Source organism: Melanostigma gelatinosum (genome assembly GCF_949748355.1).
Source record: "Melanostigma gelatinosum genome assembly, chromosome: 24".
Classification (NCBI taxonomy): Eukaryota; Metazoa; Chordata; class Actinopteri; order Perciformes; family Zoarcidae; genus Melanostigma; species Melanostigma gelatinosum.
Window position 1 is genome coordinate 6,069,533 of NC_136657.1, and position 144,179 is coordinate 6,213,711.

The following is a 144,179-nucleotide window of genomic DNA, read 5'->3' on the forward strand; positions in this document are numbered from 1 at the left end:
AACAATGCATTTGGCTCGGCTTGTTGGTTTTTTTTTCCGGGTCTCTCTTTCCTCGTGCCTCCCGCTGTCAGCCTGCTAAATGTCCCTCATCAATAATGCTGGTCGATAAATAGAGCTTGTCGGAGATAAGGAGGAGTGGGAAACGACGGGCGTTATCTGTCACCTCACTGCTTATTGGTAAGCTGCTGGCTGCCCCGCCCCCTCAGCCTTTTTGTGTGGCCTATATGTAGAATTGATCAAACCCTATCAGCTATTCGTCGAGTCCAGCGTGACATTTAATTACAGGAATTAGAAAATAGACATTTTTAACAACCGGTTTCAGTGACTTTCAACAGAGTAGAAATCGCTTATTTGAGGAAAAACTACTGCTCAGTGGATGTCGAGACTAAGTGTTATTACCAGCCAAAATGATGCTGGACATCACTGGGCAGAATTCCCAGTGATGAGAGAAACAAAGTGAGAGTCACAGTAATGGCGGAAGTGTTCTGGGCCGGAGTAGCAGTCATAAATAACCCCTGGAACAGAAGATGAGAGGCCTTATTAGGATGCGTTCTGCGTTGCATTTTGAAGCCTGAGTGTGGAATGATGGACACTTCCGATAAGGGTTACATCAGAAACTGGAAACCGGTGAAAAGCACCGCCGCCAAGGCGTGTCCAAGCATGCAGAAGTGCTGATAACACTGATATTACATTCATTTGTTGTCTACTCCACGCCATTCTAATTCAGGATGAAGGGAATTGAAGCGTATTTGAGCAAGATGTGGTCAGCAAATAGACCTGGATAATTACACCGAGGCTCTTGTTGACAGCCAATTAGAATCTCTAATTCACCTGAGGTGGAAGACCACCTTAACCAGGACAATCAGGATTGAGAAACAGACGTTGACAGGTCACTCTTCTAATCACTGAGCCCACAGTAACTGATCTTCTGGATCTATAGAGCAAAACAATTGCCCCCCCTGGCTGACTTAATACCACCGAATTGCGCTTTTCGTAACAAGATCAACTTGTCAACCTCAGCCACACTTTATTGCTGGAGGTAGGTGTCAGTGTCAGAAACTAAAGAAATGAACTAACGGGTATGCTGGGCATGGCTTCGGCATGTTGTCAACAATTTCCTCAGCATTTTCAAAAGCAGAGTGTTTAGTGAGCCACATTCTGTATGCGGGTGCGTGCAGCAGCACGTCGTTTCCGAGACATTTTCTTTCAGCTCAAAGCGAGAGTGCTGCTGCTGACGCCACATTTCATTGGGCAGATTTTGCTCCCCTGCAGTCTAGTTTTTCCGGGAAGCAGAAATATATAAAAGTCAAAACGTTTTGGGAAACTTTGCTATTGTGTGTGTTTTGTACATTCCCTTCCAGAGACGCTGGATCTTTTGAAAATCTCAATTGGAAGAGACGAGTAGGCAGTGCTTTTCATGATGCCTCGTACATCACTTCTGTTTGCAGAATTTGCGTCTGACAGGCGGGGAAGAAGACGAGGACTAGACTTCGAGCACACGGCAGCAAACTAATCGGTTTCACTTGTATCTCGATGCGTGTCACTCATTCTGCAGCTGCTGAGTCAACATTCAAATATTTGGAATATCAGTGATTTGAAAACCAGGAACAGCAGGTTTAGAGATTGAAAAAAAAGAATAAATCAGTCCACGCCTGCCCGTCTGACTGACTGACACAGCAGAGTCTGACTCTGAATCAAATTTCATTTGTCTGCTTTTCTGCGACATACATAATATATGGGCAAAATAATACAATTTGATGAGACCACACCTCACACACACACACACTCTCTCTTCCCAGCAGCCAGCTAGCTAAACCCCCTCAATCCATGATGTAATCTCGAAGTGTTCCGTAATTACAATTCCTCCGCTGCTTGGAGTAACCTCGGCCTTATGCAACCGACGGCTCACGTGCCGTCAATTCACCGAGCAAGATTACACTATGGCTGCTGTAAACGACGCTCATACGAGTCAGTCCGGTTCATCTAGTGTTTAACACGTCGGTAAACACTCGTCTTATTAAAACACTAAAGATCAGCACGTGGCTGCCAAGTTACATCCCGTTCACTTCAATCTGATTGAAGGGTGCAAAGAGGTGAAAGAGTACTGAAAGAGGTGGCAAAGGAAATGGATCTCAAAGAGATTCTACTTTGCAAAATGAGTCCAACATGGCCAACGACCACGGCGAGCGAACCACAAAGACGAGACAAGGCGACACCAGAACTTACTGGGAAGCGGTTAACAGCCCCAGTTCGTCATCGACGTCGCACGGCTCCATCCTGTCAGCCGGCCCCGGACAGATGAAGGAATGAACGGGTGGAGAGAGTGGGATGGACGCCCCCGGCCCCACCACCACCACCAAAAGGCTCAGAGCGTCGGAGAAACAGCTCCTGTCCCGGTCCCCGAGTCAAACTCCACTGAAAAAAGAAACAAATCCACTTCCTCTGAATCTCTCCAAAAAAAAATTCAAAAAACTCAATTCTCTGTGTGTGCGTGTGCTTGAGTGTGCTCCTGTTTTGCTTTTCATTCCTAGCTTGGTGCCAAATGTTCCAGCTTAGCACTGCTGTGCAGCACCGCTGGTGATGGATTTAGCCGGGGCATCTGGGCCAGCGGGGATAAACTCCATTCACTCACTGACACACACACACACACACACACACACACACACACACACACACACACACACACACACACACACACACACACACACACACACACACACACACACACACACACACACACACACACACACACACACACACACACACACACACACACACACACACACACACACACACACACACACACACACACGGTGTGAGATTGCATGGGACAATGTTGGGGAAAACCTTCCCCCCCCCCACACGACATCATCCGAGAGATGACAAGATGTGTGATATGCCGCGTGTCCGGCACACTCCCACAGCTTGCTCGCAGAGCGGGCGGATCTATGCAGGAACAGATGTGTGCCAACTTCAGCGCTGCCACGAAGCGCAGACATCAGCAGCTGTACTTACAACAGGCGTGTGTGTTCCCTCAGGCACAAAGATGTCTGAAGCCACTCTTAAACCCCCGACGCCACACAGCGAGAGACTGTGTGTGAGGGACATGCAGCAGACATTTCTCCTATACGCGTGTGTGTGTGTACATATGTGAACGGATGGGAATCAATGGCTGCGACATGATTCCCTCCTGTCAGAGCAGCCAGTGGTCAGCTGTGCCCCTGGGCACAACAACAACACAACAATAAACAGAATTTAACTCCCTACTTTCCCTAGTTTTACTCATGAATTCTACTTTTTGCTTACATATTTCCCCGATGATAAACACACGTGTTGGCTCGCCCCGCCTCGAAGGGTTAGGATGTAGAAAAAGGGAGGACACAGGGAGCGAGGGGGGATTTAAGGGATTCAAGGAGTCACATGACAGTGACAGCAATACAGTGTCTTGTTTAAGGACACTTTTGACATGCAGCCACCCGTCTGTAATCCAACATGTAGATACGAGTGTTTTCACCTCGTCCCTGCTGATGAATGCTCTAGTTATGACAATAATGGGCTTACTCTTCGCTTCCGAGAAAAGACGTCTCCCTCCACGCAGCCTTCCTGTTTCGCGCCTCGGAAGAGAAGTCGAGCAAACAGGGCTTCTTCGGGTGCCGGTCCTCGCCGGGAGCTGCCGGGGGGGTCGAGACTCGGTCAGAGCCGACTGACGTGAGGTCAGTGCTCAGGTCAAACGATGTCCAAGAAGAGTCGGAGGAGGCAAAGGAGCTGGTGTCCACCTTCTCCTCTTGCAATCCGTCTCCGAGGTCCATGGCGCAGGAATGGAAAGCGGAGGGGGCAAAAAAAAGCTGGAGAAGGAAGATGAATGGCACGAGAGGAAAAGTGACGGAGGACTTGGATGAGGACGGGTAAGGAGATCACTGCGTCAAACGATGTCTGGATTAAGCAGAAGCTCTGAATGGGAAGCAGAAAACACTTCTAAATTCGACAATGGAATGGAAGGAGATATGTCTGGCTTTTCACTCTCTTCTCTTCTGAAGAGAGTGACGAGAGGAACGGAGAGACAAAAAGACCAATCAGGGGGGGAAACACTCGACAAAACAGACGGCGATATGGACGAGGGCAGGACAAGGAAAGCACTCAGGGACTGAAGAGGAAGTCAGACACTGAACCACAGAGTGCGATGGGAAGATAGGACCCAACGGCGGCAGATGGAAGGGGAGGTGAGCACAGACAAGAGAAGAGGAATCAGGTGAAAGGTGCGGGCAGCAGCACTTACGAGGTGATGGCTCGCATCTCATTACACCCCCCCCCCCCCCCCCACACACACACACACACACAATTGAATCATGTGGTAAGCGGATCGCGGCGGGAAATCGATTGGAGATGCATGGGGCGGATTGTACTGGTGGCTTCTGTGGCTACATGATAGCAGCAGGAAGGAGAGTGCCGTCTCGGGTTGCAGCGATGAGCAGTTCATTACCAGCAGTCTGACCCAGTCCAAATACAATTATTGCTCACCACTCAAGCCTATTAGGACCCTGAAATGGGGAAGCCAGGTGAGCCGGCCTCCCGGAGGTACACTGGGAAGAGATGAAGAGCATTGTTCTGCAGGCTGTAAAGATACAGTATGTCTGCAACACCTTATTTAGGGTGTCCAAGTGTGCACCTGTCGGTCAACTGCACCAGAAGTGAGGCCAACAAATCAGACTTTCTTTAACACCATTTTTAAAAGCCTGGACTGCCCTCAAATTTTTTAGGAAACAAAACTGCTTCAGTTAGGTTTTGGAAAAGACACCCACATTTGTACATTACCCATGAAGCTCGAGGCAGGAGATGGATTAGCTTAGCCTAGCATAAAGACTGTTAGCGGGGTGACACGGCTCCCGCTCAGAAAACCTGCCTGGCAGCACCACTAACGCTAATTAATGTCTTCAGGGAGCACACAAAGACAACCAGTTACAATAGTGCCCCATTTCTCTGCCAAAGACTCATCCACCTATTCTTAGAACAAGCACTAGAAGACTCTCATCCATCTTCAGCAGACTTCATCACCAACGCTCAGCGGGGGAACAGATCTGTCCTGCCGCGTCGCCTCGTTCTCTCTTTCTGGAATCAGATTTCATTAAATGGTGTGCAAAGCTTGTTTGAAAGAGAACCACCACAAAATATGTTTGAAATCAGCTACAGCGCGAGGACATGGAAGGTCAAGGCAGCTGATAAAACTCTCAGTTTTATCAGTTGATTCACCTCACAGGGAAAAGTACAAAAGCGGGAGAAGACGCAGAAGTGAGCACACATCAATCGAGACAGTACAAGTGACATCCCTGAAATCAGCTGCGGTGGTACAGGCGCGCACAATCAATGACGGCGCTTCATGTATGTGTGAAGAGGATGAAGTCTTTATTGAAACAGACGTCACAGTAAAGAAACACGGGAAACAAAGAACCATTGTGCTACACATAGTAATGTGCCATGTCACAGATTGTGAAACCAATTCAACGAACAGGAACAGGGTGGTCCAGTGGTGTGCAAAGACGAATAAATAACATACTGATCAACAGCTATTTACATTTCCACAATGTCATGTGTTTTGTTGCATTCGTAATTCCTAGCATTTGTTGAAGTGACTATTACAAAAGAGAATGTTTAGCAAATGGCATCAGTTGTTACGCTGCACAGAAATGCATGCTCAATGTTCTGACCCGTCCCAGTGAGAGTCAGTGCTTTAGAAGTGCGCAGCGAAGCGCCTCAGGGACGGGAGGACCAAGTCCACTGGCGGAGCGCTGACAGGAAGTCAGTACTAAAGAAGAGCGAAGCGACCAAACAGGCAAACCAGCGGTGCCCTGAAGACTATCCAACCTCAGCCTGCTCCTAAAACGTGCAGGCCAGCTAACAAATGAGCAGACGACAATGAGGAAAGCAGAGCAGGGTGCCTTTACATGCAGGCCGGTCCCACAGACAAAGCATGGGCGAGGGTTAGTGGCACGGCAGACGCAACTAGTGCCGCAAGCCAGCGGCAGGAGAAACTAATGTTCGGCCAGAGGAGGAGGAAGGTTGGTCCAGGAAAACAACACGGGTGAACTCCGGAGACAGCTGCTATTTATTCCTCTGCACACGAGCCCAGACAGGTCGGTCGAGACGAGCTGTAGGGAAGGTCAGGGTAGAGACGAGCACAGCGGCCGACGTCGCCTTCAATAAATCGGCCTCGGTTGTTTCATGCTGTAGTGGGCCTCAGATGCCGACACATATGCGGACTCGGGAAAGAAATCCTCATGGAACTCTGCCAGAAACCTAAGAGGACGGGAAGAGGAAGTAGAAGAGAGGGAAATCAGGTGAGATGGTTTTGACTCCGACAACGTTCGGAAGCTCTCGGTGTTCACATCGTGTCACACACAAAGCCCCCTCATCCCTCCTACACCATCGCCACCAGGGAACCAATGGCTCTGACGGACAGACAGAGAGCATGAGAATGACCGACCAGCAGTCAGAGAGGGAAGAGTGAAAGACCCCCCCCCCCTCATCTAATCAGTAGCGGGGAAAACCAATCCTCTAAATCTTGCCATCTCATCTTAGCTCCACCGGCCTTCCTAATCTCAATGCAAACAAATTATCCTCATCGGAGGAGAACTCAAGAACGCTTTGACAACGAACAACAAACAAGACAACGGGACAATGACGGGGACAGGCCAGCGCCACACGGTGAGCATAGAAAAGCCAAATTCTTCAAATAAAAAAAAGGTGATTCAATGACATTCATTGAGAAGCAACGAACGGGTTTCAACGTATATTGATTGATCCGATTTTATTTTTTGGGGTTCTTTGGTGCCAGAGATCCAGGCTTGTGCTGATCTTTATTGCTGTTGGATCAGTAATAACACAAGGCAAGCAGCTTTCGGCACACACATTGTAAATCAACATACCGTGTGCGTACACACACAATCATTCTTGCGGAGAAAGGGGAGAGTGAGAGATCAACTGTGGCAAAAGCCCAGAATGCACTGCACTTCAGTCTCTGCGACATCAATCAGTTTTTCGCCCGCTCTGCACAATCTGCCACGGGGCTGATTTCAGAGTAAAAGGCATCAAGGCTTTTCCCAAAAGACATCGGTGTTTTAGTTTGTGTCCAGTGTCCTGCAGAGTCTCCAACACGGCGAGAATATGAAGCAGTTACTGAGAGAAACTGTGTTTTCTGTATTGAACACCATCGATGACACTGCAACATGTGCTTTGCCAAGAGAAACTGCTCATGCTGCCGAAAAGGACGAGGTATCGGTACTCTGTTTAGTGTGGAGTGTTACAGTCCCGTGTTGACAACGCCGCTTTGCAGCCCTTCTGTCCCGCCGCGGGAGAAAACTAAAAACCAGTGCATCACATATGTAGTCGAATGCTGTAATCACACTGCACACCACTCTCTTCCCACAAACCGACATGAACGCCGGCCGTGGCTATTTTCAGAGGACCCCCTCGTGATTTGTATGCCACTGAGTGCCGGGCTCCAGTTTATTTATTTACATACATTTTTGGGGTTGAGTAGTGGAACAGAGGTCATTTTGGCTCTCAGACTCGTCCCCACTCCGTGGTGAGTTCAGGTGTTCCTCCACAGCACCGCTCGGTGGCAGGAAGACGGTACTGCGTGTGTTTGGTTGGAGAATGAGAGGACCTAAATCCCCCAGGTTTGGGACCAGCTGAACTGAAGATCGCTGGGGAGGATTTAAAGATTAGACTCCCGCGCTTGTGTAACGCCCACTCATCTCCCTCCCTCTAACACATGCTCTCTCACTCCATCTCTCCCTCCCCTCCGTCCCATCATATTCTCCTTTTCTTTCTTGCTTTTGTTTTTAGGAGGCTGCCAAATACATTAGGTGTTGTGAGTGAGGAGGAAACCATTTGTCAAGGGTGTTCTAGCGATTGATAGCTTCCAGGTTCTTTGTGAAATGAGAACTTCTTGCAGCTCAACGCTGGCAGTAACTATTGAGCTTTAATGGTCAAACCTTGGTTAATGGTCAAACCGTGGTTAATGGGCCGTGCAGGTTATTACCAAGAAGCATTTCAAGTCAAAGTGCTTCCTATTTTATGTCGCGTTAATTGAATGCAGCCCCTCGTCTTTCTAATGATTCATCCTCCATGGAAATTATACATGATTTAACACCGTTTCTTTCCACCTGACGGCACGATCCACCTTTAGAGAAGGGGGTGAGATATCAACATTATGCCTGAATGTTTCCGTGAAGGAAGAGTTAGCCCTTAGGCCCGAGTGACCCAAAGATTGGTGCTCTCCCATCTGCACAGCGCAAAGGAACGTGAAACCTCTTTAACCCATTTTAATGAAATCGTTGCCGTCCCTCTCTGCTTACTGAAGCACTTACCTCTGAGACCTCTCGCACGTAACGCTGAAAAAACAGATACACTTGATTTGAACACAATAATCACATACCTGAGAAAGAGATCCAAATGCTTGACCAGGGCTCGGAGGTTCCTCTCTGGGATCTGCATTTTTCCCAGGATCTCAGGAAGCTTCACTGGAAAAAAAAAAGCAAGATGGCAACCATGGGAATATGAAGAAGTTGCACAAAAGGGACAAGAATGCTTCACCACAAACCACTGACATCACCAAAGACAAGTGAACCAGTGCGAGCAAAAGGATAAGAGACACCAACCAAACAGCCGCAGGAGGTGCTGTGATCCGTACAGGTAGGAGGGTGGAGGAGGCTGGTCATGCAGAGGGTAGTTATCAGGAGTCAGCTTCCAACTTAGGACCTGGTTGACGGTGCAAAAGGAAAAAGCATTGAACAGACACTTTGAGGTTTTCACATATTTCACACCACCACGTGAGCTGACCCCTGATAACGAATGACAAAAGGATCAAACTGTTTGATCCAGATAATAGCACACACACACTGCCATCACCTCATTAAGCTCATTGTTTCTCCGGCTCTCATGGCCATAGAAAGGCCCACTTCGCTCTTTGCTTGGCGTCAAGGGCAACGGGGAAGATGAGCCGCTGTGCACTGGGGTTTCTGGGTAACGGGAAACAGCAACATGTTTACGGATACATGAAAAAATACAGATACAGCAAAAATGAATTCAAGCAACACAAAGTTTTGAGGGCACAAACTTCTTCTTAGGAAAGTCTAGTTCTTAGGTACTTGAAAGGGGATAAATGTGAGGAAAGAAGTAGGACACTACCATCTACTGGGCAAAACGGGTTACTACAAACAAGAAGGTTGCCACTACAAGTTAAGAATAAGGTTGACCATGTTCAGTGAAGGTCAAAAAAGTGGAACTCGTGGTTAAAAAGTAATATCACAAAAAGCTTATATTTTAAGTCGTATTTCTTTAACAAACTGTCGTCTTACTTCTCTCGAGGTTGAGGAAGAACTTGGGCTGGGATGAGGTGTCGACCAAGCGGCGTTTGAGCTGCGGGGATGCTGTAGCACTGCCTCCACCTGAATCATTACATACATTCTATCAATACATGCCTAAATAGCTCACACGTGAAATTATGCTTTACAAAACATAAAAAAAACACTTATATTATGACTGAAGCACACAAGAATAGATTTTATATGAAAGACCCTGTTGGATAATTTTCCAAACAGCACCAAATCCAGTAAAAAGCGATGACCTCCACTGCTTCCTTCAGCTGGCCGGTCGCCTCCAGATGTGTTCCTGGTGGAGCGTCTGAGTGACTGGGACTGGAATGAGATACAGTCCATGTCAGGGTGCCGCCGGCGCTTCGGGGTGGGGGCTGTGGCGGTGGGCGTGGTGGCAGAGATGTCGCTCAGTGCCGGTTGGCTGTCTGTGGACTGGGGGGTGGGCGGGTTGTGGCTCAACGGGCTCGGGCTGCGCTCTCGTTGGGCGCTTCAGACACAACGGGAGAGAAAAAGGCGTACAGCTTGCTCAACAGTCAAACGCAGCCTACCGCAGCCAAGCAGCGGCTTCTGAAACAGCAGAGACTTGATTCATCAGAGCACACTTACTTGCTGGAGCAGGGGGAGCTTTCGTTGACGGCCAGGAAAAGCCTGGAGGAGCTGACCTTTTTGAACTGGGCTTGTTCACAGGGGTAGAGGAGGATCATGAGTAAGGTGAAGTCAAACGTGATCCGCAGGCCGTCGACCATCTCCTTGCACAACTCCTCACTTCACACAAAGGAAATGTAAGGATTAGTTAACGTCCATAATCACGTATGCTGTTTTGGTAGATGTGTGACTGGGAACCATAATATATGAATATGGGGAGAAACGATGACAAAACTTAACAGATGGTCTACGCTGGACAAAGCACATCCGTTTCCGTCGCACTCGGTTCAAAGCGTGCGCCGACTCACCTCTTCTCCGGAGGGACCGGCTGCGGGCTGCTGCTCTGTGTGGTGTTCTGCTGACGCCGGTACCGCTCGTTGGCCATGAACGCTTTGTTGATGGCAAAGTGCTTGACGTAGGACTCGAGGATGTGCACGACATTCGTCTGACAGGGAACCATGACCAGCTGGGGAGAGAAAAACATGGACAAGACTCGAGTCAGTTCAATATCTCCCCATGCCTAACAGAAGTACCAGCACTGGTATCTTAACAAAATGTGGAACACTGCTCAGCATCTGCTGCATGTACCTTCTTCCTCTTGTTGATGTAAAAGCAGTCGTCCTCCAGTTTCTTCTTCAGGACATCGGGGATGTTGAGGTCCACGTGGACGATCTTCTCCTCGCATTCCCTTTTAACATTAATGTCGGGCTCAACCCTCTGAAACACACAAGATACGAACCTTCAGGTCAACGGTATATAGATACCAAGAGGATGTGCTTCGCTACGGACAGAAGTCATGGTCTTAAAAGTTTGGATTATCAAGTGTTGGATAAATCAATTTACACAAAAATACAGTTTAACAAACTGAGAATAACAATAATCTAGAACATGTTTGACCTGCAAGATCACAGGAGTGCTACGACATTACGAGGGAAATGAAGGTCATTTTCCGGCGGCACTCACTGCATTGCAAGTTGTTCTAGATAACAGCATCAGCTAAAGGCCTGAAATGTAAATGTTGGTGTAAATATGCCATTGTCTTAGATGGAAACTGAGCTGATCCACTTCACCATTTTGTTGATGTCCTCAGAGAAGGTGCTTTCCCCGCTATTTGAGGACTCAGGGTCAGAGTCGTCCCCGTCGCTGCTCCCCGAAGACGAAATCAAACCTAGACATAAAAATTCTGAGGGATTAATTTGATTGCTGTGGGAGACTGGGAGCAAAATAACAAAAGGCAGAGGAGGATTTCTCACATGCGTCATCACTGTCGTCCTCCTTAGGGAGAGTCTTCAGTGACGATTTAGTACCGGACTGACGTCGCCGCCTCTTGGCCCATCCCTTTCTCTTCCTACCGCCAGGAAAGAAAACACACACACAGCATCTGTATCAGCCTCGTCTAAAGATAGACCTAACTAATAGAAAGGTCGAATCCAAAGCATGTGGACACAGACATTGACATGCACTGGACTTGTGGTTTGAGTTACAGGTGGAACAGTATGTTCACGGACAGCGCTGCGCATGTCGGAAATCAACAGTAAAACCTTTCAAGCCCATTCTATGACGCTACTCTCTCTACTTAGAGAGACCCACGTGATACACATGCAAGAACATATTCTCAATGGTGAAACATTTTGATGGCATTTACCTGCATGGCTGAATGAATGAACATAATATGAACTTACATGCGACCTAGAGCTTTGCGTGCCAGTTTATGTTGCAAATTACGGTTTTCCTCAGAGTCCCTTAGGACATGATCCTCTGCAGCCCAACGATCCCAGCTACCCAAACACACACATTTAGAAAATAAAAAAACATCACACAGAGCTGCATGGGTTGAAGGCAGTGTTTCATATAGACTTCATTACACAAGTTGATGAACGTGACATTTTGCAATGATAAACACTACAATGAGTATGATATATGTAAGTAGGGAGGTGACAGGGACTCATCTTACCTTCTGTTCCAACCGTTGAAGTGAATCAGGTACTTTGGGACTCTTCTTCCATGCTCATCTGTACCAATCAAGACATCAAGGACCTGTGATGGGATCAGAAAACAATCCCTTTTTCCAAATGATATGCTGAGTGGAAAAAAAGGTCCATTCTGTCATGATCATAACCTATAACCTCATGAACTATGATGCGATTATTCGGCATTTTACATTATAACGGTAGTATTGCTAAAGTTACTTCAATGAAACATGTTAAGCTTCTTACACCAATGCAACTCAGTTGATGCTAACTGTTAGCTTGCCTCGATTAGCAATAGCTAGGCTAGAATGCGTTGACGTAAACAAACCCTCTATTAGCGTTAGCTTGCTAACTAGCATGCTACTATAAAAACGACATTGCGCACATAACGCTGACGAAAATTAAACTCGAATTCGGCAACACTATTGCCTGCATTAAACACGTTTACAATGTTTGTGTTGCTACCGTGGAATGGAATGAAAACAGCGAGACAGTAATGGTCAGTGTTGGTGCGTTTGTTTATTCGGGGTTTCCGTTAAACTACGTACTTTGAATGATAGCCAGCCAGCTATAACTACTTTACTATTAATGCATAACAATGTCTCCAGCGTTCATTCAAATAGCGTTATTGCATGCCTTGGTGATAGTGTTGGCTGCAACGCTTTATCACGCAACAAAATATCAGTAGTCTCTCCTGCTAAAATCATAATCTTGCGCTTCAAGAAGAAACATGTGTAATCCAACGTACCCGGAAAACATGGAGAACCGGTTAACGTTATCGCAGCACATCGTGCATTAACAGCTAACGTTGTTTATCTTAGGCCTACGTGGTCGAGTCATATACCCCACACTTTACACAAATTGCCATGCTTCTCCAATATAAAGTATTCGTTTGGCAAAAGTCGAAATACCGAAGAGCTAAATGACGCATTACCTTAGCGTCGTACAACACTTTGGCCTTGGTGGGGTCGGGTTCAAAGCACAGGACTCTTTCTCCTTTGCGAAATGAGTACTTGATGCCCCGCGAATTCATTTGTTCATGGCGACGTGTGGGAAAGGGGGCATCAATCTGGACCCTATAAACTCCTTAACTCTTTCCTCTCCAAATTTTCTGCGAGGGGTCTCTCACAGAAACACACTTTGGAGGGGTGGCGCTATTGCGGGATAAATGCAACATCTACTTGCTGCCTTCACTGGCTCCTCGTAATTTCCACGATCGAGCCTTGTGGCAACAGCACTGGGTCGTTGAATATAGTTGTGATTGCCTTGATGGAATAGATTTGCAATACAAATTCACTAAAAAACCAAGCTTGAAGCTGAACATCACGAATGTATTTTTTTGTGTGTGAATTGTGACAATGTCAACACTTTTAATATTCATTTCAAACCAACACGATTTTAAGAATTCCTCATATTATTATGACATTTATGAGTGAGTGCATTCGGCTAAATTTGGCCGAAGAAATACACAAATGCATTCTATCTTCATCCACTGTGTAGCATTGTGTTGCTTTGTTCGATAATGTCTGCATGCAAAACACCTATCCGCGAGAGCACTGAAGGCAGCATGGAAAACGCAATTCAATAAGTTGAAATGGTCTCTCACGGATGCCGTACTAGTAGTGTAATTTCAGTAACTGGTCAGCAGATGTCAGTATACATTAAACTAATTTGCCTTCATTGTGAAGTTACCACCAAACTGCTTTTGTTCTATTTGGTAAATTAGATGTAATACATATATGTAGTACTTTCTAGCATGCATAACATTTCCACAATAAAGCAACACATGCCTTGACTAGAGGATCCTACAAGGATCCTACAAGGGTCAAGCCATTTGTGTGTGTTTAGGGGTCCATGACATGAAAAGTATTGAGAACCTGCGGGTAATTTATTGGACGATTGCAAATTACCTTAATTACAACTCTGCAGATACTCAAATTAAACATCTGTGTTAAACCACCCTATTAAGCACACCCGGGTATCATACACATGTTTTGGTGTTCAGTTAACAGTTTAGGGAAGGAGCCTTTTCCTTGAGGCACAATACAGTAAAGGAAAATCCAGCATGTCTAAATAATCGAATCTTCCTCTATTGGAACAATATGGTGGCTCGATAACACACAGAGGTGTTTAGATGTGCAGCCAGGAACACGTGAAAGCTTTGGTTGGATACATTGCTCTCGGGTACAAGCCCTCTCTTTCTGTGTGTGTACTGTGTTTGTCTTTAATTTGATATCATCCTGTTAATTGTCTTAAACAGATCAAAATAGAACTTGCGTCACTGATTTATTGTTTCATATCTCTACAAGTCATTTGATTTCCTTTGATTGCTGACCTTGTAACTTTCTCGGCACAAGAAACCATGTCTCTACAGCTGCATCGAGGCTCATTTTTGCTTCAAGTGGTTTCAGGCAGTGCTGCTTCACTATACACCAAATATGGACAGCGTGTACACTGAACGTGACTCGCTGAAGTGCAGCCCTGCTGATGTATTGTCCTTCCTTTTAACCCCGACTGATATATTTTGACAGTCTTGTCAAATGATCACTGTTTCACATGAAATCTTTTCCACGGTTACGCTGCGTATACAGCCTCCTGCAATGCCCAGCTCGTCTTTCAAGAAGAAGAAGAGCTTGAATGCATGCTTTCTAAATCTGTGGAACATCATCTTCTCAATTAAAAAAAAAAGTCTCGTAAGATGTATTTCTATGATTAATAAGCTAATTTCCATAATTAGGCGAGTAGACAGACACGATAATTAGACAGGCAGAAGGTCAGACAGACATGATTTAGCCATGGGATTAAAATAGGCGTATTAATCCTGGTCTCATTAATCCACCTCGCCGTCTGGGAATAATGGGTCTATCAGAGAAGCCCGCTGTGTGCTATTATTAGCCGAACAATAAGTCAGCCAAAGGATTAACAGCCAATGACTTTCTTTTTACACCTGTGCAAGAGGCTGTATTCCAGACATTTGTTTACACAGATGCTCGTGGAGGAGCTCAGTGATCCCAGCACGTTAGGATGGCTGAGTGAGTGTGTTTTTTAAAGGAGTGTGCGAGGGGAAGAGAGACTGGCGAGACAAAGAGAGACTCTGTCAGAGAGAGAGAGAGAGACGGATCATGTGTGGCCCAGTGTGTGAAAGTATGGGGGAAATGAAAAGGGACAGCAGGAGCCCTGAGAGGAGGGTGCAGCACGGCTGATAAAGGAGCTTATGAAGCTGCGCCGCATGACGCGCTCTCTCACACACACACACACACACACACACACACACAACGTGACATGACACCGATAACAGCTGAGATAGATTTGACCCTTCTAAAAACAGTCTGCAGGGGGGGGGGCGAGACACAGGCTGAGTGAAAACACAGAAGCGAGATATTATAGAAAGAAAACATGGTGCTTCGCATGAGGACAGTTCATGGATAGAAGCCAGGACCCGAGGGAGGCAGTATTGCCCTGAACTATGCCCGTACAACTCCTCCATTTGGGGGGAAAGCCAAGAACAACAGTCATATGGAACAATCGTGCTTAATTGCAAAGGCAGCAGGAAACTAAATTTAGTTTAAATTCAAGCTTTTCTGAATGGAATTTGGTGGATGAGTTTAGGGAACTTCCACTGATGGATCATCTGGAGGGCAGTTCCATTTTATTAACAAAGTAAGAGGCGCCATGGGGGTCTTGGAGTTGATTCTTTAAATGCAAACTCGCCTGGAGAGTTGACCAAATTCAATCAAAGTGGTTAATAATATACTATGTTGACATCAAATGGTTAATAAGCAAAAAATGCAAGAAATGATATCAAGTTGTCTGAACCCCCTCCTACACAAACACACGCGCGCACACACCCACACACAATTAAACTGCGTTCTCACTCCACTCTAGTTTGGGAATGACCAACGTCAGAAGACTCGCTATTTCTCCACTTTACGCAGCGTCCGAAGCCAGATGCAGGAGCCATTCCAGCTCTCCGCCAGCTCGTGCTCGGACCTTCCTTTTGGTGGGGAAACACTAAACTCGCGTCTTGTAGTTGTCGGGGAGCTTTTGAGGGACGCATTGCGCAGCGCTGATGTGAGATAAGGAGACATGTCTGCCGCTCAAGGACTCCTCAACAGCGTCTTCTCCTGCTCCTCTCCAGCCTCCAAAGCCATAACCAAACGGAGGCTACGCCAAACCCGGAGCCTGGACCCCGCTATCATAAGATACTGTGACACCGGGACCCACGGGGTAAGTGGCACACCGTTTTCTGGAGCGGCGGCGGACGCAGGTGCGTCTCCGGAGCGCTCGGCTGTGAAACCGACTTTACGCACCAAAATCCCGACACTTAAGGAGCCCATAACACCGTCCCTATCCTCTCCTTCCATTCCTCTGGATGTTTCGCTGTCCTCCAACTTCCACTTCGACTATGACATCGTGAAGCGTGCCAAAAGGAATACCGCCGGGGATTTACCGTTTCTGGTGAGGGGGCCCGGGGCAACGCCGTCCGGAAGCACCGGCACTCTATTCTCCCCGCGGAGGTGGCTTCAGAGGAAAGCGCAGCCGTCCAGCGCTCACGCTTACGTTGTGTGGAAATCAGAGGTAAACTTTTTTTTCTTGTTTGACTTGGATTCCAGCGCAGTGCATGAGTTTCTTCTTCTGTGGTTTTAATTCAGGGTGGCACAGTTTTTGCAGGTTCAGTGCTGTACTAAGACATCAGGCAACCAACAAGTTAAACGACCACCTTTTCCTATTTCTTCAGTAAGCTCCTCATTGTTATGCATCCATACTAAAATGCTGTGTCAGTAAAACAGAATTTAGGTCCAACTCCATCCCTCGATTTGAACTACATACCAACAAGTATGCAGCTCCTGGACCAGTTAGAAAAGCTCTCAGCAGACTTTGTTTATTTCTGCTCGGAGCAAGTCAAGCCCCACTGTACGCCAGCACACATCTGCTGAAAATCTCTTCTCAGCACAGCCAGACTCTGAAAAATGCACGTTTTATTTTTGGACCCACACATCTGGAATTCCACCGCGTATCAAACCATGACATCAGGACTCAAGGTGTTCCTGTGTGAAGACGGTGGAGTCGATAACTGGATGATGTATGGGTTTTCAAGAGGGAGTGTTGACCCCGCACTGACATCTGCACCTGGAAGATGTCCAGTATCAAACCACCACAACTGGAGCAGTTGTCTCAGTCTTGCCCAAGGGCACATGGGTAATTAACAGGGGGAAGGGAGCTGCACTTCTCTCACCTGAATTTGTTTCCCAGTGTTTTCAGTCCTTGTGAGAGTCACCCTACACCAAAGCATACTTCTGGGAAAGCTGAAGAAACTCTTATGGAGAGCCGAGGATTAAATAAATCCAACACAATCTTTTTTCCCCCTCCTACTGTTGTCAACAGTGGGCTGGTTGGGCTTTTGTATAGGGGGGGGGGGGGGGGGCAGCGTATGAAATTCTTACCAAAACATACTTGGGAGACGTACGTTTAGCGAGGGGGGGGGGGCTTTATAGGCTGCACAGTTGGCACGAGTCCACATGCACTGGTGAGAAGGTGTAACTTCCCCGGCTCTTGTGTGGACTCGGCCTCGTATTCCGCTTGTCCTTCCACACCGGGTGTTCGTGCAGCAGCGCCTGCGTGCGCTGATGTGAGGGACTTAAGGACACATGGCCCGGGAGTCGGTTCTCACGACTGCGAGCGGTCTCCAGGTCAAAACCCATGCGGCCCCTCAAACGGCTCTCCCGTCATTTCCCATTACAAAGAGCTGCTCCATGCTTCACTCTCTCTGTTTCACGTTCTTGCACACACACACGCACAGACACTCTCTCTTCCTCTCTAAGATGTGGAGAAGCTCTCACTCAGCAGTTTCCCACCACTGGAGCTCTGTTTTCCATGCCGCCCCCCCCCCCCCCCCCCCCCCTCGCCTGCTACGCTCCACCGGGGTAACATGAGGCCATCGGTTTGGAGTCATTAGTACGATCTGGACCTTGAAGTTATTGCTCCTCAGAGTGTTTGTAAAAATACAGCGCTGAGACGTGTTGCTGGTCCGCTGGGAGGTTTCACATGTTTGCTGTGAGGTGAATTCCTGACATGAAGCGTGAACAAAGAACATATTTTGGGAAAGTACTGAATGTAGCAGAATTTAATTTAGTTGCAATGCACCTCTTTCTAAACGTAAGCACGCATAAACAGGAGGGTGGTTAAGTTAAGAAATGTGCATGATCCACGGCTCTGTGGTAAAAGATTTGAAAGGTTATCAGAGGGTCTAAATCAGGGGGATAGCAGAGCTTTCCCAACATGGCCGACCCACTGGGAGTGTGTGTGTCCATGTTGAAATCGCAAGCGACACTCAACATCCCAGTCGGCAAACAATTCAATTGGCGACTTTACGAAACACCCAATAGCTTTCCGCTCAATTACCACGCGAGGATGGAATAACTGGAGGTGTTGAAATGATCAATTAAGTTTCTACAAGTTCATTTTCCACTTTAAATTATTTGCATGTGTGCCACTGAGAGTGTTGGTGTGTGTGTGTGTGTGTGTAGGGCAACCTGTGCAGATGCGTCTGGTGCTATGCCTTTTTAAGGAGGGAGACCCGGCCAGTGAGGCAGAGGGAGAAAAGAAGGGGGCGGCAGAGACAAAGTGGAGATGGTTTACACAACAAGCCAACGTCTGACAGATATATTGCCCGTGATTGCTTAATAGCTATTTTTCCACGGTGAAGTTGTTGATGTTGAAAGAAGAATGACGTAAAGGAGAAAATCTGGGGAAAGTCAAAGCACCTTCGGTGTTATTACAGCAGAAGGGCCAGTGACTGGAAGTGGCTCTTCTTGTGGAGTGATTGGACTCTTATCAACATGTTCTTGCAGAACGGCACGCGTATAAAAACAGTGGATGCTTTTTACAGGATGGCGAGCGGGAATGTGGAACTTTAGCGTCTGACGATACCGCGCTCACGCACACAGGCTCAGAGAGGAAGCAGCGGTAGGCTAATTTAATCCTGGTTGCTTCTAGGGCGCCAGAATGTTGACATTGTACAGTCTATTTTTAGAGCCACTTACCGTAATGCTTAAGAAGAGGGGGCCAAGTGAAGAAAATCATCTCAAAATGACATCTCCACCCTTCAAACAACTATCGCTTCTAAATGGCTGATGTGTAGCGGTGGTTCGTTGAGGTCAGAGCGCAACCAACGTGTTGGAGTAACAGAGCGGGGTTGGAGGGGAAGTCAAGCTTACTTTGGCCCATCAAGTAAGGTGCTATTAGTGTGTTCACACAGAGCAGATCCCACTCTTCTGTTGCCTTCTAAAGATGAAATTAATGTGAGACGGCAGCTCAAACTTTAGAATCGCTTTCGCTGAAGTGTGTGGAGAGAGAGCGCGAGAGAGCGAGAGCATAATTTGAGTGTTTATTGAAGCGTCAGTATGACCGATGTCCTCGTGTGGAACATTTACAATGACAGTCGCTGACATGTTGTTGCCATTCTTAAAATTCTCGAGATGCCCCCGTGTTGATTCGTGTTTATTCGTCGTCACTGAACTACGTCAGAGCACTCGGAAGAGAGGAACACGCGTTGAACACTGGTCGTCTGTTTGCTTGTAGGATCACTAAATGTCTGCCGGAGCCACAGATCTATATAGCAATGTCGATGTCATTCTAGTTCTGCCTCGGCGTTTTGTCCAACATTTCAGTGCGAACTGCTGCACATGTTTGCCATTGCTGCTGCTTTTAAGCATATAAGCCAGGGGGCGTTGACACAGGTCATTTCGACACTCATGGACGATGGCAATTGCATGCTTCATGGTGAAAAGAACGCTCCGTTGCCACCTCAAATCAAAACTACAACACGAAACAAAAGCAATGGTGCTTACAAAAAGAAGAGCGATCTTTGCAGCTTATACTATGTTTGAAAGTCCGATCATCCCGTTTCAATACATTCTCTCTGGCTCTCGGGAACAGAGAGGCCTGAACTTGTGAACCTCAGTCATCAATTTTGCTTCTCCTCCCTGATTTCCTCCCTAAGTTCTCTCAAAGTGAGGAGGCTGCGTTGGTTTCGACATCTTTGGAATGCGCGTACCGAAAATACAAACTGAAAACAAATCCACGCACTAATCTCGGAAGAATTCTTTTTTCGCGGTTTAACGAGACAGTATCACAGAGTGCAGAGCGAGTGGATCACAATGTAAATCAAGGAGGAGGACGTCATCGCGCTGTTGCAAGAGCTTTTGTCAAAACACTGAAACTGTGATGGAGTGCAGGTTGACTTTCTTGGCCGAGTGAGTTTCTCACTGTGCAAAGGCCTGATTTTAGGGCCGATTTCCTCTTTGCATGTGTTGCTCACTACATCACAATGAGTCACATGTTGAAATGGTGAAGCTGGACCAGTTTCTTGCTGCTTAACATGCCTAGTTTTGGGATAGATGACCTCTGCAGCATGTTCTAGTACAGTTCCCCTCCTGGGAGAGGCTCTGGATTTATGCATGTGGGTCTGCTTGGGGCTGTAGTTGGATTACGGTCCTTATTAAGTTTAACGGGCCTGGTTGTTAACATGTACAGCCTACTGACAGGCCTCCTATTTATGAAATCATCTGAATATTCAGCCATGGCATTGGAAATCTGTGAGATCGTACACTCTCTGTCACGTAAAACTCTGCCCGGGTGGTATATTCACCGTTGTCTTTTCTCCTTGAGCCATTATTTTGTCATACACTTCCGTCTGCGGCATTCTCGCTCAATTCTCCACCAGAACCTGGTGGAGTATTTGTGTGATTCTACCAATGCGATTCTGGTCTTTTTGGCAAATGTTCTCTTGGCTTTTCACGAATCACAGATTTCACAATGTCTGTAAACTGCTCAACACAGAACAGCACCCTTTTTTAGTTTTGTGCCATAAAGCAATCAGGAAAACGAGCACGAAAAGCAGCTCAGTGGCCAATAATATATGACATCAACATGTGCTTGTAACTAGCACTAGGTACTCCACCACACTGTATAATGCCTGTCTTTTCAGAAACGTGATACCTTGCGGGGTCATTTTTTGACAGGTTTGTGTGATATTCCCCTGAAAAAAAAAACCCATATGAAACAGCGGGGTTTGTTTGGCGGCGTTTCGGTTCCGCAATCTCACATCTCCTTTGGGATGTTTTCTCAACAACGGAGGAAAACGAGAGCAGTTGGAAATAGAGACGGCTGAAAAGTAAACATTCATTTCCGCAGCCAGAATCTCTCTGTCTGGTGCAGATTAAAGCGCTCCGCCAGTGAGAAAGCAGCGGCGTTGAGTTACAGTCGGTGTGTGTGTGTGTGGGAGAGAATCCGAAGGCACTGGGTGGATGATCTAATGGCCTTCCCCGTGTGTGTGTGTGGGTTACAGTGACCCCCGTGTCCACTAATGTCCTCTCTAATGTGGTTTGTCATGGGCTACGGGGGGGAACGCATGGACAAGATCCCTCTCACATCTGTCGTTGTGTTAAGTTTACAACTTCCCATTTATGCATTTGTCTCAATCAGTAAGCTCATACTGCTTGCTCGTACTCTGGATCTGTGTTTCAGCGAGTGCAACGATCTTCATCAGGAATATCAAGAGGACACTGCATGTTCATATCCGGTCCCGAAGCGGAAAAATGAGCCCTGAGAAATAAAAAATAGTCGAAATAAGCCGTGGTTTTGGAGTAATTATGCGTTTTGCTCAGTGCACCCCCTTGAAGTGTGTGTGTGGGTCTCCTTGAGTGTGTGTGTGGGGGGGGGGGTTAAGGAATTATTTATTTGGAATTCCAGGTCAGAGCTCCATGCCGAGGCCCCAGGGCTCCTATTGAAAAAGAGGTGGCTACTGACTGAGTGACCCCCCCAACTTCCTGTCCTCTTCACCCACCCATCCCTTTTTCTGCCTGCTTTTGTCTTCTTCACCACAGAAGCTTGCTCCTGTCCGTTCTTGACTTTTATTGCCTCACTTTTTAAAGACGTCCTGGCTATATTCCCCCCCCCCCATTCTTTCTATTACTGTTACGGCAACGAGGACCAAGCTGGGATCGCAGCCCGAGTTTGTTGGACAGGTCCAGTGTTGCCCTTCCAAAGACTGCACTGAAAGCATGCAGCAATTTGTTCTCTGGCACGGAGGCTCCGTTGAACTGACCTGCCCGAGGAGCTGAGGGCCAAATCAGTGTCATCTTTCAAGCGGCTGCGTAGAACTCCCTTTTTACAGACACGTGTGTATGCAGCCTCCACTTGTTTTCTTTCACTGAACTCAATTTCCATCTCATAAAAAATAGCCCAGAGGATGAATCTTCAAAGTTCCTCTTGTAGACAATACACAACATCAGACTCCAAAGGGCATTTTGCCTTAAAACTTACTGAGCATGTTCAAGATATCCAGGATTATTCGTTTCCATTCCTCACCCAACATGAGTTTGTTTCAATGTCAACGTTGCACATCCTCTTGGTTAGAGGATACATTAATCGTTTGGACTATGAAACACCAGAATTGGTGAAAAAAAACGCCATCACAGAGTGTGGAATGTGGAAAAGCAGACTTGAGAAGATGCACAATGTTTGCTTTGATGGCATCATTTATTAATTGTCAAAACAGTTGCTAACAAACCCAAACATTGATCTTTTCCGAAACTTAACTAAGTCATTGTGTTGCCTGAAAAGTAGTTTCGTTTGAATCCACAATGTCAACCACGCGTTGAAGTCTATGGGACTACCCTGTAAGCTGAAAATGGATGCTGAAGAGCCACCCTGTCCGCTATAAAGGGACCCCAAAGCGCTCCTGACCGTATGTGACGAGTTGGGAAGGGAGACCGTGTTGGACGAGGCGTGGTCACACATGTGCAGTTCGCGTAAAACCTTTTAGTCTCTGCAGACGCTGAAAGTATAACACGAAGTCATGAGTGAGCTTCCTGCATTGCAACACATTCAAGAGTGGTCTGCTGTAGGTTTCTTGAAAAGGTCAGGAGGTCAGTCGGGGGTAAGGATTGGAAGTCAGGTCATGTTGAAGAAAGTTCCTCAAGAGACATGGGCGCACATGCACTGTACTGTATATATCTCCAGGCCCCTGAAAAGCAAAGTGATTTAAAGCAGAGGACCTCTCTCGCCCTGCTCCAGAGGGAGCAGAACAGAATGAGACAGCAGGCATTTTAGACACAGCCGGAGCTCTGCGGCTATAAATAGAAAAACAGCTCAGCGGAGGAACACTCAAGTTCCAGAGGCGAGGCGGGGAGAGTCATATCGGTTGCATGTGTGTGTGTGTGTGTGTTGAGGACTGTGCAGCTTGTGCGTATCGCTGCAGTTGAAATATGATGTGTGTTGTATTTAAGTCAGCGGTACCTTCAAAGTGCAAAGTTTGTGATCATTTGCATCCACTTAGCAGAAAGGCATGACAATGAGAACGCTGAATGAGTGCGTGTCAAAAAGCTTTAATGCCATCTAGTGGACAAAAAAAGAGAACGCTCTCTCATTATTCTGTTCATAGATGCCACCTTCCATCACATATTTTACCCCAAAACAAGACATTAATTCGCCAAATAAATTATATATAAATATTCAAATTAAAAGGGTTGTAATAGTACTTCATTGTTTTGTTAAAACAGCCACGTGTCTGTTGCATAGTTTCAGTTTGCCTTTCCAAGTTCATGCCATTTATTTTGGAATCCCATACAAGTGCCACATCAATACACCGTCTTTTACTTGTCTTTACTTATTGTATGCACACATCAATGAATTAATTTAAGATCCAAGAAGCTGCTAACATGTTCTTTCACTGTAAAATATTGTCATGGTGATTAACAGTAAAACACGGGCAGCAAGGTTCTCCGTGGTTTACTGATCATTTTAAAGTAGTCTGACTGTATTCTACTTTACAATATGTTACTGTAATAATGCAATGTTTTGATTTTACTGTAGACTACTGGCAGAAGGTTTGCCAGTACATTACTATTGTTTTTCCAGTTTGCTTACTTTAGTCTTAATATTACTGTTGTATACAATGTACTAAAACACTGTATAGTGCTGTGTTTTATTGAATTTACTGGCAGCACGGTAGCCAAAATAATTCAGTAAATGTAATGAGTTGTTTTTGCCACTAGAGGGTGCCAGTCGGCTTCCAACACATCTCCCATGAGTTGAGGACATTCAGCACTATCTGGACAGACCCACACGCACAAACCGATGATGAATTACAATAAAAATGTGGGTGGGCTGCATTATGGCCCGTCACAGCTGCGCACATCTGTCTCCTCGGCCTCTCTATGTCACAAGTATCTTACAAAAACATGACAAAAGCTGATAGCAGCTGCAGGCAGAGCATATTTCACAGCGCTGTGGCCAAATAAAACTGTTTAAAATGCACTGGACAGGGAGGAGAAACCCAAACTATTTGATCCGAGGCCCTGGAATGTGTTCGCTTTAAAAGGATATTTCAACAGGCTGACAATGTGTCGCACACCGCCAACATTTATACATATGAACCTGACTGGAACTGTCGTCTGCAGGGCGCTCTACAATCACAATCAATGCATCGATTTCCCGATTTAACCAACAACACCTTCTGGTAAATGTGGGCTTGTGTTGTTCTTATTACACATTTGCAAAGTATTCTCATAAGACATCTCCAGTGGAGTGGAATTGTTTGTACTGTCACCAACACCCCACCCCCCCCACACACACACACACACATAACAATGTGTGTTTGTACTGCTTTAGTAGGGAACAGCGTCACTTCCAAGTAAAGAGCATATTCTCTCCTGCAGAGTACCTTCCCAGAACATTAGTGTGTGTGTGTGTGTGTGTGTGTGTGTGTGTGTGTGTGTGTTAGAAAGAGAGCGTGTGTACAGAAGATATTAGTTTAAGAACCAGTAGTCTCCCACACTAAAAAAACAGGATTGTTGGCCTACTGTTTTGCACGAAAGACGTTTTCTTTTTTTTGACGTTTAAAGGAAACCTGCGCCTGCTTCTAGTCAAATGTTAAAGCACGCACTTAAGAGGCTAAAAGATATTTGTTACTTTTTCTAATGAATAAATGCTCATTTTGCCACGTTCTCTATGGATGATTGCTCAAACACAAGAGCATATCAGCCTGATGCCAGCTCAGGAAGGGTTTTTTACCTTTCTGGACACCTGGCGTCAAGTCTTTCCCTGGAAAAATTCCACCAGTGCAGGAAGTGATGCGTTTTTTACATTTCCAGCAGCGGTTTGTTTGCAATAAACAGAAGAAGAACGGGGTGGTTGGCATTAGCGGCGATGGCCGCCATGACGAAAGAAAAAAACCCTCTAAAGAGAGTGTCTCACTTGTAATGTTCCCATAAAGGCATCATTCATGTTTATCATGTGTTTTAGAACCCTGATGTCACTGTGCATCTTATTTCTGCCTCATTCTTCAGGCTGAACCCAAAGCAAATGCTTTGTCTTCTTGGATCCAGCATCTCATTCTATCGGTCTTCCACTCTCAAGACACTTTCAATGAACACAAAGGGGTTAAAAAGAGAAGCTCGCGGGTGGATGGAGCAGCCCAGGTGTCGATTAGCATGTGGGACACGCACTTAAAGAATCAGTGAAAGCGCTTTACCGGGACGGACGGTGAAGAGAGACGACTCGACTCAGAGGAGAAAGCTACGGCTGTCTTTTCCAGACTTTAGGTGACTATAGAGATGCCCGTGCTGAAGGAGATCAACAATGAGGCGTGTCAGTCTGCTTTCCCGCTCAGAGCTGTACTTTGCCGTGATTTGACTTTATTGGAGGCGCTTGCAGGGCTGCCAGGTTTAGGGCAGAGCGTGGGAAATGGAGACCTTCGTTAAAACAGTGATATGAAAGGGGGGGGGCTCTGAAGAGAGTAAGAGACAGAGAGAAAGTGGAGGGGGAGAGAGAGATGGAGGGAGCAGTGGAGAGATGGGGTAAAAGCACACGCACACACACACACACACACCTGGGTTGGATTAGCTCGAGCTAGCAGGGAGGCTCCGTGTTAATGGAGATTTAATAGGCTCTGAAATGACTCCCGCAGTCATACAGTGTTGGGGTGTGTGTGTGTGCTCAAATGAGTATTTCTGAATGTTTACCTGCACTCACGCCTTTTGGTATTATGAAGTTATTTCATCTTTCCACTTGGCTTTCTGCTGACAGTCGGCCAGTGAAGAGCCAACTCGCTGGGCAATCATAACAGTACAAAATAGATGTTTGGATTTGCGTCATTGAGTGCGTTTACAGGATTTAGTCGGGAAGTTTTGTCGTGCCCAAGTGACTTCCGAGGCCGATACCATCATCTATGATTGAGAGTTTTAAAAATCTGAGAATGACGCATAAACACACAAAACAATGTGTGTTTAACCAACAGGTCCTGTGTAGCACAATGCAACTGCACTCTGTTATCATGCTACTTAAGGATTTCCCGAATCAAACTCTGCAGACTCGACTCTTTGAGCCCGCGAGGTTCAGTCCGTTGCCGTGGCGACAGCTCGGCGATGTAAACACGCCTCTGACCCTGGCCGTACGAGCGAGAACAATGAGAGCGTCCTCCTCGAACGTAAGCATTCGGAGATGGTTTATATGTCCAAAGGCTCTGACGCAGTCGGTGCAAGTTTCTCGGCAATGGAAAAGTCAGACATGGGGAACGTGGACTGCAATTATAAATAGAGTACAGCAAGAAAGATGTTGAGAGATGCAAACCGCCATCGACCTCAAACATCACTCACACCTTTCCTGACATTATGGCTGCATAATATGTACGGGGCTGATGTTTTTTGATGACTTAGCTGCACACGTTTAGCAAGTATTCCTGTGCAAAACGTGTGACATCTGAAGGTCTCAGCACATGGAGCTCAATACACACTGTGGAAAGTAAGTCACGTTTTGACTGACTGGCTGTGGAGAATGGTTGGGTAAATGCAACAAGTGCAGCAAATGTCTTAAATATCAAGGCTCAGTGTTGAACTCCTGAGAGAAAATGGAGAAATTAGGAATCTAACCCTAACCTCCAACTACTGTACATAATACTTGACTGACAAGTCCTAGTTTGTGAATTTACTTCATATAGGGATGGACAACTACTCCCTCTGTAATACACACACACACACACACCAAAATAAGTGTGCATGAGGCTACATATCAGCTGGACAGATTAGAACAGGCACCACTTATTTCATGGTTAAAATGACCCAACAGAGGGAATAACTGCTGCAAACCCAGTTTGTGTGTGTGTGTGTGGGGCATGATATGAGGTGGTGGGAGTGTGGGTGGAGCCAACAGGGGAGTCGAGCTTGGATTCCAGCCGCATTCCAGAGATTGAAGAAAAAGGGACGGGATGGATCTGTCAACCCCCACCTCCTGTCTTTCTTCCAGCTCTTTCTTCTTCTTCTCCTCATCCCATGCCTCCTTCATGGCCGTACGTGTTGCATATTCGGATGAATCCCCAGTTTTGTCCCTCGCCCGTATTATCAGTCGAAGGATAAAAGCATTGCTGTCATTTGTGCACAGAGCATTCCCAGAGGGTTGCTGTGTTTATACGGCACACTAAATATTTATCCCCTGAGCCGAGAAGAACTGGGGCCGCTCAGTGCGACTCTGATAAAGCTTTGATACGCTTGAGCCCAGGTGACTTCCATGTTGCACAGAACACACACAGCCAGTCACTGCATGTGTATACAGCTATGCAAACAGAGCGTCTGTGAAGGCACAAGCACATGTACCCAACGTATGCATGAACACAAGAGCGCTTATATGAATGTGTTGGAAAAATCTTGGGAATCCAAAACACACACAGACTGATAAACACAGAAGAAGGGTATGTCCAAGCAATGTCACTTGCGCTCATTTGTTATGGCCTGAAGAGTTTGAAATGAGTTTGCAGTCCATAGGAGGCCCGACCAAAGTACCAGCGACGGATCAACACCGACGTACGCTGCATCTGCTGCAAATAAAAGAGGTGATTGTCGGACGAGACGGGGTGAAAGGAGGTAAAGAAAGCGCCAGAGAAAGAAAAGGGAAGGCGTGGCAGAGAAGAGGAGCGGTACTACTCCAGGGAGGAAGAGGAGGAGAAGGGCAGACGTTGAGGGAAATATGGCGTCTCTGATTTGGGATTTTTTCTTTGCATCTTTTGAACGACAAAAAACCCTCATTAGCTTTGAGAAACACCTGATGTCAGGAAAAAGAAAACCAGACGAGTAGATTTGCATCTGAAACAAGTGAAAGCTCGGCCAGGTTGAGCTGATTGTCATAGAAAACAAGCAGACTAACGAAGACAGTTGTGTGTAATGCTCATCCATGCAGTTCCATATTGTCTACATGGCCTCGCCTCTGGTGCTTGAGTGATTTCATTTCAAATGGATTTGCATAAAACATGTGATGAGACAAAGCGCCGGCAACACCAAGCAAACTCAATGGCATGCAAGCAGGTGATTGGCTGTGGGGGGGGTTTAGGACAGTTGCCCGCTTTGCACAGTTGTGAATGTGATGTAATGCCTGGGCCAACATCTTGGACTCGGAATACTGAAAAGCAAAGCCAAGTTTGCGTGAGTTCATGTAAAACCAGTTCATACACTCATAACCTCACACTCTGAGCTGAACAATAATAAGCATAACTGTGGAGCTAATAGATCCACAAACACAGAGTGTTTGGATGAACGTGCAGGGACAGACGCTGTCCTTCAGCTGAAGCAGGCTGAGCCAACACGCGCGCGTCACATCACTCTGTGGACATTGTATTCTGTTATTCGAGCTATTCCAAAGCCTCTCTGGAGATTCGCTCAACGGCTGTTCCTTCAGTTTACTCGAGAGTCGGTCCAAGCCCTCTGCGTCAGGCAGAACTGTGTCGCCGACAAATGAAAGAAGACAAAGTGAAGAGGAGGTTTTTGCTGTTGTTTTTTTTCAAAGCGTGGATCTCTTGACGTATGACAACAGGTGTGGAGCTGCTGTTTTCTAGAACATGTCTGGTCTCATGGTCAATTTGGAGTTTGGCATTTCAAAGAAATACTTAAGCACCCGAGACAATTCTGTGTCAGCTCATGTGATCATCTCACCTTCCCTTTCCCATAATGATGCAGACACTTTCACTGTGCTGCTATGGCAACAAGTCAAGGCTATTTTCTGCTTTCCTGCAGCCAGCGAATGCATCACACGGCATACAAACACAGAAATCTCTGCAATTATTTTCCCACGGCCTTTTGCAGTGTTTTCTCAACAGTTTGCCTTGATTTGAAAGTAATTCTCAACGGCAGGACTTCAGGCTGCATTTATTCTATTACATGCTACCACAATAGATTTGTCAGACTTGACGTAACGCTGGCATCTGACCAAATGTGACAGATATATGTATTTGATGGTCTCTGAGGGGACAAGGCTGGGTTTTAAAGTAAACTGCGCGTCGTGTTGTATGCCGACACTTGGGTATACAAACACATGCGTACGCGCACTATCGCAGAAATACACACGTACTTGTTATTGTGCTGTCCCACACAGCTGGCGAGCCGAGACACCATGGCAACTGTTGTGGAAGAAAACATTAAGGAGGCGTGGGAGGTGGAGGACACTGTGTGTGCGCATTAAGGGGGACGGGCTGGAGCTGAAAGACGAGATATCTTAACTTAACTGTACAGACAACAAAGCCATTCACTTAAGTATATACGTTTTTCAAATATCTATTTCTCCCACATGGAGGTTTTAAGACGACACACCTAAAGAAACTGTCTCGCTCCATTTCAGTGGTTAAAGAAGAGAAGACCGTCATCTAGCCGTCAACGTGAAAGTCTCATTTAGTGCCAGGCAAAAACAAACGGCAAACCAACTGTCAGAAATGACCGAAAACAGAAACAAGCGCATTTGTATGAGAGAATGAATGTCGACAGCAAACGGTTCCTCATGTTAGGAGAGCTTAGTTTAACAGATCGAGCAAACAACAGTCAGACAATCAGAAACTATGCAAGACTTGGCCAGTTGGTTCTCTTTTTTCTTTTGCTGACCCACCAATTCATTCCAATCAATAATTCCTCCGCGGCTACAAAACGAAATGACGATGTGAGACAACGAAATGGATTTCTGACAAAGAGTTCAAAGTGAGCTGCGTGTCCTCGCTGTTGGAGGCGTTTTGTTGTTTCTTCATCTGGTTCCTTAAAACGGGGAGATTTCCAAAAGCAGATTTGAAGACATTCCTGCGGCACAGTCGACTTGAGATACGCAACACAATATTAGTGACTCCACCTTGGTGGTCTTTCAGTTGTTGATTTGACATAATGACTTCAAGATACTGCGACTCCAGATAGTATAAACAACATTGCGAACCATGTCAAGAAATAACGTCACACTATTGTTATTCTCAGAGAAGTCATCGGACCCATTTTCTTAAAATGAAAACTCTTCTAAATTGCAACCAGAAATTCTACACTCTGCTTTAATATTTCCACATTCTTAACGTTTCCTCTTGCAAAACATACTTCTTCATATGTTTCAAAATGTCGTGGCCTCGGGTCAGGGCCAAGCATTTCCACTGAAGAGCGGTCCTGACCCGCCTGCCGCCTTGTGCACGGTCTCATGGAGGTGGTATGGAGATGAAAGCCATATAGCAACGGCTAGTACCCAGAATTCCTGACTTACACCGCCCACCCCACCGTTCTCTCTGTCGATTGGCCCTCAGGACAGAGTACGGCAATTTAGAACAACTGGGTTGTTGGGATAGAAGCGCCCAGATTGAATCCAGACCCACGCTGTCGTCACGTTCTCTCTGTGTGTGTGTGAGTGTGTCCTGTGTTTGGTGGATGTTGAGTGATCAGTTCCGCTCAGAAAACATTTTCCCCGCTGCACGATGGCCGTCTCTGGAGGGAGGCTGTGGTCCAAGAACCTTGACAAGACATAATTCCTTAATATATTTGTTTGCGTGTGTGCGTCTTCTGTATTTACCTCCCAAGTGAAGGAGTGAAGCACCGTCTTTCTCTCTCTCACACACACACACATTCCCCAGTTCTGAGGTCATCCCCTAGAGCTGCTTTGTGCTGCTCCTGCTGTAAATTCATTTATGTGTGCCCAGTTTCTACCATTCCCCCCCCCTACACTCGCTCCCCTTTCTCTTATTTTCTCTTACACCCATTCTTTGGGCTGTATTGTGAAATTGAGGTCAAAGTTCATCGAATGACCGAAAGAAAGATAAAACACAGAGACCACAAGCTAATAAGAAGGAAAACACTTCAGTTACGCTCTTTTGCCCTATTTTAACTTTATCAGCTGTGCGATTGTTGTTGTTTTTTTATTTGATCAGCTGTGTCTGATTAGGATCATATATCCAAAAAAAAGAAATATTTAGTCATGAATATGAAACCATGGCAAAAAATGATCTTTGTGACGTATTTGATTGTAGAAGCTTGGAGACGTAGTGAGCTGCTGAATTACTGCGGCTGGCGAGCATCTGAAACTGTAACAATCACTTTATTTGTTCTTGTAACAATATATGGAAGTAGATGTCGATTCTACACTGAGAACAACCTTTCCAACTGTAGTGAGATGTGTTTTCCCCCAGCGTCCTCTGGGAGCTTGTGCACGTGATGCAACACACGCGTATACTTCGATGGGGGGGCCTCGCAACATCTATTTTGCGAGTGTTTGTTAAACAGATCGAAGGCCCCGCAGGATTCTTCTCCGTCATTCACTGGATCGTCTTTAAGCACTTTAACAGAAGACTTTCCACTCCATGGAGTGATTTCACAACTCAGGCATTCGGCCGTTGGAGGGGAGGGCGCTGCACCTCCCGGCTGAGCGATGTAAACATTAGTTTTGCAGCCCTCCACCATACAGCTCTGGAATTATGGCCTCATGAGGTCCCTGTAAAATATTGTTGGAAATCTCAAGGAGGTGATTTAAGCAGTGTGGGTCCGAAGAATTCTTTTTTTTTTTTTGAGAAAAAGGTTTGTTAGGGGTTATTTAGGATTTAAAAAAGAAATCATGATGCAGATTTAAATCGCTGTAAATACTCCTCACTGTCTCTTTTGTTGCCCGAACTCCAAGCTGCTTCTCTTCCAAATCAACACTCAATAGCAGGGATGTGATGCATCAACGCAAACGGGCCGGGCCAAATTCAACAGCGGAAAATCCCCGAGCGTGCGTTTGAAACCGATACACGATCACACGGGGGCCTCGTTTCAGCTTCATGCTTTTAACAAATTCAAGATGACATGAGAAGTGATGGCGAGCTGAAGGGACGTGTCAGACGTGGCTCTGCATGGCCTTCACGAACGGGCAGTCGGAGCAGATTCCTGCCGATTGCAACATGCGCGTAAAAACACACAGCCATGTTCCTCCTCTCTTCTCTACTTCTTATTGTCCTCCCTCTCCTCCAGCCGCCCTTCCCTCTCCCACAGGCTCAGTGTGTGTGTGTGTGTGTGTGTGTGTGAGAGAGAGCCATACTGGGACAATTGAAACTCCATTTTAGGAGACACTTGGCTCCTCCTACAGGTCCATAAAACAAAGCTTCTAGCCTTACGACTGAACTTCAGTGTTTTTAGGGGGGGGGGGGGATTAGTCTTTAGGTCTGTCTCCCCCCCCCCTTCTGTGATCCACATCATCCCCAAGAATGTAGCTTTCTTTTCACGTTCATTTTTAAGGCTTTTTTTTGACAAGACACTTTAAATGACTGAAATATTGATTTTCACTTCATTATTTTTGATATTTATTTGGATTGGCCATTTTGCTATTTCTAAAGGTCTTATTGCGTTCCGGTCCAAAGCATATTTGAGCATAAAAGTTTGTTCTTGAACTTGGAAATAGCAGTTTGACAGAACCTCAACTCACTGTCCACTGTAGCTTTATTCTATCACATCGCCTTCATCCATAGAAGTACAGTGATCAATGGATCAAAAGCTTGTGACAATCAGTCCGATACAACTGACTATGAAAAACAATGTCACACTGAACAGGAGGTTTGAGTCAGCAGAAATATGTGGGATTTTGACAGCCGCATTTCCCAAGTATGTCTTTACATTCTCACGTCACAAGTTCATCGTCATCCCAGACAACACACACAGCTGCTGAAATACTCAGGGACTCAACGTTTTGTCCCAATTTCATTTAATCCAAATGACTTTTTTGTTTTGTTTTGACCAACCCCATTCAAACGAGATCTGACAAGTAGCCGCCCTATCAAATAGCTGTTCAGAACAGGTTTTCTGTAACCATGCAGGGCTGCGATGACGCCTGTGGGAGACACACACTTGCAGTACGGCACCTGGTTTATGGCTGAGTCAATCCGCAGCGGCTTATCTCTTATCTCAGAGTCAAGTAAAGTGGTCCTCTTGACGTCTCAGCATTCTTTAAATGGCGAAGGCACTATCAGATCAGCGTGGAGGAACTCACCGCCTTTCTCTCACTCAACTCATTCACACGTACCGTTTATTAAATGTAGAGAAGACCGTGGTCAGTTTGTGTCCTACTCAATAAACCCACTCCTGCAGAGCAAAGCAAATGCTTTTCATTAACTCTCAATGGTGAACGGGTCCTTTCATGGACGCTACTAACAGCATATTTCAAAAGGGGAATGCTCATAAATAAAGGATTTTGTACAATTGAAGCAAGGAATCACAGTTTGAGTTCGGTGGTTCGTCCAGTAAACTCTCTCCGCTGTGATTTATTTGCTCCAGTAATTAACCTACAGAAGGCTATTTGTCACAGCCGGCAGAAACTGTGCATCTCCAAAATACCAACTTTCCACACCCTGCGATAAATGGGTTTGTTTTTAGCTCGATGCATTTCCAGTGAGGACATTTCCAGTGAGGATGGCAGTAAACAAAGACTTGAAAGCCCTATAATTCATATGGCAATATTAGATTGTTATTTAATCTTTGTCTTGACAAATTTACACAAGAAGCTGTCCAGAATTAAAGGTGATATAATTAATTAATTCTGTCATTCATTTATATATATATATATATATATATATATATATATATATATATATGTAACTCTTCACACTGTTTCTGACTCCAGTAAAAACAGTAACAGCTCTTTACTATAAACTATCCAAATAAATTATCCCTATATGGAGTTCCCAGAGTCAAAGCTTATCAACTGTGGAGCTTCATTTGTGCGTCACTGACATGAAAACATTTGAGCAGCACTTCTGCAGATAACCAAACGCTTCTTCCTCCTTCTTCTTTGGTGCCTCACTCCCTCTGCCTCTATGTTTTTCAGTGTCAAATACCTAATGCTGTTGTTTTTATCTGTGTAGCTGTAATGCAATAAATGCAAAATACATGCATAGAAGTAGGGCTGAGGTGAACAAACAGGTTCCTGGATGTAAAGGAGTATACAATATGTATTATTCAATATGTATTATTATAAATCAATATGTATTATTATTATTGTGCTTGTTATTGTTGTTGCTTTTCTCATTTGCAAGGAGCCTGTCACTCATGACAATATAATCGTTTTTCAAGACAACACAATTTCTTAAATAATAATTGAAATGCGCAGTTTCCATCCTACTTTCTGATAACTCCCGAAATAAGCTTATTATATTTTGAAAATCCCTACCGGAAGCCCGGACTCTTACTGTCGACAGCGCGCTCTCCGGTGAAGACAGATGCTGAGCCGAGCCAGAGTGCACGGAGCGCGCAGTATGAACCCGTTACGCATTACGCACTATGGTGTCCTTCCCGGCACGGATGGGTTTCTGACACGCGCGTCTGACTCGCGTAAAGACATTAACTCTTAAAAGCCGCGGCGACTTGCAGTGAAAAAGAAGACTGAGAAGACGCGAGTGTTTCGTTTTCTCCGCTCCGACGCGCACGCACACTTTTTTTTGGGGTGACTTATTTTCGAACGGGATATCATTTGCTGCATCTACATTTTGGGGGGTGTTTACTACATGTGGATACTTATTCGGGACCATGGGAGACTCCGTGTTCCTCGACAGGCACAATTCCTGTCTTGTAAGTACTCGGTTTATTGGCCATAAATGAATTAGAAAGACTCGGACGTGTGCTGATAAGGAGCCTTGAGGGTTTACATCTGCAGTTGTCAGAGAGCGTACGCGCGTGCAAGTGTAATGTGCATGCGTGTACGTGCTTGTGTAAGGAACAGAGAACAGCTGTTTGTTTTCTGCATGAAGATGACTTTTTGCATGTTGAATTTAAAGCATCCGTCTCCCTGTACAGCTGATATTGTGCAGAATCTTACATTATTTTCTGTATTATAGTCAACAAACTTGATGCAGCAACACAAATAAAAACAACTTTAACGTTTTATATTAAAAGTCTTTCCCTGTAAAATGACTGTGAAACAGAAACCTGAAACTGAGCCTCAACATGCAAAAGCTTCCTGTGATGGAACGTTTTCAGTGACATGTGATGTATAGAGCGGTGAACGCACACACGACCACACACGTTTCCTGGTTCCAAGAGGGAGACTTTTGCTCTGCAGAGCAGCTCTGAGAAGACACAGAAACCTTCGGCAGACTTGTGTTTGACACTCCACACCTCAAAGCTCGGCGGCCACATGAGGGCAAAACACGCAGATGTGGGTCAAGGCCGTGAGGACCGATGAGAACCGCACCTTCAAAACGAAACCCTCAGCATTTTTGATTTGGCGGATTGCAGAACAGGTTCATTCCGATGTGGGAATCGGATTGGTTTGTGTCGTGGACACATATTTAATCATCCACACATGCTCGTATTTGATCCCCCCCCCTACTCCTCTCCTGTGGTGAGGAATCCTCGGCCGACTGTTCCAGCGGTCTGTCTCCTCTTCATGAGCGATGTGTCTGTGGCTGGAAGCCCTCATAAAGCTACGAGCACTGATTGGAAAACAACAGTTGTCTTTGGCTCGGCTGGCAGCGCGGTCTGGATTTGTGCTTTGCAGCGTGACTGTGTATCCAACACAGGCTGATGAGGCTTCGGTGCACTGACAAATTGTTCTTGATGCACTTCTCCACTACGGTGCATGTCACCTTCATGTATCTGGGCTCTATTTTGTGTGTGTTCGTTATGGTGTCCTTTTGTGAACCCAATCAAATCATCACTTAGGCTTTCAGAGTGGGTGACGTGATTGGACTTGTACACTTGGTACACAGCAGGCTATCACTCAAATGAAGGATGTATTCGTGAATCCAATGCTACATTATGCAGGCTGTGCATTTACTGCTGAAGGGACGAAAAGTCTGCGTCTGTCTGAGTCCGTCTCTCATCACTGACCAAACAGAAATGTCTGCGTCTTCCTTTAGCCAATCCTGGGACCCTCTTCAGCCCGAGTGCCGCTACCTGTTTAGTCAAGCACCAAATCTCCCCCCCCCCTTTAGTCTCCAATTGTTCTCCTCTTTGCTGTTTCTCTCCACATTAGACTTCCATTGCTTTCACTAACTTCAAATTCTTCTTCTCTGTGCTCTCCTTACCCGCTGATGTGTGACCTTGTTCTACTGCAGTCGGTGTGTTTGTTTTACTCCCCTGCCACTCCCAGTACAAACAGCTCTGGCAGAAAGTGCCACAAAGCCTTTAGTCGCACGGCAAATCAAAAGGCGGTTTGACAACTACGCTCGATGCGCTAGCGTCTGTAATGAACAGCTGTGCTCATGCACGTGTGTGTGGATGGATGGCATCAACCATCCATGCGGCTTCTTAGTCATCGGCACGGCGAGTTTATTTACATTGACCACAAGATTTCCAAAGCACACCCTGACCCAGAGGGAGAACTTAACAGGAGTGGACACAGCCATGTTTACAGAGGGCCTGTCCAATATTGGGGGGAAATGTCTCCTTCAGATCAGTCGTCTTCTCCGTCCTTTCATAATGTGCATCGGGATTGCTGACCTCTTATCATGCCCGTCATGTTTTGTGATCTGTTATCGCATGCGTGGGGAACGTCGAAGATGGCGTTCCACAGCAGTCACTTCTGGCCAGTCATGACAACGCCGCCCTTCCCTAGTTTTTCTTTCGAGACCCTGTCGGGGGAAAGGCACTTGTTTTATTATCAACAGCGAAGGAGAAGTCCGCCCTCCCCGTGACTTGTCTTTTTATGGAGATGGTCGAAGGCCGAGGGGAAAGCAGAGCGGAGGAAGCGCAGCGGAGACAGTTCTGGCAAGATCTGATCCGCTGTGTGCCGAAGGGAGACGGGCTACCAGAGGCAGGAGTCTTTCTCTGGGCCTGAACAAAATATGTGATGTTTTAAGGAGTCTGATTTACAGCTGAGGCTCTTGCCCTGGTTTCCTCATTACTTCATGTATTCAGGTGTGTCTGTAACGGAGTTGGCCAGCAGGTTCAAGGAAAGGTTCGACATGCTTCCTGGCTGTTTGTGTGAAAGCCATGAGGGCATGATGTCAAGCACTGTGTTGCCGTGTGAAGTGCAGAAGTCTTTCATCATAGTTTGGGAATTTTGAAGCACCACAACAACGCGCTCGCCCTGATTTGCTGCAAAACTGAACTGGACTGAACTAATCAAGTCCACCATATTAAAACTTTCGTAATCCATTACTTCACTCACACATGCTGATGTTTGCACTCAACCCACGCAGCCACACATGGATGCATCATGAGTCATGCACACAAAAGCAGTGACTATGTGAAATAGTGAGAACATATTGTGCCGTCCGGTGGAGGAATCTCTTCATTGTCAACACCTCAGCCAGCTGTTACTCATCGGTTGACCTCAACAACACAGCGACGCCAAAACTCGCCAAAGCCGTTACAGCTCAGCAGGATGCACATCTTCGTATCAAGAGCAGTGCATTTGCATCTCGCAGCAGTCTGCGGAGGACAAGTGATGCTTGCAGACTTGAGGCTCATAATGGTTTCACGATTCCAGAAACACAAAAAAAAAAAAAATGCTTCGGAAAGAAGCGCAAACAAGCTCAGAAGCATGCACACACATTTTCCAGGCGATACTGCTCGACACTACTCTGCTTCTCCTTGATGGACAGGTTGTTGTGGACCACGACCTGCAGCGGCACAGAAGAGCACTTTGCTTGACGGAGTTAGAAGAAACGACAACAACAACACGAAAGAACGCCAAGAACCACTTCCTACTTCTGGCTGCACTGACTAGGGCCTCCACAGAGGAGTCTCAGAGCAGGACAAGGCAACGTGTCACATGCAGCGGAGTCGACCGAGACGCTAACCACGGCGCCAGAATAGAACGCTCTTTCAAGGGTTTCAAGGCCACCTCATCAAGTTATTACAACAAGCTGGTGTGAACAAGTAGCCTCGAGGTTAAAAGTAGCATGCAGCTTTCAATAAACGGCCTCATTGTCGGTCAGCGTCATGACGGCGATCGCTGGCCGTCACAGATTGGCCGATAGCTGCCGCGTAACGTGACCAGCCCGAAAGGTGCTTGCGCCATTGATCATGAGAGATTTCGTTTGCATGGCGCGCAGAACAAAAACTCGGAAAGACAAACCGATGCAGACAGATGCACCGATGGAATCAAGCCCAGACAGATAGACACGGATGAGCTGACAGACAAGGAGAGGTGGAAGTCAGATTTCCAGTTCGGTTACAGCTCAGAGAGCCTGGATGAAGGAAATATCCAAAGTCAGACAAGGAATAACACAGATGAAGCCAAGGATAACACTTTCTGTGACACACAGGCACACAGTTGGTTCATTGGAGGCACTGTTGCTCGCAGCGGCTACGTGCACTCATGTGCCCTATGCACATATTTGCACACAGGACAAACCGGTTTAATGTGTGTGCCCATGCATTTAACTTGTGAGTATGTGTGCAGACGAAGTGTGACCCGGGTTCAAGGGGCCTTTGACTAAGACTGGATTAGCTGCTCTCAAGGCAGCCACTGGAATGTGAGGATCAACAAGGCTGTTGTGGCAGTGCACGCGCAAACACACACATGCACACACGTGGCACACTCAATGTTTACCTTCCATTCTATTATTATTATTCCACCACTACTTCTCTCCCCGTGTTCTGACCATTTTCTCACTGGGAGTGGAGTTCAAATTGGCTTTCATGAAACCAGCACTGGTGGCTTCATTCATCATTTACACGGTGTGGGTATGAACGCAGACTTGTTGAAATTGAGGCCGTCTATTCCGTTCATGAAGTTGTAGAGAGCTTCATATGTAAAAATGTAAAAGAAGGGGAGAGGCATTGCTTACATTTTGCTTCTGACACCACAGAAATATGAATAAAACAGACAGGAAATAAGCAAAAAAAAATGATAAAGACAGAGCGTTATCTATGGGAAATCTGCAGGGAGCGTTATCGCCATGTGCGCCGGTAGACACTTGTTTGTAGTCAATTGATGAGAGTATGTAAACAGGAAAGATCAGGACCTGCAGATTGACGGACGACTGGATGAATAACTCCGCCCATCAAGTGGTTGCTGCGTTTGCAGTGTCCCACTTCTGCATCTTCACTCGCTCATTACAGACGCGGAATTCTCGCGTTGTTGTCTTAAATGGGATTTGCACATTTTAGCAGAAAAGCTTCAACTAGAATTTCCCAAATAGCGATACTTGTAGACATGTCTTTACTTCTTCCTTCAATACTAAAGGGAACTGAAAGCTATGAAAGACTTGTGTTCATCCCGTCTCCCCCTGAAAGGGAGGGGTATGGTGGTATTTGGCCGGATTTGGTTTGAAAGTCAAAGTTATGCTGAATGAGGGAAGTCAGCAGCATATATTCCAAGTACCAGCATCTCCTTTTATTTTTGTTGATAAAATGTGTTTCTAGTTTTATCTCAGTGGCTGCAGTGATCATGGGACAGTATTTGTTTATTCCTTAGAACAGGTGGAAAAGAGCGGGAACGTTTCCACAAAAGCATCTGTGTCCTTTGCTCACTGTGTTGACTGGAACTTGGCATCTGCAAGTCGAATTGTCCAAAGTAGGACTTTTTAGTTTTACAAATGGATTTATATTTAGAACATATTTTTACAAGCCTGGCACATCTGATGTATTAGGGTCTATTTTCATAACTAATCCACTGTGCTCCGCTTATGAAAACAGCGAAAAGTAGTTCCTGGAAAGTACCGAGATGTTTTGTGTGAATCTAAATCTACTCCCAATCATTTTGGTACAGTCCCGACACAGTTACAGACGTTCACCCTTTGAGGGATAGTTCCAGGGATTTACTTTCCGTCACGTTTCAGTGCCGGACCTTATTAAATCCTTGCGGTGCGGGCTTGGTGGATTTAGTTTCCCCAACACTCACAACTAATCAGACCTACACTTAACAGGCCCGGGGAGAAACGGACTTTGTTTGAGTTTTGATTGCTCCCACCGAGCAGTGCCAGTGGGAAGGCGATAAGTAGTTTGCCATGTTAATCAGCCTGTGTTTAAAGTGTTCTACACCTCGTCGTTAGTGTATCGTTAACACTTTATATTTAGTGTTCTTTTCTGGCACGCATTCCCACAAGAGTTGTGTGTGCTGGGCGGCACTAGAGCGCGGTGTTCATTCTCTTTCTGCCAGGAAATCAATAACAGACCAGCTGACCAGACGATGACCTACGTTACACGCGCACAGAGGCATGCACACACACACACACACGCGCAGCGTCACATCCACCGCCCGGAGAGAACAAAGCATTGTGGGGCAGTGACGGGTGTGGCGTGGGTCTCCAGGAAGTCGCACTTGGTTAAAACTTCCTGGGCTGAAACGAGGCTGATGGGTTTGTACGTCCGATTGGATCACTTCTGTCTTCTCTTATATGCGGCGCTTCGTTGTTTGTGAATGGTTTAGATTCCTCTGTGGTCCAGCGGAGAACTGTCCGTTTATGGACAGATTGGTTGACGCTCACCGTTTCTCAGCTTTTAGCAATTTTTATTGAAAAATCCCTGAACTTCTCTTTCATATGTTTTACATACCCGTGCACCACAACACACCAAAATGCAAGAACCTACGACCTATATGGACTTTTCAGTGTAGATTGAATGTAAACATGGAGAAACAGAGGTTCATACAGATGTAATATATGTGCCAAAAGCATTTGACAACAGATGCAAGCCCAGGATGTGCATTTACAAGTCAACAGTCTGTAGTTGTCCCATTGCCTTGCATTGACGTTGTGCGTAAACGCTGCCATGTGCCTCATAAACTGACCACGGCGCTGCCTCCACTCTGTCATCTTCAACATCATGTGGACTCTGAGGAGCGGACCAGCAGGTTCTAATCCCCGCTCTTTAACTACCGCACAGGATTAACTCGGGAAGGGGAGGGGGGGGGGGGGGGGGGGTCTTGCACCCATGTGGAAAATAAAGAGTCTTACGGAGAATTTGCTCTGATCCCGCCGTGTTAAATGGATACGGTGGACGAAGCACACAGAGAGAGAAACTAAGGGAATGTGCTGTACTTGTGTCGGCTCATGTTCTTGCCACTGGGGTGAAAAATAAACCTACTATTCCCTAATAGGATCAACGTCTTATCCTGCCCACGCTTACATCCATGAAAAACGTGTTAGGTCAACGCACTCACTCTGATCTGTTATAATAGGTGTTGATGACAATCAGCTAATGTGAAACAGTTAAACTCCCTTTTTTGCCGAGTTGGCTATTAATCTAAACTACTGCGAGACGAAACTGGCGCTCCAGTTCGAGAATGCTTCTGAAATGGCTCAGCGACAACTCTTATCTTAAATGCCAGTGTAACTCGCTTCCTCAAAAAGAAAAGAAAGACCAAATCATCCGACATGCAAAGTTTTTTTTTGCATGGACGTTTTTTAGTGAGGAAACCGTCTTAGGCACAGAGGAGGAGGAGGAGGAGGAGGAAGCCCAGTCTGTGGTTGCGAAACTGCCATTCAACTGGAACGTCTACAGCCACAGTGTGTGAAATCATGTGAAATTCGACACGCAGAGACAAATTCTCTGTTAAGAGAAGAAAATGTTCAGCTGTTTCAGAAATGGAATGAGAAATGAATTGCCAGAACATCTTGAATTCATCATTTGCTTTGGGGCATCTTCAAAGACATTCGGGACACATTCTAACTTTGGTTGTTTGGTTGTATTGAAGTCACACTTCATCAAAAACAACAACCGTGGCCTCTTTCTTCCAGCGTCGCAGTGATCATGTGTCTGTCTGGACTGCAGGACAAAGTCGTGTGTGGTTGTTGTGACCGGTAAAGAGTGCCTTGGTACATGGGCGTGTCTCTCCACGTACATGTTTGCTTTGTTGTATTTTGACTGAGCAGGGTTTCAGGGGGCGTGTGGTATTGGTATGACGGGGGAAACTTGGGGAAATATACGTTGGATTTTTCTCTTCGCGGTTGAGGGGAACAAGAAAAGCCGAGTCGCATCATAAGTCGCGTTCCTGCTTTATATCAGAGGCCCGATGCGTTTGGCCAGTTCTGATCCCTGAATCTATTTCACATTCCAGGATCTATGGAGTGGCACATTATTTGTGAAGCCTGTGCCTGTGTGTGTGTGTGTGTGTGTGTGTGTGTCCGTTCTCACGGTGCTGACTTAGTAGAGCGCTCAGACTGTAAACGGTTTGATGGGAAAGCAATGCTCATGGGGCTACTTGCGCAGTCTTTTGGACTGATTGACAGATAAAGTGCTCACACACGACGCACTGCACATGAATTGAATGTAATTTGTGTATTAATGGAGGGACATTACAGCTGTACATTTTTCCACCTATTTATGCTGAAACGCACACACCAACCTCCCGATCTGCACACACACACACACACACACACACACACACCAGTAAAAGTGCCCTACTCTCCATACAGGATAAGTGATGAGTAACCAGCTTCATTAGCTCAGCTGGCTAGTCTGGTAAGAGAGAGACAGGAGGAGGCTTTATAGAGTTGTATACAGTTGATTTGTGTGTGTGTGTGTGTGTGTCTAACAAAACTCTGGGGAGATAAAATGATGGAGGCCATATTGGCCCAGGAGTAAGAACAATGAGTTTACTTTATTTCTATGAAGTTGATGAATCTAACAAAGAACACATTGTGATAGAATTAGGTCTTGTGATTTTTTAGAGAAGAATTATATATTATGTATGAATTGCTAATTAATTGAACCCAAACGCAATCTAAAACAATATTTATGTCATAGGATGATGCATTTACATCTTCACTAACAATAAGTGGTGTCTGCCTTCCTATCAGGCTGACTAACGGCTGCGTGCGCACCGTAAAACGCTTGCCTCATCTTCATTATGGGGTCATAAAGACGACTCTTTTCTTTTTATGTTTTAGTGAGCTCATCAAACTGAAACCGTAAAACTGAGAGGGACATAAATGGGAATTTTTGAACCCCCTTTACTCAAATTACAACCGTGGATACGGAGGAAAGTGCAGAGAAGAGTATGTAGAGAGGAAAAAGTGAAGTTAGCAGTTGTTTTGTGGTCCATCCCAAGCAATTTGAAGGTTTCCCAACAGGCCATGTAAGCAAATCAATGGCTTTGGCAAAGTAGTGCTGAGGAGCAATTACTAGCATGTTAAACACAGCTGTACCCTCACACTGGTTTTAACCTCATTGTGAACACAAGAATCAGCGTTATAGCTTCGTACTACATCGCTATGGGAGATGTGTCACAGATATGTCACATATGATGCAAAGTTACGTGGAGCAGGATTTTTAAGGGGGATTTAAATGTTGATCTTCACAGTTGAGCTGCGATGTTGCACTTCACACGAATACAGGACAAATAAAGTGTGCAGCAACACGGCGTAGAAAGAAGAGTTCCAACACAGAGACAAATATGTCATGAAAGGTTAGGACAACTTCTGCCAGACAGAAATAGCACTTGCAATTTTGGCCAGAATTGGGGGAAAAGGTTAGTAAGGCCTGCTCACAGACTGCAGATGTCTCAAGCTGACGTCTCAAGCAGATTCCTCTCGAGCACACGCACACACACAGTCCTCATACTTGAGGTTTGTATGTATAAAGTTCAGTGTTGCAAAAAGGAGTATTATGTCTCTGACATAAACCCAGTCTGCCAATAACAGCTGACTGATTTTTGAATGTAATCTGTGGTCAGACTGCCATCTACACATCGCTTTGAAACAATTCCGCACACACACACACACACACTCAACTTCTCCTTCTATTAACTGTGGTGATACAACACCTGATTTTCTTCGCTTTCGCAGCTTACGTAACCATTATGCGAGCTCCCAAGCCGTCGAGGTCGGACCTCATTACTGCTGCAGGCCCTTCGTATTAATCTGTCTTTAAAATGTTTGAAGTTGGCCCGATGCTTTAGATGTGCCTGCCAATGTTTAGAGGGGAATATTTGGAGCACACACTCCAGGTTGCTCATTATTGCGACCGAGCCAGGAAGCCCTCATTAAATGCAAAGGCAGACGAAAAACAATGTGCAGTGAAAGATGACACTCGCATATTTCCTCACCAACGTGTGCTGGTGCCCCACAGCTAGAAACATTTTCTTGTTCATACATTTACTGCTAATTAAAATAAGAAAACCCAAGTCAAATCCTCACTTGTTTGTCAGAATGTCATTCTCAGATGGAAACATTGGACAGACTGTCCTCTGCTGCATGCTGGGAAGGACAAGACTGACTGAAAGTGCATTTCTTTCTGTACTGATTTTATGTATTTTATTATCTTAATCTTCACCAGATCAAATGCAACTTATGGAACCATAATGTAAATACTTGTTTTAATTCCCATACAGTGTGTACCATAACTCACAACCATGAAAATGACTTATTGTAACCAGACTTCTTCTAGTGGTTTTACTGCAAGGATTAATCATTTCAGCACTAACCGACACATTATTTGTGTTACAGCTGCACAACCAGATGTGTCTGAATCTTCCCTTTGCGTTGCATTGGAATGGATGGTATGATAATTGCATTACAACCGCAACATCTTATTTTCCTCACATAACCCTCCCATACTGGAGGCTGATAACCTCACATTTTACAACCAATGATAAGCCCGATACCGCTGAATTGCTTTCGTATCAGGTTATGCAACCTGTGCGTGGGATCCATACAATTCTGCGGTTATTTCCCCCTCAGGCGGCGTCAGGGACAACCCAAAACAGGTGGGGGAGACTATTAATGGTTGCTGTGTGGCAGATACAGATACACAGATGTACAAACACGCACACACACTGTCAAAGTAAGGGTGGACACTAATCACAAGCAGGTGGGAACCTTGAGGAGGTTCCAGGTCAGTGAAAGCAATCTATTACATGTATGCATGAAGCCAACCTGTAAAAGAAAAAAAGAAAACGTGATGAAAAATACAAGTGCATTCCTCTGGATCAGTGTTGTGGCACAGAAACTCTGCTCAAGGGCCATTTAAAGCCAGCTGCAACGCAAAAGGGAAAGAAAACAAAGCAAAAAGTAGGATGCGAAGAATTTAGCAAAGTTCCTTCAGTGTCTGCATTCACCAAAAGGGACCTCTGCCTGGGCCTCTGCGACCTTTCCTCCAATATCACTACACACGTCAGGTAGTTCATACAAAGCCAGCCAGCATGATTTAACCATTCCAGATGTGTGTCAGGTTGTAGAGAACACATCTGTAAATCAGAGACGCTGTCGCGTCGGCGCCTGTGTTTTCCTCCCACTGGCAGATTTGTTTTCTGCGTCAAATAGTAGTTGAGACATTTCACTCAGAACCACAAATGTGTACTTCATGGTAGCAGCAGAGGCAAAGTCATAAAATCACCACAGTCACAAGGATCCGCGAATGTCTGCCCAACACTTGGAACATTTCACTGAACATGCGAAAAATATCACCTACTGGCGGCAAGAAATAAAAAGTCAGGGGATCGCCAGAGTAAGCAGGATCCATCGTCTAGGAACCATGAATGTTTGTGCAAAACTCCACAGCAATCCATAAGACCGAACAGAACAGAAAATTTAAAAAAAACAAGGCTTACATGAAAGAAATTGAAAATGCCTTGGCATTTGTCATACGTGCTTTTCTTTAGGGTCAACACTCATCTGTCTTGCAGGATTTTCACCCTGCACTGCTCAAGCCTGTGGATTAAAAGCTGCTACATTGTCTCAATTTATTGCTGTACATGGTTGCAGTAGGGATATTTCCAACTGCACTTGAAGGCAGCGTGTGGGTGCATATATTAATTTGAGGCTTGCTTTCTCTCCCATTACACACACAGATTTAAAGTCACGAATCATCACATGGTGACTCATAGAAACACAGTTTTGTCAATGCGTTTCAGGCCAATAATGGTCACACCGACATCGACATGGAATATTGAGCGGGAAAGGGGAAGCTGTGTGTGTTATTGGTTACATTATCACGTGGTGCTGTCAATAAGTCACAAAGGACACTGACGATCCAGGGAGGACAATCATGTGAAAGCATGCATGGCTGTCATTACCGTTCCCAAATCAGTAACCTCGAAAACCTAGAGGAGGCTTTTTTCTATTCACATTAAACTGAGATTGACTGACGCAGCAACACGTGCCCCGCTGCCTGCGTGTGTCCCAGGTGCGTTTCCATGGTAATATTTCTCTCACTTCCTGGCCCTTTTGATTTGCTGTGTACGCGTTGCCACGGAAACTGACATTCGTTTGTCCGTGGCGTTGTTGCGCCATTGTCCCTTTGTCTAAAATAGAAGAGAAACCGCATGCTGCAGGGCACTGCATGTCCAGATGGCATTAGTCATCTAACTGCACGGTGCGCGTCCAGTCAGCAGTCATTCATCTTTCCAGTGTTGAATCCCATGATAGAAGCCTCACATACACAACATGCACTGGTGAAATTAACGGTAAGTTGGACATTTATTTAAACATTTAATAACTGGTTTACAACACCCGTGCACTCTCACCGAGCTGTTTGGCTTTGATAAGCTCCACACCGAAATCACTGTTTGCATTCTTCTCCTCCACATGTCTAACCGTTTGTCTTTCCCGCTTTCCTGCAAAGCACATTCATGATATAAATGTGGTTTATTTCTGCTCGTGGAAAAATTGCGTTAAGTGTGGCAAACTGGCAGAAAATGCCATTAGTTAAGGTTGGGATTATCTGATCAGATCTGCTCAGCCAGTCCAGCAAACAACATCTGTGGGGGGGGTTCGACAGTTCTAATAAATAGAGGCAAACTAATGATGGCAGTTGTGTAACGGCATAGCAACTGACTGTATTTTGGAGACAAACAGGAGTTGACAGGAGCTGCATGGCAGATTTGTCTCTATAGAGGCTATTCAAACAGTGTTACGTCTCACTAAACGGCCACGTCATGAGGTCCCAGATAATGAATGCTTTGGTTGTATGTTCTACAGAGTGAGAAAATGACCTCCCGATTAGATGTGAGCAGTTTTCTTACAGGGGATGATGAGAAAAATGAATATCTACTGTTTAAAATGAAATCATGAACTCAAAAGGACTTTTCACCAATCAGCTGCTGTGTTTGTGTCTGCTGCTGTGAAGGCCAGGCTCGGATGTCTGACGAGCTCAACTTGGCCGTCGGCGCGAAAAGCTTGAAGGCCAAAATAAATCCCAAATCCCTGATTTCTGCTCCGTTTAGGTGAGCGATAATGTGGAAAAGGGGTTTTCCCTTAAAGCTGAAATCTAGTAGCTTTCCAAGCGCTCTACATCATGGCGGGAACAGAGCGGGAGATCCTCGCCTACGATCTGCATTGTTAGCCACCAACCAGAGTAACGAGACAGAATTGTGGTGCATAAAGACAACAAGTCAGACCACGATAAACGTCATCTTATCATGCAATTGTCGACCATGCATCCAAATTACAGGTCAAGAATGTTAATTCTAAAACCAACATCTAGTAAAGAAATATAACATGTGATCACACAGTGGTTGCAGATGTGGTGTGCCTTTTTGACCCCTTCAAAAACATAGACGCTTCCAGCTCATTGTTGCCAGAATCCCGCAGCGATACCAGCATTTAGTCCGGCCTCTTCGCCCTGCTGTCAGCATTCCACGGGTTTCATCGGCTGACACTCAAGAACCGAAGCTCATCCATCCCCCTTCAGAAATCCTGCTGGGCGGGACCAGCTCGACCGCGGAGAGGCCTCCTATTTAACTTTTCCAACTGTTTGTCTTTGCTTTTGCGGCGTGTGTGTGCGCGCCCCCTCAAGCTGCGTGTGAGGTCAAGCGGCAGGGAAAAGTGTTTCCTCGGCCGGCGATAAGGAATTGCATACACATGACGTGCTCTATCAAAAGGGGGGGGGGGGGGCTTGTGACAAGACTCATTCGCGCACACGCACACACACACTCAGGTGGCTCTCCAGGTTGCCTTGAGTCCACATTCTGTTTTTTCTGCCACGGCTGAATGATGGCTCTTGTTGCTTCGCCGCGCTGAGTGGGGTCAAATAACAAGAGAGCTGACAGCGGGAGAAATCACTCCAAGAAAATATTGTTGATGGAGGCTAAATCGTGAAAGGAGAAGTGACATAAAGTCTCTCAGAGAAGCCCATTTTTTCTCGAAGACGTGAAGAATAAACATCACTCCAGAGGGCAACGTGATGAAATTGTATTTTTTCAAAGATATAAACCGATGCAAAATGGTTTATCTCTGCTTGCGGCAGCACAAAATGAAGACCATAAACAGACAGAGTGCACTTGTAAGCCCTCTGTCTGGATAAGGCATTCGATAAATTGCAGCAGTCTGGCCTCTCCGTCTCTGCCTCCTCTTTCTTGACCTCTCTTCTCAGTAGACACAGAGGAATGCAGGACCAGAGATTCAGATGACTCAAATGTGCATCAAAGCCAAAGCGCTCTCTGGATCTGCGGCAATTCATTACAATTCACTTTGATTCGACTCCACCTCGATCACGGATTAAAGCCAAAGTTGCACCGTAAACCTGTCTGAGGATGAAAAATGAGCACTGCTTCCTTTACGCTCCGGCCTCAGTGACCTCACCTCCTCCTCCACATCTGCATTCTCAACGCCGGTTACGTGTGTGGAAAGCGTATTGCAAATCCATCAGTGCGAGGCCACTTCATGTCCTCACTTGCTCTTTTTTTCCTTCTTTCCATCGACTTCAACTGTATACATTCACTTCAGCGCATGCTCCACTGTTGTAAAAGGACCATCCGGCACACACGTTGTATTTTTGCAGACTTTTCATTCTGCTCATTTGTTGTACGACATGTTGTCAAATATAATCCACTCTCAAACTCATCTATGAGAATCACATAAAAATGTTTGTTCTAATCCTTTTTTTATGACTCAAGAATGCAGAGGCCAAGGGTTTACTTAGTTTCACATGCATCAAGTCCAGGGAACCTTCATGTGCTTCTTTTGCAAAGAAACATTTTTCATGATAAAAAAAAAAAAACACGAGTTACATTCTATTCGAACGTTTTGTGTTCCGACAGGCTAATCTTGTCACCTTTTGCCTCCCTCAGGGTGATTTCACCTGGAGCAGCCTGTCGGGGCGGAGCGTGCGACTGATGCCGGTTGCCATCCAGAGCCTGTCGGAGCTGGAGAGGGCCAGGCTGCAGGAAGTAGCCTACACCCGATTACACCAGGACTACGATCTGGGATGTCAGATTACCATGCCGAAAGGTGGGAGAATGTGTGTGTCGGAAGTTAAGTGCCAACATAATCTGGTTGGTTCCAAATGGGTGGGATTATAGCATCCTTCAGATAGCATCAGCCTTTCAAGACGCTGACATGTATGTGACTGTTAACCTCTGTCAAAACACATCTGTGAACACATCTGTGAAGAAGACGCCACCCATTTGATATTCTTCACTCGTTTGCTTTGTAAGCTTGCGCAGCTACTTCCAAGTGTCCCATAAAGTAAAGCCAAAGCTCGAGCCACTGACCACATCCGCTCGTCAAGTATATTTCAGGGAAGTTGTGACAACACATGGACTTAAATGTAAACCATTGAGGTCGCGTGCTTCCTGTTACACCCCACACGCGACTCCCTTTCCGCTGCAGTAGAGGCTGAGTGCTGTCACCCCGCTTGTCACCATGTACAGGCTATTAAAAGTTGTTTTTGGTCACGTACAGCAAATCATTCAGCGAATAAGGGTTAGGAAGATGGCAAAATTGGACAAATTAGTGCAGATATAGCAGGCATGGGCACTGCTCTGAAACTGGTTGAGTCGGTGGTTTGTTTCCCACTGGCCCGCCCATGCTAAAAATGACTCAGAGTTTGGTTAATTATGATGTATTTGGTATCGGATGAGTAGCGTTGGAATCAACAGAGACCCATATATTCCAACTTCTACTCCCTAATACGCCCCCAAATACTATGGATCCTCTATTTCCCAAAATGCAACTCAATGGCATCTTTTGTTAGGTTTCCCTTTCCTGGTAACTGCCCATATCTTTGCTCCCAGTCTGTAACAGGCCTGTTGAACTAAATGAAGGTCTTAAGCCAAAACTGAGATGACCTCATAAGCCGTGTTTTCTCAGACTTAAAGTAAAGTTCCGAATTAAAGTATTTGCTTCAGTGGTTCCCAACCTTTTTGGCTTTTGGCCCCACAGACTGAACTTATGTCAAAAAGTATTTTTTCCTCCCTCCGATACATTTTTTAGAGGCCTGAGAAGGTAAAATTATCCAATTTGTCTGATTCGTAGATGAAAGTCAAGAAGAAAAAAAAACATGCTGTACATTCCTCTCAATCTCATGACCCTCCAGATCTCTCTCCGACCCCTTGGGGGGTCCTGACCCCCAGGTTTGGATCCAATGATGTCAAAATTCTGGCAAAACAGTTGGTTTGTTTACAACCAACACTTGTTTCTTGCCCCTCAAGACTTTGTTAGTCATTCAGCTATCTTTCCAGACCTCAGCAATTACTTTGCTTCAAAATATTGTTGTCATAATCGACAGAAATGAGACCCAAATTAGTATTAAACCAGAATTATTCTTTCAGCTCAGAAGTCCATGCACGCAGATGCACGTCATGCATCCCTGCACTGTGTATGAGTGGCGTGGCTGCCGTAGCAGCGGTATAGTGCTGGATTAACCAGGGCCTTGCATTCCAGCGGAAGGTTAAAGCTCTCCCTACCATGATTTAATGCGTACTTGTCTGTGTTGCTTATGAATTCCAGAGCCCCTAACAGCCGCCATGTGCTAGCTAGGGACATATTTCAACTCGTGTGCATGAGTTTCTTGTGCGTGTGCTGCTTCAGCACCGCTAATGGGGGCTTTTCGGACCTGCTGTTTCTCATATTCATCCCAGCGCCATGGGGTCATGTTTCTAGTGTTTCTCCAAGACCGAAAAACAGATTGACAGAGAGACAAAGAGGGATGGGGCGATGGAGCACTGACACGGGGAAAAAGAAGCAGAGGTCCATCAGACGGTTGGGAGTTAGACTGGGAAGATGTGGAGGTTCGGGGGATTTCCGTACGGCTTTGGGAGCCATCTGTCAAAAATCCAAACCATTTCCTATCTCTGCCTCTCACATCTCACTCCCTCTCTCGCTGCCTTCACTCTCCATCACAACATCTGCTTTCTTTCTCCCATCTCACACCCCCCTTCCTCACAGTTTCCCACCTATTTTCCCCTCATACATCGTCTTAAAAGGACACGTACCTTTCTCATATATCGCCACGGTGGCAATAAATTGATTATCAAAGAACAGCAGCCTAGCTGAACTTGTTCAGATTTGTCAGACGGTTGGACACATGGAGAAACTGAAGCTGCTCCCTGACGTAGCGGGCTACCACCGCGCGTGTTGTTGGGGCTGGATGGAATTCCACTGAACCCTACAAGTGACTCATTTGATACAGCTGAAAGGAACATCTGCGGGGTTCAAACTGAGGTTGCTAAACTAGCAGACCAAAGCGAAGGCTCACTCAACGGGTTCACGATGATCTGATGTGTAAAAGAGTTGGTTCTGGGATACCAAAAAAAACAGCAGGGTGACCGAATGACGGCACTAAAAGCTGCTGAGGTTTCACAAACTGACATCCTGGCCCGAGACGAGCACTCTGAGGCTTTAAAGCTGCATGTGCCGCGATTTCCAGACTCCCCTGGTCATTAATCTGCAAGTTCAGGAGTCATTCATCATGTTGACAGCTGACAAGCGGCTTCCCTCCTTTCAGAGCACGGATGCAAAGCATTGACGTAGACAAGTATAAACCCGCATGGCATTGCGGTTCATTATTTCCGAAAGTGGGAAAGCCGGCGTCGATAAACAATGCGAGTGATTTAAGATGTTGTTCCTGCTGGCTAATACCGTAGCCGAACCTGTCTGACATTTCAGTTCAATGGATTTGAGTTCATAGACAGCTCCCCCCCCCCACCCCCCCCCACCCCGTGGCTAATTTATGTCTGCATTCCCGACTTAAGCGTATTAGATATAATAAGCGAGATAAGATACAGCCGATATGGAAACCATTTGTTTCACATGATTTATTTTCTTGTTTTGTTTCCGCCGCAGATGGACAGAAGAGGAAAAAGTCGCTGAGGAGGAAGTTGGACTCGCTAGCAAAAGAGAAGAGCAAAGACAAAGGTACGCCAACTTCTTGTCACACTTTGCCAGTTCGCAGGGTTTTTATCTCTCCATCTCTGCCGTGGTCTCCGCCCCGCAGGCAGGTGAACAGCGAGGTTCTAAAAACACTTTCTGTTTCCTGGGCTTTGACAGTTTATATTTAGCTTAAGTGGAGGGACTCCATGTAAGGGGACTGGCTCTGAGGAGCGGCCACTCTGCTGCACTAAGCAAAGCATATTTGGCAGGAGAGAGAATCTCAGTCAAAAAGGGAGCCCAGCTGCAGAGAGGAGCAGGAGGCTGAACCAATTGGGCTTTTCTCGTCAAATGAGTGTCGATCCCAGGTCTGGTTTACAACAAATACACGTAGCAGCTTTTCTCATGTAACGTGGTGCAGTGGCTTTAGGTAAGTTACATAGAATCACTTCAGCCATAAACAGTTCATAAACGTAGCAAGTAGGCAAACAGTATCCAGAAACCAAGTAACTCAAGCTATTTGCATTATTTGTCAAAATGAGTGACACAAAAAAAACAACTTTGTTTGTATATATATCTTTGGAGTTATTAAAGTTATTCAAATTGAACGTTTTTTGCATTGGACACAATGCACTTGTAAAAGTATGACAAACAGCTGTCCAGTTTCACATTGGAAAGATGACGAGGCTGCTACAGCATGTCACAGCTGTGTCAGATGTACCTGTGGTCTAACCTGCCAAATGGATTATAAGTTTAAAATTCTCCCATGCTCTCTGAATACAAGGCCCTGCATTTCACTTTGAAGCAGGCTGAGCCTTTTCTCTGGTAGAGACACAGAGAGAAGCATGCTGGCTCCTTTGCTGCAGCCACAGTAATCTGAGCTGGTGTGATCAGACCTCAGTCTAACTGTATTTGCAAACAAGATTTAACATACAATCTACTTTGAATACTTTTCTTTTTTTGCCTCAAGCAATCGTTCGTGAAAGTTGAGATTTACAAATTAGTCTCGAAAGTACTTGTTGGCACTTGTATTGTCCTGGGTGTTAATCTAACATGTTATTTACAACTTTTCTGACTTTCTGCATGGACTTAGAACACATCTAAGCACACTGCATGGACACGAATAAGACATAATTATTCAAATAAAGAGTACTGGAAAATGTAGATTTATGAAAATCTGACATGTGGTCTGGCTGTGGACGCACCGTGAAGAGCTTTGCATTACACTGGAAAAGCACTGTATGCTATGCGGTCCAGATTGTGTGTGTGTGTGTGTGTGTGTGTGTGTGTGGGTTACATAAGCCCTATTAGCGCTTTGAGGCTGCAGAGCAAATTCGTTGTGTCACAGCGTTCGTGGTCATGTTGTTCATGAACACAGCCCTCCACTTGTGGTTGTGGAATGCATCTCGCTTTCTCTCCCGCTGAACACACACACACACACATCTACTGAACAGCTGCACTGTTTTTTCTCAGCTGCTGGGATTCTGTATCATCGAATATATAGCCTGCGATGGCCCAGCATAACGCCATTCCTCTCTGAAGCATATCTTACAAGTGCTTGCGTCCCTCAGCAGTACAAACACACATTTGCTGGAATTAGTAGTCTGTCATAGTCGCATTTTGCAACTTTCCTTCTGTGATGTCTTATTTTGGAAAGCAGATGTACTGTAGTAGTGCTATACGAGTATTAACTGATAGTGAACATGTGTTGTGAGACTGAAGTAATATGTTTATTTGGACGTGTTTGATGGCTATGTTGCAAGTTCTAAGAGCTATTTTTGGACGTTTCTAACAGAGCTTTCTTCTTTTTTGTTCTTCGAACTAATGCGGTCTTTTTGCCCTCATCCCCTCCTTTATTTCTCTTTTTTTTTTAAACCCCAGAATGCATACCCCAAGCCTTCAGTATCGTGCTCTCCCAGGTCATCGCTAATGACAGAACTCACAGGCAGCGTCAGGACGGCCATCGGCAGGACCCGCCGCAGCGCGAGGAGCACAAGGACTCCTCTGACCTCGTCTCGTCCATTTTACAGGTCTATCAGTTCATCTTACTCTCCCCCTGGGTTCCATATTTAGATTTTTTCAAGGCATTTTCAGGACAAATATCGAAAACTATAAGAGACATAAGACAAAATGTAACTCTTGGATCATCTGTCCTGCAGTTTGCCACCAAGCGGCCGTCCAATAAGGAGTTATCCAGCAGTAACTCCTCTTTGAGTTCCACATCGGAGACGGCCAATGAGTCAACGTCACCCAACACGCCCGAGGCTGCACCCCGAGCACGCAGGAGGGTGAGACTCAGTAACATACTTAACCCCAGTGTGAGCTCCAGACCTAGGATCAGGTGTTGTATTCAGTTGAACCCGTCTGAATGAAAATGCACGATTAACCTCCAGGGAGGCATGTCAGTGGACTCGATCACGGACCTGGACGACAACCAGTCCCGCCTGCTCGAGGCCCTGCAGCTCTCTCTGCCCACCGAAACGCTGAATAAAAAGGAGAAGCACCGGGACAAGAGGCTGAGCCTCAATCCCATCTACCGTCAGGTGCCGCGGGTGGTCGACAGCTGCTGTCAGCACATCGAGAAATACGGTGAGCAGCTACTTTCCCCGCTGTGGCCAACATGTGTCACCTCCTGGTACGGCTACGACAGGTGCACGAGACAGCGACTGCTTTCCGGTTTTGAGGGGGTTTTTTTCTTCGCTTCTCCCCTCCAGGTTTGCAGACTGTTGGGATCTTTAGAGTGGGAAGCTCCAAGAAGAGAGTCCGACAGGTGAGCTCATTTGGTGTTTTGGTGATGGAGCCGACATCGGCTGATTTTGCAGGAAAGTGAAATTACTGTTCTGTGCGAAATCTTCCAATACAACAGATTTGATCATCATTCAAGCTCCATACAAATGAGATTGCATTGTTATGTGTGGAGGATGTTTCTGAATCGCCCTCTTCCTCTCTGTTCTTCAACTGCAGCTACGTGAGGAGTTTGACCGCGGCATTGATGTCCAGCTGGACGAGGAGTACAGCGTTCACGACGTGGCTGCTCTGCTGAAGGAGTTCCTCAGGGACATGCCCGACCCGCTGCTCACCAAGGAGCTCTACACGGCCTTCATCAACACCACATGTGAGCTTCACCCCCTCCGCTCTCCTTTTGTGTTCTTCCTTCCTTCTGTTCCTCTTTCCTCACTTTTTAAACCACTCCATCCTAATCCGTGTTGCAGTGTTGGATTCAGATGAGCAGCAGAGTGTCACTCAGCTGCTGGTCTACCTGCTCCCAGCATGCAACAGCGATACCCTCCACCGCCTCCTGGAGTTTCTGTCCACCGTTACCGACCACGCCAACGACCGGCAGGGCAAAGACAGACAAGACATGGTAAGCGCCAGTTTGCGAATCAGAATATGACTCAAAAAGATCATTCACGAAATCCATGAACGAAGACGCAGAAAATAATTAAAAAGTTTTTTCCCTTCACAACTCCACGGCTGCTCTGTATCCGAGATCGTGACAGGAAGTGGGAGCGTTTCACACTCGGGGCCCTGGAACAACACTTCTAGACTTTTTAGCCGCTTGTGGCTCCCGTCTCTCCCCCGGGGCTGGGAGTGAAAAGGGGGGAAACTGGGGAGAGATGCAGAATTATGAATTTATCTCTCTCAAAAAAGTTGTTCAAGCTTCGAAGGCTCTTGTAACTTTAGATGCTAATTGTGTCACAGGATGCGCACCAGCACCCAAACACACAGATTCAGCCGTCATACACTCCGTCACTTTTAGTGTTAACAATCCCCATGTGCCACTCTGCAGCCATCTTTTGCTCAAAGTGACAAAAAAAAGAGAGGGGGGAGTGTGCCAAGAGAGACAGAACGTTGGAGGGAGAGATGAGAAAATGAAAGGATGGAAGGAGGCTGGAGATGCAAGTGGGAACTGGAGAAGGCGGAAAGGGAGAGAAGAAATATTACCGGGAAGATTTGCCTCTTTTTCCTTCTTTGACAGGGGGATTACGTATTTAAGGTCTCCTCAATGGTTTACAGAGAGTACCTGATCCAGCATTCACGTACAAACTGTTTGTCTCTCCGATGACAGATCACCGGGAACAAGATGACGTCTCTGAACCTGGCTACCATCTTTGGCCCTAACCTGCTGCACAAGCAGAAGAGCTCGGACAAGGAGTTCAGCGTCCAGAGCTCGGCCAGGGCCGAGGAGAGCACGGCCGTCATCGCCGTGCTGCAGAGGATGATCGCCAGCTACCACACCCTCTTCATGGTCAGTCATTGAGCAGGTTTCTGACACCCATCCCCACTTCCTGATTTCATTCTTCCGCTCCTCCGCTGAACACACACAATCCCTCCCGGCTTAGCAACAATGCTTGTGTCTTTGGCAATAAAAACATCTTAGCGGAGAGAAAGAAGACAATAAAGGAAGTAAGAAAATACAAATGGAGTGCAACATGACAGATGGACGAGGTGTGTTTTTGGTCCAAGTCAAACCTGAATTCTTGCGAGTAAATGTAAGAAGAAAGTAAACTCTTGCCAGTCAGCCGACAATAATAATCGAGAACTTATTCTTTCCAAAATAAAAGCAGAAAATTCAGGTTCTCAAACACCACAGACTGCAGGTCATTTCAGGTCCGAAACCTGAAACCATAATTTTGTAATCCGCCACTGCCGTGCCCCCCCCGAGGCTTTCCTGCAGTAAGCCAATGAAGAGCTAATAATCGCCGATAGCGAATTGGAACCGACTTGCTCAGTGTTGGTGAGTAAAAACAGATTTGGAGGCAGCGTCTGAATGTTGTTTCGTAACTCGCTTATGTCATATTTTCAAAGCGTTTGAGGATGAGAATCGTTCGTAGACAGTGCGTGCGCTTTGGGCCGCGTTCTTCATTATAATTCACGTGTTTAATGAGCATAAAACAAAGGTTATTACCAAAGGGTCAGATTAAGAAGTGCACTGGAAATGAAGGCAACAGAGATTAATGTTCGATGAGGCTGCATTTACATTGGAGTACATGGAACAGGTGGAGTTGTATTTACTAGAAATCAAGTACAGGCTAATGCAATTCATGTTGTTGGGAAAAAAAGAAATAGTTGCAACTGTAAAGTTGTCTTCAGCAGATTAACTGTGTGTATGATCTAAAACAGGCATAGGAGTAGAACAGACAAAAGCCTCTTGATTCATTCATTTCACTCAAATTGTTTTGTTAATACTTCACGTCTTTTTAGGTGCCTCCTGATCTGCAGAACGAGGTTTTGATGAATCTGTTGGAGACGGATCCAGATGTAGTCGACTACCTTCTGAGAAGAAAAGCCTCACAGTGAGTTCCACACCCGCAAACACACGAGGTGTTCACATGCATACGGTCTGCTGTACGCCTCCTTTCAACCGTCTGTAATTAACCGCAGGAGTCCCGACCTGTTGCAGTCAGAGGAGTCCTTCTCCCTGAGCGAGCGCCATTCCTCCAGCGACTCCAACAAGGTGTCCAGCGGCGAGGTGTCCCCTTACGACAACAACTCCCCGATCCTGAGCGAGCGGAGAGGGGAACCGGGCAGCGAGCCGCTCTTCTGTGTCCCGGAACAGTACACTCTGGTGGGGCAGGTGGCCGGCTGGAGCCGAGAGCCCGGGGCCGACACTTGGGGCAGCAAAGGTGAATGACTCCCAGTCGTGGACGATTGGATTTTTCATATCTGATCTCACGTTTCTTTAAAATTGTCAAGTTTTTTTGCTGGACATACAAAAGGAATATTATGGAGCTTTTGGCTTACTGTGCGAGAGGAATTTGACCTCTCTTTTCTCTGTCCTCAGACGCTTTATCAGAGGAGCACGCTAACATTTGGGGGACGTGGCACACGACGCTGAAACCAACACTCAAGGACCACGCACACACAGGTAAACTGGCTCTCCAACCTCAATGAAACAGAGCAGTGAGTGCCCGACACCGGGGGCCGCTTATTAAAGTCCCAGTGAAACGGAAGTTCGAGCTTCTTTAGCATCTGTTCCGAGACGTATTCCCCAGTGAGAGGGAATACTTGGAATAAAAAAACAAGACATTTTCCATTTCATCACGACTTTAACTATCAGGGGGGGAACAAAAAGCTGCTTTTTTTGTCAAAGCATTTCTTTGCACATTTTTTTCATGTCGAGCACAAACTAGTGACGCGTGTATCCCTTGTTATTCACCAAACTATAATTAAATCCGCTGATGTAGTTGAGTTCTGTTTCTAGGTTCCCATGGCAACATGTCAGAGGGAAGTTCCCGCAGCTCACAGGAAGGTCTCGACGGACTCCATGGCGACGGCAGGCAGCAAGCAATGCTGCAACGGCCTCAGACGGCGCCTGGCATCGGCGAGTGCAGGCCCCACCCCCCGGTCACCAGAGTGTGTGCCAGCCCCCACGTGGAGCCGGGACCACCACGCCTGCCGCTCAACGCCAACCCCTCGGTGATGTGCCACCTCAACAGCACGCAAGGGCCCCATCGAGCAAGTGGACACGCGCTTAACCCGACCTCCAGACCTCAAGGCGGGCTGAGCACCGGCGAGGGCGGCCCTGCCGCGCTCAACGACAGACGCACCCCGCCCCCTTACAGCGGCCGCCATCTGCGCCTGGCTAGTTCGCACAGTTCACCTCAGCTCGCGACGGCTCAGCGGCCCCCTCTGCAGTACGGGAGGCAGAGTGCGGCGTCGAGTAACTCGGCCTCGACGACAGAGAGCCAAATGGTGCCGCAGAGCCCAGAGTGGCAGGACTGGCAGAGGGACCGGTGGCAGATCTGGCAGCTGCTGTCCTCGGACAGTGCCGACGCACTGCCTGAAACGCTGGTGTGATCTCAGACCATGGACTTAATCTCTGTGGAGATTCTGATGGCATGATCAAACCCCGCCAATGACAATCGCTCCTCACCCCTCCCTTCATTTCATGTTTCCTGTCAGCTCGCCATTTCATCCTTTCCATGAACCCCCCCCTGTGCTTCTCCTGCATCCCAGTGCCATGGAGTTGTTGTTTACGTGTGCAGCTGCTGCCTTATATACAGACTTTTACATCCAAGAGCCACTAGTATTTCTTCTTTTAAATGGATGTTGCTTCTGTTCTTGCCCATTATGTTTTGTTTTGATGCCCACCAGAAATACCTCATGAAACGATCCTTTCCCAACTCCTCAGAATGTTCACACGCTCTTATTTTCTATTCACAGTGACTCCAGTCTTCATATCTCAATGGAGAACAATAGGAAACCATTTGTTTCTTTAGTTTGTTGTATTTTCAATTCATACTTTTTCGATTTTTTTTAAAAACTCTTTCACCGTCCAGACACTAACTTGTACCCATTAGTAATTGCTGCTAAGTGTAGAATTTCTGTGTTCGTACTGGTATTGCAGTTCAGCCACTCCTGTCTCAAAAGATCAAATGTTGGATTACGATACCATCAGATTACGTTTGATGCATACATACAAACATACTTAACAAAACATGTATATGTATATGCACACACACACTCTGCTAAAAGTAAGTCAGCCCTTTCACTGCCAGTCTAAATGTTGGTGTTTGTCAGACTGCTGAATTGTCTTCAATATTGAATGTAGAATATTTCGCTTTTAGCAAAACTGCTTTGACTGAATTATAAAGCACTTGGCTGTAAATTTGCTGATATGTGCTCGTGCCACCTGCTGCACGGCAGGAACATTGTGCCAAAGTCTCTTTTGTTGCTTCAGGATATTTATCGTACAGTTGTGGTCATTTCATCCATTTCATCATTCAATTTGGGGGGAAAAAAAAGACTCGAGAGATTATGACATTTGCAGGTGTTTGTATGGAATTTCGAAGTGTAAGAGTCACAAGGCTCACTTTAAGACACAAACATGATTTCATCATCAGGATCACATTTCCAACAAGATGAAGCCCACGTAATACATATAATAACGTCAGCATGTGCATACAAATACTACAATGTAGTGTATGAATAAGAACCAATGTTAGGGTTGGATATATGCCAAATAGTTATTTTAAAATACTCAGCCTTTAGAAATCCTTTCTGAAAGGACAGAGGTGAAGAATTTAGAGAATCTGGTAAATGTACCTTCTTTCGATTGATAAAATGTTTTTTCACATTGCAAAGATTCTATACAGCAAATGTATTACTTGACCTACATCTGGTTACATCAGAGCAAAGTATATGAACTACAGTCTGGAACTACATTTACCAAGTTCAGAGTTCACCACTATGTATTTGCCGACTGTGGTTGTTACCAACCCAATACACCATGATGCTATTAACAGTACTACATTCTGACTGACCCGTGTTATTATCCCTCTCATGGTAGACTGAATGCTCCACTTGAGCCTGTATAAAAAGGTTTGAGTGATTTTCTCGGAATCAATAAAATTCTAAAAGATTCAATGATTCTGCAGTCGTCCAACTGTGGTGCTACTAAAGAAATTGTTTTTGAATACATCCACAACCGACCAGTCCAAATCCTCTCAAATGTCAGTCAAGTGGGTATTTGCTGGCAAATATTTCACATTTTCTGAAGTTATGGTGTAATATTTGAAGCCACGTCAGCATTATGTAGAATTTGAGGTCTTCTTTGTCCTTGTAATGTGCGAGAGCTTCACAAGTGAGAGACGTGGAAGGATTGTGGTAAGGCTTGCGGCGCCATCTATTGTCCGACCATGTGTACTAGCATGCTGCTGCCTCCCACAGTTCATCGTTTCCATGGGATCCATCTAAGCCCGGTTTAGAAACGATTAGCTCGGCATTATAAGCACCTTTTGTTTTGTGAAAATCCGTAAATCCGTGTGAGGAAATAAACGTGCTCCAGGTCTTGCTCTTAAAAGCTGTTTCTCCATGCATTGCTCAAGGTTCATATTTTGTGAATTGTTTTGTATTACTTTGTTTTATCGGTTGAGTGTTGTAATATAATACAGTATAACAATGTTTATTCAAGGAGTAAAAAAAGAGGGAATAATCCTAATGGTCCGAGCTATGTCTCCCCAAACCAAGCCCATGTTTGTCTCGTTGACTTCACGATGAAACTAAGAGAACCTTAGTGCAGTGGTGTTTTATTGTGGATATTTTCGGTGGGATGTATTGTAATCCAAGTTGTAATGGAATGTCTGGTAATTGCTTTTGTACTGCGTGTCATCATCAATATGCTACAATGGAATTAAATATGATAAAGTTTACACGAGCTGTTGAAGTCAATGCCTTGCATGTACTACATCCTATTATATCGTTATTGTGCAATATGCAATATGATACCCTGTCTCCAAAAGCAAAACAACTGAACTGCGCTCTCAACTACGTTTGAGGGGACATTTGTTTCCACCGGACAATGGTCGCAGTTTTAAACCGTTTGATTTAACAGTTTAGTTAAAGTCGTGAATTTGAACAAAAACTGAAACGCTTACAAAACTAATTTGTTAGGATAAGGCAACAAAACTACAGCGTGAAACACGTATTAACATTGTGAATTACAACAAAACGCACTACTAAACTACTTCATTAAGTTTCGGCAACAAAACAGTTTAAAACAAGTCATACAGTTAAATCAGAAAAAAACAAAAAACACGACATAGTGACATAGTGTGTGTGTGTCTTGGCTCCATTATTGTGGCAGCGCCTGGCTTTAAGAAGAGATCAAAGCGGCGTATAGAGACTGCTGATAGTTAGGAGGTAGGAGACAGAAGAGGAGATAGAAGGCTACTTAGGATCAGTGACAAAAGCAACGTAAGCCTGACAGGTGTGTGAGAGACGGATGTAATTCTCAGCCCTAAGCCCTGTACATGCAGGTCTCGGGCCAAAGCAAGTCAACAAGTCTCGGACTCTTCTTTTTAACTCCTTAACATGCAAAATAAACACTGTAATATGTTGTACGAATGTGGATCATTTGATGTTGGACTCTCCACCTAATCCGGCCATAAATGAACAGATTTCAAGCCAGCTCAGCGTTCCAAAACCTGATAATAGAGAATGGAAATATGTTGTCACAGTCCTGCAGGGGATACTCAAGAAAACTGCAAGCCGAGGCCTCCTGCAGCTGTTGAGGTGGTCCCGTACAGGATGTGTTGATTTTTTGGCAGCTAAATGGAGTATCTTTTTCAGTCCATGAGCACATGTCCTTAATCAAATGTGTCTGTAGTGCTGAAATTCTTTCTTACAGCTCAGATAATGAGTGACGGGTCGGTCGTGACTTCCCAATTATACCACTAGAGGTCAGTCGAGAGCTTTGGATAGCTTTTTGAAGCAGATACAAGGCCTCATCTTTTGCCTTTCATATCACCAAAACCACAACTGATGAAGAATGAATGAAACAAAACTAGTTATGGGAGCGACAAATACAGGTAAGTCTCGAACAAAGACTTGGTGAAGGAGATATAAAAGGAAAAAGGAATGGGGGGGGGAAATAAAGCAAGGAAGATTAAAAAGATTTCATGGCTTTTGGTTTCAATTCTCCTCAGCCCTGCCTGATAGCACATTAAAATCACCTTACAGACCCTCCAGAGAAGTGGAATTAGCTGCTAGCAGACCATTAGACACACTGGGAAAGGTAATGGATGAGCATTTGGACATCTAACTGACGGTGAGGGGACACGGACTGAGAGTGTGTGAGAGTGGCAGACGGGAGCGAGCTAATAATTGAAATAGAGACGATGCGCAGTATGAACACTTGCTTTCTCTGGTTTCTCGCGATGGACTCGGCGGAATGATGAGAATAAAGTCAATCTCGTCCTCTCCGAGCAGCTTATCAGAGTTCTGATCAGGTCTGGAAAACTTTGGAAAGTAATTAGAATCTCTTCTTGGATCTCACAATGAGATACCGGCAGCACACAGTAAACCCAGGACTTTTGTATTCGTTGCATTTTTCCTTCCCGGGTCCGTCCCTCACGACACCAATTAAAGATTTTGCTGTGCACTGTGAGCCAGTGATGTTTGAAACCAGCATGTCATGTTCTGCTCAAGGAGGTTCTGATTAATTGTGATCAGTGAAAGCGTAGAGGCACTTTGTTTAAGATACTGTACTCTGAGTGCGCTTCTTCCATTTCCTTTTGTCGGTTTCTGGACGGGAGCCTGGTTTTTAAATCGAATTTTGTGGACCATGACAACAAAACAAAGCCTCCTTATTTCAGCGGCTAATGACTTGGCCCGGAGTAACGTAATCCAGTTGGCCGGGCTAAAAAGACAATTTGCCAGAAATAGGCAGATGCACAAATAGGTACGCATGAACTCATCCACAGAGAGACACTTGGAATTGCCAGTACAATAGTTCAGCCCCACTCCTGGAGGGTTAAGAACCCACGCATGACAGTAAACACAATGTGGTCTGCTCTTAGTGATAGAACACTGTGGGAAATATGACAGTTTACTGTCATCCAATCAAGTGTAGTTCATGCGAAAGGAACAAAAATGTGAAAGAATGCCCCATCACAATGTTCTTAATGCCAACAAAAACCAAAACCATCTCGCAATACTTTTACTTCCCCACAATGTCTTCAACACTCAGCCCCATATTACATGTTGGAAGGTTAAATTCATTGTTGGTTTAGGTCTTTTCATGTCATTTGATAATAGGCGAGACATTTTAGGCAAAAGCGTTGTTCTGCACTGTTCAAGTTTGAGAATTTGGGTTGATTTGCTTCCATTACATGTCTTCATTCAGGCTAGTGGATAGAAAACATCCACAATACACATTTAGGTGTTTGTTTTAATACTTTTGAGTCTGTAGATTGTTCCTAAATTCACCAAAAGTTAGCATTGGGTACTTCCTCATTCACTTGGGGCGTCTCTCTTTAAGAGTTATGTTACCAAACCTGATGAATCCCTTTAAACCACTTAAATTACTTGATCTGCACAAACACTCAACACCTTGTCCTTGGCCTGCAGCCTCATTTTTTAACAAAATTTCATGAAAATCTGATCTACTGTAGCTAACACAATAACTAAAACCAAATGGGACCTGCCCTACAACCTCATTGGTGGAGGTAATGAGTGCCACCTAAACCTAAAAATGAAGAGATAGGTTCTTAATTGAATTCTCCACCATTGAAAAGCCCAAAAGTGCAGCGTACAAGCAGCTTTTAGACATACAGTACGTGTACTGCCTCCATACATGGCATAAGGACGCATGCAGGGCATACTTGAAGCCAGATGTGAAGGACATCACACTGCTGTCCTTGACGACTGTAATTTCACTCCATATCCTGTAAAATCTGTGTGGCCGGTGATTCACACTGTAGCTATGTGTGTGTGAGAGAGAGAAACTGGGAGATCTTTGTTAGTCATTCATAAATCTACTTTAATAAATTATAGTAGCTGAATAAAACATTTGGATTATAAATTGCAGATGAGGAGTTCACTTTTGGGGCTTTTAAATTAGTCAGCACAGCTTAAAATGTGTGGCGGTGTAAATGAACAGGATCATCATCATTTATGAACATTAAATTGCACTTTTAACGGATCGCCAGCTGCCGTGTGAGCGTGAGCAAGAGGTGAATTTCTACAAACATTTCTTTTAGCTCTTCTTGGTCTGTCGCAGAAATGTTGCCAGGCAGATTTTCTTTGGAGTCTCCGAAAGGGCCTTTTGAAACGCTCGATGAACTGAGCATCCAAGTGGAGCTTTTAACGGATGAGCCTCCGAGCGTGGTTGCCAGCTGGTTCCTGTTGAATCCTCCGCTGTGCTGTGTGCAGAGCTGTGATAGGGAGAAGATCCCGTCTGTAGTTCGTCTCTGGCACATCATCACAGCTGACAATTTGGTTCTCGATTGGCACAGAGTCCTGCGATACCGGCGTCCAAAGAGAGCTCCGCTGGGGTCCCGTCCCCTCTCTTTCACCTGCTGGCTTTTAAAGCAGGACGCAGACACACGGAGGAAGCAGGGACTTCTTCTGGTTTCCTCTCGGCCTCCCCGTGGTTGTGTGGCACTTCTGATGGCAACTGTGTTGAACTTTCACCAGCAGGTGTTGCTCATGCTGCAGTGGGTTGGCATTGAGGTCAGGACAGAGAAAAAGGAACAATGTTGAAACTACAAATGTCACAGCGTCACCGTGGCAACAAGAGGGAAGTTAAGGGTTAATCAGGGTCCAATATCTGGAAACCATGAATGTATACTTTTTGTGCTAATCCGTTTAGTTGATGTTGAGATATTTCACTGGATAAGTGTAACCTTTGGTGTGCTGTTGGTGCTGGATGAAAAGTCAGTGGATCACCAAAGTCAGTAGGATCATCTGGGGACCATGAATGCAACTAGTACTATAGGTTTTGTCCCTGTGCTCTTTAAGTTAAAGTCACTTTGGATGTTTGCGACATCCCATTGCCCTCATTCATGTGCAATCAGCTCCACATCTAATTCAGAGGCGATTTGATGGCCAGCTTCGGTAATGGTCTGGAGCAGAGCTAATACACTGATTGAGGCCGTTATCCTCGTCTCCTCTGTTCAGAACCTTTGCACGTGCATATTATTTAAAGTCTGTGTCTAATTACACGTTATGAAAAGACATTAGTGGAAACCAACTAAAAGCCGTGAAGCATTTAATGTCAAGTTCATTAAAAATCTGCTGCCAGTATTCCAGCCGTTTTGTAATAACCGAGTTACACTGATTGGATCCCCAAAGTTAGATTTCATGATGATTGGAGTACTTCTAAATATAGATCTGTATCTCTCACTGATGTTAGATTCATTGTTGTACATTTCTTTCATGGCGTTTGTTTTTATCACCAATTGGAAAATAAATCACAATAGATTGTAACAATTCACATTCAATTTGGTTTGCTTTACACGCCGACATTTGGTGGAACCGAGGGGCTTCGGTCACGACTGTGAGAAATGAATCAGCGATGCATTATTCAACGTGGTTAACATTATTAGGGATGGTACGAGGCGACTCAAAATACCACAGAGATTTGGAGGATGGAGGGGCATCGAAAGGAAAGGTTTTCTTATCTGAAGTTTAGTTTGTGGAAGTTGGATTCCCCGGTGTGTCCGAGTCAAAGAGGAGTGAACGAGTGAGGGATAAATAATGCAGGTCAGGATCCTATTGTTTGGTGAAGGCCCTCTGAAGCCCAGGGCGCAGCACAGGAGACTTTGTGAAATATTGATTCACCACTTAAAAGTTGTTGTGCGGATGTTGGCTGGCTTGTAGGATGTGAATAGAGATTTTCCTGGTTACACTGACACACCTCAGGTTAGGTGAGAAAGCTTCAGGTGGGATTCCGGTTCCAAAACACTACAAAAGAAGATAAACCAGCGCTGACACATTGGAAACGTGAAATAGCACAAGAGCCTGGAAGTCAGGGCTAGACCCGGGTAATCGGTCGTTGGGTATTCGGTTTTCAATGTTGATATTCGTGTATTAATTTCTCTTTAACCACCACTACAGCCCCACTGTTTGGTTTGTGTATCAAGTTGCACATACTTGGAAGACTCTGAGGAGGTAACCCAGACTGGTGCACCAGATTTGAGTCGTTGCAATATTATGGCACATGGTGATATTATTGGACGTAGTCAAGTCACAAGGGGTCCTTAGTGTTAAGACTGTTTTTTGAAACTTGGCAGTATAGCTGTGTGTATCAATTTAGTTTAAATGTGACACATAGCATCTTAAAAACTACAAAATAAGATGTCCCAACAAGAGCGGTTACACTCCCTGACCAACAAACATCTCTCAGCCTGGATTCAGTTGGAGTTTTGCCTTGCAAGAGCAGTTGTGTGTGACAAAACAGCAGCCCTCCTGCAGTCTGGAGTTGGACATGACCCGCCGAGCCTTCCCCATGGGTGAGCACAAACGTCAAGCGGCCCAGATCCCTCCAGGAGGAGCATGGGAAGGCAAGGGGAAGAGTGGTATGGAAATTACAGAGGACAACGCACGAGTGGAGGGAAAGGGAGGGAAACAGTGTGAGGGGAGAGCTATAGTTATAGGATATGAGAACCTGGCTGTCACTTCTGATGCTCTTTGAGTACGGTGCTACCTCGCTCATCTACACCTCCTCCTCCTCCTGTCATTTTTAAGGATACACTTTGTTGCCTTTCCTCTCTTACCCCTTGATTTTCTTGGTCTCGGAGTGATGGAACCTTAACATATTCTGCTGCTATCAGACTGTAAAGCTGTTCCGAAATAGTAATCTCATAATGCATATGGCTTGTGCTTATCATCTGCTACTCAATACCTCCTCCTCCATATGTTCCCATTCCTCCCGCTCTCTGTAACTAGCATATCAGAAAAATCAAGCGTCGCAAGACATTCCAGCACATGGCTGCTGAATTCACTGCCGGTTTCCAGGGGGAAGTGTCTGCCTTTGCGTTTCTTTGGAAGGGGAAATTTACTGACATTGTCATTGTCCCACAGCCTGCCGGCCTTGTGTTCATGAAGCCTGAGGAAATTGCACAAAAATGTACGTGCCTGCAGTAAAACAAATTGGGTTTGTGACAATGTATTTAATGGATTCATATAGAGGGCAATATGAGAGCATGCTTCCATTTTTTACAACAGGAAATGAGTCCGAAAGAAAAGTGCAGAAATGCATTCCTCATGAAAGGATTCCTCATGAATTAAGGCAATTACTTAACTAAGCCACAGAAGCTTGTAATCTACAGTCAAGCTTGTTTCGGTTATGGCACGTCTCGCTTTACATGGGCTTTCCCCCTCCGAGACATGATCTCTTATACGATCCTTTGCTGTTATTTTTAGCCACGATAGGCCAGTAGAGGCAGCGAAGTCGGTCAGTCCAACACTTTGGCCAATTAGTTCAATAGCTATTGGACGCATTCGCATGAAATTCATTGTCACCAGAAGATGCACCCTAAACACTTTGGTGATCCTTTGACTCTGCATATTGCACAATCAGCATGTGGAACTTATTGGGTGAACCTGCAGGGCATGATTTATGTCCAATGCCAACATTCAGTGCATATTACGAACCACTTTTAGTTGTCTCTGGTAAGCAGACGTACCATGATGGAATGCAGATCCTCTTTAAATAATCAAGCCATCAAGACAAAAAAGGTTTTTGTTTTATGCTTCTCTCTGAAAATAAGACCGCAATTCCCATTAATGCGCCTCTCATGCACAAAGATTGATATATCCGTACCCTGCTTTATGTTCAAGGAGCAAGAACAAGGGCTATAAATGACAAGAGCCTTTGGCAGTAGATTTGCAACGACAAGGTCAGCTAATGCGAGGCTGAAACTCTGCAGCGAGAGCAAGCAATGTTCTTTGAAGCAATCAATAAACCAGGCAGATTTCAGCGAGATGACTAATGTCTGCTGGTCTTCTCGGCCAGTTATTTGCGTTGTTAGCGTTATTTGTTGACAGCTATTTCACAAATGTCTCAGAATTAATGTCTTGATATTAGAATGCTCTGCACAGCACAATATAAATGACAAGCTTGTAGCAGGAGTGAGCAGCAGGAGCTGAGGACTCCAACAGCACGGAAGCATGATATAGGCAAGGCAAGTTTATTTGTACAGCACATTTCAACAACAAGGTATTTCAAAGTGCTTCACATAAAACCATTAAAAGTATCAAAACATAAGGCAAAAGAAAAGGAGATTTAAAAACAATTAAGAACAGGACCCGTCTGTCCTTGGATAGATAGCGCTCAACCAACCTGCAGGATGAGTACAAATGCTCGGAAACTCCAACAAGTGTAAAGGAGGTGGTCCGCGGTAGAGAGCGCGAAAGTTCAATAAACACGAAAGGCCCAAAGCACTCTTCCTGCAAATAGTTAAGCCTTTCATCAGATGGCTATTTCATGGTGGAATTCTAAAAACATGAACAATGTCTGTATATGTTAATCTACAGATAAGATAGCTGGGTAATAACAACCCACTCAAACCGGCACAAACAGGGTGCAGGGTAAAGTCTGCAGTCATACCTGAGTTATGCAGCTTAAAAGGAATTAGGGTTCATGGCTGATGGAGGGAGACAGTGTTTATAGTCACACTTTTTAAATATTTGTTGCCGCGTTCCTGAGGAGAGCATTTGGTCCTTGGATGACGAATGACAGGAAAGCAGATCCGATTTATCAATGTTGTGCTCCTGTATAAAAACCCTGTTTGCAAAAGGCACATTCAGTCGAGATACTTTTGTCTTTGCGCCAGGTTGCTTTTAGAAAAACCGAGCTTGTAATACCTTAAGAGCAGTACAAGAACACGACTGCATTATTTATTCCCCTCAGGCATCAAAGCAAAAGACGTACGATCAATGTTGGATAAAACCCTGCTCCTTTACTTTTTCAGTTTCACTTAAAGTGGTCCAATTCTTCATGTCCTCAGTGAGTGGAAATACACAGTGTGTGGTTTTGAGCAGGGTGTGTCGGTCCACATCTGTGGTCTTTCACCAAGTCAGAAACGACTGCATCCAGACCTTTCCATTTCCCTGTCTTATTGTTTACCACGGCCGCGATCATATGCTGCTGTAGCTCTGAATATGTCAAACATTCAGTCTGCCAACTGCTGATGGAAATCAAAGGTGATCATTTGGTCAGAGTTTAAGAGGGCGAACCCGCCGATTTCAAGTCACATCTGACAACTATTTGTGTCCGACGTGCTTTTTCCCAGGACCTCAGTTCGCTGTGTCATTCTGTATCTGTTTGAAGTGCGAACAACGAAAGGGACACAGTCTTTGTGGGCTCCCACACAGGGTGCAATTTCATGCAAATTTGTATTTTTCCTGTGCTAGTTCAAGCTTTTATTTCACTAAATTATACATGCTGAGAAAAACGTTGTTGGATAGAATTACCGTGAAAGTTTTCCTATTTTCTAGGTCATGAAGCTGACTATTGCAGACAACTTATTTTTCTGCTTACTTTGAGTTCTGATAGAATACATCAGACCATAATTAGGTGGCACTGCGAGTCTGTAGCCACAGCGTTGCTTTGAGGTAAATGACATCAGCATGCTTTCGCTATATGCTGACAATGATAAAGCTGACGTGCCTATGTTGTGTAATAACTGGTTTATGGGCACGTACCTAAAAAAATATTGGACACCAAAGGAAGGGATCACCAAAATGCTGAGACCGTAGAGAATGTCACGACTAACCATTCACCAATCCAACATTGCCATCCCTAAAGCAGAGTGCTGTCGCAACATTTAGCGTCGACTTGTGTTTTACAGAGTTGCTGCCGGTGGCCACTGCATTAAAAAGTGATGCCAAAGGCTCCTGACCAAGTGTCCGTATGTGACGGGTTGGATATTCCCCTCGTGCTTAAGACTCCACATGTTCAGACAGAAGATGACTCCCGGAAAGTTGGAGCACATGAAGATTGTTTGGCTTAGTCGGTAAAGTCTTTAAGATAGCCAGAGGCTCCTGGAAATCCAGTGGAAAAAGTGACTAATATGGTGTGTGTGTGTGTGTGTTGCCCGAAGAACCAAAGATCTCAATCCCTTATTAGGATCACTCCAAAAAAAGGATTAGCCTCGGTCTTTATGAGCATACAAGTGTGTCTAATCCCTGATCGAAGGTTTCATTTCAAGATTTTAACTTTCATTCATTGATGATTCATTTGTTTCCCTTCATGTTTCACAGATCGGAAGTGTTTGAGGGATAAAGCTTCGCGTGACATCCTCCGCGCCGTGGGTCCACATGCTTCAGAGGAGCAGGAGGCCAATAGTGGAACAAACGAGATGTTTTGCCTCTTTACAAATAGATCTGAACATCAGTTCCACATTTACTTAAGTTGTGCATTTACTTCAAACAGGCCGCCTCTCTGACCTGTGGCATGCAGAAGTGCCCTTGCATGTGCGCGTCACCCTCATTAGCTTTGGGACCAGCATATTTCATTGTACATGGACCTGCATACCCGGAGAAAGTGTAGCGCTCGGGTTTACTATCTGCCAAAGAGATTTCCATAACGGGGCCAACAGCACAAAATATAAGCTCATTAAATCAACACTCGCAAGAGGATTTCCAGCAAACTTAGTGGTGGAACTAATTTTAGGACAGGTTTGAATAATATGCCCCTTGAATGACCTGCCAGGCATGTTTTAAGGATATTTTCAGTTTTTCAAAGGATTTAGAATCAAACAGCTTAAAGCTGATAGTGTGACGGTTGAGTTCAAGAAAGGCATGTTTCGATCAGTTTCATTATATACCTTCTTCAGACTCATGTGTTCTACGACTGTAAATCTTGCTTTCTCTTCTGTGCTCACGCCACTTTTTACAAGTTTGCGGTTTACTCAAAATTGGGCAGCACAAACTTTAACAGGCCGAATACCAAATTGCAGAACCTAAACAGCACAGGACCAGCGGCGATTAACCACATAAGCGTCCACTGAGTCAGAACAAAGTAGGTAAAACAAAACAGAACTCGAGTGTTTTACGCCGAGCGTGACCTTTGTTCAACGCTAGCACCGCTCGCCCGAATGAAAAGAGGAAAAAAAGAAAGGCTCTGAAAAAGTGTTTCAGATTTCATGTGGCTTTTGAGAGCTTTTCATTCCCTCTCCAAGCGTGATTTTTCCGATTCATCCGACAGACCTTAATGCTTCCTAAGAGCCAGAGGCTGCATTGTTCGGAGGACCTGCTTGGTGAAGGTAAAAATATAGACAGATGTAGAAATACAGTACAAGAATCGGAGAACATGAAATATACATGGAGGGAAGTGGATGCTGTGGTTGGCTTTTTATTTGAAAAGCTCTCAACATGATCTCAATTGGGAATTTAGAGGTGGACGATAAAGCAAATATAGAAATGCTATTTTATACTGTGGCAACAGAACACCTTCATGTTTTTGACTTTCTACAGAAACAAAGGGCTGAATGTTGGATGCAGTTGAAGTCATACGATGTATATTGTATATTATGAGGTGTATTAAAGCTACTACTGTAGTTGTGTTGACTTTGGCTGTCCCTGTGGACAGAACCAGAGTCCCTTCACAAAACCTCTCATTTTACTGCAGCAATGTCTGAAATTGAAATTCAAATGAAGTACACAAGCGAACTCATGCACAACATAAAAAATTCACTGACACACACACACACACACACACACACACACAGGCGCTGCCTGCCTACATGCTTGCAAAGCGCTCCGACAGACTGCACGCTAAAAGCAGGTGAGAGGAGAGACAAAGCTGAAGACACGTAATGGAAAACAGATGTTGGGAGACCAGTAATCCTCTCGGCGTGGGTGTCAACATGTGCCGCGTATAAACTCAGGCAGGCAGGAAAAGCAAGATGATGAAATATACAGCAATGAACCACAAGACCACAAATAAAACACTGTGCGTTTGTATTAATAACCGACCACACACACACACAAACCACCCAGCCACACACAGCGTATTTTCTGTTCCTGTCTCTGCGTGGGTGCTTGTTCTGTGTTTGACCTGAGAACCTCTCAGGTCCGCATTTACCGCCGTGGGGAACAGTCCTCTAGACGCTGACTGGTGACTGCATGACCAGTGTATCGTCAAAACACCCTGGTGGACTGTGTGTGTGTGTGTGTGGCATGCAGGCAATGATTTCTGGCTGGATTTTGTTGTATAAATGAACGGCCCAGATGTTATACCCTCGCTGGTCTGAATGGTTTGCTTTTTCATGGAGATCCATATTTTCCACATTCTCATACTGTTTTTGTGCATCAACCTCTGAATTTAACTACATATGATATAATAACAGACTACGGACAGAGAATCACACTAGAACTTAACTATTAATGTCATACGTGTGTGTGTGTGTCCGGTATGAAGTGTTGGTTTAGTGTTTTGTTTCAGTGTAAAGAAAGAAAAGTGCAATAATTCATGTCTAATATGATGGAATACAAAGAGACTAAATGCACATTTCTTTTTCATCAGATCTGGATTTGATTTTAGAATTCTATATAGTTATGTTTTAAGATACAGTACAGAGAAAGATCACTTTCAGCAAAGTAAATTACCAAAATATTATAACTATTTCAGTCAAAACCTACTTCAGATGAATAGAACTATATTGTTTGACTTCTATATAGTTCTTAAATTCACAAGTCATGACTTGCCCACACATTCTAGACTGTATATTATGAGCAGTTTTCTTTAGTCTAGGTCGCGTTCTTGCTAATTAACCTCGTTACACTTTGGACTGTCCTATGGGACCCCCGAGCCATCCATGATCCACAGCCAGCCTGCTAATAACCCTCAGTTTGAGCGAAGAGGAGCGACCATTTTGGAAGCGACATCATCAGTCAAACACTGACATTTGAGGAGGATAAGTAGACTCCCGGAGGAGCTGGAGCCACATTCTGACACACCGGCATCTACAAGTCGGGGGGCCGTGAGGGTACTGTGCCGAGCCACTCAAATGAGGAACAAAGAGCAACAGAGAGCAGAGGAGTCACCCTTTTTATTAATTGTGTTGGTTCTAGCAGTTGCCCTTTAGAAAAGCCAGTGGACTTAATTAAATTACCACGCACACTCTGAGGAGGAAGCAGGAGGATACAGCCCTTTAAAACAGAGCCATGCAAGCGTTCAATCCCTTATCTAATGAGAATGAGAGCCATGGGGACGCTCATAGGTCTGAAAGTGTCCTCTGAGTCCTTCACTTACTGTTATAATATCTGGATTTAGACGAGAGGAAAGTCTTTTTGCAAAACCGCAGCACAGCTACTGTGTTATCTTGTGAGGGCTAGCATCTGTGTTCCCGCAACATCGGAGTCAAAACAGCAGTGCATGGTGAACAAACACAACCGGGGCTGATGGGAGAGATACTGCCGATGCTTTCAGCCCTGCTATATAGTGCCCTTTAAACCCTCTGGGCCCTTCAGAGTAAAGACATTCTTTTTGCAGGTCAGCTGGCTTGTTTGCCTCTCACAGCTGAGTCTCGCTGCCTGCTGTTAGCTCAATGGATGATTGCAGACGGCCCATGGGTAGAGGGAGTTGGGCACACGAGAAGCTGGCACAGTGGACTGAGCGGTCGTGACATGTTTGCCCGTCCCCCCCCCCTCCTACACATGTTCCAGAGCCCCGAGGCATCGCCCGCAGTCCTGAAGGCTCAGGGAGGAGGCAGATGCATGCAGAGTAAACCGGCATGGACGGGCACAGTGCAAATGCCAGGTCCTGCTGTGGTGCTGCATTGCAGTGCTAGGGAAGCAAAATGCAGCGGAACATGAGTAGAACAATGCCCAATATCCAGGACATAACGCAGCCCCTCTTTGAATAAGCACACAACCTGTAGTTAGTTAAGACTTACATGATTAATGTCAAACAGAACTGTCTTTTATTTATAATGAAGAGCCAGGGCAGATGCATTGTACATACTAGAACCTGAACAAGCTGCTCTTTGTTGACAGCAGTGAAGCCTCAATATTAAAATCTGTATTTAATCTGATCAGTCCTCACAAACTCATGCTGTCCAGCCACACATTGCCCGTGGTGAAAAGGAGCAAGCGCCGTCTGCTTCCGGATATGATTTTAACGAGGTACCAGGAAATGAAAATGATTTAAAAAGGATTAGTCTCAGTTAGCCTCTTCCAAATAGGTTTATCTGACCTGCTGGTTCGTTCAACGCCTGTATTATGCTTATGCATTTCTTCTTTTTAACAAAGTCATCCTTTTGTTTCGGTAGTGGAGCTTAATGGGAATTTATGAGTCAAAATATGTGGCTTTGAACTCGGTGGTCTCTTGTGGAAACCTCCAGGCTTTCGTGTTATTGCTAAATATTGTGTCACTGGATTCATATGTTTTCAACGTAATACAATAAACTCAGACATATTGCACTAATAAGAACCAATAGGTCGCCCGTGCATTGCTCCGTGGACTACAGGCAACACAGCCATTTAAATATGTGGGAGTTGGTCTCATTTTCCGTTTGCTATGATGATGTACGTATGACGATGTTGAGTCCCTGCAGCCATGACGCTCCGGGCCAGAACACGGCAGAATGTTTGTCGTTCAGCTGATACGGTTTGTGAAATATTGATGCAATGGCGTCACGCTCTCCTTCCATATTTAAATGCTTACGACAACAACAAATTAGTGTGCATTTTCCTCGTGCCCTGAAGACAGGAAAAAGGAACACATGTCTGCATTGTAGCCTTGATTTCTTTTATTTTGGCTGGAAGGAAGTGAACAATAAACATCATCATAACATCTTCTCCTGAAAATCCAGATCCATAAAAGTTACAAGAGTTATAAAAGGTTGAAACCTGTCTGTTGACAGAAAGGTTGTCTGTATCCAAATACCAGCGACATGGGTTTTTTTGTGCCTTTTCCTACTGTACAGACGGGCTAAATGGGTCAACAGACGGTGGATGTGTGTCAGTGATTCCCTCCTGGTACAGAGCTGACCTCCTGCCTGTGAAAATAAAGCTGCTGATGTCCACTTAAAGGCAGCCTTGACCTGTTTGTTTCACTTTCAAACTGTATACAGTACAGCTGGAATATGCGTGCTCAGCCGTCCGGTCCAGAAATAAACTCACGTTGGAACATATTGATCCCGTTCATTATTCACTTTGATGTCCAGCACTTTTGGAGGTTGTGAACCAAACTCCTGCTGTACGCGATGAGGGCAGGTATGCTCCTCGACGAGCAGCTGGAACACTCGAGTGGCCAGATGTCACTCAATTTATTTTGTCCGGCAGTCAAATCTGAATAAAACGAATCTCACAATACTGCATTCAAACTAAATACCCACCATGTGTAGCTTTTTAATTGTGGAATGAAGACTCCACCACATGACCTCAGTGTCCTCATTTCAAGTTGCAGCCTCGAGGTTGCATTAATGAGCCACAATCAAAGTTTTACTTTTCAGCTATTCTGCTACTTTCCAACAGAAAAAGGGGAAAAAATTTGGTGGTTTATCCTGCCAGCAAAAATACAAAAATGGATGCACGTGCATAACCCAACCCAGATGATACACATCGGAAACCAAACACCTTCTCCTGGGTGGCTTTTAAGATTATCCCTCATCAGCAGGTCTTATGCTCCCTGGTGGAGCTTGACTGAGCTGCTGATCATGTTGTTCGGGACTGTTGGAACAGCTTAGGTCATCCAAATCCTATCCATTGTCAGCAGGGGAGGGGCATTCCTTTCCCAGACACGTTTGAGCTGGCTGTATAATGACCGTAAAATGATGCAAACCGAAAAGAAAAGGATCCTCATTCATGCATTTGAGTTTCATTCCACGCCACGGGCCCGTTTGCTGTGTACTGACCCGTCTTGTCGTCGGGGACATCAGAGTGAGCCAAAAATAAAAAATATTCTGCCACAGACTGGAGAGAAATGTTTTGAAGTCTTGACATTTTTGAGGTTTAAATGTTTTGAAGCTTGAGCTTAGCATTCATCTGTTCTCGCCATCTTCTGCTGGAGCTACTAAAATAATCTGAATGCTGGGTGAAGCTGAGGTGGGGTAAATGCCACGTTTGAGTGCGATCGTCTGAGACACCCGTCAGTCAAGCAAACATGCCCACACAGTGCTATTTAACCCTTGCTATGCTATTAACTTCAGAAAATTGCCACGGGGTCCCACATGAATGATCAAGGAGCCCGAAGACAATCCTCAGTGCACGGCCGGGGTTAAAATCTCTACCCTTGCAGTCTGCAACCACCGGTTACCAGAGTTCACACTTGGGTCACACGTTTAAACTAAACAAGCTCCATGACCTGTCGCATGTAATTTATGCGTTCATGTGGCGATCCCCGGAGGCCCTCAGGAGCAAGTGAGACGAGAACATTCTGCTCATTCTTTTTTCTTCGTCTGGTCTAAATTGTCTTCTCTCCTGTTTATGATTTAAGAACGGGGGAAAATAGGTTTTGCCAGGATCACATTTCTAGATTACTTATCTGTGAAAAAAAAAAAAAAAAAAAAAAAAAAACTTTGCCAGGATCAGGTTTCAAATGTTTACCTTTTTTGCATTCGTAAAAAAGAGATGGGAAAAAGCTTTTGTTGTTGTAATACTTATTTTGACCACACGAGGCTGAAGTGAACCACTACCTCATGGTCTAAATCGAATTCCGAGGAGGTTTTCCTCCAGGTGAGTTTTCCTTTACATAACATGCTAACACAATACATCTCAAACTCAATAACTACTGGATGGATTGCCATGGAATTATGTGTGTACATAATGAGCTCATCGGCAAACAAATAAAGTAGCTTAGTCTTAAATACCAATACCATTAAAATAAGACAAACGTAATAGACCCAAGAAACTGTATTTATAAGTTAGATCGTGAATTGTTAAAAAATGCTTTCGTCTTCTTCTAGATACGGAGTCTCTTTAAATCGTCTGCTTTGAAATGTTGATGTTCCATGTTGGTTTACATGTTAATTCCAAGACTATTCCTTCTTTCCCAAGACCAACGGCACTGATGATGTGCAGTCATTTCATTTTCTGGAAGGAGACTTGTATCGTTTGTTTTTTTAAATACATAGTTTCAGCCCGAAAAGCTCAAAGTTAAACTGTGGACTTTGAATCTGAAAACGTCTGCTGATCCCGCTGCTCCGTGCTTCTGTTCCCTTGGGTGACGACCACTAAAAGTTAAAAGCAACTCAAAGCTGGAAAAATTGCAAACATGACTAAAAATGGAGGCGTTTTGCATCAGCTCTTTTAGCGAGAGAAAAAAGAGATATATGGAGGATAATATTTTGTGTAATCAGCAAATGGCTGCACAGCAAGAGCCCTTCATTTAATTGAATTTAGACAATGTGAATGTGTCTGCAGTTTGGGGCTTTCATTAGACTTTTTGGGACGGACTTAACTGAGATGTGAAGTTGTAGCCAACTGTTTTTGGAAACTGGACGCATGCCACTGAAGGAGATAGATCTACATTTTCCACCAGTTTTTTTTTTGGATTATTATGATTTATAGGATGGGATCCCAGGAAGGCATGATAGACAAGCCAAGATGCTGGATACAGTCTCCTGCCTCACCATCCATCTGCTCCGGATCAAACTCACAGAAGGGTCCAAGAAAGCTCAATGTTCCAAGTAATATAAGCATGAGCTTCCCAACCGCTGGACGGAGAAGCACTTGCAGCACTGGTTTCCTCAGCCCGCTCCGCGTCGCTTGACTGAGCCTGAACACATGACAAGTAAAACCCGAAGGCACGGGTTGGGGGGGGGGGGGGGGGGGGGGGAGGCTGAACAGGAGGAGGAGGGGAGATGCAAGAAAAGATCCTAAGTGTTTTGATTTGAGAGTACGCTGGGTGTGTGGATGCCTGAATCCGCGTCCTTCCTCACCTCTCTTTTCTCTCTGTCCGACTCTCCCCCTTTCCCCCTCACTTTCACCACCTCTCTCGCTCTTTAAGGTTATTCACTATTGTTTTCTCAGACTGGAATCACTGCACGCTTCTCCTCTTTTCTGTCGGAGGACCATGTGAGGCTGTTGAATGTAAGTGCCTCCTTTGTTGCTTAATTCACTTCCATTGGGACCATTCCTTTAGAGGCAATAAGGTTTCGGGTCTTTCTTTTTCTTCTTCGTAGCACATGCACAATGGGATGTCATACATCGGAGGGGTGGAGTGGGTCGGGATGGGGTCTTTCGGGGGCTTGATTGCTCCATGTGGTCTAAGCGTGGGAGTTGGATGCACGTGTCTGCTGCCGTCATTTTCTCAGCACAGCTTTGTCTTTAGTTTTAAACCAGATATGCTGCATGCGCTGTTCATTGACTTTTGGTGGGCTTCGTATTTGGTAACCATGAACTCCAAGTGCTTGATTATAGGTTTGCAAGATTCTCAATTTAAAATTTTAAATGTAAATAGAATGCAATAGCTTGTTTTGTAATCATTACACAACTGTAAAATACGGACTTGAATGCCTTATTGTTACCTTTACTCAACGGTGCACAATTTTAAAGACTAAAATACAACTATTTGTCCACATACATTTCCTGCACATGAACTGGATGCAACACATGTTCCCATGTAGTAGTTATTGGGTCATATCTAGTTACCTATTGCATAGGGTGTTTGAGTATTCTACGACTGCTTCAAACATAGTTCAGCCAACTGAAATCGATCTGTTCTGTGTGTTGAATTGACAGAATGCCACGTTTGTGTTTTACCAGCAGCTTGTTAGCTGTACCCTGCATGTACCACCGTTTCTTTATACCGACATATTATCCAATGTTCTCCGTGTACATGAGCCAATAGACAAATTGCTTGCTTGGACTCATGATCGTATTATGGAAGCCAATGTTCCACATTTGTACCGGATGAATCATAAAGCTAAATATTGCGCTTGTCAGTATAAGAGGCCTCATTAGTTGGCTTTGAAGTGATAAGGATGCAGCTTACGTTTAAGTCTTTTTTGTGCAGTTACTCCAAACTGAAGACTCATTCATTAAAGTTCCTCCCTTTGCTTTGTACTGCAGGGTTTTAATGCAAATATGTTCTCAGTCTCTGCAAAGATTTGAAAAAGAACAGTGCAACTTCTTATGATAAGTGGTTGAAATTCCTTCAGGTCTGCATGAATTTCTGCGAGGGTTCAGCGTTGAACACCCTTCCACGCAAAGCAATGTGTCTGAAGGGAATCGCAACAGACATGACCAATGAATAACACAAACGTATACACTCGGTTATCAATTATAGACAACTTATCTAGGCAACATGCATGTTTACCTACACTATATGTGTGATTGCATGCTCACTGTGGACTTATCGTCGGGCGGTTGCGATGTTCCCTTTGGTTTGTTAAAAGGCCGGCACACTGCTCTAAACATTGAGTAATGATGTGAAATGCAGAAGGTGCTGGTGCAGTCAGTGGGCTTTCTGTATGGCTGACTGAGCAGCATGAATCTACAACTTACTTAAGTGCAAAATAAATTAAACTTTGATAGCTAAAGCCCACGTTTTATCAAAATGTCTTTTTCCCCAGAAACTCAGAAAAACAACCTTATATTTTAGAATGAGGGCAATGCATGCATCTTTCATTTAAAAAAACAAGAAAAATAATGCGAGTATGTTCTTATTACCTCCAGTGATTGCGACACACTCACGTTTTGCATGACTAGCTTTTCAGGAGTGTTAGTGCAAAGACCTTTTGCTTCAAGAGGGATGAAATGATTCATAACTCACTTCTATCACTGCAGTGATCGTGGACGTATTCGCAGTTCACAACAGCCCCGGTCCCTCCATTCCCCATTATGGATTCCACACACTCCGTTCCCTTATCAGTGACATGTGGAGAGGGAGGTGCTGCTGAATGCAGGATGTGACAGTTGCGTACCTGGAGCCACTGCTGCTGAGCTAAAATGAAGTGAAACGGGGTATGGAGGGAGGTTTTGGAGACCCAGAGCGTGGGTGAGAGTTTCTGGCTGGTCACAGCGAGGAGTGAAGGTGTTGGAGAAAGCCAAAGATGGCTAGATAGTGAATTAAAAAGCACAAGTCTTTGCGTCATTTAAGGCAATCGTCCAAACTGTGCCCAGTGCTGTGGCTGTTTGATAGCTGCTGCGTATGTTTGCTACCCGGTTCTTTGCCTCTTTATTCCTCACCCTGCTTGTTTCATTTTTCCCCCCAGATTTAACAAAACTATAGATTCAATCGCTTTCTTATTTTGAAAAAGGGACAGTTGATTGGAATATTGGAATACTTCATACATGTTAAAAATCCTTTTTGATATATCTGCAGTTTGCTCAGATTATTTCCAGTTTTGACACCTTCTGTGCCGTATTTGGAACCCAGCAGCATCTCGAGCTAGGAGGCCTTGGCAGCAGCGACTGCCAAATGTGTCCAATCTTTTTCATGCCCAGCCAAACCCCCCCCCCCCCCCCCCCCCACATTCCAGCTTTACAATCCCATCGCTCTGCTGAGGACTCGAGAGCTTGGCATTCACGTTTCAACTCCTCGGCAGCAGAACTCTGGCTCCTCGCCGTCTCCTTGTCTTACACCAAAGCTCAAGAACATCAGTTTGAATAGAGAGAAAGGACGGCGAGGGGGTTCTGGAGAGACGTAGGGGGAGTGTTAAATTCACCAAGGGGTATTTTAGTTGCAGTGACCCCCTTTCATCCGCCCTCGGGGTATTGGACTGTATGAATGGGCTGGTTTGTCCTTTGGGTGACCAAACATGGCACTTGAATGCTTATCTGCACAACGACAGAACTTGAGGGAGCCAAAGACACTTGGTGATGAGATGGACCGTGAACGAGTCAAGTGCCCTGCTTTGTTCTTTCTCTGCTAAATACACAGCTTTGGCTCCACTGCAGCTCCGGCTGTGTGGGCGATTCTATTTCTCTCAATACGCTGTATGCTCGTGCCATTGTTAAATGTGCTGGGAACCTTGTACACACAGCACCACCACCTTTAGAACTCACACAGGATGACAATCCTGAACAGAAGAGAATACAATATAATAATTCAGGAGTTTGTCTCTTGATGAGCACTGAGGCAAGGCAAGTTTATTTGTATAGCACATTTCAACAACAAGGTAATTCAAAGTGCTTCACATGAAACCATTAAAAGCATAAAGGCAAAAGTAAAGGAGATTTAAAACATACATTGAAACAATAATCGATGTCTCCCTGAGACATTACGCTGCACGCAATCAACCATACACTGCCGCAATTCTGCAATTACTCGCACACAAACCACGTCTGGAAAAGATCTCTGCCGATCTGCGTTTTATAGTGTACGCCTTGCACGAACTCGGCCCCGGAGGAAATGGCGACATATTGTGCACTTTCACAATATGCACTGAGGAGTTTGTTAAATAAGTTGTACTAGACTGATGAATACCGTGAACCGGAAAGTTGGTCATGCAATAAGATGCTGCCCTGTGTGACTGAATAAAGACAGAATGAATGATCACAAGTGTCTGTAGTATTGCCATTGAAGGAGAGACATTGATTTGACTGATCATTTGTTCATAGCTGTTGGAGTCAACAAAAGCTGATCTGTGATTATCAACACAAGCATCCAACAGAAAAGACCAACAGAAGGTAATTCGAACAAAGATCACTCTGAACGAGATAATAGCCGACACCATTTGTCTCATCTAGTTTACAAAGCCAGTGCGGCTCAGTATTCCATTGATTAACGCTGTGGCTCGGTGCGCATACCGCTGAATGCGATAATTGTCACTTTGATTCGCTGAAGCTCAGAGTCTGGCCTATGAGCAGAAGTGGATCGATGTATCCTGGTGGAGAATTCATAAACCGAGAGAACAGTGTCAGGAGAGTCGTTTCCAAAGCTGAGAGAGTCGACATTGCAAATGCTCAAATGAGCATGTGTATCCCTGTATCATATTAGATCATGCTCGCCCAATGAGATTCCTGGAATTAAATGGGGAGCAGGTTTTTCCAGGTGCAGCGTTATGATTTGTAACCAAAACCTCAAAGCATACCAGTGTGCTTTCATTCTTTACAACTGTATATATTGTGGGGTGACAACAAAAATTCAAGATGTGCTCAAACTTGTTCCACTTAACTGAAGGAAGAAAAGAAAAAAATCAAATGTGACAAGACAACAAAAGTGAAGACTAGCCAGCAAAGGAATGGAGGCAAAGCAAAGCTGTTTCACGACACCTTTCACAGCAGCACTGTCATCAATAAATCCAACACATCCAAACAATGTGGCACATCCAGTGTTTCCAGGCAGACAACACAATCTCACTCAGCGGGTATAAATGTATCGTTACCAAGACAAACCATACAGTCTTGACAGCAAAACGAGTTTACCGTCCAAACACAAATCCAATGTGGAGGATTGTAAAATACAAAAGCCAGCCAATTGGATTTGCGTGCTGTCTGAACAAAGCAAAGCGGTCTGATCACTCAGTGGTCCAGACATCCGTTAACTGGAGGTTTGGTCACTTTTGGTCCGCAATAGTCTTGAAGGAAAACCACAGACGGAATGTGTCAAGTCAGCAGGATCACAGTAGCCACACTGTTTTGGACAATTGTACCCAAAGCTCAGTATCTTGGAGGATAATTCCACTATTTAAGTTCCATTTGAACCGTGACCGCATCACAAATTATGTTGTGTCGGCCATCGGGATGCAACGTGCTACAACAGACAAAAATCGCTTTCCTTACGGATGTATTGATTCTGAATTCTCAGAGTAGATTGAGGCATGAGTTTATTCTTTACTTCAGCTCTAATGTATTTATAGTGACCAATTTCCCCATCTTTTGGTAGGACCGTTGCTATTTCTGACTACAGTGCATCTGCAAAACTTGTGCCAGAAAGAGTGTTGAATATCAATAACTGCATATTCCACTTTCAATATGTATTACTTGCATCTTACATTATATTTGATGAAAAACACAACATAAAAATGCAAGCAATGTAAATGTCACATTGTTTTCTTACACGGTGAAATGTACAGCTAAAACAATGGAAGGGAACCAAACAACCTTGGTCCAGTCTTAGGGCACCCTGGGGTGCCACGGTATCCACTTTGGGAACAAAACATATTCCCGTGTCTAATCACCATTCAGTGTTGGCCTCCTTATGATCTACAACTCGTCGTGTGTTCAAAAGAAGGCGATGCCCCTTCGGAGGAAGGGTCGAACAACCGCTCTCTTTTCAGCCCCATTGTTAAGAACGGAATCCTTTATGCAAACAGATAATGCGTGCTGAGATGAATGAAGCGGTGTGCTCCAAGGGAGAGCAACACAATATCACTAATGGCCTTATAGATTGCCTTGTTTGTTTGTGAGAGCAGCAACCAAACACACACACGGTCCCACAATGTCTTTTTCCAAGCTTTGAAAAAGTGCTGCGGGTGGTTTATTGATTGAACCTTTAAGGTCAATGTGTGCTCGAGTGTGTGTGTGTGTGTGTGTGTGTGTGAGAGAGACTGGCCCGGTGTGTCTCCGGCTGGTGGTATTTATCTGTGCTGATGTTAGAAGAATAGAGACGAGGTGGTGGCTCGGCCTGAGGGGACAGCTCGAGCTTGATAGAGAAACAAGACGTGTAGCGAGGGCAAGCAAACATGTTGGAAGCAAATGCCATTTGCTTTAAGAAGCTTTGTCCCCTGGGAACCACCTCGGAGGGCCAGCACATCTCCCCGTCTGTGTACCCGTCTGTCTCAATACTGCATTGAAAGTGAGATAGATAGTCCGATGTGCCTCTTGAACCTCCTCCGTTTTTTGTTCATCATATCCGCTCTCTGGTGACATCATCCTAAGCTTTGCGCGGGACAGAAATGTAACGCATTTTATAAAAAAAGGTGAGACAGTTGTTTACACCTGGATCTCAAAAGCCCTGAACCTGTTAACGTAGATGATTCAGTTGATTAATAATTCACACCATTAACGATCCAGCTGAGACCATCATTTATTCCATTTATAATTTATGGCTGTCTTATGCTGTATGCCACACTGTATGCAGCCCCCCCCCCCCCCTCACCTTCATACAAAATGCATGTCCTCTGATTAACGTTCGATTCCTCCCACTGACTTTGTACTTCCTGTCACAGTCATCTGCATCCCCGGCGAACATTCCGATTTGTTTTAATGGCCATGGAGGATGTTTACTTACTGCTATATGTGTATGTGCACTCACCCTGTCACAGGTGCCGACAGGCTCATATATCTGAATATCTTCTCACTGCCAGGTGGACCGGAATACATCATTGCATCCATTAAACACACACACACATACTGTGCACACAGAGAGCTGCACTACACTGCAGGGATGAGAGCAGCGGAGGTCGAAGAGTCTGACTTTCACTTATAACTTATTCATGCTGTCATTCAGCACACCTGGGGGGAAAAGTCAATTTATTTCACCACGGGGCTGCTCATCTAAAACAGCAGTATGTGACTTTAAGATAACTTCCTCGCAAAGTATTTGCGATTAAATCCTTCAGGGCTCCAAATGACGGGGTGGCACGACCCAAACAGTGGAAGCGTATTATCGCTGTCTTTTTGTGTCACAGTTTCAGGCTCGGCCGATTGAACCATTGGCCCTGGATTGGAGGGAGTAATCCTGAAAGGTCACAAGTGCTGCCGATATGTCATGTAGCTTCCGGTCTGTAGGGTTATTACATGGCCTTGTAAATTATGACATTAAAAAAAGGTGGTGTTGCCAGATTTCCTCAGCCTTTTCTCTTTATACACCCATGGCCTTTCTCCTGTCCTGAGTGGAATAATGTGTGTGGGGCTGGAGTGAATAGTTCAAAGCTTTATTCATAACGTTGACATTTAAATTCTAATGCAACAGAATGCTTCACGTCCTTTTGTTCTGATGAAACACCGTATTTCTGCACAGTTGCAGGACAGCTAGCGGACCGTGAGGAGATGTTCGTTGAATTCAACATCGGATTCGAATTACTGACTTTCATTTGTGTGTGAGGTTTTATTTCCAGTCGAGGGTAAAGTCCTTTTGGGATGTTTAATATTAGCACTGTAGCTGTACAGAAAGGCAATGCTCGTTCATTAGCAAATGATGTCCTTTAAGAGCTGAACTTGTGCTGAACTCCATTTAATATGGAATGAGGATACAACTTCCAGAGACAAATGGTGAGAGGATTGAGTGCAAAATACCAGCAGAGCATTGTGGCGAGACACGTTCATGCACTAATTGGAAGGTTTCACATTGGACATAATTAGGATTTTAGCTGGACTGTGACTGTACTTTGCAGGAGAATATGATAATATCTTCCTTTCTCTTATGAAATCCACATATATATTTAAATAAATTTGGCTTTTACACTGGACTTAGTGGAAGAGAAGTGAAGACTATTTTCTCTGCCTCATCACCCCCTTATTTCACTCATTACAACAAGGCAGCTACACTGCACTTTACTCAGAGTGAGAATTTGAATAGATGATGTCGCGACGCCTGAAATAGCACATTAGCTCGAAGACAAACAAGCAGTGTGTGCCAGTGACCGCCTGATGCTACCCACGCTGTGCATGATATTCAGTGACCTATCATGTGCGCTGGATGTACGACTGTCTCGTGTCTCGATATTCATGAATTGGGATTTGTAATGGTATAGCAAGTCAAATCATGGCTTTAATAAGAATCTGTATTCTTTTGACCACCATCCAAAACACCTCAGCCAAATCCATCGCCCATTCGCCTTCAATCCAAGAAAATAAATTGTCATAATTTCATCTCCAGCTCTCCCGGCACTTGTAGCCTAATGCAGGCATTCATTTTCCGGTAGATTTTTCATGTTTTGCAGTCTATTTTCTTTGGGACTGCAGAATGTTGTCGTGGTGCACCAGCTGGTGTTGGTTTGGGTTGAGGGCGAGCAGCAAGGACATGACAGTTTGAGGACACATTGGGCCCGCTGACAGCTAATGATGATGCTGCCTCACACTCATACATATGCGCGTGTTATTTGTGTGTGTGTGTGTGTGTGTTAGCCCATCTGTGTGTATCCGTTTGTGTTTATCAGTGTGTCCTTGTGTGGGTCCATTTTTCTGTGCGCTTTCGGGCATTGAAGTGTTTGACTGGGCCTATTTGCATTCACTTGGTGATGCTGCAGTGGATTTCTTCGGGGTGACAGACCTTGAGCCATTGCTTCTGGTGAATGTGTCAGATTCAGGAAATGGATATAGATGTTTGCGTGTGTGTGTGCGCATACATAATGTAGAAAAATCGCCACTGGATGCTCTCAACTATATCTGGAATCTGATGGATGATCCCGGATGATGTTTTTATCACGTCCACTTTGTTGTCAGGGTCGGAAGGAGCCAGCAGGCTAAAGATGTTCACAACTAACTGCTGATTCAGAGTTTCCCATTTCTCCCTCTGATCTCTTGCCTCATGTTGCTTGTTACTCACAAACTGCATTGAATGTTTGTCAGGTCTGTCGATTCACCTAATAACCATGTGAATGTCGGTCATGAGTGGTCTCTCAGTGGGCATATTTAAAGGGCCAGTCCACATAACCGCAAGAAGAAAATAGTCACCAAACAATATCTATCCCAGAGGAAATAGTGCAGCTACATTTAATGTTCATCACCTAGACTTCTTTATCTCCTGCCCTCCCCATCCTTCCATATCGCTTAATCTGTCGGTCTCGCTCCCCCTCCTCCTCTCCAAAGAAATCCGTTCTCGGGGGGCTGTCTTTGTATTCGTTTATCTCTGATTAAATCAGTTTATTGTCTGAGATCACTTGACAGAGACAGAACGCTCACGGACGACAAAATCTCCTCAACAAAACCCCAAATCTCAAACTGCGCTGCCGTGTCTCTGCTCGGCTGGTACCAGCTGTGCATCTTCCCCCTCGCTGATTGACGCCAGCGCCGTACTGCCCGCATGTGAACCCACTTAGAAGGCCAGAGGTCAGTTTGAGGGGAAATGTGTCGAGCCTTAGCCCTGACGACCAAAATTCTTTATAAAGGTCACTAATACGTCTTTTATGGAGCGGGGGCGAAGTTAGAAACGACCACACTCAGAAGCAAATGTATTTTCAGAATATCTCCACAGCTTCCCATGAGTCATGCAATTTGACTGCACATCTAATGTACAGTCCAAGATAGTGATCAGTGACTGGGGAGGTTTTATGACATGGTATATCTAAGTCATAAAGATGCCTCTGGATGATAATATACTGACTGAGCTCACGGATGTGTGCGCGACATATGTGGCCGTTCAGATCACAAAGGATGCCGACTATGCGTCCTTTCGCATTTATTTGACCTGGCTATAGCCATTTAAAAGATCAGAGTATTGTTGGTCACGTGTCCATCTGCACATGTGTGATGTAAATCCCACAAATCCCAGACTACCCACAGCGTCGGTGCCCTCTGCAAAGGTCTCGGTCGTAACCCTGTCGTGCTTTATCCCTTTAACGGTCTCACCCCGAGAGAGGAGGCGGACCCCGCCGCATTCCGCTCATTCCTGGTTGTTAAAAATAAGACCTCTCTGAAGTCAGTGGAGGCTTTCCAAAATTCAGACTTGTCATTGGAAGGTTGGGAATTAAAGGCAAGAGAGGAGCTTTCGTCTATATTTCACAAAAAATGGGAGGGGCTGAACAACATATACAATTCTGTATATTCCATTAAATTGCCTTTTCTCTTATTGCACTGAATGTGAATCATCATGTCTTTTTTGGCGTTTGTGCACACAAATCTTTAAAATTAAATTGGCCATTGTGCCTGGCAAATTAGGATTCTGAACCCTACACCCTCCATCTCTACTTGCACAATGTCATTTAGAGCACAATCAAAATATCACCAGGGGCCAGATAGGAACATACAGTTCAAGGTGAAAAACTCGACTTTGCGGTATTGAGGTAAAGGACAAAGGTGCAGTTGCTGCGTCTGCTGCTTTCAGACTTGAATGAGTGAGGAGGCATTGTGTCCGTGTGCTTTAATTCCGTAGAATGCTGTTGGATAACCTCCAGAGGGGAAATAACTGAAAGCGTCTAATGGAGGGGCTGAGCAGTATCTCTGTTGTGCCATCAATGGAACACCTGTTCCCTCCACATCTATCTCCCCAGGTACAACTTTGATTGCAAAACTCAAATTACTTTCTAAAAAGGTGGGCGTAATGCTCCATGCACCGCAACTTAGACGGTGTTTTGCCCGTTTGCGTGCTTTGCAGTGCCACTAATACTTTATGCAAGCAGGAAAGAGACGGACCTCTGGAAGGTTTTTGGGTAAATTGTATGAATCTGTCTCACTGCTCATCGCTTTGTCTGTAAATTGCAAGTGGCACTTTGCTAATTCTGAGTAGTATGAATTGAAAAAGAGAAAAAAATATATTCTTGCATTGAGGTCAAAGCACTGTGTGTGTTGAGGGAACACTTAGTCTCATACCTTATGAGACTAGTAGAGTGTTCAGAAAGCTAGCGATCTTGCTCTTGCCGGGAACTGACCCTAGATGGAAACTCTTTCCTTGTTCTTTTCCAGAAGAACATTCTTTGGCGGCAGCCTCACCTCGACTGATCCCACTCCAACCGGCAGAAACACAGCCACAACTCCCACCAGAGTGCACACATCCAAACACTGTACATGGACATAATGTCGGCTCACACACCCATCCAGCAGCATGAAAACCTTGTAACGAAATGTGCCATAAACACCCAACATTTGTCATGCATGTTATATAGTTTTGTTTATGGTACCACATAACGCACCTCCATGATCATTGTAATAACCTCCAGGGGAGATATCAGACCCAAACAAACTGTTTCATTTGAAGCATACAAGTCCGTTTTAGTCCGAAAGGCCATTTCTGGCTCGAGGATCCTGCAGTCCAGGATACAAGTTGGAATTAAATCTAAAGCCGCTTGCAAAGCAAGAACCACATATTACACTTTTAACAATCGGTCTCACTCCCCTAGGGCAAAGTTTTAGGGATTATTTGGGCTCTAGCAACCAATGAGCAGCCAGATTACAAAGCTTTCACATGACTTGGACTGTAAAGTTCTCAATAATGGTTAGAGCTTATTCTGTTTTTCCGGCTTCATGCTGCTTTCTGTTATGCGCAATTGGCAAGACTAAGAGCACCATTCACAGTGAGTCAGACATGACTGGGAGGTATGGTTTACAACCAGACAGCTGATGCCTGCTGAAGATTTCAAATCAGAGACTGCGGTTTTTGGCGGTGCAGAGTGCTTTGTGTGGGAGGGTAAATGACCGACTCCAGATTCATTTAAGCTGCTTTCCTTGCGGGACGCGTAAAAAAAAACGGGGGTTGTTTTTATGAGTGGCGGCCAAAACAGCTGAAGTTTCAAGAGAGGGGGAGAGCCGGCAGACAGACATTACAAATGGAGGTTGAATCGCCACCGAGGACGTGTCGTGGATGCAACAGTGGAAAAATACAGGAAATTCACAAAATATAGCCCTCAAATGCAGAGGTGCGTTCACTTGAGAGGCTTATTATATAGAGATGCTTTTCATTGCTCTCCATCTAAATTGCTGTTGGTGTAAACCCAACTCTCTCCAGTTTTACCCCTTTTGATACACGCAGGGTAATTCATATTTCCGCCGCACTAAATCTATTAGTACGATTACGCTTTGAACAGAAATGCTGCTTTCAGTTCATTGCATTAATTAGTTCTACATAGCTGTGTTTTTCTTTTTGTCCGATTGGTTTAAACATGGGAGTTCTAATTACAACTTGGACGTTGACGTGAGCGCTTTTAACAAGTCAGAAAGGCCTCACTGTCTTTGTAGGCATCTAATGTCCAATACATCTGCAATAGAAACAAATAAAACAAACAACAAAGTAGAAATTATTAAATTAGAGTGATGACTGACGTGGCCGATTTTGTTGTCGTATTGTTTTAAATTAACCCATAAGCCATTATCAGTGCAGGTAATCTCAAGCGGTCAATGGTTTCTTTTTTTTACTCATCTTTCATCACATAAGCCCTCTGTTCACCAGCCTTCTGCTCAACTAAATTGTCCCATTCTGGGCCCTGAAAATGGATGTCATGGTTCCAGTGTGGGTAATGAACACCGAGCGGAGACGCTACAAACTGAAAACAGGCTTGGAAGTGCGATGCTCTGCAACAGCAGGGGAAAAGTTCAACAAAAGGAGGAAACAGGACATGCTTGAATATGCCAGACAGACAAGTCTTCATTTAAAGTGAATGGCAGATGGAGCAAATATTTGCAGGATGTAGGTGTAAATGTGATGCGACTGGGACAGACATTATTTTCATCGTGGGCACAACACACAACTCGGCTATGAATTGAACAGCGGTAAAACGGGTTGAAGATCACAGTAACGTCTTCTTGCTTTGCAAGCCAGCGAGAACATAAGCGTGGCCGAGTAGCCATGCAGACAGACAGAATATCTGCGTGACGCATCTGATGGCAAACTCGCACATGCACACAGCCGGCCCAGACTCCACCCCCAGTGGAACAGTGATTGGCCTACTTAGAGGCAGGGCAGCCCACTGGCAGATTTGAATACGGGGGAAACAGAGAGGGAGGAGAGGAGGAGGGGAGATAGAGAGAGGGGGGGGGGGCGGAGCACTAGTTTGTCCCTGCTCTCTCTCTCTCTGCCGGGTCAGGATGGAAAGGCTTACACAGGCAGGGGGGGGAAACATGTCATGAGAGGTGATGACACAGCCACGGAGACATATCCACATCCTCACTGACTCCCAAGTTCGCCGCTGCTGCCGTTACCGCGTCCAACAGAGGACAGAGAGAGCCTCCGTTCCCTGCACACCTCTTTCTTCCTCTTTTTTTCACTTTGTGTGTGGATGATGGGATTTTAATCATGTGGAAGGTAAGAGGAGGTGGAAGGAGGAGTGAGGGGCTTGTTTTGTTTTCTTATGCACACTCTTTGAAAAAGGGGGGCCTGTCCCTGTGGGAGTTTGTGTTCCTCTTAGTTTACTTAAGTGTGAGTCCCTGGGGGATTCCCGCATGCTTTCACCCTCCGTCTCGGCTCAGATTGTGTTTTCAGTGGAAATGAGGAGTTGAAGCGTTGAGTGCCAGCATTACTGGAATGATAATGACAGAGCAGTGGCTTCGGGACTCAGCCAATGAGTTGTGTGGCGCCATCTGTATCACTGTCGAGGAGAAACTTCTGTAGAAACACTTGCTGAATTGACCTTTAGACCAAGAAGTTTATTTGTACCATGTGGTCTTGGAGTTCTAAAAAACTTAAGCTTTAAAAAAAACTGTCTTTTTTTGCCAACCAAAAATGTGCCGACATCAACTTTAAATGTGGAATTGGATGTTGAATCTGAAGGTTTCACAAGTGTTGACTGTGACACGTCTGAACATTGACCCAAATAACACATTTAATTATGTGTGTGTGTGTGTGGGGGGGGGGGGGGGTTGTGTGACCCAAATTCAAAGAGCCACTGTGTTGTGGTGGTTGCTTGAAGCACAAGATACATAAGGACAGGAGACAGCGCCTTGAGGAATGCTTAAAACATGTGTTCTAGAGTGCTGTGTGTATACGAGCGGCTTTAAAAAGGTCCCGAATGGTCTTTTTAGCACTTTAATACGGGAGCAAGTCTGACAGAGTTAATTTAATGGCTAACATATTGAGCTAGATGGCACTTTTTCCCCATAAATGTTCCTGTGTGTATGTGAATGTGACACAGCTTTATAATTATTCTTCATCTATAACGCCGTCATCGTGTGCTTTAATGAGCCTCCTGGAGGTGCTCGACCCCGCAGCATCTCCTGTGTGCTGAGGCGTGTTTAGTACAGTACGTGTGTGTGTGTGCGCACGTCTCGTGGGCACTGAAGCACGTGTGAGGCAGCTGGCTGCCACGGGCTCAGGGCTACGACTGATCCTTCTTACCTGCTGCGGGTCACAGGGATCAAAGGAAACCCAGGTTCAGGGTTTGATCGGCGAGGCAATATACTGTACTGTCAGTGCAGTTTATGTTGATGGTTAAAGGAATGCTGCGTGCGACTTTGACCGAAGCAAAACCAAAGCATTAAATAGAAGCATGTGCGACTTTTGAGGCAGCTTCCTTTGATGTTCGTCTGAATAGTGCACCCTTTTAGTCCTATTTCACCTTCAGTAACTGTGCAGATCATATACGTACGGTATAGTGCTTTCATTTATCTGTAAGAACTTTAACTTTCAGTCCATACAACTTTGCCACATTTGCTTTGCCAAATACAAACTAGGAAGCACAAAAGGTTTCGTCTGTTTGTTTGTAGTTGTCACGATGCCGGCCGATACAGCATTGTTGCCTTTCCTGTTTCCCCCGACACGTTTCACTGGCATTGTCAGCCAGGGTGGGCTTGAGAAAAGCATCTCAGCTCTCAGACGGTTTTTTTCCAGACCTGAAGATTGACTGTGGGAACCATGCCGACAAATATAGACGGGGCTGTATTGTCATTTATTTCCCTGAGTGGGGCCCCATCGGTGGCTTTGTTTAGACCTGGCAGGAGGGAAAGGTGCACTCTTGCTGTTGCTTTAAGACACAAGGAGAACAGTTCATTGCTGGTTGCTGATAGCATGAGCCACCTACGTTGGCCCCTAAACAACCCGTTCGCTCACCAGCGTGGAGCTTCCATGACAACGATGTGGAGGTATAACTCATGAGATAAAGAGTTGATTTCGTCTTCAAAGCGTCAGCAGCCTCCGACTTCAGACGCTTGAGGGACAGACTGCTAATTGCTGTCGAAACATCCTTCAGAAAAAGACAGACTGGAACACTTTTTTTCCACTCATCCTCCCCCCTTATTTCCACTCCAGTTCGTTTTATTCACCCCAGTGCATTCTTTAATCACCAACCGAATAAAATGACGTGCAGTGTTGCCATGGAAACGTGCGACAATGAGCGCGACCGGTTCAGTGGGACTTGGCAGCTCGTGCAGTGCCGTGGAGAGGATAAGTGGTTCCTCAAACTTTGTCAGGAGCCTCTACACTGGACTGCTTTACACATTCCGAGGGCGGTATTACCCAAAAGTTAACGTTTGAACTGTAAATATTTTATCATTTCATCCATTTTGCACTGCATGCAAATTTTGGAGATGAAGGCAGTAAAAGCAGCAGAACTAAATGCGTGCTCTAACACCGATTCCTGGTAGGATTCGCAATACAAGTAATCATTTTGTATCTTTGTTTGATTGCGTGAATGCTACGAGATTATACATCATATTTCAAACGATTCCACAGTAATCTTGCAATCCCAGAACTTTCTTGCAATCAAAGCAAAGCTCACTTCCTCTAAAACTTTGATGAATCCACAACAGTTTCCAGTTTAATCCATTAGGAGCAGAAATTATCTCAGCTTCTTTGAGCGCGCCGCCTGATAAACAACCTTTCACAGGTGTCAGACGCGACTTGGTTTGTTATTTTCCTCTCCCGATTGTGAGTTTGAAGAAATGCCGCTTGGTATGGATGGATGGTTTTGGTTAATGTGCTGCAGGCCGGCAGATGTTAAAGAGTCAGATCACATGGCTTTGGAATATCTGCCACTCGAGGGGCCTCTCGATTTCTATATCATCTTGGTTTTTCTTTTTGACATTCCTTCCCTTCGGTTTCAATGTAAACACAGATCATGTCATCGCACTTTGCTCTGAAAAGTCATGGTTCATGCTCATAAAATGCACGGCTCAAAAGCCTGTGTAATTGTAAGCATATTCCACAGCTGTCCACATGTTTGATGGTGTGACATACAAGGTGCTCTGCGGAGCAGGGTCGTTTTAGCAATGCGCAGGTTAAACAGGAGTCACATGTGCAAACAAACGGGGTTTTTTAGGGGAAGAAATTGAACTCTCAGCTAATTCCTTGATCACACGATAAACAAATCCATTTCTCTCATAGCGATCGGTTCATAAATGCATAAACTACCTCATCTGCCAGCTCTCTGGGGCCGCTTTAATGGCGAAAACATTTCATCATCCAATCAAAGTTGCGATGAGAATTTCACACTTTGGGGAATAACCACTATTTAATCACTTTCATATCCGCCAGGGGATCCTAAGCACATATTTTTAAGGCAACATTAATGCATTGTAGAATAATTGTGATCATGGAGGGAGGCATTAAGTAAATTTGAAGCGTCTTAAAAAGTAAATATAGCACACGTGTGCTCATCAGTTACTCCTGATAGATACTCCATCATCCCGGGCAGCACACGGCCAACGTAATATGAAATAAGACTCATACTAGAGTGGCTTCTTGCTCTAAAGAAGTGACCTTGAAGTGCATCATGTTGGGCTTTCAGTATCAAGACACAATAACTGGCACTTTAAACTGTTACAGTGCATTGAATCCCACCAACGTGCTGCTTTATTCAAGCTACAAAAAGCACTCCAACATCCTCATCACTGTGTGCGTGCGTGTGTGTGTGTGTTCGTATCGTGGGTGCGAAGATCATTCACCCCGATCAAATATGTCTAGGACAGCAGCACCAGGCTTGTTTGCGTCCCCTGTAATCTCTGGCCCCCAAACATCACATCTCATCTCATCTGCGACACTGTACCCAATGTGGGTCACACGAGCAAGAATCCAGACGGACCTCGCCACACACACACACACACACCACGATCACAAATGTCACCCGTAATCACAATCACTAACAGCCTCGGCATCCGACCGACCATTGGCTATGCGACCAGCCAATCCTGTTAGGTGTGACTGACCGCTTCGGAACATGAAAGGCCGTGATTGGTCACAGCCAGTGTGGTAGGAAGCGGATTAGGGATCAACATGGCAGGGTGTCTGGAACCAGACAAAGATGTAATATGTGTGTGGCAACAGTTTGTGTTGGTAACATGCTAACAATCCAGATAATGTGCTTTACAGGAGAGAGGAGAGGAAGTAGAAAAGGAGGGATGCGAAGAGATGAGAGATTCTGAAATCTAATTCTCCTTTGAGTGTGACATCTGAAAAGCTCTAAGCTTTTTTTTTTTTAAATCACTCGTGGAGTTTGGACTTCTTTCGCGTTAGCTCTGGGCGTGTTCACGTCACCAAAGTATACGATCTCTTCCTCTGTCCTAATTGGACTTTTCAGCACCTGCACGCCTAAGTCTACTGTGCACAACAGAAAATGCATTCCTTCCAGCGCTGCAAGATTTATCGCATACTTCGGTGCAAAGACAAATACTTTGCAAGGAAACGCTGCAGCATAATATTTTAACGTGGCTTCACATGGCAGCGGGGGCATATCAGCAGACTTTCTGCATGGCTGCATCCACACCGCGTATATGGACAAGCAATATACGATATAAAACATCATATATTATTCATTTGCGGAGGGAATTTGCTTCGACTTTGGCACGGAGACCATGACCGTGGGGTCGGGGGTTAATCTCTCCTTGCGCGCTATGCGCTGCTGTTATGAAAGCAGATTATGTTTTTTCTCCCTCAATCTCAAATCCCATAAGCGGTTGGGGGGGGCAAATTCTTCGACAGATTGGAGGTAAACAAGGTTCATTAAAAAAAACGAAAAAAAACAAGGTGGAGGTTGTTTATAATTCACAAGATCTGTCAATATATGCAGCTTTCCCTTCTGTCCGTGCGTGTCCCTACTGTGAAAGTAAGTGATGTTTGTGGGCAGTTACTCAAGATGACGGAAGAATTGCAATTAGCCGGAGTGGCGAAATGTCCAAGCGACATTTTTTTTAAGTCATGGCCGGTTTTAGGTCGATTGTGAACATATTTCATTCAGAGTTTTTTTTTTGGTCCGACAATGTGGCATCATGGAGGCTGACATCATCATGTTTACACTCAGCTTCACATGGTTCACCCTCTTTCGCTTGGTTCCAACACTTCGCTGTGTGTGTTTGCTAGTTTCTGCCTCCTGCAGTAAGGGAGAATTGGAACAAAGCATACAGTGACACACACACACACACACAGTGTATGATGACGTGTGTGAGGCAGGTCAATGGCGATGACCTACTTCTCGGTTCAGCTCCGTGGACTGCCACAGCCGTTACAAAGCTGGGAGAAGAAGAAACCGTGGGGAGACGTGCAATTATGAACAGTTATTACCAGCGCATCATGAGCGGCTCCATGTATCGTGGAGCCGCGGGAACCACTCGCACTCCTTTCCCATTTCAAAAACACAGCCTCTGTTTTGGTCTGCATCGTGCTGTTGTCGAATGAGTTGTCAGAAAATGGACAGGAGAGCTCCTATGAAACTTTGAACAGCTTAAACTGCGAGTGGAAGGGGAACGCCGCAGCCTCCTTTGACCCACACGCCAATGAAAGATTTAGAGGTGGAGCGCAGGCTGATGGGGGAGTCCGGGAATATAAACAGGAAGAGAGATGAAAAGCTGAAAGGAGGGTTCATTTCTCAAGCGCTTCATTAGCTGTTCTCGTGTTTATTTGCTCTCCAAGGAGCCAGTGAACACCTGTCAAAATATCAAAAGTGGGGAAAAACAAATGTTCCGTTGCAAAAGGTTATTCGCTGACATTTATGGATCAGAAGGCTTTGTTTTAAAATATAACTCCATGCATCCGAGAGGAGCATCAGGGCGATGACATTTGTACCTCTCGAAATAGAAATGTAGCATTTTGGACTTCAGGTTACACGGCCGTGTAACGGGAGAGAGGCAGAGACATGAAAACTGCCAGGAATAGAAGAAGATGATACAGGAATCAGACTCTTTCTGAGAGGAGGAGAAGTGCGCCACAGATCCTCTAACGCACAGCTCAGCATTTCATATCGGTCAGATGTTATTGTGCTGACTAATAGAAAGACGGAAGGAACTAAATACATGTACATTCTCTGACATCATTTTAGCCACTTTAATGAAGACATATGCCATACTGAAGTATATAAACAGTATGTATAGTACATGAAGTCTGTTTTTCGGTTGGGTACGAAACATGTATTGCTGGAGAAAAGAGGAGGAATAAGACAGTGGAGGACTCTTCCACTGCTCCCTCAGCTTTGTATAGCCCGCCCCCCACTGAACAGTTACGGTACTGACGTTTTTAGTGGTGTCGGCACACCAGGACAAGCCTTTCACACACAGCGACAGCTCTGACAGCCAGTGGCATATTTTTCCTCCATCACCGAGTGATGGTGGTGAAAAATAAACAACGTCGCCTGGATTTTCCTCCTCCGGCCTGAATGCCGTTGTCACATTCCTGTTCCACCTTTTTCCTCCCAGACTTCAGATTTCAATGCTCCCCTTCCCTCCTGTGCCTCTGGAACGCTCACCCTCCCTTTCGTGCCGTTACCCCAACGCACGGTTCAACAGTGTCACCTACGGTGAGCTGAGAGGCATCTCACCCCGGCTCACACGCCAGTTTGGATTTGTGCACCTATGCATGTCAAATTTGGGTTGGTCTTTGTCAGAATGAGGTGGGTTTATTGTCTTTATCCTTTAGTGCCTCCAGGTTTCCCCTGCTGTCACCAGTAGCCTGTCAGAGCTCCATCAATGTCAAACTTTACCGGCTTTGTCAGGAACTTTTGTTTTCTGCATTCTCTCTGCTTTTGTAAAATGCTGTCTGCTGTTTATGTTACCTGGCTGACATCTGTGCACAAGGATGGACTGCAGAATTCTCAAATCCTCTTCATTAACACAGCACTGATCACCCTTTACAATGCTCAATGTACAGTACACTCACCATGCATTTATCTGCAGAGAATATATGCATGGGGGTTTTAAAAAGAAGATTTTGTGACGAGTTAGCTATGTAGGATTATGGCCATATTAAACATGTTGTAATTCAATCCAGGTGTTCCAACATTAAGCTTATTGCTTAATTTCACTGACAGGGTGCCTTAATTAATGAACCACTGCTGTTGCATTTTATTTTTATTTTATTAGCATGTTTTTGGGCATGATGCTGCATGAAAACTTAAAGCTGCATTAATAGATTTTTGGCCACTTGGGGCAGTAAAAACAACATTGACACCACCCATGGTACACAACCAGCAGACGCAAAGCACAAACGCAAGTCCAAGAGACTCTCCTTTTGCTTGAACCACCCTGGTGGTTTTCTTACTTAGTTTAAGTGTAAACTTGTGTTTGAAATCGTAGACATTAGGAACATCCCAAGGTGTCACAGGGAAGATTTCAGCGTCTATCCGAACAGACAAATTGACCAAAAAGGCCAAGAAAATCATGAAAGACTGAATTCCCAGCTCTCCAAGTTTTACTGGACCAACAACAAGCTTCAGTCATCACTGACAAAATATCTGGAAATCGACGCATGAGAGAGGCTCTTTGGTGCTTCAGAGAAACTGCTGTGTGTTTGTAGGAATTTGAGTGTGTATCGATGTGTATGGACACGAGTGCGTCGCAAAGGATTTTTTGTGTTTACAGTCCCTCCAAACACAGCATTTCATTTCAAGTGTGTGATTGCTGAATCACTTCCATCTCTCCCACTCAATTTCGGTCCTCTTCTCCCTCTATATCCCTCTATATTTGCTTCATTTCAAAATGTGGCCTTTCCTTTCTTGTTTGGAAATAAGAGATCAAAGTTGCTCGGCTAGCACCAGCTTTTTTTCTTTATTAATCATAAATGTAAAAATGTTCTTTTCTCCTTCCATCTATTATGTGATCCGGCAGCTCATCTGCACTGCAAATGCCTGATATCTGGCCTGAGATATCGCAGGCGACTTGCTTTATCTGCAGCACAGAAGATGAAAGGAAACCATGCATAAATATGACGAGGGAGAGAATAGGAGGGATATTCTCTCCAGTCCACTCAGACGCACACAAGCCTTAAGCTCAGTGAGCAGTGACATCTGCTGTAAATACCTCCCTGTATGGGAAGAGTGGACGCCTTTCCTGCCTCACAAATGCATGCAATCAGTGTCAGAATGCATTCAGAGGGTTTTCCAGAAGAATTTGTACTAGTTTGAGAATTGTTCACAGCATTTGCATGTCCACTTGAGAAAAACACACTGGATGTCCTTTGACACAGTCACACAAGAAAAATCTAACCGTTGTATTATCTGCAATATATTCCATTCCATTTCTAGTCTTATCTACATCGCAGTGATCTATTTTCCTCTGCGTACAGAGGACCCATTTCCCTGAAGGGTTTGTATAAGTTGCATCTGATCTTGAAATGTTTCTCTCTCTCTTTGCGCTGAAAGATTGCTTTCAGCAGTTGTGAAATCTCCATTTTGCTGCCACAAACTAACGGCCGTTATTAACAACCCTCTGGCTGAGTTTGTCAATGACGAGGGAACAAAGAAAAACAGAACTTGCATGCAGAGTGGAACTTTTAACTCAAAGAGAGGCTCGAAGTGAACTTTTGGACGGGCTGATAGGAAGTGAAGTAATCAAGATCCCAGCCACACTTAATCATCAACTTACTGCTGTACTCATCACCATAAACACAATATTTCTAAACACTTTTTAATTAAATACAAATTTCACGAAACAGCAGACAGCTTGTCTTTACATCTTCTAACCCCACCATGGCTTTGAAAACTACTTTATAGGATACTACTGAGTACTGGGTGTTGATTTCAGTCCCATGTGAAAGTGTGGGTTTTCCTCTGAGGCGTAATCAAATTTTCGAATTAAAAAACAACTGCACACACAAAGTAAACAGCAACCACCAACTTTACAGTACATATTTTTGAAATTTTGACCGTCGCCAGAAGTGACCATATTCGGAGGAGAGGGTGGAGCAAGAGAGGGACACGCATTGCTACACTTCTATCGTGATTGGTGCTCAAAGTGACAAAAAATGTGCGTCTTTCCAGAAACCATGACCCTGTTACTCAAGATAACCCAGAGACTTCATTGTTGGCTATCTGGTTGCTTGTGTGCTTGGATATTGTGTTTGGGTATTCCATAGAAAGGGGTTGAGGCCATGGTTGACTCTTCTTCAATGGATTTGTTACCATTGGTAAATGATTCATTATATTAAGATTGGTACAATGGATTATGTGAGTCCAAGCTGGTTTTTATGGTTCTATATGTAATTATATGCATCAGAGCTGAAACTGTACTGAACTTTTTAAAGTATTTCGTTTGTCGAGCCTTTGGAGAGATCAATTGTCCCTCATTTTCACCTAGAACATCCAGCAGTTACCACACAGCCATTCTTTAAGTCCAGTCAGTGGTCTGGTCCATTGAGATATAAGTCCTCCCAAGAAAGAAATGTGAAGTAAGCTGTTTCACACCATTTAATCACAAAACCTGTGCTTTTCTTTCCCTTTCCTCTGCCATCCACCATCTCTCGCTCTGTCTGTCTCCGGCCTGCAGACAGCTGAGCGGCTCTTCTGGATTTCGCTGACGCTGCGTCTGGTCCCGCCTGGCCTCCTGTGAGCAGGATGGACACACTGGAGTCAGAGCTGACCTGCCCAATCTGCCTGGAGCTCTTTGAAGACCCACTACTGCTCCCCTGCGCTCACAGCCTGTGCTTCGGCTGCGCCCATCGCATCCTCATCTCTCACTGTGCCACCAACGAACCTGTTCAGAGCATCGGCGCCTTCCAGTGCCCCACCTGTCGATATGTCATTTCCCTGAGTCCGGAGCGTGGACTAGAAGGACTTAAGAGAAACGTGACCTTACAGAACATTATTGATAGAGTTCAGCGGGCCTCATCTTCAGCTGGGGTCCCTCTGCCGCTGCCATTGCCTGCGCCCCATAGCGGGCCCAACTCTCCCGGCGAGGAAGGGAGCGACCGGCTGGCGCTGGTCCCAGTCAGCGCCGCCATGTCCAGCCCGGTCATGCCTCCTGAACCGGTCCAGTGCCAGTTCTGCGAGCAGGACCCGCCGCAGGATGCCGTCAAAACGTGTGTGACGTGCGAGGTGTCGTACTGCGAGGAGTGCCTCAGGGCGACGCACCCGAACAAGAAGCCGTTCACCGGCCACCGGCTCATCGAGCCAATGCCGGACTCCCACCTCAGAGGGCTCCAGTGCCTGGAGCACGAGGAGGAGAAGGTGAACATGTACTGTGTCACAGATGATCAGCTGATCTGCTCGCTGTGCAAACTGGTGGGGAGGCACAGAGACCACCAGGTGGCAGCACTGAGCGACCGCTATGAGAAACTCAGGGTAAGCGCAGAAGTAAAATGACAAGACTTTCATGGTGTGATTTGGCCTTTAAAAGCGGAATTTTCCAAAAACTGAGTTTAAATAACCTGCGGCCTTTATTTTAATCTCATGGACTCCCTCCATTCCATGAACACAAATTGTAAGCTTCAATGTTATGCCGCTCTGCAGGCGTCTCCTATAATCCTTACCCAGGTATCTAACTCGATTATCAAGTGAGATTTTATCATCTCATGCCGACTTATTATCTCCGCTGAATAATTAAGCAATTAGCATAATCGCTACTCCATGCCAGCATGCCGGGAGGATATTTAGAGGCGTGCGCACACAGTGAATATGGGAAGTGTCATTAGTGACGAGGCACGGTGTCTTCAATGAGGTTGCAGGTTAACGAGCACCAATTGCATGCCGGGTGTAGGTGTGCTTAATTGGGCATGGCTATTAAGAGTGTGCTCGTAATGGCCTCGGAGGCAGGACGTGTGCGTTTGTCAGATCAGAGATCATGCAGAAGGAAATGTTCCTTGGAATGTCTACAGGATGCCTTTCGTCTCATAATCTAACTGTCTGACATTGAATATTTAAGCACTTTTCCGTTTAGTATTGAACCTCCATAAAGTGTATGGACTTTGGGCGTTTGTCAGTTTTCTCAGGCTGAGAAGCACCAGCCCTCACTAGCAAACTGACGCATAACATTGGCAGAGTTACACAAAACGTTTTAATGATTTTAGTCCTCGAGTGATTTGGCTAAATTATTTAGGAACTATTTTAATAATCTCCTAAATGTTTCAGACATGTTTCAAGCAGAAAGGCCATTAAAATGAATCTGAAGAATGTTAAAAGCAATAAAAATCAACTAGGGAGCCATTTAAAATAAGCTAGCACAGGATAATATTCATACTCTTATCTCTTGGTGCCACTTATGTAACCCCTTCAATACAGAAGATGCACTTTACTGTACCCAAATGGTCAAGTAAAAAGTCTGAACTTTTCCTCAGGTTCAGTCAGAGCATTGACGTACTCCTCCACCGTAAACATTTTTTCAACCACTCATTATTCCACGTAAGAACAAGTAACAGGAAATACAACTAACTTTTCCAAAGCGTCATTTGCCCAGGGAGCATTTTTCAGCAGCAGCCTCCTGCACGCGCTCTCAGAAAGTGTTTATTCAGCCTCTCGAAGCGTCTTTAAATGAAACGCCATGGCGTGACTCATTTGAGAAACAGGTTTTACCTTTCGCCAGAAGTTTGGAACACATTCAAGTGCGCGGTAGTTTGTAATACGTCCTCAGAGAGGAGCCATTCCTTCGGTGATGTAATTGAAGAAACTGAATCGCAACAGCCGATTCCAAGTTGTGGTACCCACAGAAGAAATAGGCAGTGATTACTGAAACATCACAGCGCAACCATAGAACGGCAGCTTTGTAATAAACGTTAGTAGTTTCACAGAGTGAAACGTGTCTTTGAGTTGTAAATATATTGCCCGAGGACACACACATCCCACAAAGGTGGCTCCTTTGCAGTTTGAGCTGCTGAATGTAGAACAAGCTTTGAAATAAAACAACTGTTCTTCCAATAACTGACTTGTTTTGCTGCATCTTCAATAAACAGTGAGGCGTAAAATATACAGCTCAGCCTCGGGCTTAATTCTGTTTGAGTAGAAAGCCAAGTTCTGTACATGCGAGAAACAACCGCCATGCAATATTTATGCTGAACAACACATTTGATTTTGTAATTCAGAAGGACGGAAAACTTTGGGGCGAACTTCTTTAAGGAGGAGGCACAGAACAGGCCACAGAACAGGTTCTTCAGATGGAAAGGGCATTCCCTTTTTGCCCCTCTCTCACTCAGATCTGGTGCCGTTCTTTCACTTTGGAGTTAAAAAGTCAAAAAGTGTTTTGGTCATATTTTCCAGACCATTTCATGCATATCGCTTTTTGCACCGATCTGCTGGAATTTGAGATATCCCCACTCTGCACCGGGCAAAACAAAACAAACAAGAACAGATGATTGGAATGGTTTCCTTTTTTTCAGTGGCAGCGCTGTTGCGCCTGATAAGAGCCGTGGAGGTTATTGAGGGAACACCCATCCTTTTGGGGGGATAAAATTACCCCGTCACAGGAAATTGACGAGAAGGCGACTTGAAATAGCTTTCAAAGTCCTTGGCGCTGGGTCGGAAGAGAAAGAACCTCGAGGATAAAAGATGGGCCCTTCTGTGTGTTTCAGCTTTGCTTTCAAATCATAGGTTTGTTGTGTTTTAGACAGTAATCCATTTGGTTTAATCAGCTGCCCTGGCTTTTTTGTGCCAAAATGCACAATAACAAGCAAACAGACACAACATTTGATTCACAGCCTTTTAAGCACGATATTTACCTTCATGCCTTCATCCATCTTTTTATATCAGGAATCCCATTATCCCCCGACTTACTTCCTCATTATAGTCCATGCTATAATGCTTTTTTCACCTTCAATTACAACCTTGAAAAACTTCCCCAAAGTAATTTAAAGAGCAGCTACAAAATCTTCTCCAGTGGTGTAACTTCTTAGCTTGCTGCAGTGATGTAGAAGTGTGCTTTGGGGCGGGGCTGTACACCTTGAAATCACACTCACGAGTGCAAAACAAGGGGCCGTTAAGGCATATTTTACTTTTCCAAATAAAATTGAAATAATCGAATGACAAAACTCCTATTATAGCTAAGGTCCTTTAGGTCTCATTTATGTCCACTTGGGGGCAGCAGAAACAAGCTGTGAACACAGCATTGACATATCACCTGGTACAGGTGCTATTCAAGTGGCTCATTGTTATTATGAACACATAGATCATAGCCCACTTTAAGGACGCAATTTAAGGACTGGATCCTACCAAGTCAGCATTTCTAGACGTCATAAGAGATTGACAAGGCCTGCCCCCTTTCAAAGGCTCTTGCTTACTGCAGCATACAGCCTTCTCCTGCATGGATTTGAACAACACAACCAGTGCAGATTGCATGCATCCTTTGCAACACACTATCGTCCCGTGACTCAAGTTTGTTGAGTGTTGTTCAGGGAACATCCAGGCCTTTGCCAACTCATAAAGTTATATTTACCAAATGTGTTTTCTATGACTTAACAGGACTTCTGCAGGGTATAAGGGGAACAAAAAAACCCTCAATGTTTTCTCTTGTTGGAAATCACACGTATTGTCTCAAATAAAGCCCTGTTCTCTCTTCAACTGAAGCCATTATTTGAGAATTTACAGGGCAGCACTCACTGTCCTCATTCCGCACAGAATGTTCCTTTTACTCAGAGCCTTCTCGTCTCAAACACACACACACAAACAATCCTTTCCCAATTTACCGCAGCACAATGCTGTCTTGCCTCTTTTGTTCTCTCTGTCGTGCTTTGCTTTCGAGTCAGGTGTCGTCTGCCGGAGGCATCTCTGTTTCTCCAGGACTGATACAAACATATTGTTTCCAATTTATAGAGGCGCTCGCTGCCAGAAAAGTGGGTGTCGAGCAAACACACCGGTGCCCTCTGTGAACGACAGAAAACTCAGATACAATGATGACTTAGCAATAACAGAGCGTGGCTCTGATGGTTGGACATCGCCGTAAAGAACGGCAGTCAAGAAAGAAATGAAGAATTCTATGGTCGACTTTTCCTTTTAACTGTCCACCTTTGTTCTCTCTGCCTCACTGTTTCTGTCTTCATCTGTGTGACTGCGATTTCTCTGATCTCACACACACACGCAACAAGGAAAAGAATGAAGTGAAATTCTGGCAGTTTGGTGAGGATTCCTGAGAACACAATCCTGCTCAGTGTCACAGTAAATCTCGAAAATATGTAGCTCCTCTGAAGTTTTCAGTTCACTTGTCTACATGTCTCCATCTCCGGTTGTGTGTGTCTGTCATCCCCTTGCGCACTGCTTCAGGGTGATTTAGCTCACTCCCAGCATGCATCTGCTCATGCGCACCAATGACAATGGCAGACAACACCACACAACTTTGTATTTTTAAGCCAACAGGGAGATGCCCGGTGATGGAACGTATGCAAAGTTGTGCCTCGGTTTCAAAGGGTGGATTCCAGTTGGCTGACATACGAAGAGGCTGATCTGAGCGTGCTGCAGCAGAGCAGTGATGAAGAGCAGATGCTGTGGAGGGAAGCAGCTTTCCTTTGAAAAACACAGAACTGGCTCTGCCTGTCAGCTGACCACGCTTCAATAAATAACTCGTATTTTTAAAAAGGTATACTTACATTTAAAGCAATTTAACTAAACTCGTCTCCAAACGTTGAATCACAAGAGTTTTGTCAGCTGCCACGTGACCATGAACATCACTGCATGGACGAGACGGACCACTCTAGGACTTCTTTTTGAAGCAGACATTGCAGGCTATATTTTTATGTGTATGTTAATTTAAAGGATACCACAACCAAGAGGATTTCAGTGTACTGACATTCTCCGGAGTACACTTGTACATCACTGCAGAAAAGAGAGAGGACCACTTCTTATCACCAAACACTCACCTGTTTTTTAAGTATCGGATCCTTCAGGGTCCTATGCACAATATCTTATGAAACATTTACACAAACATGTATTTCTCATCGGTGAAGTACCCTGCCACGCCTAACCTTTAATGACAAGGTGGTAGGTCTCTAATCCACACAGTGACGTTCACGGCCTTTGTTTTGTAACTCTTAATGCACAGATATTAGTCCTGTGTTTTAAATGGACCCAGGCGTGTGACGCAGCTGCTGGACTGGTTGTTGTGATTCTTGTCCTCCTCATGTAAGAGGTTTAGTTTATTTTTATCTCGATGGATAATGGCGACGACAGCGCCATACTCTCTGAGGAGACCTTTATGCTGCTTTCTCTTTTGTGTGTCATCTGCGTATTAAGGCCACCCATTAAGCCCCCATAATGCCACTCCAGCACACACACACACACACACACACACACACACACACACACACACACACCACCACCTCTGTTTATTCAATATTAATCCTCGACATAACATCAGAACCTGGCAGTGTTTACACTGCTGCTTAAAAGTGGTTAAAGTGAATTGGAATGGAGCGTATTGAGCTAGTTTTTGATTTTAAAGTCAATAAATGTGTAGTTTTAACCGAAGCAAAGGATTTAAAAATGTTAAATTCAAGAAACCTGTGCTTTCAGCAAAGCTATCTTTGGCCTTGTTGACCCAACGCCTTTTTTTGAGACACACAAATCTCAGCGTTCGCCAAGTCAGAGCTGAGAATCTTTTTTCATTTTGAACAGGACCGCTTTGAGGCGGCATCAGAGCGGCTTAAGCGCGCTCGGTTTGGCAATAATATGATGGTCTTGAAGTAAAGGAGACAGTTTGTGCCCGGGCGGATGAAAATCAGCAAAAGAGGGGAAAAAAGGGGGGCGGGAAGAGAAAAGCGAGGGCGGAGCGTTGAGGGACAGAGCTGACGCGCTGTCACCTGTTTGCCGGTTCGTTAGCCCAGAGCGCCGCTGCGTGCTCTCATAGGGAAGGCTTTTGATGCCCAATTTGCCGCTCGGCCGGGTTTGCGCTTGGCTTGGTGCTCAGTAGAGTGGCTGTCCCAGTCACATCCTCTCCTCGAGTAGGCTCCTCGAGTAGGCTCCTCTCTCGGCGGCTCGGACGGGGCAGGATGAGGAGGCAGCACAGGGATGAGGGGTATCACCCGCGCTCAGAGGTACGATGGACACTGAACGCACCTCTTCATTGGAAGAAGGAAAGCGTGCAACTTGTGGGGATGCCCTTGAGGAAGAGCAGCTGAGGGGGAAACATCGCTTCTATTTGCTGCTCTTGGTGCTGAGGAATCAAACATTATTGTTTCCAAGCATGTAGTTGCTCTAGAACTTTTTGTTTTGTGATGTAGTGCCCGAGGTCATTTTGCAACGTTTTTTTGGCTGGTGTAAGCAGAGAAACCTGAGGAGGATAAAGCAGTTGCATTTGTATCCTCCTTTGATTTACGGCTCTGCTTCTTTTGCATTCATGGCCCATCCGTTTCTTTTTCGTGTCTCACACTCCGTGTTGTTTTTTTTAAAAATGTGTTTGCTACAGCAAGCCCTGGACTCCAACCTGACCAATCTGATCAAGAGGAACAACGAGCTGGAGTCTCTGATGGGGAAACTGATCCAGACTTGTCAACATGTAGAGGTGAGTCTCAGTGGTCACCGCTGACCTACATAATGTCTCCGTCTAGTCAATATAACATTCATCATATCATTTCTGTTGATATATTTGGCTATGACTACTTTATATTGTGAGCCTATTATTGCAGTTATTGTACAGTTTTTATTTATTTATGGAAGAAAAAACATGAATTGTCCATGCTGCAGAGATAGCATGTAGCTACGGTTAGCAGCTAAACTAAAACCCCGTTTGAAATTATTATACAATGTGTTTGAGAGCTGAATTTTGTCGATTTTTTTCGTAAATCTGAATGTTTTTGCAAACACTCACCTTTATTTGTGCCCAACATCTGGTTGTGTCTAATACGTTTGCTGTTAGGATAATAAAGTGTGTGCATGATTGAGTGTATTTACTGAGGGCAATGCTAAGCCTGCCTGTTCATATTACACTGGCCCACTAAGAAGCTTGAAATAAAGCAATGCCACAGGGTTAAAAGGCAGACACATCTTTGCTTGGAAATAATGGAGGACAGCCTCTCTGCCTGGCAAGGGCCTTCACAAAGAGGAAAGAGGATGTATCAAGGAGATTTGTTTTTTTATTTGCTGTAGCGCTGTGTGCACATTTTCTGAGTTCTTGTGTCACCATCACAAAGAGAGGTTTTTCTGTGAGTTCAGCTTGAAGAATTTTGATGATGCTGGAATTTTAAATAATATTGATCCTTCCGACAATCAAGAAAGGACAGAAAAATGAATAAATGATGGATACATGAAGGGGTCACAACTACTCGTACGGGAGGGTTTTGCAACTCACTCTGAATCCCTAAAATAGCTTGTGGAGTGAGCAGTGACAGCACGTTGCTTTTAGGTGAGAACAGCCATAAGTAGATGTAAGAAATACATGTTTAGCTGGTGATGGTGAGCCAAAAATAAATGCATGAAGTAATATAAAATCAATATATGGAGCTGATTGACATGCAGCTGCAGTAGCGGTGTATAAGAGGGCTTATAAAAAATAAATAGGAGGGTCACACAGTAAAAGCGTTGCACAGGCAGCTTTCTGAATATTTCAAATCAGATGAAGCTATGCAACAGCTTCTCAGGAGATCGCTGCTGAGATTCTCTGACATCTCCGAGACTAGATGATGACTTAAAACTGCACAGTGTTCATGCATACTCAGAGGCATAGATGGCCTCCTAAAAAACAGCCAGTTCTTCTGAGCTGTGGTTTCACTTCAGCCACAATTCAAAGCTCCTGCACCGCATTACGACAAATACCAGCATTCTTTTTCAGCGAGCAACACGTCAACTAATAGAATCAAGATGCTGTAATTGTTGGAATATAATGCCTTTTGCATGTCGCAAACAGAGTTACAATGTGGAAATGAAGTTAATCCCATAATAAGAAACAGTCAAAGAGGGACCATTTGAAGCACTTAATTGCTTTGTTTACAGAAATGCAATAAAGAAAAAAACACCAATGCTTATTCTGTAGCAAAAGCCACAGAAGAATAAATTCCTCTGATGTCTTGTGAAGTTAAAGTCACCTCCCTTTACAGAAAGTTGCCTTTCCGAAAGGCAAAGTTGAACTTCAATGTGTGTCTTTGTGCTCTAATTTCAGTGAATATTCCACCCCCAAATCCCCATTATATTTAGATCTGTTAAAGTATACTAATTGGTGCACAAAGTGACACAAAGAGATAACACATATACAAGCTTTTCACAGAGTAAGCACTTTTACATCTCAAGTCCCCCCCAGAGCTGTCACGGTGATGTCGAAGGGACCAATTAGTATTGTTGAAAAGGCAGACACACCGGCGTTGCGCGAAGGCGTTCATCGTACCACGTCTCGCACACTGTAGGTTTGTAATCCAGGTGTTAATATAAAATGATTTCTGTCTGCAACACGGGGTCCAGAAAAGCCCACGGAGGCTGTTTAGGAGGCCACGTTGAGGATATTGAGGAAGTACTTCCCAGCCTTGTTTGGCTCTTCGGAGGAAAGGCTAATCACTGCCCATGATGTCATTATTAAAACACCTGTGTTTAACAGAGAGGGTATGTGTTTGTTTGAATACATGCGAGCTAACTGGCTGGCTTGGCAACACTCACAGCAGACTTCCCTTTCATTGCTCCCTGTGCTGTCGCTTCGCAGCGGCAACGCAACACTTTACAAGGTGCTGAAAGGAACACGAGGAAATGGCCACAAAGAGAGAAGCACACGTACTGTTCGGACCCGCAGTCTCATAATTGGAGTTGAACAGCTTTTATAGACTGTAAAGGTTCCAAGTGAATCAAACACCTCGGCTGGCTGCCCCTTTGCTTCTAAAAGACTCTCAGAGTCAACTGCACCTTCCAACTACATCCAATTTTTCTTCAGCTTAACATCAGTGTTTGGTTCTGAGCCCAGCAGATGTTGGAACCAACTGCCACACAAATCAATATGCCTCATATGAAGTTAGGGGAGCACTGGCCTTTATCTATATGTAGGTCAACTCGTTCTATACCTTCTACAGTGTGATAGAAAACCCTCAAATTTGAGCAAACGGCAACGCGGATTTATTTTGTTATACGGGGATTATGTAAAATGAAATATGTCTGATTCCCATAAGTCTTCAAACAGTATAATACTTCTTGCTGCATATTTCACTTGTCACTCAGCACTCAAAGCGAGCGGGAGGCAAAATGGCTGAATATGCCTCATCTTCCCAAAGTGTTTGCTTCAGCCGGCTGATGGATGAAAATGACATCCCGTCCCTCGGCCGACATGATGTGGAGCCACTAAACTTCTCACTCTATATATACCCACAATCTCTCACTCTCTTTGTTTATGGATGGCTCTCTGTGAATTGGTTCTCAGATGAACGCGTCCCGCCAAGAGGGCAAGCTCCTGGAGGAGTGCGATGTCCTGATTGACATTATTCAGCAGAGGAGGCAGATCATCGGCAACAAGATCAAGGAGGGCAAGGTGAGGCGAACGCTCAGCGGGGGCGAGGAGTGTGACAGCAGATACCAGTTATTTTCTTTTGCCATTTTGTGTTCCGATCTTTCACCTCATGGCCAACAGTGAATAAACTAAAATGCGTAGCCCATTTCAAAGCTACCACAGTGTCAGTTTGTTGTTCCACCACAAACAGCACAACGTAAATATGTTTTTGTCCATCAACATTTCAGCAGGTACAATGATCATCAAGGGGCAAATACCGTCTGCAGCTATAATATTCAACAGTCATATGCATGACAAAAACGAATTAACTCCTTTATTCCTGCTCATATACAATGTAATAAGTCAAACGGTTTGGATTCCAACAGACTGCTGATGTCATTACCTTTATCCATCAATATTTAAAACATTGAAAACACTCCAAGCTATATTTGTGTCCAATGCAATCCTTCGTTACAGCCACTTGACCTTATATTGTGAGCAGATGCCAAACTGTTCAGCTGCCTCCAATGCAAACACATTCTGAACAGACGGGGAAAAACACTCAGACTGGCCCAAAGTAGATCCCAGAGCATATGGGAGGGTGCGTGTACTTGTACTCTAAACCCAGATGATTTAAAAAAAAGCTGTCTCTAATGAGACTAGGATCCCACCAGGGATTTATTTTTTGACACCGTGTAATGTGTGCTTTTAGCTTTGAGGATTGTGCCAGCGAGGACACGGAAAAGACAGAGAGATGTTTATTTTTCAGGCTTTTCTGAGACAAAGTTTCGGTTCGTTCTCCTTATTTTTGATCTGCACAAGCCAAGCTGATGATAAAATGTCCTTTAACCTCAATCCAGCCACTGACCTCAATCTGTCTGCTAACATCTCTGCTCATACTGTGGGGAGAGGGGATGAAACTGGGTGGGGCAAACGAGGGGATATCAAATCCCAGATTTGCGTGCAGTAAAATCACTGAAAGGCCTAAAGAATGCAGTATTGGCAGCAACATGGAAAAGCTTAACTCACTCGGTTTCTTTTTCAAAATAATTAACTTTCGTAGGATGCTTAGTTGCAGAAGGACACTTACAGTTTCTCTATAACATGGAGTTAACCTTGAAGTGTCTGGTTCATTTATCTTCAGAGTGAGAAGACATCCATGGCGTCTAAACAGAACCTCAGAACATGAAACAAGGAAGGAGGCCAAAACAAATCAGCTTCCAGTCCCTGAACTCTAAGCAGGATGGACACGTTCTTACCCTTTGCTGTAATTCACAGTGCTGGATGTTCATACCAATTAAGAAAACATGAAGAAATACAAGACTATGTGCATCAGTCGGCCCTGGATTTGACGTTTTTGCGTACGACTAACTTTGAAACATTCAAATCCATCTCCGTACCCAAAAAACAACACGTTTTGGGGTCATTTCCTGTCAAGTCTGATTATGTTCTAATCCGTAATAATCCGCAACATCTTAACCCGGTTGTAGGTATTTTCATGCATTCTAGGTTTAGTAATTTGATCCAACCTAACAGCACTGTTCTCATACTTCCCTTTGCCATCCTTCCCAGGCACAAAGGATTCGGAAGCTCGCCCAACAGATCACCAACTGCAAGCAGTGCATCGAGAGGTCCTCCGCCCTCATCACGCAGGCCGATCAGACGCTTAAGGAAACCGATCACGCTCGCTTCCTGCAGACCGCCAAGAGCATCAACGAGAGGTCAGATAGCCCACACACTGGCCTCACATGTTGGAATAATTCAGCTCAGCCAGTCAATGTCTGGCGTTAGGAAGTGGGCAAAGATTGCACACACAGATATTGAGAAACATTGTGTACTTGATTTCCCCAACAGCAGACGAGTAGAGAGGGAATCTAGCCTTCATTTAGCCAAATTGCATTCCACTCCCTACTCAAGCTTCCTAATTTGGCAATTTAGAGCAAAACCCGGTGTCCAATATGTGCATGCTCAGGAGTGTTTCAATCGGAATCTCATTTGCAGTCTCACTATTTAGGGGTCTGATTCAATTCAGTTTGAGAATCTATAATTTAGCAACTCTAGAGCAGTTAGTTCATTTTATACAACGTATCTTAATCCATCAGCCTAGTATGCCAAAATTCCTTGTTTCAGCATCTTGGCGTAGCTTATAAACCATGATAAAGCTCCTCGGTTCTAATATAAACACAACACACAATAACGTATGACAGCCTGTTCCATTTCGATTGGTATTGATCTAGGGTTTCCATGGCGACTGCATCAACCCAAGTGCTGATTCCCGAGATACACCTAACGGACACCTTTGACACGGTTGCCCTGGACTTCACCAGAGAGAAGAAGCTACTGGAGAATCTGGATTACCTGACAGGTAAGCCTTCCCTCCAGAGGGACATCTATTGATTCAAGCCCATTGTTATTATTAATTCAAAAGCACTAATATGATGCCAACATCAAAGACATTTCAATTAACCTAAACGCTTGAGGTTTACTTTCTTTGAGGTTAAAATCACAAACCAGGTGTCACTTTTTGTTCTACCTACAGGCTTTTTAATTCAGTTCCTCACTGAACATACAACCAAACATTACAACTCTATTCCTGCTTCGAGTTCTACTTTCCTTATTCTTTTGAAGTCTCTGCTGTTTTCAAGCACTGCGTTTGAAGGAGCGGTCCCCAGTACATTAACTCCCAAATTCATTTTCAACATTAATTTCTGATGTCCTATTTGGAAGGGCCCATCATAATGTCACCGTGTGAGTTATGAGCACGCCGGGGACAAAAACAAGGCATCATGTGTCGTGGATTTGAAGGTCTGTGAAAATGGCTGGCTCATATTTATTCTCGGCGATGCATGAGGGATTCGCTGGAGGGCCTTTTCACTAAGTGAATCAGTCTGAATCACTCCACTATGTTCAGCCACTCATGGCAGAATGCTTGGGAGAGGGAGAGAGTGACAGACGCAGAAAGAGATGAGAAGTGGCTGTACAATCAATTTAAGCTGCGTCTTTGTATCTTTGTTTCTTACCTCAGTCCATTCTCTTCCTACCAAATGCTTTGTGAATACAAATAAAAAGGAGAACTATATCATAAAGAGCACATGGTTACATGAGTGTAAAAGCCAATCTAGCTTATCTGGTTATACAACGACTCGCATTAGTTACTGCTGAAGGGATTGTGTTATTTACCCTCCCCGCTGTGTTAATGTGAGCTGCTTTTCATGTGAATATTTCATCGTTTCTCGATTGCTTTTAATGCTCAACCTACCACTCTAGTGGAAAGAACATCTTCAGTCCTGTGTGTAATGAACCCTTTACACTCATAAATGGAGCCAAATTAACGAGTACGGGGTTAATTGGGGCAACTGTTTGCTAAAACAAATGACAAGTGTGTTATCACTTTTGGAACAGCGTAATTTGCAATTATATTCAGTTGGTATTATCCGCATTAGATCGTGTTGGATGACTTTTCCTTTTTTATGCCCTCTGCAGCTCCGAGCGCTCCGTGCATAAGGGAAGAGTTGTGCACAGCTTCATATGACACCATCTCGGTCCACTGGACATCTGATGACGAGTTCACAGTGGTGTCCTATGAGCTCCAGTACGCCATCTTCACTGGGCAGTCGAACATTGCCAGTAAGTACGAGTGGCTGAAAAGGAATGCTTGAAATCAGACGGGGAATTATTGTAGTTTCAGGTTTTTGGAAGGAGCATCTTCTTTTGTATTTAGTGTTTTTAGCAGCCTGGTGGGACTCTACTCCACATCTCTTAGTTTGTCTTTGTCGGAAAACAACCGTGGCAATCCGTGTTTTGTGGGCAAAATTGGGAACAGTGATTTTGTATTCCTGTGTCACAACCAGAAAAATACTGACATCAAAAAAATAACTCTGAAAATGGCCTCTAGCGTGCATGAGATTGACGAGAAACAACTCTGAAATCAGCATATTTCTTCCATCAACGCAGAACATATTAACTGCCCCCAGAAAGCACTACTGCAGCTTTCCTGCTAACTGAAACTGATGCACACTGGATGGATATGTCAAGTCGCTACGGCCGGAATAACAACCCCACCCAGATGGAAAATGGGGAAGATGAAGTGACAGTAAAATGGCAATTCTGTGTCTACTTTTTGCACGCAAGAGGCAGTAATTTCTCTTTGGTTTGCATGTGCGACATCTGCTATTAAAAAGTACTCGATGGTGAGGATTGAATCCAGATTAAATGAATGGATATAAAATGCTGAGGTAGCACGCTGTCTCCAGAGAGAAGCTGTCCTTACAAATTAAGATGCTTTATGGCACCAGGGACAAACTAATTGTTAAAGATGTTTTGAAGAAGCATCTTGAGAACTTGCTCACGGAATAAAAAGACCTGCTCAAGTACAATCATGCTGCTCTACTGGTGGCCACTGGCTCCCCTAAGGCAGCTGGGAGCTATAATGCTTTTCTAAAAGCCGAGATAGCGGTGGAAGTGGAACCTCCTGAAGTGAAGCCTCTGGCCTTTTTGCTGCCATCACCTTCAGATGTTGTCGCACATCAAGTGACTGTAGCTTGCGACGGATGAAAGGCGAACACGATTTGACAATAGTGCAGCAGATAATTCACTTTGGGTGGAGAGCCCTGAGTAAAAGAGGAGACTGAGTGGATGTACGGAGTTCTTATGTCTGTACATGAGAGATGTTAAAGTGGCAATGACGGAGTCCGTATGCTGAAAGATGCTTTCTTCTCATGTTCCCGAGGTTACAGCTTTCAAATTACTTTACCCTTCAAAGCATGTTTGGAACCGACGGCCATCAGGTTAATGTGACATTTATTTGCCTCTCTTTCACATCCCTGTCTCCTCCCGTTCACAGAGACGCTGTGATTTGTCTCACCTCCTGTTTTCACATCCGACAATGTCAGAGGTTGCTGCTGCTGGAAAATTACCCCCGGAGCAATTCGGATGAATCGAGAAGTGAAAGTCTACCAATGTTGATTTATTAAAAAACACGTTTGACCTATGCACACATGTTCAGTGGAATTAGATTGCCTGTGGGAAATGAGTGCTAAGATGATAGGAAAGGGAGAAAGACATAGCCTGCTTCTATGTGATGGATTTTAATAGACTTTCTGTATGGAATAGTAGCAATTCCTCAGTGTGACCCTCTTATCATAATGTCCTAATTTGACTTTGCATAGTGTGAAAATTGCAGACGTCATCTATTGTAATTTATCAATAAAACGCACTGGCGCTCTTCCTATTTGTCCAACGGCGGTCGTGCGGTCCCGAGTAGAAGGCCCAATGGTGAATATGTTATTGCATAATCTCACATGCAGGCTGTACATGACAACACTGTCACTGGAAAGTGGACACAGAAATGGACACATTCCTATTTCTCCACAGAGGTAAATGAGAAGCCAGTGCGGCCAGATCTTTACGTGACAGATCTTTACGTGCCTCAGGAGGTGGTGCTGCAGTACTGTAGTGCCATTGAATAAACACGCACAGCAAGCAGATGGAGCATAGTGCAGCTATGAAGCCGTCGAGGTGTGAATGGTTTCCTCTAGTGCCTTTTCACACTCTCACCTGTTCCCACTGCCGCAGGCTAACACACAACCAATAATTTCGTACACTATCCTGTCACACGGCTGTACTGGACTTTTTTAGGAACCTTTAACCAGCAAAAACTTGAATATGTCTCATTGAGTTAACACTGTATCAACCCTCCCTCTTTCTCCCCTTACCCTCTCTTTCCCAGGTCTGTGTAACTCATTGGAGAGCTGGATGATTGTTCCCAACATCAAGCAGAACCACTACACAGTGCACGGTCTGCAGAGCGGCACAAAGTATATCTTTGTTGTCAAGGCCATTAACCAAGCGGGAAGCAGGAGCAGTGAACCGGGGACTCTGAAGACCAACAGTAAGCACAAAACTACTGAAAACGAACGCTCGGTATCGGATCGACCTCTGCTGAAAATATATCCTTAAAAACACTCGCACAAAAGTAGCTCGTTGGTTTTATTATTCGGCAACTATGAAAGTAAATGAATGGAAATGAGCGGTTCTGTAAAGATAGATCTCAATACATTTGAAAATCCTTCTCTACCAGGCCAGCCGTTCAAGCTGGACCCCAAATCTGCCCACAAGAAGCTGAAGGTGTCCCACGATAACCTGACGGTGGAGCGGGACGAGACCACTTCCAAGAAAGGCCACAGCCAGGAGCGTTTCACCAGCCAGAGCAGCTACGGCGTGGTGGGGAACGTCTACATCGACAGCGGTTGTCACTACTGGGAGGCGTTAATCGGAGGGAGCACATGGTAAGTTTTACTGACCCACAAATGTCTAGTCGGGAGTCTGTTTGAGGTAAAGCTTCAAGTCTCCGCTCCTCCTCAGGTATGCTGTGGGTATAGCCTACAAATCAGCCCCCAAGCACGAGTGGATCGGCAAGAACTCGGCCTCCTGGGTGCTCTGCCGCTGCAACAACTCCTGGGTGGTTCGCCACAACAGCAAAGAGCTGGCCATTGAGCCCTCGCCCCACCTGCGACGCGTCGGGGTCTTGCTCGACTACGACGCCGGTTACGTGACCTTCTACGACGCCGTGGGCTCCCAGCACCTGCACACATTCCACGTCTCCTTCGTCCAGCCCGTGTGTCCCGTGTTCAACGTGTGGAACAAGTGTCTGACGATTCTCACTGGTCTACCCATCCCTGACCATCTCGAGGAGCTGGAGCCCGACAACTGACAACTATAGACAGACGGGAATAAATCAGCATGAACTGGTCCTAATTATGTTAAAGCTGCACTGGGCAAGCTTTGTGAAATTATTTAGATTCCAAACACACTGTCCCATCATTTTGAATTCATACAAATCTGCTGTTTTTACCTAAATTAAATTCTCGTCACTTTTGCATAAGGAGTCAAGTCTCCTAAACAGAAGCTCGGCCCAAAAAAACACTGGACTCAAACGTGCGATAGTAATACTTGCTACCATTTGTGCAAAATGGCCTAGTGCAGTTGTTTACTTTGATTTTTATAGCCGATATGGCGCTGGTTCATGTCATCTTTGGCTCCGAGTGAAACCCTTTTTTCGAGATGGATGACAGTAAGCTGGAGTCAGTCCAGAAGAAACCAGGACAAATGGACAGATGTGAGCCACACATGCATACTCTAAGGCACTTTTGGCCACGATGGGTGCATTTGTACCATGGCAACTGGGAAACAAGCCACAAATTAACTTCAAATTTTCTTCTTTACACCACCTTATCAGACATAGCACTTTGAAAATCCCTGCAAATACACACATACACTTAACATTGCATACACACGCACACACACACACACCGCACGTTAATCAATCATGGTTGCTGGAAAGAGCAGAATTAAAGATGTATATTTTGTAAATTCATCGCATACCTCCCCTTATCTTTCCCTCGTTCATTGAAAAGGAACCAAAGTAGCCATTGCAATTTGTTCAGATATCTTTGCATAAATTTTACACAGTAAATTAATTCTGAATTATTTTTTTAAATGTAATAAGAGAAGATATAGAATTATGCTAATATTAAATGCAGGATTCCCTTAAATGTAAACCTTGTTTTTTGCTCATTGCGCATACTTTATTCATGCTTTTGCAGCAGACAATTTATTTTGGCGCAATGAACATGCATTAATATTGGGTATGTGCCGTGTTCCGTTTGACTTTTGTGTTGAATTCACCCTTTTTTGGCAGCCATTAGGGTTTCATGCGATAGATTATATGAGAGTTGTTACAGTTGTAGCCGCAAGTTATTATTGGAGCAAAGGGATGAAACGCACATTAGAGTGTGATTTTCTCACTTTCCTCTTAGCGTATGGCTGTTTAGTGGGACATATTTGTGCTGGTGTGCCAATACTGAATTAATTTGCTTTTAAGTCTCTTCCCATTATCAAAATACTGATATTTACATGTTTACACTGAGGTCTTGTGAACATCAAATCTACATGCAGCACCACTTTCCTGCAGACATGTTGCACATTGATGATGTCAGCAGGGTGCACGTCACTCTTCACTCATTGGCTTGCTATTTAAAAAAGGGAAAAAGGTCAAGGCCCTTCCAACAAAACCTCTCAAAAGGGATATCGTCAATACTACATCCTATAATTCAACATAGTTCTATGTGTAATATTGTTTAACAGTGGCAAAAACGGCGCTCCTCAGTGTAAATATAAAGATTTGGTTGTATGATGTTGCTTAGTTTCAATACCTGGTACACACGGCAAATCTATTCTTTAATTCTGTGTTTCCTTGGCAGTTAATTGAACTGTATGTGTTCATGGTATCCGATAAATATGTAGTGGTCAATTTAACGTTTCCTTTGAACTTTATGACCATGGTGTTATTTGTTCCGTCTCTGTGGACATTCTTATGGGAAACAGGATATGTGCGCTTGCATCACTGTCTACGAGAAGGTCAAAAATAAACGTTTGTTCCTTTTCACATTAAAGTGTGCCATCCTTTACCCAGAGAGGCGAAACAGCGGTGAGAGAATATCAAGAGTTGATCTCATAAAAGCAGGACGGGGTGAAATGCCAGGAGCCACTTCTGCCGTTCTTTCTGCCGAGTCACAAAACCACTTCCTATGTGTTCAACAATGGATCTGCAGTGGCTCCGTTTAGTTCGGTGGGGTCTAAACGTTGTGACGAGAGATATCAGTTTTCGTTTATTTTGCTTCCGATAGCCAGACACCCATTAACCGCTAACTAAACTCTGCACAAGGCATCAAAGCACCCGCCGGCATCCTCCAGGAAGATGCTTATGTCCCTCTGAGTTCAGACCACAACTTGTTCAGGTCATTTGACATGACGCGTTTCCTGAGGAAGGGGAGGTGGTCGAGTCTGTCATGTAAACTTCCCGCGGACATCGGGGGCTCTTCCTGAGTGGGGGTTTGTCGCTGAACACCTAGCATTAGCTGAACCTGTGTGTGCGTTTGCTGGCACGGTTCGGTGGTTTGAGTGGGCAAAAAAAAAAAGAAAAGTTAAGCCAGCACTCCGCCAAGCAAACAAAGGCAATTTACGGGTCACCATCTGCAAATAATGGAAGTGTGTGTCTGTACTATAGGAGATAGGGTGAAGACAGTATGGGCAGATGACTCTTTGTTGTCGCTGATACCAGTCATCAACTTTACTCCACGAGTATGTCTTCGTAAATAATGCATAAAACACAACATGGCATGACTGACTATAATGAGTAGAATGTGTCATGAGAACCAGTTGCACAGTGTTACATCCAAGACACAATTACACTCATTGCATATGAAATGTCCTAAACGCTGAGTCACAATATTAGGCCATCTGTTCTCTAAAAGGGAGTCAGCCGAGCATGAATTGTGTAATTTCTTGATGTGAGGGCGTCCATAGAGACCAATTATCTTCTGAACACTTGCCTCGGAGTCAACTTTCCGTATTCACTCAATAATGAAATCCTTGTTGGCCCGCTATAAAAGGGAGGAATGCCTTCAGGTTGTCAAACAACTGCATGTACTTAAAGAACAATGAAAATCACCAGCCCTAAATTATAACCTTTTCCACCAACTTAATCCAATTTTAGCCCAAGCTCAGCAGTTAAACACGCTCACTGACCCTCCCCTGTTCACGTGCAAGACTTTGTGTGACATTTCAAACAGTCGATACAGTAATTTAAAGCACCTTGGGATTTTGTTGCTCGGCTGAAATGTACCGCAAAAGGTTGCGGGCCAACTATTACATTAACCTTTGTCATGGGAAGGATTTACTGAGCTTGTGTTTTGTCATTTTTTTCCTCCACAACCTTGGTTCACGTAGTGATGTACCACCACTATATTCACACTCGAGAACTGTGAAGGTCCAGCTTAGAGAGCTCAGGCCTTACATTTTGCCAAGGGCACCTTGAATATATTTCAGCAAGATGCAGAAACTAGTAGTCGTTCAATTTGTACCCATGGGTCTTGGAATTTCAGCCTCTCTGACCTTCCTTCACAAGACCACCTCACTCTCCTTTGGGCGAGCATTGTCCTACTTTTGTACACTGCCACCACCGCACTTGTATGGGCAGTCTGGAGGCTCTGCCGTCCCCAGAGGATTTTTACAGCCAAGCCACAGCATCGAGAGCGAGTGAGACTCCAAAAGACACAGCCGCTGTGCTCTTGGGGGAGCTGTGCATGTATTCTATAGGCCCTTGCGGTCCTGATGTACATTTGAGACTTTGACAAAAAGTAGGTCAGTTCATATGTACTCTGAGTTAACGTGGAAAATAGGAGGGGGGGGATTCAATTGATGTTATAATAAATATACAAACCATTTAGTGCTTTGTAAGTCAATAATAATGTTTTGAAATCAATTACCTGATGCATCCGGTAATCAGTTTTCTGAATAAGATATATATATATATATATATATATATATATATATATATATATATATATATAGCTCCAATAATCCAGTCCTGTAAAAAGTCCTTTAAGGCTATACGATATTTTCAAACATGATAGTAGGCTTATTCTGTAATTCTGTCGTTGTGGGGTTTGAAATTTAGGTCAGAGTCCAGAATAAAAGATTCTATCAGAGCAGACGTCACAGGTGTGCATAATAGACTCAGGACAGCATGAACCAAAGAGAAACTGCAGTTTGTGTACACACTACTTTGCAAACACACACATTCTACATTGCTATGTTGCAGCACAGCGGTTGCCAACATTCTCACTGTACAATAAACAGATAAACAAAGTCAATTAGGCCACTCACCAGTCTGAAGGGGCCTCCACAGTCTGCTCAGCATCCCCCGGCGCGTGCGTTCTCAGTCCGCATCACAAGCCGGTCCTCTCGGCCTCCTCTCGTCCCCTCAGCGCTCCTCGAAGTCTTCAAACGCTTGGAGCTGAGCGAGGCCCTGCAGACAGAGAGCGGAGGTCTCAAACAGCAGAAAGTCCTCGCGCACACCTCACTGAAGGTAAAAGTTTCTCAGTATCAACGCAGAAAATCACGAGCATCCGTTGCGAGCGTAAACACCACGCACGTCTGTTGTCACGCGACGTCAAGCTGATTCTCACCTGGCGGTAGCCCGGATCGGTGATTGGGTCTAATTTGGGTACGAGCAACTTCACCTGTCGCCTCTCTCGAGCTGTGGGGAGCTCCCTACTAAGTACTTCAGTTCTCACGAGTTCCACTGGAGTTTTGTTTTTACTCTGAAACTAACGCGACCTAGAAATGTAGCGATGTGCATGCGATTAAAAATAAACATTTAAAAGCTCACAATTTTTTTTATTATACAACTTATTTTAAGGCTAGCAAGTTCCTTTCTCACCAACTCTATGTATATTTGAAATCAGTCCTCTAAATGTCCAGCAGATGTCACTGTTAGGGTTCAGCAAAAACAAGCACACCTCATAGAAATGCCATTGAATAATGGACAGTAATTGGCAACATAAGGACTATTGAACTTCTCTCTAGACCTGGTGTGTGTGCTTGTTTCAAAGAAAGAGGCATTTCCAGCAGACACATCAACTGATTGTTCTCCATTATAATCTACCCCATTCATATATTACAATATTGCTGAGGCCTCTGGTCTGGAAAGCAACACACATAATCATGTCCATTTATCACATCATATCTCATATCTCATCTCCCGATAAACATTGATTTCAACTTTATTACACTGAAAATGGGAAAATTCGGTGAATGAAATGCCGCCAGTTGTTATACACAAGTGTCAGCAACTCATTTGGACTTCCATCCTCCGACTCCTTTAAATCACTATCGATTAAATCCTCAATTTGGTTTGGAGACCGTGAGTCACAAGCCATTGCAGTAATAGAGACCATAGTTGTGTCCATTTTAGTATGGGCCGAGAAAATGTGGCAGAATACGTTGCGAGGCTCGACTGCAGCCACAATAGTTTCAAGAGTGTTTTTGAAAAGATCAATATGCAATCAGGTTGTGGGTGGGTTTTTTTCTTTCTAAAGGGTAGTTTTGTAACAACGCAGCATGTACATCTGGTACAAACTGCAAGCATGTGTAGCATACACATTCGTGCGTTATATACGAAATCCGAGCATTCTGCCCTCCTGAGGTGTCCATGAGCAAGACACTGAATCCACACCCGCCCTCTCCAGGGATACCGTGCTCTGCCTCTTATCCTAAGGACAACATTTATCACAATCATACTATTATCAAAAATCACATACTTAATGGCCACTATTTGAGAAATCTCGCACCCACTCTGACGACATAATTGCTCGTGTGATTTTTATTTATTCTCAGGATGTTGAAAAAAGAGAGCTAAAAAGAGAGTGGCCCCTTCTTTAACCTGCAATTAAACCTCACAGAGTCTGTGCTAATCGCAGGCTAGCTGCTGGGATTTAGAGGAAGCAGGTATTCCAATGTTGCCTGTTCATCCTGGCTCTCGGCACAACTAAGCCTCGCTACTGATCAATGCAATTCAACAAATTCACCCTTCTCTTTCAGGTATGAAGCACATGACTTCATAGCGACGCTAGAGCTTCTTGCAAAAAACAACAAGCGTGGCTTATCCTTACTCCCACACGAGCCAAGCTCACCATCCCCCTGAAAGGAGAGCAGACAGATATGGGGTCGTTAATGAGAATGAGGTCTGGCGCGGCTTCTTATCAGAACTCCCCTTACCTCTCGCTACCTCCCAAATAACGCTAAACCATACCCTCTCCTCGCCAAAACCTATTTAGAAACTTGAGATAGCATTTTTTTTTTTGGGGGGGGGGAATGAGACTCCTCATTTCGCCTTTATTGCATTTGATGTTAATCAGACACTTGTTATGTATGCTCCAGCCTAATCGGTTGCACCAGACGAGGCACCAGAGGCTTTTGTGATGAACAATTTCGTTTATTGATCAGAAAAGGCCTAAAGCACAATTAAAACCCAAAGGCATGAACAATCACTCGACTAATGATGTGTTTTTTTCTTGGAAAGTTCAGCTAGGAAGTATTGTCGTGTGTACCTGTATCTCTTTTTGACTTCCATCTCCCTCTTTCTTTTCTCCATAGTCTGTATTTCCCAGCACTTCTCCCTCTCTTGCGTTTCTCTCCTTCAAACTCACTCGCACGCTCCATTTTCTCCACCGGCCTTCTCAAACACTCCCTCCATCCCTCTTTGACAGTCAAGCAATTTTATCCAGATAGCCAGTCAGGAATCCAATTAGTTTGCACCTCTCAATCATAAAATCTTCAGTCAGGTTGAAACAAACTTGGACGGACATGCTTTTACTGCCTCGCTGCCTAATTAAGAGACGAAAATTCACTGCACTCCAAATGGGCGAGGGCTTTTGTGCACTCAAGTAATTGGAAAAAAATATATATATATCAGGGAGACAAGAGAGGGGAGCGACCAAGCGACGAGAAACGATAAAGGCATGAATTAAAAGGTAGCAGACACGGGCAGGGTGGTAGCTGGTGTTTCTCCCTTGGCCAAACTAAGAGCAGGCCATTTTTCTAAAGGGGTGCTAGTGGGTCATCGAAGGACTCAGGTGTGTTTCATCTCCGTTTTTTAAAATTCAGGGAAGCGTCGCTTGTATCAGCAACACATTTTCATTTACATGAGGAAAGTACAGGAGAGCCTCTCTGACCCGACACGGTGGAAGAACAAACATGTCTGTACGTCTTTGCGTTTGTGTGTTCTTGTACTTTTGTACTCGGGAGAAACAAATCTAGTTTTAGACCTTTCTAGTGATAGCGTATCTGAGACGTGAGCAGATTTAATTTGTTTTGGTCCTCAGTGTAGGCTTTGTATTTCAGATTACAGTTAACTGTTATCAACAAATGTCATATTGTTTTGTAGTAGGTTTATCTTTAGACAGTATTGTATTGTTTATCATCCAATTAGTGCAAATGTTGTCCTCAAATGCTAATTAGAGGTTTGACCCAAAGCAAAAATGATTTACTCCATTTACACATGGTATCATCCTGTAATCTGTATATCTTATCCTGACAAGAGGAAACGCTTGCTAATGCGAGGTGTTTTAGGTGCTACTTTGCAGGTGTAAAACACTTTGCAACCAGAATAAGATCTGATAAGAGAAGTGGAAGCCAAATGATTGTTATGTAAGTCACGAGTAAGTCTCAGGTCTTTGCACTCAAGTCTCAAGTCAATACAGGCAAGTCCCAAGTCAAGTACCAAATCAAGACAGGCAAGTCCCAAGTCAAGTATCAAGTCAAGACTGACAAGTCCCAAATCAAGTCCCAAGTCAAGACTGGCAAGTCCCAAATCAAGTATCAAGTCAATACAGGCAAGTCCCAAGTCAAGTATCAAGTCAAGACTGACAAGTCCCAAATCAAGTCCCAAGTCAAGACTGGCAAGTCCCAAGTCAAGTACCAAGTCAAGACTGACAAGTCCCAAATCAAGTATCAAGTCAATACAGGCAAGTCCCAAGTCAAGTATCAAGTCAAGACTGGCAAGTCCCAAATCAAGTACCAAGTCAAGACTGACAAGTCCCAAATCAAGTCTCAAGTCAATACAGGCAAGTCCCAAGTCAAGTACCAAATCAAGACAGGCAAGTCCCAAGTCAAGTATCAAGTCAAGACTGACAAGTCCCAAATCAAGTCCCAAGTCAAGACTGGCAAGTCCCAAATCAAGTATCAAGTCAATACAGGCAAGTCCCAAGTCAAGTATCAAGTCAAGACTGACAAGTCCCAAATCAAGTCCCAAGTCAAGACTGGCAAGTCCCAAGTCAAGTACCAAGTCAAGACTGACAAGTCCCAAATCAAGTATCAAGTCAATACAGGCAAGTCCCAAGTCAAGTATCAAGTCAAGACTGGCAAGTCCCAAATCAAGTACCAAGTCAAGTCCCAAATCAAGACAGGCAAGTCCCAAGTCAAGTACCAAGACAAGACTGACAAGTCCCATGTCAAGCCTCAAATCAAAACTGAAGAGTCCTGAGTTAAGTCCCAAATCAGGACTAACAAGTCCCAAGTCAAGTCCCAAGTCTTAAACATTGAGTCCTAAACAAGTCATTATGCGCTCTTCTTTGATTGTGTTAAGTCTAAAGTCAACAAATTAGTGACTTGAGTCTGGCTCCAGTCCAAGTCACGTGACTTGAGTCCATACCTCTGCCCACCAGTAATGATCGGGTATAAACCTGACGTGTGAAATCACTGGAGTGCCCCTTTAAGTTCATAAGGAATGAATGAATGCAGTCAGCAGACAGACATGAATAGGACTGAAACACAACTCCTACACTGCGCGAGTGTATGTGTGAAGGACAGAAGGTGAGGATGAGGGGGAGAGACCAAATGTGAGAAGAGAGACAAACATGAATTTGGTGAGTTTGTGTGAGCAAGGAGAGCGAAGAGAGTATGTGTGAGATTAGGTGTAGTTGCGCATGAGGTGGCGAGGGAGGGAGGAAAGGTGAGAGGAAGATGCGCATTTGTGTGTGTGTGTGCGCGTGCTTGTTCTTGCCTGAGTGCATTTGCACAGAGGAGAACGGATATGACAGGCCTGTCTGTTGTCTCCCCAGAATAATTGCTTATGGATTACCTGAGGCGAGTCCCGCTGGAGACACTTAGAAATGACACTCTCGGGTGACTCCTTGAATCATGTTCATATCCGGTCTGGGCGAGAGTTTGATTTGGCTTTGCCTGATGTGCGTCCCTGTAATCATGTGTGTGCTTGTGTGTGCAGATCCAAGGTGATACGCTCTCTCCTTCATCTTGCTGACTTGCACAGAAGTAACTCCAAAGACGTCACAGCTGTTTATTGCATGCGCTGATGGCGAGTACACAGACACGCAGCGAATCCATCATCTGTGACTCAGCTGAATTCAGTGTGGTTGACAGACTTATTACAGGAACATGTTGCTGCTAATTGTGTTTGCATCCAGCAAATCCAGGAGGTTTGAGGGACATTTTTCTTGCTCAGAGAGGCTTTCCAGCAGTCAATAACATACAAGTATTCATTTCGTTCTCAATTCCGAAAATCCTCAAGGTCTGGGAGATCATTAGGGGGGGATTCGGGAGGCCAAAACCCCCTGGAAGATGGCTGTGATTATTTGCAGTATGATAGCTGTTGTGTTGTTGCCGAGGGGCCCAGAATTTATTTCTCCTTGCTCAAGCCACACAAGCTTGAGTGTGAGTGTGTACCTGCTGTTAGAGTAAACTCTTGTCACGTCTGCCTGCAGAAAGCAAGTGGTTCCGCTCGCCTGACAAATACACACAAAAGAGCTATTTCATGTGCCGTTAAAATTCACAAAAGCCAAGCAATGGCCACTGTTTGTGTTGGGACAGTTGGCGAAATACTGGACAGCCCCAAAATTAACTGTGCTTACAGTTTCTTCCTGCTCTCAGTAATAGCAGGTGTGCTATTTATGCCAGGAATAAATAACACAGCAGATCAGACATAACTCTTTGTTTCGGCTACTTCGTTTCTCCTTCAGGCTACTTTTCCCTCCGCCCGTTGATGTTGGCTTTGCACACAGTGAATTCTTCATCATTGGATCCCAGTAAGCCAGTAGAAATCCGTCACCAACTCTTCTGAGGAAGGGTGAAAAGTCCCCCCAAAGTATGGATATTAGCGTATCGCGCCAGAAGCTCAAATCCAGCTCACACTTTACTGCGCGAGCTGTTGCTTCTCGTCGCTAACAGCTGTCAAATATGGGCAGCGCAGGGAAAATATGGCCACAATATAAAAATAAAGGTTGCTGCAGGTCATTTTCTGACTTATAGAGAATAAGGAAATTCAAACACTGACAGTTGCCACGATCAATTGCTCCCCCCGGGAGGTTTTTCAATAACCCCATGCATGAAGTACAAATTGTAGCGGCCATTCTTATGATTTAAATACTTTTCTTTTGCAACAACGACAAAGAAAAATATCGAATAAAAGTGAAGAATGAAGGTTTTTTGTAAAATATGTCCTCCTGCGAGTACCGTCCTTATAATTGACTGGACTTAAATAAACGGCCCTCAACTGCGAGGTGAGCTGGGGAAGTGAATGACAATGTGTCAGCCTTGGTGAGGTTGTTCCCGAGTTCACACATTGTATGGAACACCATCCCCTCATTTCCTGGAATGTGCTGAAAACTCAGGGCTTTCTCATTGTAACCATTAACACATCTGAAAGAGAGGGGGAACTCTGCATCAAACGGAGGGTGATAAACGTTCCGCAACAGATGGTTTTACCGTCACATAAAAAGACGAGGGAGCTCGGCAGGGGGGGGCAATCAGGGGAAGGTCACATGTCGGAAAAACTCATGAATTCTGTTCCGTCAATCATTTCTATGAACAGTACAGTAGTTTTCATGAGCTAGTTTGCAGCAAAATGGACAAGGGCAAGTGTAGAAGAAGACTTAAGAACGCGTGAAATAAATCAACGGTCTTGCTGTCACAAAAAATAACGAAATAACGATGATATTATGGTTCAGATTGGATGCCTTGTGAGTGTGGCGTTTGATGGAGTTTCTCGAAGGGATCCCAGTGCGACTGAAAGGTGTGGGTAACATTCAATTACATACCTCTCTACACATTGTACGTGTTGAACCGTGGTGGGCCTGAAGTCGATGAGGGCTGACAGGGATACGCTTAAAACCCAGTGGTATTTTCTTACGAGCACAGAACCACAGTGGGGTTGTGTGGTTGACGCACTGGTCCATGCCAACAGTATGGCCTGAGCTGACACTATACATGTGAATGAGTCCCAAAACTTGGAGATCGTTTGCTTGAGTTTCGAGAATTCAAAAGGAGATTTGGGTTCCCTGATGCTCAGACCTTCGTGTAATGTGAATAAATTAGACTTAATCCGTGATGTTTGTTATTGATTTCCTAAATTCCTGATTTTGCCAAGGAACCCTTCCATATGGAATCAGTGCACAGCAGCACAGCTAATCCTGGATTACCCCTACACAGATACATGTTCTGTGTTACTTACTTGCAGGAACTTTGCTATTATCTCCCGCGAACTAATGCGTTTGGCATCGTTGACACATTTCTAAGCAGTATCATTAACCGTTGTGTTTTCATGTTGATTTATTTCTCATTATTTGGGGTCCTAGAGACCTTACTGACGTAAATATCATGCTAATAACTGCAAAAACAATCATTTATTTTCAATTAAATATGAATTTTCTTTTCTTTTGATTGATTTAAATACGAGAGAAGTGGAAGTATTGCAGAAACCCTTTCCTGACACAAACTGAACTTGCACATTTCATGACATTGGCATATGCCATCAGTTCAAAATCATGTTTATAATAAAAGCATAATAAAACAATGTTAAATATGTATATTATTTTGTATTATTGAACAGGGCTTGCGGTCTGCAGGACATCCATCACTACATTAGGGTTAATGTAAGGTCCAAAAAGAAATGGGGATGAATTCAACTGACAATTGTGAGAAGAAATAGGCACAAAAGTGTTATGCTAGGTGTGAGGATGAGACAATATGGGTCAATAAGAGGAGCAATGTGGGTGCAGTTCATACAGTCGGCCAGCAGAGAGTGATGCACACACTAGAATGGAGCTTTTCCAGACTGTGGCTTTGGGTGAAAGCTGGAAGCTACTCTCCAACCCTCTGCAACAGAGAGGAGCTGAAACTGTGTGTGTGTGTGTGTGTGTGTGTGGGTGTGTTCACTATGCACACGCGTACACGTGTGTGTCAGCCATAGTACGAAGCGTCAACTCTCTCCAGCACACTGAGAGCTGGAAGCCGCCGCCTGACAATCACAAACAATGGCCACGCAAGACTATGCAAACAAGATGCCTGGGATCATTTCCCCGTCCCCACGTGCAACAGCTTGCAAAGCTTTTGCTTCCTCCACCCACCTCTTTTCTTCCTCCGACACAAGACATCGCCCAAGGTGTAGATTTGTGTGATCCCTTTCCCAACCGTCCCTTAACCAAATCATCCCCCATTTGAGGCACACCTTCGTATCTCAGTTCCACATCAGACACGTTAACTTTGGAGCTTGGCAGAGCAGTCGTTTCTTATTTATTTTTTCGGGAAAAGCCCCACAGTTACTCCGGGGCGATTTCTAGCTGATTCGCAGCGCAGCATAAACACCCTCAGGGTGTTGTTTGAGTCAAACGCCCATTTGGCTTAGTAATCGTATGGGTCAACTGCACACCAGAGGAAGGGGGGTGAATACCTTGGCGCCACCTTGAACAGTAACGCTCCCCTGAGCCTCGACCCAACAGATCACATTCGTCGCTGCATGCATGTGGGCCGCGCATGTGTTTAATCGCATTTGTAGCGGCAAACAATCTGTGCGCTGGAGTTTCAATTGGATTTGCCGCGTCGCCAATCGCGACGAAGCAGAATTCGGTCAGTTTTCAACCGGGGCCTGATCACCGTCGGTGCGATCAAACTTTAACAGGAACCCAATGGCTTTAAGGCAGTGCTGCCACCCAACACACGCACAATGAGTTAATGAAATCTCTCTCCGTTTAAACAAACCGGTCAGAAAAAGTCCTCTCAACAAAATAACACCTATTGCACTCGCACGTCTTTAAATAGCTGCGGTTTTAACAGCACTCCCGCTATTATGGTCCTGCTTTTACGTTGCTCACACTCTACACTGTTTGCTTTAATGACTCCTGGTTTCCTGCCACGTTCGCAGCATTGCAATGTTTTCTTCAGCCTCAAAATTGTTTAATTCCTCTCATTGGAATGCTTTGTGTCCAACAGCGCACACAATCAATCTCAACACATCTACAGCAGCAATTTCTCACTCTTCAACTTCTTAGTTGAACGTGGCAGAACAAAATCCCACCTAGCAGGGTCTTGGCCAATAACGTGAAAAGAAACAACACATCGAAGCATAACTGCAGTTCCAACCAGAGAGCGCATTAATTGACTCAATTGAGGAACAGCACATGCATTTTTCGAGGTGGAGATTTGGGGATTTTCCGAGCATTTGAGGCTGAGAAGTGGAGGGAATAGTCATCTGTGTAATGATGGTAATATTATTTCTGGGGGAAGCGAGGCTAAATTGTAGCGAGGCCGACTGGGAGCGAAACTCAAACCAGAGGATCAGTGTATATTTTCAAGAGTAAGTAGTCTATTAAAAGTCATTTCAGGCAATTCGAGAACTTTTCTAAGTTGAAATCAAAAGCGCACAATTGGATTATTATCATGATTGGTACCATGATGGACTGCAAGTTTCCAATAAACTGAATTCAGTGCACGTACTGTTGCTTGCAGGTGCAAGCAAAGACGTTTATTAAGGATTCAGCTTGCAGGAGGGACTTGCGTGCAAAAAGGTGTAGGAGTGTGTTCACATGTCGTAAAGCAATGCATGCGCAAGGTATGCCCGCACAGCTGTGTGTATGTCTGAGCGCGTGCTGCCCCGGCTCCTCCCTCTTTCACTGTCTGGAGATCAGTCTCCTGCAGATTGCCAGAGCTCTGGGTGAGGCACTTCAAAGTGCGATGACAACGAGTCAGAGAGAGAGAGAGAGAGAAAGGTGGGGAATCAGCTCGTATACTCCAATCGACCGGGCAGATGGGAAGGCGCAGCTCGTGAGCCATGCTGTATTCCACTCGACAGAACCAAAAAAATAGAGGGGATCTCAGCCCCTCATGGATACCTCGCAGCTTGTAAAACCTGCCAGAGTTAGCAACCTTTAGAACACACATGAAGCAAGGATAAACAGACAATATGACAATTTATGGAAATAAAAGAAAGTAAAAAAAACAACAAACAACTTTTCACTTTAAACTTAGGGTTTATTTACCACCTCCCTCCGTGCTTTCATGCCTGCTAGCCGCTGGTCTTGGTTATCCTCCAAACACACACTGCTGTGTGCTTAAGCCTTTGGATTTAAGTTTTGGAATCTACTTCTTATTGGGATGGATCATCTGCCCTGATATGTTGTTTTTTTCCCTCTAAAACTTGACTTCAAACAATGTTTTTTCCCCCAAAAGAATATCGGAACAGGAAATGAGGAAAAAAGCTGAAAATAAGGAAAAGTATGGGCTTAAAAAGGATTAAAAAAATACAACAAATTTGACACCCAAGATACGTGCAGCATTGAAAAAGCTGTGTTTGTATAAATTGCCCATCAGCTGCCATCATTACGCTTTCCGTTGTAATGTGATTGGCTTTCTTGTGTCTCCTCACAAGAAAACAAGCACCAATCCACACCTTTTGATGCCACCGTGGACCTTAAAACGAACACAAGCAGATTCAAATTGGGGCCCCAATTGTTCTTCGACTCAAAATGGAGCAGGTGGGTAATCCCTTTCATTCTCTCGAAGGCTCAAATCGACATGGAAGCCATTAGCCTGGTATTCTGCCGAAACGCCATCAAAAGTCCTGTCAGAGGCACCCGCATATTATGCTTTCAATGAATGTGGTTAGATGTGTTGAACACTGTAATAACACAGAATCTGTGTGCGCGAGTGGGTGGGTGATGGCTCGGATGTACTGTCAACTTTTACCGTCTTACGATGACAGAACTGTACAGCACTAAACCGATGGACACTCTAACAGGGATAAGATGAAAGCTGCTGGCACATTCCTTCCCGATATAATGAAAAATGTGATTTCCTATTGCTGGGGCTCATCTTCACGGTATTGATGCTTTTACCAGGAATCAATTTAAAATCTCAATGGAGAATTTAGAGTCTGTATGCTTTGGAAAGTGAAAAAAGAAATGACTGTATTGGAAACCATGACGTCACTCATTGGTTTGTGGACTCAAGTTCGGCATTTTGGCCATTGCCATCTTGGCTTTATGTTGTTGCCATTTTAGTTTTTCGCCTTCGCCATCTGGTCTTTTGGCCATTGCTATCTTGTTTTTTTGGAACTAGAATGACACGAGAGGGCGGTACATCAAAATGTTACAATAAACTTTTGTGAATTAAAAACACACTGTGAAAGGGTTCGACGACAACATGCACGTGATAGCGACCTGTCAATCACAAGGTAGCCCTAAAGCATACCCTGGTCTATTTAACTCCAAATCGGACCACAATTTACCAAATGAATATCATGCTGTATTGAATAAGACTTGAAACTAGAGGTTGAGACCATAAACTCATGTTTACAATGTTTTAAAAAAGTGAGAAGTCGGGTCATTTTTTCATGGACTTCTTTACAGTCGGACTTCTTTTGCAACCGGAGGAGTTGCCCCCTGAAGGCCATTTGGAAGAAAGACGGTTTAAGGCACTTCTGCATCTGCTTCACTTCTCAGACCTAGAGATTGCTGCCTGTAAGTAACACATAGACCCCAGCTAACCTCAGATGCTTTTCCTTCCATCGGATGATTGCGAAACCCTCGGTAAGAAAGTAGTCAGAGGTTCGGAAAAAATAGTTATAAAAGCCGAATAATCATGTTCGAATTGCTGACAGCCTTGACAAGGGATGTTATTAATTGTCAAAGGGGCGGTCGTGGAGCATGTACATCACGGTGACAGAGCTACATCGAGTTCCATAGCAGCACTGTTCAAGGCCTAGCAGGTTACCCATGTGGAAATGAGCACATGTCACAGATTTAACACCTTAAATGTCAGCTACACTTCATTATGTCCAGCGTACTTATATGTAGAGTCCAATCAAATCCTGTAGTTTTCTGGCTCCAGCCATGTTGTCATGCCCACTCCCCAAGGGGGTTACTGCTTGGTCAGTGTAATCAACCACGATTGTTCCAAATTGGGGAGAATTTCAGTCCATCAGTAGAACCGATTTCACATTACCACAAATACACGTGCAGATGTTTTGCTGCCAGTGTTAGCTGATTATGTTCTGATTTTTACTTCAATCATTGTGGAAGGTTATATTTTCTGTTTGAAATGAAATAGATAAAAAAATTTAAAAAAAGAAATACAGAGCTGCCTCTATTTTTGCTGTCTCCCATTTTGCCCACTTCACCGCATTGGGAGACAGGTAAAGGGGGAGTACATTAGAACAGGATCCGTTCCAATTGAGACTTCGCCGTGTTTTCAATTAAACTCCCCTGATGCAGTTGCCAGCCCCTCACATTAACCCTCCCTCCCTGTTCTCCTGACCCTTTCATCCCTCCATCGCCATACCTCCCCCCCTCCCCATCCCGCTCTCAACCCCACGCTTCCCTCCAAGGGATAAATTGTACAACAAATTCAATGAATTCTTTGGCAGGGCATGTATTTCCTCTGAGAGCACCGGTCGCTCTTGAGCTTTGAGAGAAAAGGCGATGGGAAAAGGAAAGATGAGGGAGAAACAGGTGAGTGAGAGAGGTGGGGATGGGGAGATGGGGAGGGAGGAGGGGGGGGGGGGAAGAGCACCTTTGAGGTCACTGCATATTTAGCGGCAGACTTTTGACGAGGCTTGGCAAAGAGAGGTGCTGCGTCGTGGCGTCGAAATGAAAGGCGCAAAGACGGAAATGAAAACGGGCAAAGGATAAGATCAGGAAATACAATAAGGAGCTGTCTTGTAAACACGCCTCGATGCCAAAAACAGATAATAAAAAGAACCGGCTGACGAAGCAGTCCATTTATTCCGCTTGACAGAGGGGTGTGTGCAGGTCATTATCTTTCAGGGTGTCTTTAAGGAGTGTTTCAAGCATTACGCTGACAGCAAGATTATTTGTTTGAGGAACTAAATAACTCTTTGTAGTTTTTGCAGCATTTCCTCCTCCTCCGCCTCCTGCAGCGCAGAACATTCACATTGCGCACCCACAGAATATGTAAGTAAAGATTGAGCATTATTATTGATTTTATTCATACATTCTGTAAAAGGCCATCATCACAGCAGTTAATTAGCCTCAGTCGGCCTGATACATTATGCATATTTTTCAAAATAGAACAAAAGAATGGATGGTATTTCAGGAAAAGGCCTCCAAATGCTTAAGAGTGGTGCGAAGTTATGAAATGATGATGTGTGTGAACTTTCTTTCCCCACAGGGACCACCAAAATGGCAGGGTATCATGTATACCAAAGGATGTTCCAGCACACTAATGAGTGGAGGGATCGCTGTAACCCTCTCACAAAGACTCCAGATCAAAAGATCGTTCTAATTGCGTCTAGTTATTATACAAAGGGTTCCTATGTAAACATATTATACTCAGGCTGGAGCCGCTATGAACAAACAATACTCGGAGGTATTCAAACTTTTTCCGAACTGTTGTAAAAATAGGTTGTCAGGACACACGGTCCAAAGTGATCAGGTTCGATTCATGCTGTTGTTACACCATAGCCGTACTTCTAGCGCTGCCCATGAATGGAGCTGCATCCTTGTCCGTCTTCATGCCGTGTAGTCGGGGTGCACAGGTATATTTCTTTGCAAGCACTGAGCAAAATCAGGAAACAACATTGGACTGTTTAAAACCAATGGAAGCTATTTAGTGCACACGTTTGCAATTTAGAGGGAAAATAGATTCATCCATCCGTCCTGATCGTTACAGAGGATGAGCAACACTCCTCTCTACCTAATGCCGCTTTGTCCACTTGCTTCACTTCACTGGATTGTCTCGCAGCGTCAAAGACGCGGCGTCGCATTGTGACAGATGGCTCTGTCGGCGCGTGCAGATGGGAACTTTATGGTGATGAGAAGATTAGACGGTGGTCAGCACAACCTGCCGGAGCAGACCACCCACGCGGGTTTGTGACCGACGCCTCGCTTGAGGAACATTTACAGGTACGGAGTGTTTTTTCCACCGCTTAACATCTAATTATAACAGCACTGTGGACGGCACTTCGAGAGGGAAAAGGATATTATTGGCGTGTGACGTTATAAAGATAGTTACCAAAACTCCCTGGGTGGATCTACACGTGGTGAGGATCGAAGCAGGTGGAAATTGTGATTGCAACTCATGTAAACCGATAAAAGCCAGGTTTTATTTGATTCTTTCCGGGAGGGATCGATTTATACTTTCATAAAGCGAAATCAAAGGAAATCGCCCAGGAAGCACAATATGGACAAAGACAGACTTCTGAGAAAACAGTTCCTGCGAGTGCTGACACCACGCTGGAGCCACACAGCGGTGACGAATGAAACGCGCCCCACGCTCAGCCAGACACACGAACCTCACTGTATAGTACAGGCAACCACATTCGTTGCCGATTTAATGGTGTGCTTAATGAGCTTTTAATCATGTTCCGCCTCTTTCACTGCCGTGGAGTAAACCTGGATTTCTCCCCGAGTTCATTAACTTGAAGACGGACGCCCCGTCGTCCCCAGTGACATTCTCCAGACCTCAGGTTCATCTAACCTTTCATTCAGAGCAGTCGTGTGAAGAACGTGAAGATTCCGGAAAAACTGGCTCTGCACTGCCTGCCTGGGATGTGTCATGAGGGTGACATGAAATGAACATCATGCTCCAGAGGTAATTGCAAATTCTCTATCCAAGTCGAGGTCATTCCTCCAAACTGTCATAGAAGAGAGAGAGAAAAAAAAGCAACAAAATACATATAAATAAAACATTCTTTCTTAACTTCAGCTCAGCCTGTCCTTTGTGAGAGCAGTTGTTAGCTCCCCAAAGTCACTTTCCCTGTCTGTCTTAAGAACGGAGTTAGCGGAATCGTTTCCGCCTCATTTCCGAGACAACCTCTGAAACTGACTCCTGTGTCAGGCCAACCTGTGCTGACAACCCCCTGCTGGAACGCACACACACACACACACACACACACACACGCATTGCCCGCACACGCTCTGAAATCCGGAATGATGTCTTGGATCCCCCCCCATCGCTCCTCAAACCTTGATTGACTAGCTCGCAGCCTGCCAACCCTCCATGGTCATTTCCACCGCGGAAGGAAGAAAAGGGAAGGCGAAAAGAGACAGATCAGAAATAAAAGCCCAATAAGGGGGATGAACAGTAGAGGTGAGAGAAAAGAAGAGGCCAGTCTCATCTGGAGCTGTCAAAAGGCCCTGCTTTGAGAAGCTGAAAACCTCGTCTCTTCTTCCTCCTGATTTCATTTTTATTTTAGGAAATCCCTCCGGGATTTTGTCATCAATTTATTTCTGAGGAGCAAAGTTGGACTACAGCTGGGAAAAACAAATACAACAACCTTGGAGCCAAGGCCACACAGGAGACGCTTCACAGGGAGATTATTGTGGGAGATTTCAAGGACGGATAGAGTTTTTTGTTTGATGTGTCAAAGAAAACGGCTAAATTATCATCGCCTGTAATCTTTCCTGTATAATCAGCTCTTTGTGCTCTTGAACACAAAATCCAAAGGCATGCTGTAGTGAACGTACGGGACTGAATACTGTTGTCTCCTTTGACTCAACATCCCTGCACCGTGATCTACGACTCTCTCCAAACACCCAGGCCGTGGATGGGCCACTCGACATTCAGCGAGTATCAGCGAGTATTATCCGGAAGCCACTCCAGCTGCGACTTGGCTGTGTGCTCGAGGTAATTGTTGTTCTAAAAGGTGAATCTTCATCCCAGCCTGAAGGTTTGGGCACTCTCAAGCAGGTTTGCTGCAAGGACCCCTTCAAGATTTGGCTCAGTTTACTGGCTCAGCAGTGGGTTGTCAGACCCGCAGTACAAAAAATGCCATCATACAAAGAAAGCCATAAATGCTGCGCAACATCATCAATGAACACAAATGCTTCTTTTTGTCAAAACCTGGTGTTTACACTACCCACAATGCAACTCAAGTCAAGAGACTGATTGGGGTATGCAGCTAACGCAGCCTCAAGCCACTCGCAAGAGATGAGGAGCAGGCTATAGAAGTCTGGTAAGGTCACTTATTTCTAACTCCAACTCCCCCCCTACTATTCATCCCAACGGACGCTGACTCAAGTGACATCACTCTAGTCACTTGATTCGATTTCACTCAGCTCCCTCTGGAGCCAAAAGAGGCTTTACGCAACTTGTTTCAAATATGTAATATCACTCCCAAAGGCTTGTAAACAGAGTTTGACGTCGATAATCAGTGAAGTCAATTGGGCCTAAAAGCACACGGTAAAATGTTTTGCCAAGTCCTCTCAGAGGCTGCTTTACAAGCTTTAGGCGAGTGGTCTTTGCCTTACACTCAGGACTTGCTTCCATTTGGTCCCTGTGCAGTAAAGCACCGATTGATGAAGAGCTAGATGAGCTTCTCTCGAGCTGATTCTTCAATCGCTGCAGACGGAGGGATTCTGATTCCTGGTTACGGTTGCCATTTTGTTCTTGATCACCTTCCCAGTTTCAATCACGCCGCTTTCCAGCCTCTACCTTTTAACAACAACAATCTTCACCTCCCGGAACGATACCGTGGCATGATTCTATGCTGGAGGTTTCAAAGCTTTGCGTTTGCATGGGCTGAATTTAGACCTTTCTAAATCAGTCCAATCACGTCCAATCAATTGCATTCGTCACAAGTGCCGTGAGAATTCGAGTGACATGTTCACGATCAAAAGGAAACAGGAAGCATCCAAGATCAGTTGGGCTGTCATACTGGAGGTATGTGAAGAAGTTATTTCGGTGTTTTTTGCTTTCATGAGTTCATTTACAAATGTAGGACTCACAAATCGGAGTTGAAGTCGAATGGTCAAGAAGAAAAGAGTAAATAAAGGTGGATTACAAGCTGTTAATAATGTAGGAAGTTCATTTGCAAGCCTTCATTTTGATGAAATCATATATTATCTTTCACATCAGCTCTCATTTTCATTTCCTCTCCCTCGCCTTTCACCATGCCTCGTCTGTTGATTGTTCACGCACAAGGTGAAGATGTCTCTTTCCTTTCCAGAACGTCTCGGCGCGTGTTCGCTGCTCATTACAATGCACACACACACACACACACACACACACACACACACACACACACACGCAGCTCACACTACTCCCACGCTAATATTTGTGAACCAGAGCCTCGCTTGGATCTCTTTTTGGAAAGCAGAGTGTAATTTTAAGCCGTCACGTGAGTTGAAACTTTGCCCGTTCTTCACTTGCCGTATTGTCATTTGTGCGACCGGCCTGTCTGAATAACACGGTCGCTCTATTAAATGGAATACCTAACATATTTGCTGGATTTAGTGTGTTCTCCTGCTTCATAGGTATTTTGGAATTTACTTTATTCCCGCTGAAATGATTTTGGCGCCTCAGAGTCAAATAGGCTTTGGGGCTGAAAGGAGTGCAAATACGATAGTAAAGGCAGCCAACGTCTCTTTGGCTGTTTCAAACGCAACATGAATTCTCATTAGGGTTGGAAAGAGCTGCTGCGGATGGAGTAATCCTTGGCAGCAGCAAGCGCGCTAATATTTCCAAAAGCATTAATACGCATTTGGGTATGTGTGGGTCTGACTGGCTGGGAAGTAGGACGTCCGCCGAGGGAAGTCGACACACAAGCACTCGTGACAGAGACAGACACACACACACACACACACACACACAACTGAAGCTGAATCATCCGGGGAAAAAAAATGCCGCCGCGTTTTGTTGATGCAAATTTAGGCCCAATCACGCCCACGCTGACTTTATTTTGGAGAAGAGGGGAGACACAGGGAGAAAGGTGAAAGGAAGAGAGGGGGGGGGGGGGGGAATTTAGAGCGGCGTTGTATGGAGGAGATGGCTGGGAGGTAAATAGGAGAAGAAGAGGGAGAGATCTTATTTGCAGTTAGAAAACAGAATCACCTTACCATCGGGAAAAGAGAAGAGAGACTGACAAGGGGAAGGGATGCGTAACTAAGTTATCAAGAATTGTATATCCTCCAGAAAACTGCAACACGAGAGGAATGTAGCCTGGACAAAATACTGCAGGGTATCAACAAAATGTTTGAATAACCAAAAGACTAATTCTCAATAGTCCCATAGTGCTGCATATGGCACCGGTCCAGGCCCTGAACTCTGTGGCCCGAGGGAAATGCTAATCAGCCGGTTGGGAGGGACTGGTGAAAGGCCAGTACACATGAGCTTTGCCTGAGCTATGCCGTGGCCTCCAGCGAGCAGATAAGTCTACTTTAGACATTTTAATATGATTCCAAACACTGATATAGTGCTCTCAGTGCCTGGCGCTACTCCCTGGGCCAACGACTCATGGAAATATACCAACAGGATGTGGCCAGTAGGGCTTAAAGGTGACCACAGCTGATAGAAAGTGGATTCATCAAACGCATAGCTGGGGGGCCATTATGTACCTGATGTAATGTGGATTCTGTTCATTTTCTTTAATTTAGCATGTATATATATATATATATATATATATATATGTGTTGTAAAATCCAACGCCAACTGTTGAAGAAATATTCCACGTGGGGCTGTGCCATATTCAGTCAGTTTCAGTCACCATCCCAATAGAATTGAACACAAACTGCAGGATACCAGTGCTCCGTGAATTAGTCAGTAAATATTTAACGCCAATATCAAAACGTCACGGCATTCTGACACATAGTGACCGCTTTGACATGACATACACAGCCATGTACTGTAGCTCTTTAAATGTATGACCATGTGCCTCACAGAAGATGCACACATGACCCATTCAGGGCCAGCACTTACAGCCAGCTCAACATTCCACTCCCGCCCTGGATGCCCGTTCGGCCTAAAAGCTATTGATTGATAAGATGTAGCTCGGTGATGATCCCAAATCGCCAAGTTTAGATTTCCAACCGCAGGCGTGCTCCTCCAGCTGCCTCCCCCCCCCACGTGCATCTGCATGGGAGGCTGAGTGCACAGAAGACTTGGCTGGAAAACCCATTTGAGTATACGCTCTTGCATATCTGCACCCATTCGATGCAATTTGTCATTCCAGACACTTAACCAGCTTCAAAAACAAGACAGTTGTGGCAGGGTAAAGATGAAAAGGACATTCTTCATGTTCACCCATGCATTCGCAACACACTCCACTACTATTTTCTCACACTCTAAAACAGACTATTCACTGTAATTGCGCGAGGAGCGACACGGGAGCGCGACGATTTGCTCTGCGGTGTTTAACACAAACAAAAAACAAAAACATGCCTGCCATCTCTCCATCTCTCCGACTCTTTTTTAACTTGTCCATTAAAATCATCCGCCGTTCCTCTCTTACCCTTCTATCTGCTTCTACTATTGTTCTCCATTGCTGTATTTCACTCCCCCCCTCCCACCTTCTCTCTCTCTCTCAGTGCTGAGTCATCTGTAGAATGTTAAAAGCCTCTAACACTGTGGTGTTCCTGCAGAGCCCGCTGTCCTGAGAGTGGAGGCCTGAGTTGAATGCTAAATGGGCCGCTGCACGGTCGCTCGCCACTGCCGGGTCCTGGTCCGCGCACAACCTGTGGGCCGTGCCAGGCGTGCGCGGAAGTGAAGTAACGGATGTGGGAGGGGGGCAGAGAGAGACAGAGTGAGTGGATGATGGTGTGTGTGCTAGGGGGGGAATGGTGTTACAAAGGGGATGGCAAATGAGGCAGTATGCTTACTCTCCTGTAAGCCATGTTAATGATGATGTGTGAGCAGTAGGACTCAGACTGTGCTCTATCAAAAAACAAGTGTTTTTATCCCCACTTCTCCTTCCTGTAAATCCTCATGTGTGGCTTTGCAGATGAAATATTTATGCATTTAGCTGATGCTGCAAGCCACAATAGCCTGTGTTCAAAATACGTACTCAATGGACAAGCTCTCACTCTAAGACTGTAGGTTGTGACTCTGCAGGCCTCTCTGAGTGTAAGGCAAGGCCTTGTCTTCGTCTTTTCCCCTCTTAGTGCACTGACATGTCGGGCAAACAACAGGTGTTTGAAAATCAAAGATCAGGTAGCTTAGATGAAATGAAAATCTAATTTACAGAGCAGAGAGACTTTTTTTTTTTTCCCGCCTGGGGTTAAATTAGGTAAATTTACCTAATTACCTCAGCTCCATGTCTGATCTGATGGAACATTAAACCACAAAATAAAAAATGTCCAAAAAGAGAAAAAAAATCATCTGTGTGTCTGACAAATTTTCAGCATGACACGTCGATGCTGAAACATTTTAAATGTGTACTTCCTCTATATTATTATTATTTCTATTATCTCCTCCAGGAGAATATGTATTTGGTTGTGAGTGTGTGTGTGTGTGTGTGTGTGTGTGTTTCTACGTCTGTCGATGGCTGATCTTGCATACACTACACTTCCCATGTGCAACTCATGAGCATATTTTGCTAGACTCTTCTTGCATGGTAAAAGCTTCCATCATTAAAACTCCTTGCTTCCAGTTTGTAACAAGTCTTCCTCACAGATTTGACAAAGCTCCTCCAGAGCCACAGAAAACATCAAACATTTATTATACTAAAATTATACTGGTAAATTGACTTGGACGTACACAATCAGTGAAGTGCTCCTTTAAATTAAAGCCAGCAACAACTGAAGGCTGACGGGTTATCAACACGTATAATCATGATTTATTATGTACTGGAAAAATATACCAAAACAAGGCCTGTTATTAATAAAAAAGCTTCACGGGCCAAGTCAAATTTCTAAATAATAAATGGTGCATCAGAGCCGTGCTGTGACAAACAGCCGAAAGCACAATGTGTTTCTGGAAACAACTCTCATCCTCTTTCCATCACTTGGACAACACATTGGTACAAGCGTTTAAAAGCAAGTGATTGGCCCAGCAGCCGGCGCTGCCGCTGGCAACCTTGACCAGAAAGCAAAGACAGACTATTTATTTCATGTTAATAAACATCACATCAAACTATCTTGGACAGACTGAACCTGAAAGTTCCCGTCATGGTATCATTCATACTTGAACAGACAACCGGGCTTTCAGTTTCCCCCGGGTACCCCAACTCCCCCCGTCTCATGTGGGATCCACAATGGTGCAAGAGGAGCCAGTCCTGCAGCTGCAGCTGAGTAAAATCGTCATTTGACCCGAGTCGATGAGCACATGCTGGGAAAAGAGAGATGCATCGTGTACGGTGTTCTTAAATGCAGAGGCCTGGGGAAGCAGAATGGTAGTAAGGAGCTTTTAAGGCAGCAGGAGTTGGTGACAAATGCACCACAACGAATCCCAACTTCGCAGAAGAAGATGCATTTTCACCTGACTCCAGCCTACGTGCACGAGGACACACACACACACCTATTCACACCTAAATGAACAGCTGCGGTGTTAAGCATTATCTAAATACAATCAGGACGCGCTCACCAACAGCACCATTTGCATCGCTCTCACTCGGTCTCGGCCTTCCGCCATGGCTCGTCAGCACTTTAGTAAAAGGGCTTTTCACGCACAAACACAATAAAGCCCCCAACAGGCGTCTCAGGTGGGTAGCAAAGCTGTAATCCTCTTTCCATCTGAGCACCTTTTTACTTTCGGTAAAGGAGAGAGAGAGCGAGAGGCAGCTGAGAGCCAGAATTTGTCACCCTTTTCCTTCCCTCAGCTGCAGGAGTATTTGCATAGCATGTACGAGGATTGACTCAATTGGATATCTTGTCTTCTTCACCAAGATATGATGCAGTGGCAAAAAAAGAAAACATAAAATGAGGTTATGTGGTGTGTTTGAGAGAGAATTAAAGATTTCCAGCCTTTTTGATGAATGTGTGTGTGTCTGCCTGCCTGTGTGTTCCTGCTTACGTGGCTTTCAGTGTGTGTGTGTGTGTGTGGTGTGTAGCAAAAGTGCCCGCCTGTGTGCGTGCGGGGAAATACGTGTGCGTCTCTGACGAGAGCGGGAAAAAAAAGGGGTGTTCAGAATGAAGCGGCGAGGCCCGAGTCAGGGACAACACACAGTCTTCAGCTGAGAACACAGGCCTCATTTAGGTTAGCACAGGATTAGCCACGCCGAGCCGCACAAGCACAGGAATTAAAATGCAAATGAGGACGAGGATTGCACAAGAGGAGTGCAACAAGACGGGGATGAAAACGCACGGGCAAGGATGGCTGCAGTGTGTGCTGTGCTGGTGTTATGTTGTCGCTGTTTTAATTGCCAAAGTGGTGGAGATGTAGAAATAGCTGAAGCAGATCAAAACATGCATTGCGTTAATAACAGGATTTAAGATATCAGGCATTCAACTTTTTCTTAATACGAATGTATTGCCAATTAGAGTGCTTGTTTTGAACACAGGAGTCCCGGGGAAACAGAGGGATGGACACTAGTAGCGCTGTCACTGCTAATGATAGCAGTTTTACTGCAGTTTGAACGCAATAATCCCAGATCTGTAGGTCAAAAAGCAAACTTCAAAACGCACTGAATTGTTAACAACGATGAAACGTGAAACAATATGAGAAAGAAGTGAAAACTGAATTGTTCTTTCGCAGATTGTTTCAGTTGGACCACTCAGTCTGTTAAAACGGCCGTATAATGTCATCTGTCACTGTACAGGAGTCTAGCATGACAAAATAAACCGTCATGATGTCACAGTGATGTCATCAGGGTTACCTCAGTTCAGGCTTTGAGTGTTTAACTGCCAGCCTGCATTAAAAACATGTTTGAAAGACCCCATCAATTAGGGAGAGTCTAATAAAACAGTGCATTATCCAGCATTTTTGGACACAAGGGACTAAAATTCCGGATATCTCGTAAACGGATTGTTTGTGAACATACATGCTTCGCTTTACATCCCCAATGTTATCGAAGTGTGTTACTCAATCCCTGGAATAAAGACAGAGAATAAAATATAAATGAAAGCAGTATTTCCCGTTAGAAAGGAGGCAGTGAATCAACAGATATTCTCTATTTATAATCGCCCTAAATGTCAAGGAATTTAAGTCCGATAGTATTGTTATTGAGATAATACGGATTCTTGAGGTTCTCCGATCCACATTATTGCTGAACATGAAATATCAAAGTTGTTTTGCCACACAGAATTCAGTGAACCATAATAGTCTAGGCTGCTTACACCCCAGTGCACTGTCACACGTAATTCCAAAACATGAGGGTTATCATTTGAAGTATTCGGAGCTTTCTGCCTTTTACAAGATTTTAGATAAGATAAGGAATTCGAAGTA

The 144,179-nt window shown here is 44.8% G+C and overlaps 3 protein-coding genes across 6 annotated transcripts; 2 read left to right on the forward strand and 1 right to left on the reverse strand.

Moving 5' to 3' along the window:
- Positions 1-5,377: 5,377 nt before the first annotated feature.
- Positions 5,378-13,112, reverse strand: LOC306797271 (MSL complex subunit 3-like). Of its 2 annotated transcripts, none has more exons than XM_079296544.1 (14): positions 12,924-13,112; positions 11,974-12,056; positions 11,702-11,797; positions 11,273-11,367; positions 11,090-11,187; positions 10,608-10,736; positions 10,328-10,485; positions 9,981-10,139; positions 9,626-9,861; positions 9,357-9,446; positions 8,908-9,017; positions 8,658-8,757; positions 8,435-8,519; positions 5,378-6,291 (listed from the first exon to the last, which is right to left on the reverse strand). In XM_079296544.1, exons 1-14 carry the CDS (start codon positions 13,020-13,022, stop codon positions 6,192-6,194), a joined length of 1,638 nt encoding a protein of 545 aa, XP_079152670.1. In that variant the 5' UTR covers positions 13,023-13,112; the 3' UTR covers positions 5,378-6,191. The 2 variants fall into 2 exon arrangements, with proteins under 2 accessions (XP_079152670.1, XP_079152671.1); XM_079296545.1 differs by lacking the exon at positions 12,924-13,112 and adding an exon at positions 12,738-12,860.
- Positions 13,113-15,980: 2,868 nt separating this feature from the next.
- LOC306797270 (rho GTPase-activating protein 6-like) lies at positions 15,981-61,366 on the forward strand. Of its 2 annotated transcripts, none has more exons than XM_079296542.1 (14): positions 15,981-16,567; positions 49,193-49,352; positions 52,188-52,259; positions 54,093-54,241; positions 54,371-54,499; positions 54,605-54,800; positions 54,926-54,981; positions 55,176-55,326; positions 55,424-55,575; positions 56,281-56,460; positions 57,417-57,508; positions 57,597-57,838; positions 57,997-58,080; positions 58,417-61,366. In XM_079296542.1, the coding sequence occupies exons 1-14, from the start codon at positions 16,076-16,078 to the stop codon at positions 59,010-59,012; spliced, it is 2,751 nt and encodes a 916-aa protein (XP_079152668.1). In that variant the 5' UTR covers positions 15,981-16,075; the 3' UTR covers positions 59,013-61,366. The 2 variants fall into 2 exon arrangements, with proteins under 2 accessions (XP_079152668.1, XP_079152669.1); XM_079296543.1 differs by lacking the exon at positions 15,981-16,567 and adding an exon at positions 34,540-34,860.
- Positions 61,367-78,364: 16,998 nt separating this feature from the next.
- LOC306797259 (E3 ubiquitin-protein ligase Midline-1-like) lies at positions 78,365-118,873 on the forward strand. Of its 2 annotated transcripts, none has more exons than XM_079296526.1 (10): positions 78,365-78,479; positions 100,608-101,401; positions 107,442-107,537; positions 110,367-110,474; positions 112,005-112,153; positions 112,670-112,797; positions 113,916-114,059; positions 116,161-116,322; positions 116,512-116,719; positions 116,796-118,873. In XM_079296526.1, the coding sequence occupies exons 2-10, from the start codon at positions 100,676-100,678 to the stop codon at positions 117,142-117,144; spliced, it is 2,070 nt and encodes a 689-aa protein (XP_079152652.1). In that variant the 5' UTR covers positions 78,365-78,479; positions 100,608-100,675; the 3' UTR covers positions 117,145-118,873. The 2 variants fall into 2 exon arrangements, with proteins under 2 accessions (XP_079152652.1, XP_079152651.1); XM_079296525.1 differs by lacking the exon at positions 78,365-78,479 and adding an exon at positions 91,055-91,233.
- Positions 118,874-144,179: the final 25,306 nt, after the last annotated feature.

Bases quoted from the DNA above. Each gene is read 5' to 3' on its own strand.
- LOC306797271 (XM_079296544.1), bottom strand. From the start codon at position 13,022: ATGAATTCGCGGGGCATCAAGTACTCATTTCGCAAAGGAGAAAGAGTC. The intron at 9,862-9,980 runs GTAAGTGTGCTC...TTGTGTCTGAAG, and splicing joins AGCTCCCCCTGCTCCAGCAA to CGCCCAACGAGAGCGCAGCC. The intron at 6,292-8,434 runs GTATGTGATTAT...CCGTCCTCTTAG, and splicing joins CATTTGGATCTCTTTCTCAG to GTTTCTGGCAGAGTTCCATG.
- LOC306797270 (XM_079296542.1), top strand. From the start codon at position 16,076: ATGTCTGCCGCTCAAGGACTCCTCAACAGCGTCTTCTCCTGCTCCTCT. The intron at 16,568-49,192 runs GTAAACTTTTTT...TGCCTCCCTCAG, and splicing joins ACGTTGTGTGGAAATCAGAG to GGTGATTTCACCTGGAGCAG. The intron at 55,576-56,280 runs GTAAGCGCCAGT...CTCCGATGACAG, and splicing joins GCAAAGACAGACAAGACATG to ATCACCGGGAACAAGATGAC.
- LOC306797259 (XM_079296526.1), top strand. From the start codon at position 100,676: ATGGACACACTGGAGTCAGAGCTGACCTGCCCAATCTGCCTGGAGCTC. The intron at 110,475-112,004 runs GTGAGGCGAACG...CATCCTTCCCAG, and splicing joins ACAAGATCAAGGAGGGCAAG to GCACAAAGGATTCGGAAGCT. The intron at 112,154-112,669 runs GTCAGATAGCCC...GTATTGATCTAG, and splicing joins GCCAAGAGCATCAACGAGAG to GGTTTCCATGGCGACTGCAT.